Raw genomic sequence first — 144,179 nt, 5'->3', positions numbered from 1 at the left:
TTTATGTAGTTGGCAGATATTATGATTCAGAGACGTATGATGTCTGTTTTTGGTCAACAGACTAGGTACGCTTCTCTAACGTGGGAGACTTGAGAACAGTTTTAATCTCGGATCAAGGCGATACCTGAAATAGCCGTTTGGAAAGACACAAGCTAGGAAACCTGTAGTTAAGCCTCTTTGAAGTGTCAGGGTGCTTCTTCAGCTGCTAAGTCTATCAGGCTATCAACTTGAACCCTGCTGAACTGTACTCGCGATGAACCTGGCGTGGGGAACAAAGCCCCTGAAACAAGCAGGAAGTAAAAGAAAATGGCATGTTATGCAAGCGTATTGATTCGTCAGAAAAATTCCAGTGTACATCAAGTCTCGGTAGTAATAGTGCAGTCAATGTTTCCCACTTAAGGCGTAAGTTAGTCCCTTCTATAACTTCCATATTAGCAGATTTAGAACAAATCGCAGGTTTGTATCTACACTACCGGTCAGAAGTTTGTGGACACTCGACTGAAATGTTTCTCATGACCTTAAAAAGCTTTTGATCTGAAGGTGTTAGATTTAAATGTTTGTAGTCGGTGTCGTAGACTAAAATATAATCGTGCCGACGTATTCGTTTTTTCATTAGAAAACTAATTTTATTTACAAAAAAATTAATTATTTTTTTAAACGGACGACTCGGAGGGAAATATTCCGAAAAGCAGCCGATAAGAGTCCGGCGTCGGTGTGAACTCCTTTAATACTGTTTAAAAAGCATCTCAGGGAAATTCTTGAAGAAATCGCTCGTGAAAATGCCAAGAATATATTTCTGGAAATTCTAGGCAAAAAGTGTGTCTACTTTGAAGATACTAAAATATTAAATAATTTTGATTTATTTAGGATTTTTTTTTATCATAACATAATTCCCATAGTTCCATTTGTGTTACTCCAGAGTTTTGATGACTTTATTATTATTATTATTATTATTATTATTATTATTATTATTATAAAATGTGGAGGAAAAAATACAAATAATGAATGAGTGTGTCTAAACTTTTGACAGGTAGTGTGTATTAATTTTTTCGCATACAATTCAAGCTTCATCGCTCGTGCCTCCAGACTGTAGCTTATGGCTGTGATTGATGAAGGACAAAAATGATCATCAGCAGTAAAATTTGTTTCGAGGTGTCAAATCCGATACCTCATAGCTTCTCTGCTTTCACATCCTCGTTTCTCCTTTAATCAGATTCTATCAGGTTAAAGCCTCATACTGTTCCAGCAACATCTCAAAATAATTTGGACACCGTTTCGCTTTGGTTTCAATCAGAGCAAAGTGATCCTGGCTCCTCCGCTTCTCGGAAGGGGTTTGTTTGTTTTGTTTTTGGTGTACTGTTTCCACACGGGGTGTGCGTACACACACACAACTGGAGGAAAGTTTGAGAGCAGGCCTGCTCATTGAAGATTACAGAGGGGGGGTGAAAAGAATGAAATATTGAGTGTGAACACTAAAAGAGGCTGTTTTAATCGAATTACATAAAAACACAGCGGAGCCGAGTGAGTTGATGGCTGCGGCGGTGATCATTAGATCATCATGAAGCTTATTTGGTAAAATCAGCAAGACGTGAAGGCAATTTGGAACTATGATGTACACCGATCAGAAATAACATTAAAACTACCTGCCTAATATTGTGGAGATCCTTCCTGTCCCGATAAAACAGCTCTGACCTGTCGAGACATGGACTCCACAAGACCTCTGAAGGTGTGCTGTGGTATCTGACACCAAGACGTTTGCAGCAGATCCTTTAAGTCCTGTAAATTGCGAGGTGTGGCCTTTGCGGATCGGACTTGTTTGTCCGGCACGTCCCACAGACGCTCAATCAGATTGAGATCTGGGGAATTTGGAGGCCAAATCAACAGCTTGACCTCTTTGTCATGTTCCTCAAACCATTCTTGAGCAATTTTTGCAGTGTGGCAGGGCGGATTATCCTGCTGAAAGAGGCCATTGCTATTAGGGAATACTGTTGCTATGAAGGGATGTACTTGGTCTGCAACGGTGTTTAAGTAGGTGGTACGTATCAAAGTAACATCCACATGAATGCCGGACCCAAGGTTTTCCAGCAGATCCTTGCCCAGAGCATCACACTTCCTCTGCCAGCTTGCCTTCGTCCCATAGTGCATCCTGATGCCTCCTCTTCCCCAGATAAGTGTCGCACACGCACCCGGCCGTCCACATGATGTAAAAGAAAACCTGATTCATCAGACCAGGCCACATTCTTTAATTGTTTTCGTGTGCATTAATGAGCCTCTGGCGGCCATGGTTACTGGTTGTCCTTCCTTGGAACACTTTTCGTAGGTTCTCACCACTGCATACCAGGAACACCCTGCAAGACCTGCCATTTTGGAGACGCTCTGGACCCAGTCGTCTACAATCACAATTTGGCCCTTGTCAGAGTCACTCGGATCCTTACGCTTGCCCATTTTTCCTGCTTCCAACACATCATCTTCGAGAACTGACTTCACTTGCTGCCTAATACAGTATATCCCACCCACTGAAAGGTGCCACTGTAACAAGATAATCAGTGTTATTCACTTCACCTGTCGGTAGTTTTAATATTATGGCTGATCAGTGTACATCATGTACAAGTCAGAGCCTTTGTTATACACGTGGAATATAGCGCACAAACACATATCCACGCTCGATTCATGTACAAGTCTCGTATGTCTCTCATGTCACTTTGTGGTTGTGGGGAAACGATGCGTGTTGAGATTTAACACTGTGGCAGTGCGCGATTAATCACTCCCTCGACTGGCAGTGCTCGACATACCCATTACACTCTGCATGTACTAAACATCCTGATGAAAAAACTGGGTTAATTTTCCTCTTAACTCATATAAATTAAGAAATAAAAACAACCCGAATACAAGGAAACTGTAGTCCATTTGTAGCTTGCTTAATTGGGGCAACTTCAGAGCATAAGACTGGCCTTAATGTGAGCATAGCTAATTGGTTTTTCTTGTATTTTTCATGCCCTTGGGGATAGCCAAATGCCCTAAGGTGAGCGTAATGTTTCTACAAAGTCGAGCTAGCAGGAGATAATGGTGAACTTGGGCATTCGAGTTAATTAAGCTGACACTTTAGCACCCTTTCAAATTTGCTGCTTAATTAAAGGCAGCACAAGCATCTGCTGCCGAACCTCCACACTGCTGTAATTACACAGTAAGATGAAGTCTTCGATGGTTACCGTTCACAGCATTTGAGATTATTTTTCTGATCAATTTATTTGCTCGTCTGGTGCTGCATTTCAGTACTGTTTTTTCAGCACCTGCTGACTTCCCGTCAGAGGTCTCAGGACAGTATAACGATCGGACCAATGTCGTAGCAGTTTAAGCAAAGCTAAATTAGATGAACCCTTGGAGTCATAAGCAAATTAGTTAGCATAATTGTAGACTTTAGGAACAGGATTTACCCAGAAAGCATCGTGATCAGAATTCAACCGTCCAAAACAGCACGATAAAGTGCTTCATACATTATTTTTTTATACTACAGTGCTCTTGAGTTCTTGATTCTGATTGGTTAGATGATGTTGATAAATATTCTATAACAGCAGCTCAGACTGTAGCTTCAAAGCAGATCACTGGTTCATATTAATTAAAGTTTATTTATTTAGTATTTTTTGGAAGGATTCTCCACTATATGGCCAAAAGTTTGTGGACAACTGTCTGTCACACCCGTTCCACATTTAGTCTCCCTTTGCTGTTATAATAAGCTCCACTCTTCTGGGAAGGCTTTCCACTAGATTTTGGAGTGTGGCTGTGGGCATTTGTGTTCGTTCAGATACTGTACAAAGAGCATTAGTGAGATCAGATACTGATGTCAGGTGAGGAGGGATGGGGTGAAGTTGGTGTTCCAGTTCATCCCAGAGGTGTTCAGTGGGGTTGAGGTCAGGGCTCTGTGCAGGACACTCATTTACATTACATTTACGGCATTTGGCCGACGCCCTTATCCAGAGCGACTTACATTTATTTCATTTATACACCTGAGAGGTAAGGGCCTTGCAGTGGCACCTTGGTGGTGCTGGGGTTTGAACTCATGGCCTTCTGATCAGTAGCCCAATGTCCTTTACCACTGAGCTACCACTTGTCTCACTCAAGTTCTTCCACTCCAACCTTGGCAAAACATGTCTTCATGGATCTCACTTTGTGCACAGGGAGATTGTCAAGCTGGAACAGGTTTGGGCCTCTTAGTTCCAGTGAAGGGAAATTATAATTCTACAGTCTACAAAGACAACTTTGTAACAACAGTTTGGTGAAGAACCACATATGGGTCTGATGGTCAGGTGTCCACGAACCCTTGCCCATATCGTGTAGCTCCTCTGTAAGTTAGCTCTCTAGAAAGTGGATTAATTAGCAAGATGACTAATTTACCAAGTATCTATACAAATGAAAACATCTGTTCCATATTACACCTCCTGCCCTTGAGCTGCAAGTGGCATAATATGTTCAAATCACGTTGATGTTTCTCAAGTTCATGAGAATCTTCCAAATGGATTCACTATTTTGGACGGAAAAATGTTTTTAGTTTGGAGGTGTGACCTAATTTGTGGTCAATGCTTAAGTGAAAATGTAGTGTAATATCTGAGTCTTTGTAAGTTACCGACACGTCCGAGGAAAATGTTGCTATTTCCTTCAATTCTGTCTCCCTTCCACTGTTGTTCTATCTTTTATATGGCACTGTAAATGGCATTAAGAGCTGTCTGATAAATTGTTAGCCTCAAATCGTTAGCTAGTTTATGTTTGGTGCCATGACTTTAATCACTGTATCGTGTGTTTCTTTATAAACATGAATTTGACCTAAATCAGACATGGAGTACGAATGACCTGCATCACGTTTTCCTTCCCGTGTGATTTCATAATGCGATCTGCTGAATAAGCGTCCCTCCTCCTTCTCTTCCTCGCATTGCACACTCCCATTCTCCCGACCTCCCCGACTCAGAGGTAAATATTTAATGATGACGAGGTTATTTTTAACATGGTGTAGACCGAGAGTTGCCCATATTAGGTGCTCTGAAACAGGCAGGACTGATGAAGTAGGTAGGACACCCCCTGCTCTGGGTTTCACATTCACTTTTAGTTTTTTAAATACTGGGAACGGTATCTGATTACATTACTAACTGTCATGACTGCATAGGCTTACTATTAGTTTTACTGTAGGTCCCGAATAGTATGTTACCTTTATCCTAATTGCCAATAGTTGGTTAAAACCCACAGCCGTATCTCCCTGCAGTTCTTGCCTGATTTCCCACTGAAGCTAAACAGGGTTGAGCCTGGCCACTACCTGGATGGGCGACCTTCTGGGGAAAACTAAAGTTGTTGCTGGAAGTGGTATTAGTGAGACCGGGGGTCTGTGTGGGGCCACTATACCCCAATATAGTGATGGGGACACTATAAAAACAGCACCTTCTTTCGGATGAGACATTAAACTGAGGTCCTGACTCTCTGTGGTCATTAAAAATCCCAGGACTCTTATCCTAAAAGAGTAGGGGTATAACCCGTGGTGAAATTCCCCCATTGGCCCTTCTCTTTCATGGCCCCCTAATAATTTGGCTCTCCTCTCTACTAATATCTGGTGTGTGCTGGGCGTTCTGGTGCACTATGGCTGCCGTCGCATCGTCCAGGTGGATGTTACACACTAGTGGTGGTTGAGGAGCCGCCCCCCCCCACACACACTATATAAAGCGCTTTCAGTGTCTACAAAAGCGTTATATAAATGTAACTAACTAAATTAAATAAAAATTAAAAAAACACTTTTGACTTGCAGTGTATATTCAATTTATAACATTCACCTATTAAAATAAAAATCCTATTACTATTCCAGGGTTTCAATCAAATTTATGATCAAACTCCACATGCGTCATTATTGTAGTTATTATGTAAGGAATGAAACAGGACAGGACGTGCTGTAACAGGAAAATAATCAACGATGCATGACACGAAGGAACGATAATGAGCTTATGAATTAATATGAACCTGTGAGTTGTTTGCAGAGCGGCTGTTCTCAAAAACGAATCAACGCCTTCTGACCAATCAGAATTGAACAGCGCTGTTGTATAAAGACCAGTAGACATCAGTGTTCGTTGTAGACATGATGTGTAATTGAATGCTTGTGATCCACTGTGTGATCTTTGGCTTAAGAAACGAATCTTGTTGCCAGTGTGGGTGAAAATGATACCTTCTGCTTTTACAGCACACACACACACACACACACACACACATGGTTTTAACGCTGTGGTTAATTGCTGGTTACATGACGGTCATCTGGATTACATGGAGACAAACACTGGGAAAGGAAATTGTGCTAAACTTGACGCACTGACTCCAGTATCTTTGTGTGTGTGTGTGTGTGTGTGTGTGTGTGTGTGTGTGTGAATAATAAAGAGCGAACTTGAGCAGGGCATCATTTATGCTGATGTGTTTGGTGCTGGAGTTGGTTTCAGTCAGAAAATGAGTCATGATCTAAACAGACCACATCGATGATGGATGAAGAGAATGGAGTAATAATTCCTCCACTGTATGCTTTCCGTCACCTAAATGTGACTTGAATTTTATTATTTATTTATTTATTTATTTTCTTCATTTTCTTATCACAGCGTGGATGTTTTCTGAGAAAATGCAAAATCAGGACGATTCACTCTGTCAGTTAGGGAATTTTCGCTCTTGATGCATTTCATGCGAATGCTGCTTTATGCAGGAAAAGAAGTGCAAATGAGTTCACATCATCCTGCTTGCAGTGTTGGATTTGTCATAGCTTGTGACATTAATTCCTTATGATACGCGGTGTTCATCATAAATTATGCAACGCTGCGCGATGCCAACTTTCGTCCAAGTCACATGGTTCTGGTCTGACATCTGACAAGTCGCTTAAAAAAAAAAACAAAAAAAAAAACAAACAAACAAAAAAAAAACAACAGCCTGGAATGACTAGAGAAGTACTGTAATCAAACATCACATGTAGTTCTTAGTCAACTGTGATCATTATCACTTTTTTTTTGTGAATAATAAATGTGATCACATGTGAAGGTGCATTTCATCATGTTAGAGCCTGAAATCTGACGTGAACTCAAGTAAACACAAGTGACCTGTTTGTGATCACGTGAAAAAAAAAAAAAATTATTCATTACAGTGAAAATCACATGAAGGTCATGTGTAAAATTAACAGGAAAATAAATGAATCATGTATTACAAATGAAGCACGGTGGCTTGGTGGTTAGCACGTTCGCCTCACACCTCCAGGGTCGGGGGTTCGATGCATGTTCTCCCCGTGCTGCGGGGGTTTCCTCCGGGTACTCCGGTTTCCTCCCCCAGTCCAAAGACACGCATGGTAGGTTGATTGGTGTGTCTAAAGTGTCCGTAGTGTATGAATGGGTGTGTGAGTGTGTATGTGATTGTGCCCTGCGATGGATTGGCACCCTGTCCAGGGTGTACCCCGCCTTGTGCCCGATGCTCCCTGGGATAAGCTTACCTGGGATAAGCTTACCTGGGATAAGCTCCAGGTTCCCCGTGACCCTGAAAAGGATAAAGCGGTATAGAAGATGGATGGATGGATGGATGGATGGATAAATGAATCATGACCTGACCAGGAAAAGCGGTTGGTGGTGGGGGGAAAATGCCAGGTTAAAATCAGAAAACATGCACTACATATGAAAAAAATAACGTGAAAATAACTGAATTGTACAGAAAATCATGTAACAATTCAATCACATGCACCATTTGTGAAAAATTAACCTAAACAACAACAAAAAAAAAAATCAGGTAGCTCTGAATGTAAAGTATCCTGAAAATAAACCAAACCGAATGAATGAAAAGAAATGTATTATGAAAAATCATGTGAAAATCACATGTAAACAATTAATCGTGTTGAAATGACACGTGAAAATGAAGGAATCACTCAAATGACATAATTACAATGGAAATAAATGGATCATGTAAAAAATCATATGAAAAATAAATCCGGTAAATATTCATCAGGTGTATTAAAAAAAATAAATAAATAAAAAATTCACACATGAATATAAACGAATCATGACAAATGAATCGGGGTAAAACTTGCATCTAAAAACATTCATCGTGGAAAATAAATGGATCGCATGAAACAATTAGAGGAGAAATCATGTCAATCAAATGGGAAATAAATAACTCATGAAAAATTTACCCTGTGTAAAAATGGCACGTGAAAGTAAACCTATTGTGTGCTGAAATAACGAACATAAACTGATCGTGTGTAAGAATCACATTCTTCCACTGCATCATAAAAATGAATCATATGGAAAACGAATCACACGTGAAAATAATTATATTATGTGCAGTTTGATCATATATATTAGAAATAGAGTACTGTGCAAAAGTTTTAAGCACCCTATTTTTTTTGTTTTTAGTACAAACTTTATTATACATTTTTCTTTTTTTTTTTTTTGTATTTTCCGACGTCTACATTATCGAGTCAGTGTTAGATTCCCAAGCATTAGTTTTCCAGCACAAAATTAAATCTTACAGAAAAATGTTTGTGTGTCAGTAAAGAATGCGTCAGATTACGTAAGAGACACTTTTCAGATTAAAAAAACAAACAAACAAACAAACAAACAACAAAAACACACACAATGAAGGCTGCTGGGTTTTGCTGCAAAAATAAGAAGCGAGTGCGACGGTCAAAATTTCCAGAAGAACCGTGTCTGGTTCTGCAAGACGCTCAATAACACTTACCACTCATTTCCTTATAAAACTGCACTAATTCTACCCGACACTACTACTTTTATTTTTAAAAAGCAAAAAGGTCGTCACAAATCAAAACAAATATTGCCTTTGCGTCATTTATTACCGTTTACTGCTCTTTATAGTCTGCTTTTTAAATGGAAAAACATTTCATTTAGTTATTTCTGAAGGCATCTCTGCTCTACAGTATTTCTTTGCATGTGCCTTTTGGGCATTACTGTATATAATAGGAGGGGGGGTTAGATGGAGGGGGGGTTTGATGGGGGGGGGGTTAGATGGGGGGGGGGCGGGGCGTGAAATGTGAAGTGTATAAAAATGCATTAGTAAACTTTCTGTGACTTTTCTGTAAGGCAATACTCCAAACAGTCCTGATATAATCCCACTGCGAGCAGACGATCAAGAGGGAGGAAAAGTAAGCGTTAAATTCCATATTTAATATGCACCGGTTAACCTTTCCTCGCTCTTGCTGTCTATAAATAGCTTCTTCACTCCTCTATGCAGAAGTAAAGTAAGTTAACGACACGGGTCATCTGTGTTAGAAGCCTGAGTGTTTCTTTCTCGCTCTTCTCTCTGCTCTGAGCTCCCATTAAAGTATTAAACTACAGCGGGCAGTGGTGTATCTCTCAGCCTGGGATCTAATCCTGTCCTCTGCTTCGAAATCTCAAAACTCTATTTGGAGTGACGATATAAAGCACTCCTTATGTGGCACACCAGAGAAAATTCATTCATGTCATTTCACGAATGATGGATTTCTCCATAATGGAGAAATGACCCAAGAAGTCTCTTCCATTTCCTTTATTATTATTATTATTATTATTATTATTATTATCCATCCATCCATCCATCCATCCATCTTCTATATCTTCTATTATCCTTTTCAGGGTCACGGGGAAACCTGGAGCCTATCCCAGGGAGCATCGGGCACAAGGCGGGGTACACCCTGGACAGGGTGCCAATCCATCGTAGGGCACAATCACATACACATTCACACACCCATTCATACACTACGGACACTTTAGCCGCGCCAATCAGCCTACCATGCATATCTTTGGACTGGGGGAGGAAACCGGAGTACCCGGAGGAAACCCCCGCAGCACGGGGAGAACATGCAAACTCCGCACACACAGGGCCACGGTGGGAATCGAACCCCCGAGCCTGGAAGTGTGAGGCGAACGTGCTAACCACTAAGCCTATTATTATTATTATTATTATTATTATTATTATTATTATTATTATTTAGCTTTAACAAGCCACTACCAAGTCCTACTATACTCACTTCCATACAATGGTTCTCGGAGAGTTTTGATTGGTTCTGTCCGCTTCCAGAGATCCGTTTTATAGGATAATATTACCGCCACGTATAATCTTAAACTTAAATTTTGTACCATTAATATCTTTTACCAACTACTCTAAAAACTAATTAAAGGTACACCACATGCACCTTCCCAGGTACAAGCAACACCCTAAAGGTACAAATCAGGCCTCATTGACGGTACCACCTCAGCATGAAGGAGGAGTTCAAAGACTGTCGATAACGTTTTCCAGGTCATGTCAGCTATGCGGAACACCGGTAATTAAAAGTAAAAAGACCATACTACCTTTAAAACAAATAAATCAGCACTTGTTAGGATGTGTCCGAATCCAGAGTCAGCGCTTTGTCAGGGCTAAAGCTGTAAGTTTAACTTTTCAGACACAGGAAAGTCTTTCTGGTTTCCCAGGCTGATGAAGGAACGGCTGTTTACAGCTACGATGACACGAACATGTGCATAAACGTAGCTATAAATGGATAAATGTATCGTGTTTTCGTTCATAGATAAAACATTGTTAAACAGTTAGAACATTGCTGTGGTATAAGAAGAATAAAACACTGGGATGTGCTGTTATATTGAGGAAAAACAAAAACAAAAAAAACGAATCAACCGTGTAGGTAACAGTAACTGCTTCATCACACCCGTCTGTAGCTGATTATCTTCCTATAAGAGAACACTGGGAAGGGATTGAGTACACGGTGGCGTCTGTTTCTGTCGGAAAACGGGTGTAATGAAAAGAGTTCTTGATCTATTTGATGTGGAGAGGTGCGCTCTGAGCTGGAAGACATTTATCCATATCCACTTCCTGAATCGTGTGAAATTAGATCTACGTTCTATCCGAATGTCTTTCGTTCGCATTGACGGTCAGTGGTGCTGAAAGTGAGCCAGCGACTATCCGTACTCGTAATCGACAGAAGAACGGTTGCCGTGTGATCGGTGCATTCTGTAACGTGACGTCATTGTTCATTGTTCCTGAATACTTCACTAAGGCAAGGTGAGAGCTGGGTAAGGTTAAGTGCAGTGCTTTGGCGTGAATAGTGACGGGTGTAACGGCTGTGTTTTAACACAACGGCTGCAGTGTTCATGAAATAAAGGCTTAATTACTAAAAGTAGTAGCAATTATAAAGCATAGAATATGCAGTACTTATGGAGCGTCAGGTGTTGGCTTGGTTGTATCAACCATGAACAATGCGTGTTCGTACGTGTTACCTTGAAATCTTACGAATGTACTCGTGCTCCAGGTTCGAACCAGAGCTTTTCTTACTGTCTGCGTGGGGTTTTGCATGTCCTCCCTGTGTCTGCGTGGGGTTTCCTCCAGGTTATCCGGTTTCCTTCCACCTCCAAGAAAGAGGCCAGTAGGTGGGTTTTCTATGGTAAGTTGCCCCTAGGTGTGAATGAGTGTATTCCTGAGATGGACTCTATATCCACAGTACCAGGATAACGCAGTTAGTGAGCGAATCTGTTCATGTGAAAGTGTATAATTCTGGAAGACCTTAAAGTGCACCTATTGTGGTTTTGAAACGTGCCTAATTTTGTTTTAAAGCACTCATACGATACACGCATCCAAGGTCAAAAAACACTGTAACGTGCTCATAATTTAAATCGGAGCATCAGCTTTTTCCACCCAGTGTCACAAACGACTCGTTCAATGATTCGTTTTAAAGGATTCATTCTAAACTCCTCCTTTCAGAGAGCATACTCTGCTCTGATTGGTCAGATGTCCCAGTCTGTTGGGATTGGTCTACCGTTGTCAGCGTGTTTCAAAAAGGAAACGCCCGCTACCGTAACGAGTTTCAGCTCCGCCTGTCAGCGAGCAGCCGATGAAGACCAGAGGCGGGGCTTTTTATGGAAGGAATTGCTGCTAAACGAGTCGTCTCAGCTGTTCAGAATCGGTTCCTTCTTTTGGGAGTCGATAACTCCGTTTGTCGTGCGCTTTGATTTTTGAAACTTTGCAGACGTTTTTACATTCACGAACAGCTCTATATATAACACACTACATGAAAGGGAATATCTGAAAAACCATAACAGGTGCACTTTAAGTAAATAATTTAGCCAAAAATGAACTTTATACCATTTTCTTTCTGCACCAAGTGAGCTCTTTAGACTGGAGGTATGAGTCTAATGTAGCTAACACAGGACTCTAATCTCCTCCAGTTTATTATCATGCAAACTGTATACCTAAACAGACCGAACTTGAATTGTGGGAGCTTGTATACAACCCCTGTTTCTACAACCAAACCTCAGATTGAGGCAGCTGTACCAATTTGCCGCCTTTCCAAATTTCCAATTTTAATTTGTATCAAAATGTTTATAATGGGGGTGGAGGTGGGGGGGGGGGGGTTATGGTGGCTTAGTGTTTAACACGCTTGCCTCACACCTTCAGAGTTCGACTGGGATTCGAATCCCCTCCCTGCCCTGTGCGCATGGAGCTTGCATATTCTCCGGGTATTCCGGCGTCCTCCCCCAGTCCAAAGACATGCATTGTAGGCTGATTTCCAAATTGTGCTTAATGTGTGTGAGATTGTGCCCTGAAAATATGTTGATGCACCGTCCATGGTGTCCCCCGAACTCCCTGGGATAATCTCCAGGCCCCCTCGTGACCATGTGTAGGATAACCGGCATGGAAAATGGATGGACGGATGGATGTTTGTAATGTTAAACGTGTACAATTCTACATTTTCTGATCATGAATATAACACTTTAAGTGTCTTAAAGGTACTCTGTTGGGAAAGAGTTTTTTTTTACTGTGGAAGTGCAGCGATTAGCTCTCACGCCTCAGTACACCCGAGGCTGCTCTTCACCTCTCCTCCCCTTGACCGAGAGCTCCTACAGGGATGGTGTAAAACTCTGTAGAGGGCTTTATTGATTCTTTCTAAATGTATGTAAGGAAATCTGCCGGATGGGATGCCCTGTGTGTCACTGCGGCACTGTGCACGGGAGGCTGTCGGAGAGGTGTGTATGTGTGTGTGTGTGGGGACTGATCGTTCTTTTAGAGAGAAAGAGACTGACAGTGTGTGACGGGAGGAGAAAAAGAGATGTCTCCTCAGCTGAGAATGAAGGCGTGAAGGAGTTCAGGTTGAAATGCAACGCCGAAGAAACGCTTATAGGGATATAAAAAAAGGACAAAGCGAGAAAGGAGAGGTCAAATAGACTTCCTCTTTGTGCGTTTTATCTTTATGTGTCAGCATAGGCCCTTAAGATCTCACACGGACAGCAGCTGATGGTAAAAGCCTGGTCCATTATGTATGAAAGCCGGAGATATCTGCTGATATTTCAGCACAGAAGTGATGGTGGAAGAGAAGTGAAGAAGAGAAGTGCTACGATGCTTCTTCACAAATTCACTCTGACTTGCAAATGATACTGTTTGGTCATCAAACTCTGAATGGTGGTAATAAACTGATTTTATTGGTGTTGGGAATTCTGCTATGTGAACGGGACGAGGGGTTGTAGAGAGCGAGTGTGTAATGACTGAGTGTGTCTGGTCCTGTTATTCAGTCAGGAAGAAAATACAAGAGAGAGCTAGCATTTCCTAAAGCAGTTCCCTAAATCAGTCTGCAGTGTGATCCTGTGTGTGTGTGTGTGTGTGTGTTTATCTCTCTCTCTCTCTCTCTCTCACTCTCTCTCTCTCTCTCTCTCTCTCTCTCAAAGCAGTTCCCTAAATCAGTCTGCAGTGTGACTGTGTTTGTGTATTTACCTTTCTCTCTCTTTCTCTCTCTTTCTCTCTCTTTTTCTCTTGCTCTGCCTCTCTCTCTCTCCCCCTCTCTCTCGCTCTCTCTTGTTCTCGCTCTGCCTCTCTCTCTCTCTGCCTCTCTCTCTCTCTCCCCCCCCCTCTCTCTCGCTCTCTCTCGCTCTCTCTCTGCCTCTCTCTCGCTCTCTGTCTGCCTCTCTCTCTGCCTCTCTGCCTCTCTTTCTCTGCCTCTCTCTCTCTCTCACTCTCACTGCCTCTCTCTCTCTCACTCTCTCTCACTCTCACTGCCCCTCTCTCTCTCACTCTCACTGCCTCTCTCACTCTCACTGCCCCTCTCTCTCTCACTCTCACTGCCTCTCTCTCTCTCTCTGCCGCTCTCTCTCACTCTCTCTCTCTCACTCTCTCTCTCTCTCTCTCTCTTTCTCTCTCTCTCTGCCTCTCTTTCTTTCTCTCTCTCTCTTTCTCTCTCTCTCTGCCTCTCTCTCTCTCTCTCTCTCTCTCTGCCTCTCTCTCTCTCTCTCTCTCTCTCTCTGCCTCCTGAGTCCTCGTTCCCAATCCACCAGTTTGTCCGTGTGCCTTCCTCTGTTCTTGAAATCTCCTAGTGTGTAGGTCTGACACTTTTCAGCAGCGGTGGGTGTTTGCTAGCAAAACATCTCTTTGCATTTATTCTGAAGCGGTGAATATGCTAATGCTGCCATTCTCCGTCGTCCATCTGGAATCGGTTGCTGAATGCTGTACAGTCACACAAATCTGGGTGCTCGTTCAGATGAATGGCATTATTGTAATCCCCAAAACATAAGCCTGCATGCACTTCGTGCTGTATCAGAGGTGGATGTAATGGAAGAGGAATTGAGGCTAGTGTCTTTATTAAGTGTTATACAACAGCACAATTGAATTCTTGACTTGTCTATAACAGCGGCTCTGACGGTCGTTCTGGCTGCAAGACAAATAACAAGTTCATATTAATGCACTCAGTCTAATACGTTATTGTTTCTATACAGCTGAGACCAAACATAACAAACAACTGGGCTAAAGACGTGCACCAATCCTTTTTTCCAGAAAAACACCCCCACAACATGACGCTCCCAACCCCATGCTTCACAGTTGGAATGGTGTTCTTCGGATTAAAAGCCTCGCCCTCTTCCTTCCATACATACATTACTGATTTTTCTGGCTAAGCAGTAGCAATTTTTGTTTCACCTGACCAGACAATACTGCTCCAGAAAGGTCAGGTCATCATCCTGGTGATCGCCTACAAACTTCTGGTTCATTCATCCATGGGGGTTCATTTTGCCTCCTTCCTGAATGAATCAGTGTGTCTCTGGTTCCAAAATGTTTCCTTTACTTTTTGCATACAGTTGTTTGTACAGATCCTTGTTGTACCTCCAGTTGTTTGGAAATTGCTTCTGAAGAGGAACTGGACTTGTGGAGGTCCACGTTTATTTTTTAAAAAATTTTATTTATTTATTTTTTATTTTTTTTGAGAGTTGTTCACGGTATCAAAAGCAAAAATGCACCGACTCTAAAGACAGGCCCTTAAATACATCCACAGGTGCACTCCCACTCCTAATGATCACAATTGCCCAATCAGAAGCTTCTAAAAATCATTACATCAATTTCTTGAATTTTCCAGACTGTTTAAAGAGACGGCCAACTTGACGTATGTGAACGTTTGACCCACTGGAATTCTGATATCGTGACTTAAACTCGGAAACAAACCCGTCTCTGATTGATTGTTTTAAAACGACCTGTGAACGAAGAAATGTGTTGAGTTCTGAAAATTGAAATGGAATATCTTTAGCCAAGGTGCATTTAAACTTTAGGCCTAAACTGTAGTAACAGCTAGAGTCGTGGGAGAAAACCAGAGAACGACCGTGTGGACATGGGTAGAACATGCACATGTAGAACAGACCGTAACCGAGACAGAGTTTAAGGATTGAACCCGAGACATTATCTATGCAACACCATGAATGAATGAATGTAAATGACAAAGTATTATTGTGTATTGCAGATACCAGTATCAGAAATTCTGCCCATCTGTGAAATCAACCAGCATTTGCCTCCCGCCTTACAGGTGATATTTCTCAGTATGTTCACAGTTTTCTTTAGTTGTTTGTGCAAAATGTAATAAAACCTCCAGCAATTGGATTATATAAGAGGAAATTCAGCACCTGTGGTTTTATAAGAATACAACAGGGAGTGCTGTCTAATAAACACAGAGAGGACAGAATTTATCATCATGAAAGCGAAACCAAGCAAAGGATTTCAGGTGTCTTGAATACACGGATGACTGTTTTACACCATATACACTATTACGATAATGATTGGCTCAGACTGGATTGCAATCCCATGTGTTGTGTGTCTTTGTGTTGTTTTGTCCTTATTGATCTCATGATGTATTTCTCAAGACTTTCATCAACTGAGCCAGGAACATAAAGGGAATAAAATAAATAACATTAAAAAAAAGGCAAATATTCCACGTGATTAATTATAGTGAATTAATGATTTGCTATTACTAATGCTAAATAATATCGGAACCTTAATGTAAAGTACTGGTTAACAAAATGGGAATTTGTAGACCATTAGTTCACCATCCGTCCATCCATCTTCTATACCGCTTAATCCTTTTCAGGGTCACGGGGAACCTGGAGACTATCCCAGGGAGCATCGGGCAAGAGGCGGGGTACACCCTGGACAGGGTGCCAATCCATCGCAGGGCACAATCACACACCCATTCATACACTATGGACACTTTAGACATGTCAATCAGCCTACCATGCATGTCTTTGGACTGGGGGAGGAAACCGGAGTACCCGGAGGAAACCCCCGCAGCACGGGGAGAACATGCAAACTCCGCACACGCAGGGCCACGGTGGGAATCGAACCACCGACCCCCTGGAGGTGAATCGAACCCCTGGAGGTGTGAGGCGAACGTGCTAACCACTAAGCCACCGTGCGCCCTAAGAAATTTTAAGAAATTCTTAAAATAATATTATTCATTTACATGAAAAGGGAATGAACTAGAATGCAGGCTCCTCACTGCGATCAACAAACTTCAAATCACTATATTATATTTACTCCTCAACCTGTTCCGCTTGGCCTTGGGTACCGGATCGACGTGACGATGCTGAACCTCGCAGAATAAATAAACAGTTAACCTGCCGGCGCTGGGAGATTAAATTGCGATGCAACACTGCCACTTCCCTGCAGGCCTACTGGAGTCTTCATCCATTATCCGGTGACTCGATGAGGCTTTAGAGATGCAGAGATGCCAAAACCTGACATGATGATGAAACAGATACAGAGATCAGTGTGACAGACGGGTCAGAGCCCAATTCACACTCAATGGAGTCCATATTGATTTCAAAACCAGATCCTCTAGGCCGATCGGTCACGTCGGGCTAAAGTTGCCTTCCCAGGACACGTGTTGCACATACACTAACTGAATATATACAGTATAAAGTAGCTTTGCTTGCCTAACGTATAAGTAATAGTTAATCAAGTGTAATAATAATAATAAGAAAAAAGAATCTATGGTTTCTATATAGGAAAGCGAGAACTGTCTGTGTGTGTCATGCATTATTTCCGACGGAGACAAATAAAGAGCTCGGGTTATTGGAGACTGGAAATATATGCGCAAGATTTAAGATGCACACGCAGACGTGGCTGACGTGCAGATAATGGACACGTTGGTGACATATTCCAAAACAAATCACAGCTCATTAGGATGTCGCTCTCGAGTTACTAAGCTGCCGGTAGCACTGGATCAACTGACGCGTGCAAAGCTTCACAATGCTCCCGTGCATGAAAAGCAAACGTCCTTTCTATCTGTCTGAGGAGAAATTCATCACGAGGAACAATCCAATAAGCTCTGTTAATTTAATTAGCATTCGCCTTCATACAGGTGACAAATTCGAGGAAAGCTTATGGGTCTGGCATACTGTGGAAGGCATTATTACTGACTGGTTCTTGTCAGGAGTTGATTCATTTGCTGTAAGTGTAGCTGGGACACTAGTTCCAGTAGATCGCAGGTTTATATTAATGCATTTGTTTCTATATTAACAACAATTGACTTATTCACACAAACAAACAAACAAACAAACAAAAGTGTAATGGTTGATATGGTGAAGTTTTCTTTGAGGAGATGTTTATTTAGCGTTTTTTGGAAGGAGTCTCCGGTGTCAGTAGATGCGTTTCCGTTAACCTGCTAAAAAAAAAAAAGGGGGAATGGGAACGCGTGAATTTCAAACAAACGCTCAAATATCGCAAAAAAAAAGAAGTTTATACGCTCGGACGAGGTGGTTTTTCAGACAATTCGACAAAGCAATATTTCGAAAAAAGTGAAATGGAAACACATTTCTCGCATGGCGATGGATATGTGCTTCTCGGGCGGAACCGGCTCCCTCGGGCGGTCCTGTTTTGTTGCATAACTCGTCAAATGTTAAGCGGGTCATTCTGAAGTTTTGGATCCACAGGACCGCTGTAAAATCATTGCGGATTATGATCACCCAGAAATCCCGGATACGTGGCCGCTACCAGGTATAATGGATTTGCCTTTCCGTGATCGCGTGCGTTACACGTCCTCGTCACCTTCTATTAAACACTACCACGGCTCTTGCGCCGGATGCAATTGAAATGGCCGTGCCAACGCTCATCAGATGTTTAACTGTACTGAGGACCTGGATTTAATCGCATAACGTCATTTAATGGAAAAGCAGACCAGACACATTGACGTTTTGTCGACGTTCTTAAAATATCGCTTTTATTTTGCGCAGAACTGCGACGGAAACCTGGCTATTAACCGTACGTTTTCCGGCACGGGAACGTCTTCAGAACATAGGACTGCGCGTTCCAGTTTCTTGGTAACATGACGTTAATATCACTATAAATAGATTAAATAGTAGGGTGAGCTGCTCTGTAATGAATTTATTAAAAGTCATTACCGTGGGAAAATAATGTCGGAAAAGAATTCGAACTTCAGCATGGTAATGTCGTGGACGGTTTCCTTATAAGTGCATGACTCAAAGTTTTCGATTCCTTACTTAGGGCTTAATTTACAAAAGAGCTCGAACTGAATTCTGCATTATAGTCTTTTATGAAAATGGTGTTTTGCATGAATATTTATTGGCACCCCAACCCCTGACTTTACACTTCCATTATAAGTGTTTTGAGCCTTGTGTTATTTTTTCCTGTGGAGAAAAAAGTGGAAATTCTATTCAAAGTCTATTGTAATCCCATACACTATATGTTACAGATGCAGGAAACAGACTTTCGGTTTAAACGCACTTGATTGTTTCTTTAAGATTGTCATTCAGTGCGAATAAATAGTTTTTATTTGAGAATGCAGTGCAGATGTATGAGATTAAGATCTTTCACATGACAAGTACAACAGTTTCTCTACATCCATCCATCCATCTTCTATACCGCTTATCCTTTTCAGGGTCACGGGAAAACCTGGAGTCTATCCCAGGGAGCATCGGGCACAAGGTGGGGTACACCCTGGACAGGGTGCCAATCCATCGCAGGGCACACTCACACACACACTCACACTCACACACCCATTCATACACTACGGACACTTTAGACACGCCAATCAGCCTACCATGCATGTCTTTGGACTGGGGGAGGAAACCGGAGTACCCGGAGGAAACCCCCGCAGCACGGGGAGAATATGCAAACTCCGCACACACAGGGCCACGGTGGGAATCGAACCCCCGACCCTGGAGGTGTGAGGCGAACGTGCTAACCACTAAGAGTTTTTCTACATTACATCCATAAAACATTGCTTTAAGATGCCAGGACGTTCTCCGAGCTCAGTGACGAGATACAGATTATGTACAGTATGTAGCTGTGAAAGACGTGTCAGTTGTGCTGAAACTGCTACGTACATGCAGGCTTTTAACCCCTCCGGCAAAGGAAGAGCGATTCTGTCAAACCCTAATGCACCCGTTTCATTTGGAATTAAAAATGCATGAGACTTTTCTTCAACTATTTATCTTTGTCAATGAAAAGAGGCGTATGAAAGAGCTCCCGTTATCAATCTTACACACCTCTAACCCCCGACAGAGGCCTCTGGAGATGAAGGGACGGACACTAGCGCTCTCTCTCTCTCTCTCTCTCTCTCTCTCTCTCTCTCTCTCACACCCCACCTCGCTGATCTCAGCTCGTCTGCTCTGCCCTCATCCAACATCGATGCTGTGTTCCATTCTGCAGCATAAAAACGACTTGGAAGAAATATAGAGAGAGATAAAGGAGAGTGGCCATTAACAGAAGGCAATCTAGCTGGTAATAGAAATCATTACGGATGCATCATGAATAAATAATGTGTCCTTTTTCCTTTCTTTCGTTCTTTCTTTCTTTCTTTCTTTCTTTCTTTCTTTCTTACTTTCTTCCCCCTCTCTATTGCTCTTCTCTGTCCATTCAATTCTCAGCAGGGTTTCCTCTGTGTGCTCCAAATTGTGCAGAAGAGGAAAGGGTGGAGATTTAATTGAAATCTAATCAAGCCAGCCGATGAGACAAGCGAAGAGAACTTAATCTTCTGGGGGAAAGGGTTAGAGGGGAAAGAAGGAGAGCGAGAAAGCGACAGAAGCAGGAAGTTTGGGAAATGGTGTCATTTTTCTCCTCGGTCAAGGAGGAGTTGTGCGATCTGTGTTTCTTCCTCTGGATTTATAATGTATTGCAGAAGAACTAACCCTGGCTCAGCAGCTGAAACTGAACTGCTGGTCATCCCAGCGGATTCATCACCGTGTCAGGATCTTGTGATCTCCCCGGACATCTCTCTGATGCCACCTTCGGTTACTGCACGCAACCTTGGGGCAACCATGGACAATCTGTCCTTTTCCTCTCACAGTGCTAATCTGACACGCTCATATCGATTTCTCCTTTACAACATCAGAAGGATTCATCCATTTCTGTCCACACAGGTTACTCAGGTGCTGGTTCAGTCTCTTGTCGTTTTGAGACGGGACTACTGCAACTCCTGGCAGGTCTTCCTCTGAGCGCCCTTCGACCTCTGCAACTGATCCAAAATGCAGCTCCACAACCTTCCTACCTTCTCCCACACCACCCCATTTCTACACTCCCTCCACTGGCTTCCTGTAGCTGCCTGCATCAGTTGTAAAACTCTGATGCTTGATTACAAAACTAAAAATGGACCACAACCCACTTACCTCAAATCACTTATCACACCCCAGACTCCACCACGCTCCCTCCGAACCTCTAGCATCGCTAGACTGGTGCCACCATCTCTCAGGGTACAAGGAAGGCATGCATCAAGACTCTTCTCTCTTCTGGCACCGAGGCGGTGGAATAAACTCCCCCTAGATGTCCAAATAGCCGAGTCACTGTCGGTCTTTAAACCACGTCTAAAGACCTACCTCTTCCTAAAGTACTTAAATTAGCACTTTTTCATAAAAAAAATAATAAAAAAAAATAAAATAATTATTGTTGTCTGTGTGTTTTTCTTACTATCTTACCTCCCAACAGAGTTATAAGACTGATGCTATTCTTAGTCCGTGACCTAGTGAACCAGTATCGGGATGTATTTACTGATCGAGACTTCAAAGCACTTCTGTAAGTCGTTCTGGATAAGGGCTTCTGCCAAATGCCATAAGCGTAAATATAAACTAAATTGGAATGGAGAACTGCAGTAAAGATATAATCATTACAGGAATAGATTTATTTGATCCATGCTAGGTTGTAGTCAGAGACTTACAGTTGGGACAAAAAAAGAAACGTTAATATTTATCTGCTTTTTGTTGGCTTCTTTGATTATGTAGATATGTATTAGGATTAACTTTATTTATCTTGACTTTCCGTTTGAACTGTAGATTTTTGTGAGAAAGAAAGATAATGATTCTATGAGCGTATGTTTTTTGCTCATTTAAAAAAACAAAACAAAACAAAAAAAAACCAATAGTTATCATAACTATCCTGGTAAGACCATGGTAATGTTATGGTCAAGGGACATGTATATCTTCTACCAGTCCCTCCATTCCCATCCCTCCCATTTTGCGATCACAGAAATTACCGCGAAAGCAAGCAAAGGGCACAATATTCGGAGGAGCTCATTTTTTCTGAATTGCCGCAGATTTTTCGCAGATTTGGGCCGAGACGTGCGTTCAGCCAAAGCCCTCTTTCTTTCACATGCATTGAATGTGGACATTGGTCGACCATGTTTTTCCAATCCTCATATATCCAGTTTTGTTGCTCATCATCACAGTTGCAGTGGCGGCTCTGGGTTACTGATCAGAAGGTTGGGGGTTCAAGCCCCAGCACTGCCAAGCTGCCACTTTTGGGCCCTTGAGCAAGGCCCTTAACCCTCTCTGAACCAGGGGCGTTGTATCATAGCTGACCCCGCACTCCGACCCCAACTTCCTGACATGCTGGGGTATGCGAAGAAAAGCATTTCGCTGTGCTGTAATATATATGTGATCAATAAAGACTCATTATCATAATCATCACCATCATCATCATCATCCACCATCAACAGCATGTCCCGTAACCCCCCAAGAGAGGTCATTCTGGCACTACAGACGATGTATTGACCAGCTCTCTCCATTTCACTCTGTCCTCTCCAGCTCTCATAGTTTGGCTGAGCTTCAGTTTAGTCCACTCTGGGACGTTATCTTCCCATCACTTCTTCTATCTCCCTCGCTTCCTGTTTCCTCGTACAGTGCCTTGGACGATGGTCTTTGCTAGGCCTGATGATCTGGTGACGTGACCGTGGCATCTCAGCTTTCTCTTTTCGACAGTTGTAAGAAGGTCGCTTTAATTCACTTCATTAATCATTAAGGAGAAGTGAACAGTGCTAAAACTTTTTGTGAGCTGTTTACATTTCCCCACTTTGCTTTAATTACTTCTTTATAGCTTTTGTGCTAGAAATGATCTCACCGAGATGCACTTAAGTGCTTTCCGTTGTGTCGGTGGCATCGAAAGAGGAAATGTTGCTGTCAGAGATCGTTAAGCTGGAGGTCAGACATGCTACACGTCACTGCCTCGCAGGCAAAATGCCATTATTTTCCATAAATCACTCGAGCAGAATTTCCAAGTATACTCGTGACTTATTTGCACTCATTTAAATGCTACGAGGACTATTTAATTATGTAAAGGGAGGTGTTTGTGCAAAGTTTAATACTCAGCTGAGTAACACTGACTCCTATGTGACATTGTGATGAATTGGCAGTGGCCTGTTCCGAGCCAAACTACCTTTCCTAAAGGCCCTAAAGGACATTTTTAAGAGAACATTTCATGCCTTAATGTTAACCTAATGTAAATGAATGAACAGTTAGTGAAAGTCAGTTAGCATTATGCCATGCAAATATGATTACGCCAACTGGACTCCACTGAATAAATTAATCCGTAGACTGCGATTCTTAACTGTAATGTTAATTGGCTGTGTATGTTCATCTGTTCTCCAGACGGCTGTTGTGCCATATGGAAGAAATTAAATCTTCTTTTTTTTCCCCCTTTTATCATAATGAACCAGACAACATTCGGAGCATACCACAGCACCTGTTAGCAAAGATTGAAAACAGAGAACATCTCAAACAGCAACCGGTACACAGCTGAGACCTATAGTTCTCTCTGAGCTGTTCATGCCCTCAGGTTAAGTCTACACACGGGCACAAGTCGAAATAAATGTAATATTTATGCTTTTGTCCAGCCTCTGCTTTTGAGCTGGTGTAAATATTTAAAATCTTCCACACCTCTTCTCCTTCGTTTGGAAGTAGTGAAGTGGAGTGTAGTCTTTCGCTCAACTGCAGACAAGAGCAATCCCTCTTCTGACTATCACTATAATTAAATTGAGCTCTACTTTGGACAATGGAAATAAAGTATTATGGTAGTCTGTCATGAGAAAATCTGTTACATCACAGCTAATGGAGACTACCATCCCCTTTAATGAAGAGCTTCTCCTTCGGGCAAGAATTAGATGAGTTAGCAAAAGTGTTTGTGTGTAATCGCTTTTTCGTTACTTCTTTCCTACCACTTTATGTCTACGTAATACACTTTCTCACTCTGCTCAAATGAGGTGTGCTGTTATAGGATAATAATCGATGTGATGCAGCCTGACGTGGAACCTGGGTTACCGTTATAAACCTAAAGAGGGTTCTTGTCCAATGACAGCATGTCCTTAAGTATTTTATTTCTGTAATACCACAAAATGTTATCAATGTGAGCAATATTCATTCCTTAATTCCTTCCTTCCTTATGGAAAAAAAGGGGTAGGGGTGGTTTAGCGGTTCAGGCTCTGGGTTACTGATTGGAAGGTCGGGGGTTCAAGCCCCAGCACTGCCAAGCTGTGACTGTTCATCCCTTGAGCAAGGCCCTTAACTCTTTCTGCTCCAGGAATATCATGGCTCACCCTCCGCTCTGATCCCAACTTCCTAACATGCTGGGGTATGTGAAGAAAAGAATTTCAGTGTGCTATAGCATATACAGCATCAGCCATACAGCACCCCTGGAGCAGAGAGGGTTAAGGGCCTTGCTCAAGGGCCCAACAGTGGCAGCTTGGCAGTGCTGGTGCTTGAACCCCCGACTTTCCGATCAGTAACCCAGAGCCTTAACTGCCAAGCCCTTACTGCCTCCACGTGCTCTACACATTTCTTGTCTATTTGCATAATTTGCCAACGAGACATCATGTTGTTAATGAGAACAGAACCAACCTCATAAACCTGTAAAAAAAAAAAAGAAAGAAAGAAAAAGAAACAAATAAAAATGAATTGTGAAGATGAGAGGAAGCCCTGGCAATATTTCTTGACAGCAGAACTGTGTCTGCTGCATCTAGCGGGGAATTCAACAGTAGATAGGTCAGGTGCCCTAAACTGCAAATTCGCGGACTATTTTAAGGCCTGTCACTCAATTCTCATATATTTATTCCACAACAGTAGATATGCAAACATGCACACAAGCGTGTTAAAACTAACAGTGTAATTTCAGACCTTTTCCAAGCTGTTCAGCTTGTTTTGTGAGACCACTAACCGAGCTCGTACATACAGTACCTCGTGTTACGTGAAAACTATTTTATCCTGATGACGTCTCTGTTTTCACTAGAATGCGAATTCACTACTGTAAAATCGACCCAAATATCATTCTACATAACCAATCCAAGAGGACAAGCAGGCTTGTTTTTCAGCTTCCTCATATCTTGTGAGCTACAAGACATTACGATCTTAAAACACCAAGTCTTACACACTCAATCACATGACAATCTTAAGCTAAATCCCATCCCAAATGGCTCACAACTGCATCTAGTGCAGTGCATACAGTAAAATAACTGTGTGTACACCCCCTATGTAGTGCACTACAGGCCAGTAGGGAGCCATTTTGGGATTCAGCCATGCTTTGATGCACCTAGGATATGTCTTTTTAGGAGGTGGGTGGGATGACTGAGGCAGATCTTTAGCAGTTGTTGTGTAAATGGAATCTGACTTGTGCTGCTGTCTATGCAGGAGGTGAAAGTATGAGTAGATTTGGGAGCTTGGAAGCTTCTAACTTGTTTGCCAAGTTGAGTTTCATATTTCATTTATCACTCTGGATTTTAAACCTCACTCAGACTCCCACTGCCTCAGTTCAACATATTGTAAGGTTTGGCTTCAATTTGGAAAACGTTCAGAAGGAAATGGACCATAGAGCTCTGGTTATCGTGTCCTTTATAACCCCAGTTGCTCATATGACTAGAATTAAAACCCATTAGTGATATATATATATATATATATATACATACACACACACACATATATATATATATATATATATATATATATATATATATATATATATATATAAGGTGTAAATAACAATGGTTACTCTGTACACTGTGATATCACTTTATCTGTCAAACTGGTTTCCTTCAATGCATCAGTGTTTGGTAATAATATAGGCTTGCTGCCTGAGCCAATTGTAAACACCTGCTCTGGGCATCACGGAGCACCACTAGGAACCCAAATCCAACACAGAACCGAAACTGAAATGAGTTAGAACCATAAATGAGCACCACTGAGAACCAAATAGAAGTAGAACCATGGGCAGGAGTATGCAGTAGAAAATTGGAATTTATCACACATAAATCCCCATCCCCATAAATTATTCTGCTTGTGCATGGCCACACACATTTCCATAAAGAAACACTGCCGAGTAAACAGCTTCCTTTTATAAGGGTGATTTTATGGGTATGTGTACAGTCTATTGCCTCAAATACAACCGGTGACGCTCATTTTTCAGCTGCATATTACGTGTCTTTGTATCGCACGTCACAATACCTTGCATTTCCAATAAGGCAGCAGAAAAGACAACAATGTTGAGGGATGTCCACATCATTGTTGTCTTTTCTTCTGCCTTATTTGGAAACGCAATGTATTGTGACGTACGATAAGGAACGTGTGTAATATGCAGTTGAAAAACGGGCATCGGCGTAAATAGATACAGCGAACTGGACGACTGACGACCTTACAGAGTCAGAATTGAGCTGGCTTACTCAGTACCACAAAGAACAAAATCTGTCTGAACATGGTCACTAAACAAACCAGAGCTTCTATCACAAGTTCTATCAATTGATCAGGATGGCACAGAACTAGAATCTATACGCCACTGTATACAGCGTGACCGTGGAGAATCTCACCTGGATACTGTCGATCTGTACCGAAGAACCGCTTCTGATGTGCTCATCGCAGGACTCTTATTCAAAGTTTGGCCGTTGAAGCCATATTAGAAGTAATGGGTTACGATCCCGCTATCCGGTGTCACCCAAAAGAGGACGAGTTACCTTTTGAATCTGGTTTCTCTCAAGGTCTATCCCTCGTGTCACATGTCACAGGGAGTTTTCCTCGCCATGGTCAGCTCTGGGTTGTTCAATAAAGATAGAAATCTACAACTGGATTTCTGGCGCTTTGCGCTGGGGCAATGTTTACTGTTAAACACACTTTACAAATAAAACTGAACTGAATTGAAATGATTTAAATCACCACACTGAACAAAATCAGGCTTAAATAGATCTATTACTACACCATTAAGCTGTAAGAACTGCTCACTGGACTGCCATGCCCCTCCTGGTTGGCAGGGGGCGCCTCTCTCCAGACTCAATGTGAACTCTGCTACTCATTAGGCCTGATTTGTTACTCTTGGGTTTTCGCCTATTTAAACAGCCTTGGACTTTGCCTCATTGTTCAGTCGTGAGCTAATGTTACCTGTTGCTGGCTGCAGGTGAATTCTGTGTAGTTCATGGTTTTTGGGCCCTTGGGTCTGTTTGCTTTTCCTCAACCTATTGTTGCTCTTTTCATCAGTAAAGACTCTATTGTGGATCATCTCTGCCCCCTTGCCTCTGCTCTTGTGCTCATTACTTGGGGAATAGCTCTGCCGGTAAACTCATTGACTTTGAGATGGGTTTGATTCCCACCTAAGACATCCTCGTTACATAAGCTAACCTAAGCTGAAATCAAGCTAAACTAGATTAACAAATACCACACAGAACCAGAATCAAGCTGAACTAGATTAAGAAACACCACACTAGCTAGAAATAAACTAATCTGGATTGATGAACCCCATACAAACCCAGGTCCAAGCTCCACTAGGTCATTAGGAGCAACACATTTTCCAAGAGAGCCCTAAACGATATGCCAGTATATTCATTACACAAAGCTTGCATTCATACATGTTAGTTACCTTGTTTTTATATCGTTACCGTTAAACCCCAAATCTATTGTTATTATATGCTGTTCTAGTTATGGTCTGTGTTCTACTGTAGGTTTGTACCTTCTAATAACTGCTGCTGTAATTATAATCACTGTGCTGTTCTCATCCCAGGATTCTTATTCACAATATATTCATACTGAACAGCCTTTCTTTCTTTCTTTACTCTTCTACACGTCCGTACTGTAATGATATACAGCCTGGCGTCACCCAGAAGAGGATGGGTTCCCTTTTGAGTCCGGTTCCTCGTCGCAGGGTTTATTCCCGGTGTCATCCCTGGGAGCTTTTCCTCACTACCGTCTCATCTGACTTGCTCATTGGGGAATTGAATTCTATTTAATCTTCTTACTTGTTGAATGTTGTGTATTTCCCCACTCTGCATATATCCATCTACAGGCTACTTCACAGTGTGTTGTTATGTCGCGTAGTGACAGTGATTTATGCTGCACTGGTGTAAATCTCGTCCTGTTGGAGATGTAGAAATGTAGATCTTACACTTGCGTTTTATTATGAAATCCTATTCCTGTTGGATATTACTGTATATAGCAAGAATATATATATTTTTTTGTTATGGGCTTTGTGATGTTTTGGGCTCTGTCCACTAACTCCACGGTAGTGGACTTAATAGAGGCCTGAATAGGATGTGTGAATCTCCTCCTCAAAGCTGTTGGACGGTGCGCGTAGAGCCTGACGAGGCCTTTAAAAAAAAAAATGTTTTTACCTGTAGTAAAAACTTTCATACAGAGGGTTATGTTTAAATGAAACATTAGATCTCATAGGACATGCCCTCAACTAACATTCCATTCTGACTGCATCTTACATTGGATTAAAAGAGTTTTCATGGATTTTATACCAACTATGAATATGATATTAAACAGTATAAGTAAGGTGGAAATACTCTGGAATGGGCAACGTGCACGCACACATTAATCACAGTTAATCGTAGGTGGGAGGAGAACCTGGAGGAGAAACTGGAGGAGATTGTTTTGTACAGGAACATATTATGTCAGCAGAGGAAAGTGTCTAAATACAAATACATTTGGATTATTGCTTTGTAATTGTGAGTTGGGGGAAGTCTGTGGAGGGGGAAAATAAAAAACAAGCTCCTGACATGCCTTATTTTTCCACGGAGCTGGTGTAGGGTGTGTGTTGATTCGATTTGTCTGAGAATCAAATGTATACTCGATTACTTGTAACAGTTGTTCTTTAAAGAAGCGCTTTGTCATTTTTCTTATTTTTCAGTTGGACATACAGTATATTGTGTAATGGATGTTATTTATGCTTTGTGTTAAGGCCCAGTCTAGGTTGGGCCGCACAGAGTAGCTGGCTCGCGGTTAAATGGAATTGACCTTTAAACAAGGGACGCCAGGAATAACAAACACCGACAGGTTTGTTCAAAATGTTATGGTATATTGTAAAACACACAAATATATACATCTAACTGTACAAAGAACCAACACCAGGCGTACCTTCAGGGTGGGGTACCTTCAGAATGGTGAATGGAATATACAAACAGGTACAGGGACAACCAAACTCCCAGTCAAAAACCAGAACAACAGTCAGAATACAGAATACAAGCAAAACAACGAACACACTCTCTGAACGCAAAAGCACGTGTAACCATCTCCATTATCCCACCCCATTCTCACTCCTCTTCCTCTTTAAATACGGTCGTCATTCAGTGATCTCATCCCGGGAAGCGGGAGCAAACGGTTGTGACATTTGTTCATACACCTATTCACACCTATGGGTGATTCAGCCTAGCCCATTCATCTATCAGTTAAGCAAAGATGATCCACCAACGTGAACTCAGCAAAATGTTGGTCTGAACGGCGTAAGAGCCGTTGAACGATTTCTTGAGGTTTTATTATTATATATTAAGCAGCCTTCAAGATAACATCTGTTAAGCCCTCATTGCCAAACCATTCTATTTTACTCGAGCTTTTCTTAACGATATAGTTTGATGAAAATGGAAATGTACTCCAAAAACACCTATCAGCATGTGGGAGGAAACTAGAGAACCTTGAGGAATCGTGATGGACACGGGGAGAACCTGCAAAACTCCTTACAGACCCTCAGGATCGTACCGGGACCCTGGAGCTGTGACGTGAAGTGAAGTGAAGGCCATTGCACCACCATGCCTCCCAGTTCTTCTGCTAATTATGTAATAATTACCATTGCACTTGTTAAACTGTCTCCTTACACTACAAGATCGTTGTAGCCTAAACGAGACTAATTTTACAACAGGATCATCTCTTCGTTTTTTTTGTGGCGGTTTGCCAGAATTCAGCCACAGCGACATCCTGTGGGTTTTCCCCAGACTGCCACACATACTATACACTCTACTGAGTGTCTCATGAGACTGACAGGAACGTGTCGATGTGTGTCATTCCTCTGGAGTCGAACATCCTCAGAGCTCTGCTTTTTTTAAACCAGAGACCATCTTAATCTTCAAGGCGTTTGTGCACGTCTCGGCTCTGATCTCCTTCATCAGGCTGTATAATTGTTTGAAAGGAAACTGACACGGGTTCGTAGCTTTTTGCTAAGTACCGGCCCTGGGGAAACATTTGTGAAATGCATCACAGTGAGTGCTGATCTAGAGTCGGCTACTCGTGTGTGATTATAATCACCGTTTTAAAAAGGCCCGAATCCAGCTAGTCCAGATCCATCAGCAGTCTCGCACCGAGACGCCTGATAACCGCCCGAGTCTGCAGGAGTACTGATTAGAGTCGAAACAGGGCGTTAAATTATAGAGAGCCAGTTATATACCACGGCTTGCATTTTCTATTTCCTTCTGTTTCATACGGCTTCTTCTTGTTTTCTCCTTTGTTGCTCTTCCCTTTTTTCAGCTACTGGATATTTTCAAAGCTGGTGAATTATTGATGGTCACTCTCTTATACACACACACACACACACACACAGAGAGAGAGAGAGAGAGAGAGAGAGAGAGGGCGGAAGTAGCTCTTGTACTTTCTCTTCCAATGATTTATTTGTCTTGTTCTTATTACGTTCTTTATTAGAAAATAAAATCAATCTCTGCATGTGTTGCATATTTCACCACTTAGATTTAGAAAGGTACTGATAAAAAAAAAAATGCAACGGTTCTAATTTTCATTTAAGATGATCAATCCTTTTATACAGAATATTAGGTATCTGCTTCAGTTACGCTGAGTTTTGTGGCTCTTCTCATCTCTTCTCTTCTCTTCTACACAGCCAACGACTCGAGGAATGTAGCAATCGATCCAGCCATCATTTCAGCTTACCTCACTCCTCTCTCTCTCTCTCTCTCTCTCTCTCTCTCTCTCTCTCTCTCTCTCTCTCTCTCTCTCTCCCCTCCACAGTTTATTCTTGCTTCTATCGGATCTTGATGTTTCCCCAATGATCTCAGCGCCAAAGCTGTTTTTAACTCTCACAGCAGGTGCTACTGACTTTAACCCCCCCCCCCCCCACATGAATGGATACAATTCATTTAAAATGGAGCCTTTATTTATTAGTAAAGGATGTGATAAACTACTGATTGTTTATAATTTAAGACTGGCCAGCTAATAGAAGGGGAAAAAGAAATCTTTTCTGCAACAATAGGGCTTATGAGTCCATTATTTCTTGATTCATTCTTGCTATAAATAGAAAGCAAAAGCAGTTAGAGTTTGTTAAAAATGTATGAGATATGTGTTGTATATACATGGGCATACATGTATATCGCTATGGAGACGTGTGTCTGAGTGCATGCATTGCTGTGTATTATATTTAAACTGGATTCACTGTAAGTGCAGTCTAATTGTTAATCCCTTTGAGGAAACAGGACAACTATAAATACTACTGTAACAGAATCCTTCTATTTTCAGTGCAACTCAATAAGCCACTTGGTTGGCCTTTCTATCTCAGCAGCATGCTTTTGAGTGTGTGTGTGTGTGTGTGTGTGCGTGTGTGTGGTCTGGGGTGGTGGTGGTGGTGGTGGTGTGGGTGTTAGTCAGGGGAAGGGGGTGGTTGCTGGGGGGAGGTGTATAAACGGGCAAAGAGCCCTCGTTATAAATGGTAAGTGGGCGCGTGTCAGTTTGCTGTATTCAGCTTTTGCCTTCATCTATTATTCATCTGTGTATAAGGTCTAACATGAAGCTTGTAAACGTACACCATGACAAAACTTTCTCCTGTTTCCATACAACACATCCGAGGACCATCACTTTTCCCCATGAACGGCATTTTTGAAAAGAATGCACTGTAAAAAACGGAAAGATGATGACAGCAGCTAATCCGACATGAGACGGACGTAAAAGTAGGAGTAAAGATCAAGGCTAACGCAGGTTGAGCCCAAAATAAATTCAATATGGCTCCAACTCCAGATGATGACTAATACACAGTGGCATTGTGCACGGTTCGGATTTACAGACGCTACAGCTTTTACTCGAAAGAAATGCAAATAAAAAGTGCTTTAAACTCTCATACTTTTATTAGTTTCACTCAAGTTAGCTGAATTATTCATAGTAGTTACAAAATAATATGATTTTAAGATTGTTTAAAAAAAACCCAACAAACCTGAATTAAAGCACAGGATGTTGAGGGGTTATTAATCATTACTTTAAATTAGTAAAGAAGACAAAACCAGTCGCACAGTTTCTGCACTCATTCCACCAGCTCTACTGCGCTCTTCTACGAGCTCGAGAGAGGTGTTTTTTTAATTAGTTACAGTTACATTTATACAGAGCTTTTGTTGACACTCAATGGAGAGGAGGAGGGGGGAATCTCCTCAACCACCACTAGTGTGTAGCATCCACCGGGATGATGCGACGGCAGCCATAGTGCGCCAGAACTCCCAGCACACACCAGATATTAGTGGAGAGGAAAGAGTGATGTAGCCAATTCAGAGTTGGGGATTATTAAGGGGGCCGTGATAGAGAAGGGCCAATGGGGGAATTTCGCCAGGACCCCGGGGTTATACCCCTACTCTTTTACCATAAGTGTTCTGGGATTTTTAATGACCACAGAGAGTCAGGACGTCGGTTTAACGTCTCATCCGAAATACGGTGCTGTTTTTACAGTATAGTGCCCCCATCACTATACTGGGGCATTAGACCCCACACAGACCACAGGATGAGCGCCCCCTGCTGGTCTCACTAATACCACTTCCAGCAGCATCCTTAGTTTTCCCAAGGAGGTCTCGCATCCAGGTAGTGGCCAGGCTCAACCCTGCTTCGCTTCAATGGGAAACCAGGCGAGAACTGCAGGGAGATATGGCTCTAGTTCACACCCCCCTTCCCCTCACTCCACCACCCATGAAACCAGTGACATTGGGATGATGAGTGAATGTCAGCTTGTCAGCATGTCCTTCTTGTTAACAGACTGTCATGTAAATTTTCTCAACAGAAAATCCCAACTTGGGAAATTAGCCATGCTCTCTGGGTGGGAGGGATAGTATATACTCTCTCCCCTGCCAATCACGACGACACGTGGTCGTCTGTGAGCACACGTATAAGAAACAGGACGGATAGCGCGTCCCTCCGAGTGTGTTACGCTGCTCAGCGAAGCAGCATGAGCAGCAGTTCCCGTTGGCTGGCTTCACATGTCTCGGAGGAAGCATATGCTCTAACTGGATGGTCTGCATTGCGATTTTGGATCAGTTTTTGTTTACCACCTTTGTAAGTGATGTAAAGACGGAGGATTTAGATAGGCGTCTATATCTTTTGGCTCCTGTAGTTCCAGCCAATTAGAGGGTCTTATTTAGAAGCATGGAAACGTGAGGTGGTTTTAATCAGCTCTAGTATCAGAAATGCTGTGAATTGTTTGATGACTGACAGGAGAAACTTAGTCTGTTTGGGTCTGTGATTATGTAGTCTGTCTGCATAAAGTACAAAGCCAGGAATGTAGTGAGTGGGGATCAAATATCTAATATAATAATAGGAGAAGGTTAGTCATAAGACGAGAGCAGTACGAGTTCCAGTTGATGACTGAAACTGTTGCGTCACAGTTCAGAGTTACGAACACTACAAAATGCATGACATTTTTATGACGTTTTTCCAATTGACTCGTACGCAATTCCCACCTTCCAACCGAGCCTTTCACACAAAAGTTACCAATCTGGCAGCGCTTCCTCTGAGACACATAAAGCCAATACTGCATCTTGCTGAAGGCTAGAAAAGCACACTTTTAGAGGAGAACAAACTACCCTATTTTGTATACACAAGCTAACAAGACTCCACAAATTTCCTTGCTTCGATCGACAGAGGAGAGAGGAAGGAATGGCCAGTGCCCAGACAATGCCTTAGCGATGAACGAGATTTGAACTTTGGAGCACTTAGGAGCCTTGTAGCAGTTGAGATGATAAGGAGAACAGACTTGATAATCCAAGACATATCCAGTGTTGTTGGCTAGGAAAAAAAAAAAAAAAGATCCCAGGCAGCACCATTATGAGGACTTTAGGTTGCGTAACTGGGGAAACCCTTAATAATTTTATGTAAAACCTTACAACCGAGGCTTTCTCTTTCAGAAGACAACCGCTTCAGAAAGTTAAGAACCCTTCGTTTTCAAAGTGTACGGACTGGAATTATATGAAAATACTAGATTAATACGTTAAATGATACTTCATCGTATCATCGCCTCACAGCTCCAGGGTCACCGGTTCGATCCTGAACTCATGCTACTGTTTCACGTCAGCGTGGGATTCCTTGGGGTTTCCTCCCACCTCGCAAAAAAAATATTCCGGTCGGTGGATTGGTGACTCGAAGACTCTAAATAACCCTTAGGTGTGAATGGGTGTGTATATGGTGTCCTGTGATGAATTGGCATCCCATCCAGCGTGTACCATCTCACGACCCAGAGTTCCTGGCATAGACTTTGGTTCTATCGGCGTCCTGACCAGGATAAAGCAAGGATCAATGAACGATTGTAAAACGAAAGTAATGTCGGATCTAAATGAAGAAAAAGATATTTGAGCTGAAATGTTTTCAGAATTGAATCTACAGTGTTTGCATGTCGTGTAAAACCCGCTTCCTTACCACCTTCTCTTTGGCCCATTGCAGGATGCAGTGCATTTGCGAGTTAAGATGGATGCATAAGTATATGAGAGAGACAGAAAGCGTGTGTGTGTGTGTGTGTGTGTGTGTGTGTGTGTGTGTGAGAGAGAGAGAGAGAGAGAGAGGGTTGAGCAAACAAATGAGAGAGCAAGAGAGAGAAGCAGTGCAGGAGAGGAACAGCACAAGCGGAGGAGAGGAGTAGAAAGAGAGAGAGAAAGGCAGAGAGATAGATAGATAGATAGAGAGAGAGAGAGAGAGGGAGAGGTGGAGGCTTGGAGGACTAAGCATTACATTCACTTCTCCTCTAGCCTGTATGTGCTTTGCTGAGACGGCTGCAGAGGATCGTTTCTTTCTTTCCTGTCCGTTTCTCACTGTTCTTTTTTTTTTTCTTCTTTTTTTCTTTTTCTTTCTGTCACCTGCTTTCTGTCACACAGGACCCATCATCCTTTCAAGATCCTCACAATGGGAGGTAATTATGATCCTTATTAAGCTCCAAAATAGATTAGAAATGCCGGTGAGACCGTTGAGTTTTAGAGCATGTTGACTGCTCATAACTTCATTACAGATCGAGACTTTCCACCATCTCTTCATCCATCCAGTTCATTCTCAGTTTAATTTACTCAGAGATGTTTGCTTCATATTCCAGAGTCGAGAGGTTTTTTTTTTTTTTTGGTAAAATACATGGATTTGCTGACTGCAGGGGACTATAGAGCTACAAGCAACAAGCTACACCTACAATGGATGTTATAAAAAAATAAAATAAGAATAATACACTAGCGATATGATATATTTATATAATATATAGATAAAAAGCAGTTCATTTCATTTGGAAAGCTGATGCTATAGGTAGCAGTCTATGTTGTTTTTTTTTCCTTCTTCTTCCCCGAACTGCTATATTAACTTCTAAATGAAGTTAATGTGCTTCTTGGTGTGCAGTATTAGAGCAAGTAAACTGCTATTGATTTTTGATTGTGCGAGCATGTGATAGATGTACTGGATTAGAGCTGGGTTGGGTTTTTCATGCCCTTCATGGCGCTTTATGACAGGCAATAATTGAAGTGTTGCATGCATGGCTCTGGTTTTAATCTCACTTCAGATGTCATGCTGGAGGGATTTGTTTACCGGAGACTTTTGTTTACCCAGCAACATGAAGTTTGCAATTAATTGAGAAAGCTTAGAAGATCATTTCGACAGACAGTACGTTAGCCTTCCGAAAGTGAAATATCTCAAAGCTGTTAGTTTGTTAAGTCGATCAAAAAAATTTGATAGTTTACATGTAAAATAATAATAATTGGTAGTCGTGACCTTAGCGTATGCTATATACAGTACGTAGCATTCCTGTATATTTCTATGCATATATTCCTGTATATTTTCAAATAAATATTAAGATTTGGCTACTTAGATACAATCCTAAAATACATCACTTGTTTATTCGGTGAAAGTTTAAGAGGCTTTTCATAAACTTACTTTGAAGCTTGTTTACCCGAAGAAGACAGCGAAAAGCTTAGGTGCAAACAGTGCATCCAGACTTCCACAGTCGGAGCTGTACAGTATCTGAGCTGTTGTTGTGTTTGTTCTGACAGGGACATTAAGGAACTCGCCGTGTATGGAATAGAGGTGACTGCGATCCCGAGATCTCCATTCAAAAGCCTCATCGACCATCGCTGAAATTGAGTAGCCACTTAAGGCTCACTTTTAAGGGAGGGGAGACACTCAGTATCAAAGCTCTGAGAGAGAGAAAGAGGGTGAGAGAGAGAGAGAGAGAGAGAGAGAGAGAGAGTGAGAGAGAGTGAGAGCAGTAAAGCAAGATTTGCCTATCTTGCAATTTCAGAGACCATCACAATTTAATAAGAGTTTGAAATGGTCTCTAGTCAGTGTATGTGAGCGAGAGCCAGCAGGCTTACCGTAAAATGATTTTATGAAGAGGACCCTGCAGGAAAAAAGGCTCTGAGGAGAGAATTTGAATATACACAGGGTCCGTTTAAGGGGCCTTTTTCTTTTCTTGGTTTACAGAAATAAGTTTGCCATGTGATGTCAAATGGCATCAGATGTGTCCTCAGTAGTCCAGTGGGACTGTTGCGAGGTATTTTTTCCTAATGATGATGATGATGATGAAATTTGCCTGAACCCGCTCACCTTGCAGGAACATTCCCCTGTGAGTTGCATGGACAGACAGGCTGAAAAAAAAAAAGCTAAAGTAAAAAATTGAACCATGAGTTCTGGCTGAAAAAACAACAAACAAACAAACAACAAAAAAAAAACCAAAAACGAAGTTCGGAGAGATCACCTCAGGGACCTACACTGTTCTCTCTACTCTCTACATAATCTCTACTCTGGTAAAATAAAAAACTGTAGTAACAAAAAAAACCAAAAATGGCTGCCGGAGTCGCAACATGGTTACCCTTTGCCCGGGCAGCTGCGGTTGGCTGGCTTCCTCTGGCCAAAAAGACCATGCCCAAACCTCCTGTCGATAAGAAGAGCCGCAGTGATGAGATCCTGATAGTTAACGTGAGCGGGCTTCGCTTCCAGACTTGGAAAAACACTTTGGACCGTTATCCTGACACCTTGCTGGGAAGCTCTGAAAAGGAATTCTTCTTTAATGAAGACACTCAGGAATATTTCTTTGACAGGGACCCGGAGATGTTCCGGCACATCCTGAACTTCTATCGCACAGGCAAGCTGCACTATCCACGGCAGGAGTGCATCCAGGCTTTCGACGAGGAGCTCGCTTTCTACGGCATTGTGCCGGACATCATTGGGGACTGCTGTATGGAAGAGTACCGTGACCGCAAGAAGGAAAACCAGGAGAGGCTGGCTGAGGACACCGAGGCAGAGATGGCGACAGACCAACCCTTACCTCCGAACAGCACGCATCGTGAACGCTTATGGCGTGCGTTTGAGAATCCACACACCAGCACGATGGCTCTGGTGTTCTATTACGTGACGGGTTTCTTCATTGCCGTCTCGGTTATCGCTAACGTAGTGGAGACCGTGCCGTGCCGGGCACCCAAAGGCACCCTGAAGGACTTGCCGTGTGGTGAGAAGTACTCAGTGGCCTTCTTCTGCATGGATACGGCATGCGTGCTCATTTTCACATTTGAGTACCTGATGAGGTTGTTCGCCGCCCCTAGCCGCTGCAAGTTCATGCGCTCGGTGATGAGTGTCATCGACGTCGTGGCCATCATGCCCTACTACATTGGCTTGGTCATGCCCGAGAACGAGGACGTGAGCGGTGCTTTTGTCACACTACGTGTCTTCCGGGTCTTCCGCATCTTCAAGTTCTCACGCCACTCACAGGGCCTGCGCATCCTCGGCTACACGTTAAAGAGTTGTGCCTCCGAGCTCGGCTTCCTCCTCTTCTCCCTCACCATGGCCATCATCATCTTCGCCACAGTCATGTTCTATGCTGAGAAAGGCACCAAGGAAACCAACTTCACCAGCATTCCAGCCTCCTTCTGGTACACCATTGTCACTATGACAACGCTGGGGTGAGTCAATCTGTTTTCTGGCTTTACATCAAATGTAACTGTGGATCAAATTTACATAGATCTTAAATACAACACTACACAGTTTTCTCTGCTTAAAATTCAAATCAGAACTAAGTCGAATCCATGTGTATCATAGCCATTAATTAATAAACCGTGCTTTGGCCCTGCAGGCCCGAATTTCATCATCCTTCCTTGATAGTGGCACCATTTTTTTCCTTTTTTTTTCTTCTTTTTTTACGAATACACAACGAGTGATACACATTTCCTAGAGGTGAAGCGTGCTGACTGTGTAGCAGCAATTCAGGTTCTTGCGAAAAGGCAGATGAGATCCATTAAGGACTCTTTAGGAAATTCCCCTGCGACTAAATCCACTTACAGCTTCATTTCTCATGCACGCTGCTGACAGTGTCCTTACATACAAGTTCTGTGGAAAGTTTCACGACGACTTGTGTATCAGGTACTGAAATGGTCTGTGCAGCTGACAAAAAGACTGAAAAACACACACATATATATATATATATTCACACATTTGACACACAAGGTTTAAGATCACACGTACTATCACACGAGTTATTCTGGAAGCTGGCTCTCCCATGTCGCAATATATGAAACGTTTATTTGAATACCTTTTATTACAATAAGCTGTGCAAAAATAGCAGGAACCAGCAGTATTTACTGCATTAATTAACATGAACAAGTGTTAAACTTAGCATTGATAAGCTATAATTAATGTATATTGATAAACTGATAATAAACTGATGTTTGTTTAAATGTTAATGAAATACACCTACGTTGACTAATGTGTTTTCAATCCGTATACGTCCATATAAATGAGTATGAATTTAATTATAGCATTTTTGGCTATTGCTTTCAGTTGAACGGGTTTCTTTAGTGTTTTAAACAATGCGCTTGCATAAAGTAGTTTTCAGCAAAATTTCCTCATACACATCTGTACAGTAGTAACATTTCCTCATACATCTGTACAGTAGTAACATTTCTTCATACACGTCTGTACAGTAGTAACATTTCCTCATACACATCTGTACAATAGTAACATTTCCTCATATGTACTTGTACAGTAGTAACATTTCCTCATACACATCTGTACAGTAGTAACATTTCCTCATATGTACTTGTACAGTAGTAACATTTCCTTATACACATCTGTACAGTAGTAACATTTCCTCATATGTACTTGTACAGTAGTAACATTTCCTTATACACATCTGTACAGTAGTAACATTTCCTCATATGTACTTGTACAGTAGTAACATTTCCTCATGTGTACCTGTACAGTAGTAACATTTCCTCATACACATCTGTACAGTAGTAACATTTCCTCATATGTACCTGTACAGTAGTAACATTTCCTCCTACACATCTGTACAGTAGTAACATTTCCTCATACACGTCTGTAGAGCAGTAAGATTTCCTCATACACATCTGTACAGTAGTAACATTTCCTCATACACGTCTGTACAGCAGTAAGATTTCCTCATTTCCTGATTTTACTCAGAGGTTCCAACATTTACGTTTTCCTCTTAGCATTTAAGATTTTTCATGATGTCCCCTCGCTAATACAACACGGAAGGCACCTGAAAAGATTTTTCTACCTTTTCAGCTAAAACAGCAGTCAGCCCAAACGCAAATATAATTCGCCAAAACAGAAAAGGCGATCCACTAAAAGGGAAAGGACATGGTCTGTGAAAGATGCACATTTTTCTGATAGTGACTACTTTCATTTGACTGGTAAATTTGTGTATATTTGTCTAGTGTAGAAGCCAAGTGGGTACAGATTCTGGCCTCTTGCATATGGTTAAAAAACAACAACAACAATGGAGTAGCTGTTTGTTATTAAGTAGCGTTCATCCCAAACGTTTCCCTCGCTGCTTTGATCACACGTGACATATGCTAGCCTTTTTGTGGTAAAATTCCGTTGTATTTTCGCTCTGCCTAGCAGGATATTCTTGCTAGCAACGCTGGCACCTCTGCTTCCTATTCAGGATGGTTTGGCTACGAATCCGAGTTTCTGAAAAGCGGTTCCTGTAAGACAGATAGCCCGAGCATTTCTCACCCAAATCAAATTCTTTACTGCACGTCAGAGTGGTGCATGTTGCTCAGCTAGATGAGAGTAAACATGACAGCAGTCTGTTTAACATCCATAAGGAGTAAATTACGGCAGCCTGTCACGTTATTGCTGGTGATTAGGTACAGCACGCAGGAGAGAGAAGATGTGTGTGGGCCGTAGGTCTTTTTTCACTGATACAGCATAATCGCTCACAATGATGGATGGATGGATGGAAGGAAGGAGGAAGGCTATCACAGCCACTGGGACAAGGCTTACGTTCAATGTGTATGTGTTTATCACATACAGTTTATATATACAGTGTATGCATGTGTAACAGCTGCTACAAGAAGCATATATCTTTCTTTACATATGATTATCTGATTTATTTGATATATTTTGGGCAAATAGTACCGGCGGTTTACTAGTTACTGGTGGTTTAGCTGTTGCATTTATGGTTTTTGACCCTTTGCTACACCGATACATCTGAAAGCTGTGATTTTTCAGAATTATGAAGTAAGTGCTTCTTTAACAGTAGTATTGGTGTGGCTCTTATTTGTGACTCTGATCTTGAATTTTTTCTTGCACAATATCTACTCGACGAGCTGTAATAAGTCCAGCGCCACTATCTAACTATGTGATGCAGCAACAGTATTTCACCCTGAAAGTCATCGTTGATTGCATTACGCACTAAATACTGAAGGACATGCATTACGTGAAATATAATTGTATGGTTTTTCCACACTTCTGTAGCAACTTCCAAACCCAGAACCATTTTTTAAACCCTGAGCTTTCTGCTTTGTGTACGGTGTTGAAATAATCATCTTTAATAGAAAGCTGTGAAGTGAGCACTCTAAACACTGTGAAAATATCATGTAGGTGGACTCCAGACTGCTAAATTAAGACGAATTTGTAAAGATAGGACATTCTTTTGAGTAATATGACCAGGCCTATTCATGACTCTCAATCTCAAAATTCATCATTTCAAATAATTGAATAAAAAAAAATATTAATAATAAATAATGCTACGATGAAATGGTAAATTGTCAGCACTTATATAGTGCTTTTTAACCTTAGTGGTTCTACAGAGCGCTTTACACTGGTTCTCATACACCCATTCACACACACACACACACACACACACTCACACACCAATGGTAGCAGAGCTGCCATGCAAGGCGCTAACTTGCCATCGGGAGCAACTTGGGGATCAGTGTCTTGCCCAAGGACACTTCGGCACGTGGAGTCACGTGGGCCGGGAATCGAACCGCCAACCCTACGATTAGTTTATGGTTATGTTTTTGGTTTTAAGTCGCAGAGTTAATCCTGAATTCATTGCAGTTTATTAGATGTAGCCATCTAATGACTCATAAAATGGAACTCAATGTATTATTACACAGTTGATAGACTAGATGAGAGGATACATTGGAGTCCATTTAAACAATACTTTATTGTTTATTTATTGATATTTTATTGAAAAAAAAAAAAAAAAAAAGCTTTAGCGACCCGATTCTAATTTCACACTGTATGATAATGGTGGATTATAAATTGCACTGTGACGTCCTGATACATTCGGTTGGTCAAATTGTCAGCTCAAATTCACATTAGTGTTAATGACCACAATCCATTTCTTAACAGGAGCTTTAATCTGACCATACTTTGTACCAGACTGTAAATGAATCATGCCATTTCTCATGTTTCAGCTGATCGTGTAGTTGTCAAGACATGGGTATTAAATATTCTACTTTTTCTTCATATATCATTTTGCTTGACTGCCTTTCATACAGATTTTATTCACACACACACACACACACACACACACACACACACACACACACACTACCAGTCTACCATTGAGCAGTTCTATATTACATTATATTATATTATATTATGTTATATTATATCTCATGCTCTTTCTGTAGTTAAACTCTTTCTGAACACTTTCTGCCCAGATGCCATTATGGTTAATCTCAGAGACAGGAAGATATTGAGCTATGGATAGTAAGGGTGTAACACAATGATATTATATGCGTCTGTATCTGTGTAGTGTTTCAAATATATGGATTTGGATTTAACCCTAAGTGGGCGTGGCCTAAACCAGAAATCGTCTTACCACTTTGCCTCTAGAAACATTTTTTAAAAATGCTGGGGAAAAAAGTTGCCGAAATCGCAGCACTGTCAGCATGGTGTGTCAATTCTGGCTCTGACAGTTCCTCAACCTTGAGCCACACCACTCCAGTTCATAATTAGTTCATGGAGCTGTTTTTGTTTTCTTAAAATCCTGCTCCCACAGTTATCATTTTTGCTTATACCTCCTTGCGATATTTCTAATTTAGATGGTTCTGTCTCCCAGAATATGAAGGAACTATGAAAGGATGCTGTGAATACATCACACATTACGTCACCACATTAACATGAACGTGGCCATTCTTTGTCCTGCGAGCTTTATATCTGAGCGCTCATTTGCACCTGTATGAAAGTAAAAGCCTCTCGATTAAGCAAGGCTGGACTGCAGGATTCCAGTCACGATGCACACCTCTAGGCTTGCCTAGAACTCTGAACGTTTCTGCCAAGATTCCGTAAAAGAAAAACCTAGCGTGCCTTCTCTGTATTTGCATTAGTTTAGTCCAGTATCTGTTCATTCTGACTGTTTTCATATTCGGTTACATCTCAAATGGATAGAAAATTGTTTTACCCAAATACATTTTTTTAGCAAGCTGTCTCCAGACACCAGGGTTTGATCCACGGTGGTACCATAGGCCAGTGCTTTCACTGAGATGGTAGGACACCAGCGGAGAAGGTTCTGCTATCTTCTTTGCATGGAAACAATCTACTATACAACATGAGCGACTGCTCTTCCTCTGCTATTTCTCGAGTGATTTTATTGTCACGAGATATCGATTTCACGTCACACGTCTACGTGCTAGTAACGGTCTGAATGTAATTGAAGTAATCAGTACCCGATTGATTTCATGTGAAACTCCAGTCATTCTGTAATGCTCTAACACACCTGTTTCAGCTCATGAACGCATTGATAATTAGCACACAAGCCTAATCAGATGTGTTATAACTGGGAAACCACTGAACCGTGCAGTGTTACGGCCATGGCGGATTGGACAGCTTGAGAGCTATGATGGCATTTTTCCATGAAACAGCCTTGAAAAGTTTTCCTCAAGGTTACAACAATGTGCTGTGTTTCAGTTACACGCAGCCTTGTAAGGAACACATTATGAGCTTGCCTGTGGCAGTTTGTCCTCTACAGTTGCCAAAAAGAAAAATGAAAAGGCAGTGTGGGATCTTAACTCTTGGCTCTTTAGGTAAAACCTCAGAGACACGGCAAAGACTTTCAACTACTAGCAACGCTCCAAACGCTGGTTTAGAAACACTACTGTCATTTTGAGTGCATCGTTCACGCTATAATCAACGATCTGCAATCTGAAATCACTGTCATAATCGTCGATGCACAATTTAATGCAAAAAAAAAAAAAAAAAAAAAAGCAGCTCCAACAGGTCGCACGCTTCGTTGCGCATGCTAACGAACACCTTGTCGGTGTGAATGAGTACATTTGTATGCATGTGCATGCGTACGTGCGTACACGTGTTCCTGCCGAGATAACACAAAGATCCCCAGATGCATTCATGTCTCAAGCAGAAACTGCTGATGAGGCTTGTGTGTCCCACTGAAAGCCTGTGTAAACGCTCCATTTTAGCCTTGGTGTGCAGAAAAAGACTAGGAGTAACGTGTGCTGATTAAAGCGGAGGTGAAAGACGTCTTCGGAGATTCCTCTGAAGGAGTGCAGGATTCTATCTGCGATTAGATTCACACGTTATTATCACTCGTGGATCATGTCATATGTACGCAGTTTTTTTTTTTACCATGTCATAAAACGTTATTTCTATTTGCCCAGGTTCTGAGATTGTTGCGATAGAAATGTATAATTAAAAGGGAAAACTCCACCATAAGTCATGTTAAATATGTTTGTATTGTAATAGTTGTGATACACCTAGCATTGCTCGCTAAGTTACAGTTGCGTTTAATAAGGGATAAACTTTTGTACAGTTTCAAACATTACGGTAAGGTTTGAACCCTAACTCTAACCCCTAACCCTAACCCCCTAACCCCCTAACCCTAACCCCTAACCCTAACCCCTAGCTTTGCTCGCTAAGTTACAGTTGCATTTAATAAGGGATAAACTTTTGTACAGTTTCAAACATTACGGTAAGGTTTGAACCCTAACTCTAACCCCTAACCCTAACCCCCTAACCCCCTAACCCTAACCCCCTAACCCTAACCGCTAACCCTAACCCCTAGCATTGCTCGCTAAGTTACAGTTGCATTTAATAAGGGATAAACTTTTGTACAGTTTCAAACATTACGGTAAGGTTTGAACCCTAACTCTAACCCCTAACCCTAACCCCCTAACCCCCTAACCCTAACCCCTAACCCTAACCCCTAGCTTTGCTCGCTAAGTTACAGTTGCATTTAATAAGGGATAAACTTTTGTACAGTTTCAAACATTACGGTAAGGTTTGAACCCTAACTCTAACCCCTAACCCTAACCCCCTAACCCCCTAACCCTAACCCCTAACCCTAACCCCTAGCTTTGCTCGCTAAGTTACAGTTGCATTTAATAAGGGATAAACTTTTGTACAGTTTCAAACATTACGGTAAGGTTTGAACCCTAACTCTAACCCCTAACCCTAACCCCCTAACCCCCTAACCCTAACCCCTAACCCTAACCCCTAGCTTTGCTCGCTAAGTTACAGTTGCATTTAATAAGGGATAAACTTTTGTACAGTTTCAAACATTACGGTAAGGTTTGAACCCTAACTCTAACCCCCTAACCCCCTAACCCTAACCCCTAACCCTAACCCCTAGCATTGCTCGCTAAGTTACAGTTGCATTTAATAAGGGATAAACTTTTGTACAGTTTCAAACATTACGGTAAGGTTTGAACCCTAACTCTAACCCCTAACCCTAACCCCCTAACCCCCTAACCCTAACCCCTAACCCTAACCCCTAGCATTGCTCGCTAAGTTACAGTTGCATTTAATAAGGGATAAACTTTTGTACAGTTTCAAACATTACGGTAAGGTTTGAACCCTAACTCTAAACCCTAACCCTAACCCCCTAACCCTAACCGCTAACCCTAACCCCTAGCATTGCTCGCTAAGTTACAGTTGCATTTAATAAGGGATAAACTTTTGTACAGTTTCAAACATTACGGTAAGGTTTGAACCCTAACTCTAACCCCTAACTCTAACCCCCTAACCCCCTAACCCTAACCCCTAACCCTAACCCCTAGCATTGCTCGCTAAGTTACAGTTGCATTTAATAAGGGATAAACTTTTGTACAGTTTCAAACATTACGGTAAGGTTTGAACCCTAACTCTAACCCCTAACCCTAACCCCCTAACCCTAACCCCCTAACCCTAACCCCCTAACCCTAACCGCTAACCCTAACCCCTAGCATTGCTCGCTAAGTTACAGTTGCATTTAATAAGGGATAAACTTTTGTACAGTTTCAAACATTACGGTAAGGTTTGGACCCTAACCCTAACCCCTAACTCTAACCCCCTAACCCCCTAACCCTAACCCCTAACCCTAACCCCTAGCATTGCTCGCTAAGTTACAGTTGCATTTAATAAGGGATAAACTTTTGTACAGTTTCAAACATTACGGTAAGGTTTGAACCCTAACTCTAACCCCTAACCCTAACCCTAACCCCCTAACCCTAACCCCCTAACCCTAACCCTAACCCCCTAACCCTAACCCCTAACCCTAACCCCTAGCATTGCTCGCTAAGTTACAGTTGCATTTAATAAGGGATAAACTTTTGTACAGTTTCAAACATTACGGTAAGGTTTGAACCCTAACTCTAACCCCTAACCCTAACCCCCTAACCCCCTAACCCTAACCCTAACCCCTAGCATTGCTCGCTAAGTTACAGTTGCATTTAATAAGGGATAAACTTTTGTACAGTTTCAAACATTACGGTAAGGTTTGAACCCTAACTCTAACCCCTAACCCTAACCCCCTAACCCCCTAACCCTAACCCCTAACCCTAACCCCTAGCATTGCTCGCTAAGTTACAGTTGCATTTAATAAGGGATAAACTTTTGTACAGTTTCAAACATTACGGTAAGGTTTGAACCCTAACTCTAACCCCTAACCCTAACCCTAACCCCTAACCCTAACCCCTAGCATTGCTCGCTAAGTTACAGTTGCATTTAATAAGGGATAAACTTTTGTACAGTTTCAAACATTACGGTAAGGTTTGAACCCTAACTCTAACCCCTAACCCTAACCCCCTAACCCTAACCCCCTAACCCTAACCCCTAGCATTGCTCGCTAAGTTACAGTTGCATTTAATAAGGGATAAACTTTTGTACAGTTTCAAACATTACGGTAAGGTTTGAACCCTAACCCTAACCCCTAACCCTAACCCCCTAACCCTAACCCATAACCCTAACCCTAACCCCTAACCCTAACCCTAACAGTCAGGTCACCTGTTAGCACCTTAAAACAAAAAGAGCAGTAGCTTCATTTCTCACTCACCATATTACAACGATGTTCAACGTCATGTTAATGAGTAATCCAGTCGGGTAGCGGAGATGTTGGAGCAACTGCTGGACTAAAAGTCCCAGAATGCAGTGCAGCTCAATGATGCACTGGCTAGTTAGTGATCTGCATGATGACCAACTCAGTGGCACTGATGGCAGTATTAGCATGAAATTTGAAGCTATTCTTGTTGAGCAGAGAGTACAGATGGGGAGGTGAGAGAGCTGGCAGACTAAAGGACTAAAGCGCTGCTGCATCACTCTTTTTAAGTAGAGATGAAGCGAGACCTAGATCCCAACGCGCCACTATTAGCACGTAGTTGAACGGCTTTGTGGGAAACTTTTAACCAAGTGAAAATGTCAGTGAAAGAAGTTTAAACCAAAAAAAGTCAACTCAGAATTTCATTAGAAAAGAAATCTTTTGTACAAGATCGCATATTGACATGAAAAGATGGATTTCGCCTTTAATGCAACACAGGGGAAGACTGCTTTAACGGAATATATGTATAGCAGAGGAAAATTCATTTCTTTCATTTGTTTGACAGTGACTCATTTTCCTGTGTATTCCTAACTTTTCTTATGCAGTTCAAAAGATAAGCCAAAAAAAAAAAAAAAAGCAACCCGTTTAATATGATCCTCCTTTCCCTTTGTAATTCAAAGAACCTTCCCCCAGGACTCCTTGACGGTACCTGATGTGATGTTGTCCACTGAAAGAAAAATTATTAGGGAATAATACTCTCCTATACTAAAGGACGTGCACTCTTTAGACCCATCGGCATCTCTTTTTCTCCCCAGAGCCCCAGTCTCCCTTCTTTCACCATCTGCCGTTAGCTTATATAAGTGTCTTCTGGGATATGAGCCGTCCTTGAATAATCCAAGACCCAGAGGACCTTGCAGTGTAGATGATCGCCCCCGAGTCCAGTGAATAAAAGGAGATACCTCTCTAGCTATGAGGAGATGAGAGTTTTAACAGTGCTATGTAAGGAATGATTTAAAACTAATAGGAAGATCTGATCCATAGCAATACAAGGCATGGCCTTGGCCAAATACCGTCTGGTGATGCAGAAACTTATCAAATTCTGCTGAGGCACTTTCTTCCCTAGCCTTGAAACTTATTTAGCTCATTTGTTCATTTGGTACATGCTTTTAATGAAAAAAAAAACCCCTCACACTTGAGACAGGATATAACCGATAAATTGAGGGTTAAGGGTCTTGCTCAAAGGCCCAACACTGCCAGTATGGTGGTGTTGGGGATTGAACCCCTGACCTTCTGATCCGTGACCCAGAGCCTTAACCATATGATCGCTATCTGTTTATCAGCTGTTTCCAATGGATTTATAAATATAAGAAACCAACTTCTATTACGGTTTACTATGCAAAATTATATGCAGAAAGAATAATAAAGGCATGTTTTGTTCATTAAAGCTTTGTCTAGATTTTGTCAGGTAGAAGTCAGAAGTTACTCATTATACACAAATCCAAGACTATGCAAATTTAGATTTTCCAAGAGTAAATACCTGGCAATGAATTACAGTCATTTTACAGCCACAGGCACTTTTGGGCTAATCTTACTTGTACCACTGGGCAAATGTTTATTAATGCTATTCTATATGTTCATATAGAGCACGTCTTAGCTTTATCTTCTATACATTTATTCTTACAATTTAGCAATAATACCTTAATGTTCAAACTGGTTCAAACTTTAAATTGTTTAATTAATAGTCAAATTATTACACAATAATAATCAATAATCAAATAATAAAGGGCGGCTGTGGCTCAGGTGGTAGAGCGGGTTGTCCACTAATCATAGGGTTGGCAGTTCGATTCCCGGCCCACATGACTCCACATGTCCTTGGGCAAGACACTGAACCCCAAGTTGCTCCTGATGGCAATTTAGCGCCTTGCATGGCAGCTCTGCTACCATTGGTATGGGTGAATGAGACACAGTGTAAAGCGCTTTGGATAGAAGTGCGCCATTTACCATTTTACCAAATTAACGTTCTTGTTAAGCTTGCATGTTCATCAGACTTTCCTAACCCAGGCCTGGCTCACTTTGGATCAGGTGTGTTGCACTAGCTATAAGGCTGGTCTTTGAGGACTTTGGTTTGAGAGCCACCAGATTGTATTAAGATGATGGCCAACTTGTTTAATCACTAGACCAGCTGGAACTAGTCATCTCATGCATACTTGTGTTTAAACACTGTATAACCTTATATTAGGTTAAACTGAATTAAATGGGGTGGCATTAGCATTGCTGCTTCACAGCTCCAGGTTTCCTGGTTTGCTCCTGAGCTCGATTTACTGTCTGTGTGCAGCTACGCATGTTCTCCGCCCATATTTCTCCTCTAGATTCCCTGGTTTCCTGCCAGTTGGTGGATTGGTTATGCTAAAATTGCCCCAGGTGTGTGTGTGTGTTGCCCTGCGATGGACTGGCATGCCATCCAGGTATTCCCATCTCACACCTAGTGTGCCTGGGATAGGCTCCAGATCTACCACGACCCTGACAAGGACAAAGCTCTTACCGAAGAAGAATGAATTGAATTATTCCTGAGGTTAATTCTGTCATGTTGAGCCATGGAGGTTGTTTGCAAGTCATTGTGTTTATGTGCTAAAAGTTGTGCTAATGACGGTTTTGATTTATTCATTTGTGCACTGAGTGCGTTCAGTTATGCATTTATTGGGTTCGTTCATTGCATTAACGTTTGCACCCATGCTCTCCTGGCTCTGAGTGGACAGCTGATCGGCAGTGGGCAATGCATAATCTAATTGAAAAGAGAGTCGACAAATGGATTTACTACGCTAATCAAATTTGGTGATCCTTAGAAGTCAAAAGAGGTTGATGTTTTAAGGATGATCATCTTACAGCTGCAGAAGCATTTCATGCGCACGTGCAGAACATGATAGCTCGAGCATTGAAATTTGGGGTCGGACTACAACTTTTACAAGTAATGCACTAATTTGGGTCAAATTCTGTTCCTCGTATTCTAACGGATATGACATAAAGAGGTCAGCTGATCCTTGATGACCTCATGACCTCGGGTATTTTATCTGACATTGGAAGACAATACAGCCAATAAAAGAAGAATACATGAGCGGTCAAAAGGTCTGCGAAAGCAGCCATATTCATTACACTGAGTCAATGGCATGTGGGAGATAAAATGCTGACATGATCCAGCTTAATGTGAAAGGACAAAGCTCATTAGGTGGATTTTTAGCATTGTTTGAATCAAGCTGGCTGATAACGAATGCGAAGCACTGCACTAAGCTAGCGAATCGATTGTAGAAGCAACACCATCTATTTTTTCTAAACATATTCAAGAATAATCAGTTTTTCATTAAAAAAAAAAAATCCAAACCATGAACCAGTAGTTCAGCAAATCTAAGGTTTATAATATATATTATATCGATGCACTCATTCTAATACGTTATCATTCTATAGTAACGACTTACAAATTGCTATGTTATAAGAGGATTAAACTGCAGAACATGCTGTTATAGGAAAATAATCATCTTCTGGCGGTAATAGCACTATTGCTTAACTTCATGCCACATCACACCACCCCGTTGTTGATTGTTTTCCTGTAACAGCATGCACAAGTTGTTTTATTCCTGACATAGCATAATTAAATACTAGGCCAGTTCCTAAGATTACAAACTCAAATTTACCCACTTATTCACCCATTTTCAAATTGGTAATTTTTTTTACAGTTTTTCACTTTTATCAAACAAAACCACGCAAAACAATTTTGTACATTTGCAATTTCGCCAGTTCAAGTAGTTTTCTGCACAAAAAAAAAAACCCCAAACAAACAAAAAACCCACAAAAGCTCGGCAAGTTGCGTCGCAAACTTGGAAAAATGCCGTAGCGAAATCAAGCGTTTTGCCCGTAGGAATTATAAAACAAACTCGGACTGAATTATCGTTTGTTAATATCTTTCACTGGTTAATGGTAGTAATAGTATCTGTTTAAGCTGTTATCTTTTTAAGGACAGTCGGCAGATGTGACGTTTGCTTTGCCTTTTTAAAAGTTCTTGATAATAGAAAGTTTAAGTGGTTCCACATAATGGCAGTAATCCAATACAGCATTGTTACAAGGAAGGCTAATCATTTTGTTTTTTTCAAACTCCATGGACAGAAATGACAGAAACTATACGCCATTTTATCTAGAGTACAAATAATCAATATAATAATAATAATAATAGTAATGTAACTGAAACGTGAATATATTTTAAACGATGACTAAATAGAAACGACACATAAAAACACAATGGCTCTCTGTATTCTGCGTTCGTCTTATACCTGTTCACGCTCCTGCTAAGTAGAAGACAACTTTCGTTAACCATTCGGGACGGCAACTGGATTGCACACAGTGACTTAACAAAAGCAATTTTGTTCAGATGTGCAGCTTTCTGTACTGGAAATGTTCTCTCAGGTGTGATGCGGTTCAAGGCGTTACTCAGGTGATGTTATTTTCTTCCATGCCCTTTCCTGGTGTTCGATCCATCAAGGTTGACAGAGGTGGAATTTAAATCCGAGAGCTTACGGGAGACGGTTGCGCACAGTCGCATTGCTATGAGACAAGCGGTGAAGGATGGTTTATGCATTTCGTTCCTGCGATCACGCGTACAGATATATCGTTGGATCGTGCAGCCGTGGAGAATGGCCTAATCTGAAGGCGCTTGTGGGATTGAACGCTTTAACTTGGGTAGATGAGAAGTGAGACGTTCACGTGAACCGAGGCGAGGCCGTGGAGAGTGTTTCTTTTCAGCGGCTTAGAGAATCAGAGACATTCACAAAAACAGGGAAGCTCCTTCCACTCAAACATGATGGAGGAGAATCGATCATGTCTTCAGCATTGATAATCTCCGCACGCAAGTCCACATTGTCGTAGGAACACATTTGCATTTGCGTGTGTTTCTGTATGCATCCATCCGTGTCTGTGACATCGTCTTTGCATGGAAGTGAATATTGCACCACAGGGCCTCCAAGATCTGAAAACGCAGGGTGATGACAAGCTGGCAATATTGGTGTGTGTGTTGTGGTAGAGAGGGTAAATATGCAATAGGTTACCAGTACACAGCTACTATAGCAAAATAGTTATTCGTTATTAGTTTTTGTTTGCATCAAAAAATATTCTAGCACCATATATAGACACTAGAATGCATGTTCTGGAGTGATATGACAAACTCTGTTAGTTCTCTCTGTTCAGTATAACTGTAGAGTTCCCACTAGCAAGCAACAAAGTGGCAGGTGACGTTTAATTCCTAGGTTCATTTTCCTGTGACATCGCCAACCGACACAGAGACCGAATGGCGTGTGACATTTGAATTGAGATATATTTAACAACAGCTGGCTCTAGCGAGTTCGTCGGATCGGTCTTACAGCGCAAGTCGTCCGTCATCTCGACAAAACTCTACTCTCAGAACTTTAGTAAGATTAGAACAGTATGGATATGATTATTGTAAGACGATTTCTAGTATTGTAGATCATATCTAGTGTACAGTTGGCCTTCGTTTTGGTGACAGTGAGCTTCGTTTAGCAAGCTGGATAAAAATGGATTTATTCCTAAATTGTTCGTAGGAGCATTTACATTGAAAAATTGAATTTTGCTGTTCATAAAAATCCACTAAATTCGGAAAAACGTTCGTATCCTACTCGTGCCCCTATGCGTAAATTTAGGCATATGAAGACTAACTAATGTCTAACTAACTAACTAACTAAAGTCTCAGCTTGATCGACTTCAAATCATATAATTTACATGAATTACTACACTTTTTTATATATTTTATGGAATATACTGTCAAGTTCAAATGGCTTATTTTTTTAAAATTACATTTACAGAATTTAGCAGACGCTTTTATCTATAGAGACTTATAGAAGTGCTTTTTTTTTTTAGTCTTTATTAAAAACACAACCTCATGCTAGTTTACTAGGTCAGGGACTAAGAATGCTGCGAAAATGTGGGGAAACCATGTCTTTATACATTATTGCCGTTCATTAAAGAATATGAAAAATAAAGAAAGCAAGCCTACACAAACCTATAAATAAAGACAAATAAACCTAATAATTAACTGTGAAAAAAGAAACGCCGTTGTATAAACACCGCATAGCTGTAAACAAATGCAAACAAATAAGGGCTATTATTATTGCTATTATTATTACTATCATTATTATTATTATTATTATTATTATTATTACACATTTTTATTGCCATAGAAGCGAGTCAAATAACTTCCACTTCTGTCTTTACCTTTTACCCTTATAGTTTATTTGTTGGCTGTGTTGGGAACATGCTTTGCACTTTCCAGCCGTTCAAGTAGGAAGAAAATCAGCCAGTTCCAAAACTTTTATAAATCTAGCGGGAAAGATTTGTTCAGTTGGGCTTGAAAGGCAAACATTTACACACAACTTTACTAAAAGATTGTAAAGTAAGGCCCCTTAGTTTCTAATAAAGACATTGTTTTTTTTTTCCTTATACCATACTGTTATTGAATTCAGAAGGTGTTAAAAAATCTTCTATAAATACAGTTCTGACAGTATTGTAGTTCCTGCTAAAATTCAAACCACAGGTTTATATTAATGCGCTCATTCTATTACATTGTCCAAAAAAAAAAACAGCTTTAAAAACCATGTTTACTTTGTGAATGTTTCTGTGAGGCAGATTTCTCTGGAAGGAGTCTTCAGTGTCAGCACTTTGTAACAGTCAACGTTAAAGATGTCATTTTTTGTAACATTTTTAAGACTTCAGGACAGGGCAAGTTTGAACTACTCGGTAACATGACAAATTGCAGGTTATAGCTATTATAATGTAAGTGATAACAGAAACGAACATGTTTTGTGGACCTTCTACAACATTAAACGTAAATATAAATGGATTAAAAAAAAGTATGTCATACTACAATAAATAAATAAAAAATATAGTCTTGGCAATTGACTGTAGTATATGAGGAATTTAAGATTTCAGCACATCTTCTTACTGGACAATAATGAACTTCTGGGTGGTAACATTAATCTGCTTTGTTCCAGATTGCATCACACCACCCCATGCCTGGTTAGGACATGATTTATGCACTATAAATCAAAAGTATATATTTAATAGGAATTATTAGTGAGTTTACGGTATTTGTGTAGTATTTGTGTGTTGTGTAAAGATGAAAGATATATATATTTTAACTAACTGGATACTACTACTTTTTACTGCTAAGGCAGAAGGAGAGAAAACACTCACCCGTGCAATGCTCTTCTGGACCAATAGGCATATTTCAAATCACAGAATCCATGTATGATAAAGATAGCGTTTCTGAGCGGTTGTGACGTCTAGTCTATGATTGGACGTGAATATGTCTTTGCAGCTATATATAAAGAAAGTTATTGGCATTTATGAATGTTCATAAGCGTCACTTCACATGAGCTAACTAGACAGGATATATCCACATTCAAAACCTTTCCTGCGAGCACTAGATATACGAGCTATATGAGGTTTCTGAAGATAGTTTGAAATCATACTCATAAATGTCATAATCTTCACTACCAATTCAAGCCATGGGATAAAATGAGGCAACCTGTCAGGATTTCTGGGACTAGCTAGCTGGCTAACGTGAGCTAATCTGACAGGATTTCTGAAAGGATTTTATTTGTTTGTTTTTTAATCTCCTGTGTATAAATGTTCAAAACTCTCACCGCTAACACTCGCTAGCTGCCAAACAGGAGCTTTCCTGACAGGATTTATGATTTTTTTTTAATCTTTACTAACACTATTTATGAAATAACTTGAAGGATTTTCACTGCTAATTCAAGTCAATTCAGGATTTCTGAGTCTACTTTAAAGCCATATTTACAAAAAAAAAGTATTTACAGTATATTATTCACTTCTATCCCTAGCTAGCTGTCAGACATGGCTAATCTGAGAGGATTTTTTTTTTTTCTGTGTACAAGTGTTCAAAATTTTCACTGCAAACACTCACTGGCTTACCTGATATCCTGATGAGAGGATCCATGGTCATATTAATAAATGTTCAGAATCTAATTAAAATAAGCTAACCTGTCAGGATTGCTAACAGTATTTTTTTGATTATGTTCATAAAGATTTTGATGCTAACGCTGGCTAGCTAACATGAGTTAATCTGACAGGATTCTAAGGTTATTTTAAGTCATATTTGTTTATTTAAAGTTGCTGGTTCTAGCTAGCTGGCTAACATAAGCTAATTTGAGTGAAAAACCTTACCTGTTTGAGTGCATTCTTAAAGGTTTGGAAGGCTTATTGCCTGATTTCAAACAACATGAATGTTTAAAGTGGATGTCTTTAAGCTCATATATACAGTACACCACCTCAAAACCCTCGCCCATTGATCTGCAGTCTGCTGACTGAGCCTCCTCTCTAATTTCATAAACGTTCTTTAGGAGGTTGAGAAGCCATTGTCTTTCTTTCCTCCTAAAAGAAGAGAAGTGTAAAAATAGAATGCTGGAATTTGCACAATAATTTCACGATTCATTCTGCAATCAGCTAATGCTTTATTTAATGCATTTTTTTTTTTTTTTTTGCCAGCTCTTCTCCTGGTGTTTCCCTGCACTGCACTTTTTTTTTTTTGATCCACTACTCTAATACAACTCAACTCGTTGCTTGACTCATCGGCTCATTAACAAGCCCTTATTGATTTTAAAATGGGTATACTGGAGCAGGAAGTGCACTAAGAAGTAACCTGATTTGGAACTATAGCTTTAGAAGTAGATGCACTTCAGTATTTGTTCCAACATGCACAAGAACACTCACTCTAGCAGTTTCATTTTATGCTTACCAGCATTCTTTAATTAGCCAGTTTTTTTTTTTTTTTTTTAATTTCTCAAATGCATTCAAATGACACAGATTTCACAGAATTAATTCCCGGGCCAACGCCCCTCTATTTCACACCATTAACACCTTTCTGCGCCATTGGAGAGGGTTTTAATTTATAGCCACTCCTAGTCCTGACAGTAATCAGAAGAGACGGCTGGCGTGCATCCTCTTCATTTTCATTCAAATCACTGAAGCATGCCCTCGGGTGTCTGCACAGCACCAGTGTGGGAAGAGAGCTGGAGAGAAACTGTCTATTTGATACACTAACTCTCTGGCTTGCCACGTTCTAGCCGTGCTCTGATTTATCTGCATGTTTGCAATAGGTCGGAGAGCTCGGCTCACCTACCGTATGGATGCATCGTGGCATGGTCGGCGGTTCCAGTCCCTGAATGTCATCTATTATCTATCATCTATCTATTTGATTTTTGTTTCATTTTCAGAAGACTGGAGATGGAAAAAGACTGAGATGTTAAAAGGTTTCATATTAACTATTAATTGTAAGTAGTAAAAAGTAGGGCGTTTCATTTATTTATAAAGCAAGTATGGTCATGGTAGAGTAGTCAGCACAAGATTCCTCACAATACTGCTTCGCTCCTGGTGGCATCGGTTTAAGCTGTACTCTTAACGCATACATCTGATCGCCCACTATTCTAAAGGCATGAAGTCAGTTTAATGATAGCTGCCAGATGCTGAAGTAGAGACACTAGGGTTAAATGCATCACTAGAATAGACTGCAGCCTTTCCTGCCTCATCAGAGTTATGTAGCTCTGTAGTGTTCCCAAATGGCTGCCTGGGCTTACAGGAAGTAGGTGATGTAATATAAACACTATAGAGGTCGAAAGATACATGAAATTCCAATCCCTGCTCCTGCAAGTTTTATGAACTGTCCATCAGTAAGACCCGGTGAACCTGTATGAGGAAAGATATGCTTGATCTAATGCAGAGACCAGCTGAAAAAGAAACTTTCTCTAATTACATTTTCTTTCTTTCTATCTTTCTTTCTTTCTTTCTTTCTGGAACAATATTATTTCTTTCCAGACAAGGTTAGAGACAGGCTGTATAGTATGCACGTATGCTAATTTTGCACTGAGTTAAACCAATGTCCGTAAACTACTAGAACTGGTTATTATATAGAAGAAAATTGGGTAACATGAACCACTTGATAAGGCCCTGATTATGCACGCTTTCATTCAGTACATCAATTGGGCACGTCTAAAATTTACGTAAAGCATGCTTTTGGTGCGCTACTAGTGTAAATAGTGGGGCCATGTAGAGCAATGACTCACAGGCTTAACAAATTATAAAATTAGCCAGAGAAGCAATCAAGAGGCCAAGAGTAACGCTCAAGATGATGCTACCACCGTGCTTCATTGCAGGGATGGTGCTTTCAGGGTGATGAGCAGTGTTGGGCAAATGTAGTGCTTTGATCCAAGGACACAATTAAAAATTTTGGTCTCACCAGACCAGAGAACAATGTCCCACATGTTTACTGCGACTCTTACATGTCTTTTTCGCAAACTCCAAACGTGATTTCTTATGGCTCACCACTCTTCCTTAAAGCTACGGTGGTCCCATGAACTGGATCTCCTATATGAGCTGTGGATCGAGATACTCTTGGCCTTGCTTGATTCTCTGAATAATCCCCTTCTTATCCGATCACTGACTTTTCGTGGAGGACCTTCTGTGGGCATAATCGCTGCTGTGCCACATTCTTTACACTTTTTAAACAACATAATGGTGCTATATATATATATATATATATATATATATATATATATATATATATATATATATATATATATATAATATTTTTTTTTATAACCAAAGCCTGCTTGGTATTAGTCCACTTAGTCCTGGACTTGTTTTGATAGCTCTTTGGTCTTTATGATGCTGTTTGTTTAGGAATGTTCTAAAACAAATCTAGGGCCTTTCAGGAAAGACTGTATTTATAGTACAATCATGTGACACTTTAATTGTGCACAGATTGACTCCATTCAACTTATTACGTTACTTCGGATGGGAACTGGTTGCATCAGTACTAATTCAGGGGTTTCACAGAAATGGGGTGAAAAAAATTTTATATAATGTTTTTGTTTGATTAAAATTTCTAGAATATTTTTGCAAACTATATTTATTTCCCCCAGGCTATTTTGTGTAGATTCATGACATTGATTTTAGCTCTAGATTGTAACACTACAGAATGTAACTACAGAAACTCACTGTGTGGGTTTCAGAATAGTTGGCAGGAAGGCAGACGTCCTGAATAAAACACACACACAACACACATTTAGAGCTAGGGATAATTTAGAGCGGCCAGTCCACCTACTGGCCTGTATCCTGACGAAAACCAAACAACCACAGATAGGACATGCAAAACTTTGCACGGACAGTAGCCCGAGCTCAGGATCCAATTCTGGAGCTGTGAGACACCAACATCGCCTGCTGCAACATAATTAAAAGATTCCAGGATGTTAAGTTATTGATGTGAAAAAAAAAATCTATGTATTTTTATTCAATCATTCTACAGCTCACCTCACCTTTCTCATCAGCTAATTGTGCAATTAGTCCTAAATACAATTTTTTTTAAAGTATTCATACATACTCAAACCTTTTTTTTTTTTTTTCCCAAATCTCAATACAACATATCAATAGTCAAAGCATCGTGACACTTTTTGGTTTCATTTGTATCTATGTAGAAAAAATCTATTTGGTTTGGCTTAGTCCATTCCCTATGACTTAAATGGCAGCCATTTTCTTCAATAAAAGCGTGATTTTTCATTCAGTTAAATTGATTGAGCTTTCTGTGGCAGCTGGCTAAAGTAGCTTGGATGGCATAATCCTCAGTTTCTGCAAATAAAAGCTGACATATTGGATTTTAAGGCTTTATTTTTTTGCTCCAATTGGCCAGAAACCATTTTCCATGGGGAATTTCTGTTGTTGCTTTTATGAAACACATGACAGCAATATAATTATCATGATTGAAATCAATAACTATAGTAACCATTCACTCAGTCTGTTATAACGCAATTCGTTTATGTTTTCTAATAAAGAAAGTGGTTGAATTTAAGACTAAGTATAGTGAAGAATTCCCAAGTCCTGATATAGAGCATGTCGTTAGCAATCAATAAGGAGTAGCACAGTCTGAATATAGTATAGTAAAAGATAGATGTTAAATATGACTCATCATTGACTACTCCCGCATGCCCTTTTGGCATCGAATACAAACTTTACAGGGAAGGTGAACGCCCTGTAGTAAGTATGATGAGCTTCTCGGTGGAATATAAAGGGTAAGGATGGACAGGGCCTACTTAAAGCACCCTTCGGGAATAATAGGAGATGATAGCTGTTTAAAGGAATGCCGTTTGAGCCAAGACACACAATCATTAGGGTCTTGGCCTTACTTATGGTTTGTGGAGACTTTTATTCCTTCTCCCATCACACCTGAGCTAAATGTCTGGACTCTAAATTGAACTTATATACAGTATAGACTTGTTGGGAGCCCATGGAAAATGAGGAAACCTGTTTTTGTAGGAATTCCTTTTTTTTTTTTTTTTTTGTAGACAAAAGCACCAAAAGCATCTTTGTGACTTCTAAGCACATCTCATATCCTGACTTCAACCATTCCAATCACAACTATTTTTTAATTTTTATTTTTTACACCAAGTCCTAGAAACAAATCACAATTTATGGGTGCATTTGCTCTTTTTCAGAAACGTATGAGGTGCTATTTATGCCATTATTCAAACTTTACCTTTGACATATGCACCAAATGTTCTTAAAACTATTACTTTACCTCTCACACGTATAAAAAAAAATACTTTTATAAATAAAAATGCATAAAATGTATTAAAATTCCAGCATGCAAGGTTGGTGCGATTGAGTTTTGCTAAATTATTTATGAATGAAGGAAGAAAAGATACAAATTATAACCCCATCTCTGGCTCTAATATTAATTAATCATCATGAATAATGCTCATAGGATTTGTAAAGTTGGCTCTCACAAATGCTTGGTTTACTTCTCCCATTTACTTTCTTTAATTGTTCTTCATATGTTCTAGAAGTAAAGATAGTGAGTAAGAAAGCATTTCATTCATTCATTCATTCACTCACTAATCTTCATCAGTAACTGCTTTATACTGGTTAGTGTTATTGTGGATCTGTTGCCTACCCCTGGATCACTGGGGGAAAACACCGTGAATGGGACACAAGTCCATCACAGGGCACCACACACACACACACACAAACAAATACACACACACAAACACACTTAGAGGCAATTTAAAGTAGCCAGTCCACCTACTGTCATGTTTTTGGGACGTGGGAAGAGACTGACGCTCATGTGGATTCGAGGAGAGCTCAGACAGTAAACCGAGCTCAGGATCGAACCTGGGACCGGCTGTGCCAGACCATTTTATATTCATTTGCAAGGTTAGATTGTGAGAGTGATGTGGTAAAAAAAAAAAAAAAACAACAACAGTAAAGTCTGAATGGATTATCTGTTCTTATTTCAATGAATTTGAACCTTTATTAATGACTCATTTCAAATCCGATCTCATCAGAAAAGCTTGCATGAAATTGAATGATGTTGATTGTTCATTGAGTGGGTGGTTCATTTTCAGACAAAGTAAGAACAAGTATGAGCGCTAACCTTGCCCCTACTCTCAGCCTTAAGCCTTGTAACTTTTCATACAAATGAATTCATGCAAAATGTTATGAATTTGCAAGCGTGACACAACCTTATATGTGAATATGAATATGAATATATATATGAAGTGTAATATAAAGACTTTTTTTTTACTCTGATACAGGAACAAGCAGGCACTCAGGTATGAGAGGCAAAAGAAAGGCCACATGAGAGTATACAGGGAGCTAGCATGGATTTAATTTACTTTCAGTAAATGTCGCTTTGAAATCAGGGTCACGGTATAAAACCAACTACATTTGTCCATGGTGGCTTAGTGGTTAACAAGTTACCTTGCACCGCCAGTGTTGGGGGTTCGAATCCCTCTTCTGTCCTGTGTGCTTGGAGTTTGCATGCTCTCCCCATGCTACATGGGTTTCCTCTGGTTTCCTCCCCAGTCCAACGACATGCTTTGTAGTCTGATTGGCATTCCCAAATTATCTGTAGTGTGTGAATGTGCCCTGCAATGGGTAGACATCCTGTCCAGGGTGTCCCCACCTTTTGCCCTGAGTTCACTGGGATAGCCTCCAGGTTCCCCTTCAACCCTGTGTTGGATAAGCGGTATGGAAAATGGATTGAAGTTTGTACAAACAAATCAGTCTCACTCATACACATGTACAGTGCAAAACCAAGCCAGCAACGACTGAGACTGTGAAGTGTGTATATAGGTTATGTAATGACTGAAACCAGGCCTGGGTGACTGTAAGTGAAAATAGATTCGCTATTCCCTGTGGGGTTCATCAGCGAACATGACATTTGTCTAGGAATCACAGGTAGTGTAGTTCATCTGCCTGGAATTGGTATTGTATAGTAGTATGATTTATTTATTGTTTTAATATGTACAGTTTGATTAATACTCTAAACAGGACCACATAGGAAGGTCTCTCTTATACCCACTGTGTGACTTACAAAGCCTGAATTGGATGTGTTTGTGAAATATGCTTCGGAAGTGGAAGCTAATGCGGAAGGCATGCACCGCACTGCGCTCTTCCAGCAAAATTACTTTTATTAATAATGACACTTGTATTTAATTGCACTGACTGACTGTAGGTGGGCCGTTAAATTTAGATGTGAAATGCACTTACTTGGTGCTGATGTGGACGAAAAGCTGTTCATGAGCATTTCTGGACTTGCACATACATCTGGAGTATGCGTTACTTTTTTCGCTAATAGAAGACGGGGGGAAAAAAGACAAAGAACAGCAAAATATATATCCGTGGTGTCAGCTAAAATAGAAATAATATACAATATACATTTTGTTTCGTAATTTATTTGCCAAGAAGAATAAACAAATTCAATTAAGCAAACAGGGTAAGGCTTTAGCTAGTCTTTGGTTATTTGAGGGTTGGACTTACAGCTATTGTCTGGGTTGGATTTACAGCTATTACTCTTCCTTCTATGGGAGTCTGATAACATCTACCCTCAGTTTATTTTCATGGGTCTGATTGATGAATGTGTGGAAAAAAAGTTAAACTATCCGTACATTTTAATTTGCGGTCGGTTGAATGCTTTTACATGCTCAAATAGAAGCAATAGCCAACCAAAAACTGGATGATGAAAGAGTTTTGTAAGTTTTATTCAGTCAGACAATGACAGAAGTCAGTCAGCTATTAAATATATTATGGGTGGGTTGCACCAATATGGAGTAATCTTAAATCTAGACTAAACTAAGGTTTATCTAATAATTCTGTTGCACCCAACTTTAAACCTTGTTTAAAAATAAACAGGCATACATTTAAACCACCATGCTAATCCTGGATTTAATTTCACAACAAACCTGGATCAACTATAATCTTGTTGCTCCATCACTTTAAAAGATTGTAAATTTTTTTATTACATTTTAAAAATTTTTCTCAGCCTGTATTATACAAATGAGCGGTTTATAACGTCGGTTGAATTTTTTTTTTTTTCATCAAAGTTTAAAGTTCACGACCCCTTTGTAGTCACTCAAGTGGAAGTGAAAGAGTTACATTGTTGCTGTTCAGTTACACTGGAGAATTCATATATTTCCACGTTTATGAAATCCACATGCACTGCCACAATGTTATCAATGGCGAATCCATCCTGATGGAGAAAATTTATCGTAAATGGAGGTTTTAATATCAGGTTAGAATTCTAATCCCTGATTTGTTAATCTGTGTTTAAAATTAAATGGTGCAACACACCTCGATTTAAAATAAAGCCCAGATCAACAAATCCTAGATTAGCTCTAAACTGTGCTTAATTTAATCCTTATTGGTGCAACCCACCCTAAGTATATGAAAATATATGGAAATAGTTTGGAATTTATGAAAATAATACTAACTACAAGTTTTAGTTGCATGTTTATAGCTATACATGAAGTTAACTTAAATAACTTAATAAAATCATTTATAAAAAACAGTAAAATGATTCATCTGTATGAGTTTTATATATATACTGCAGTAAAAGCTTTATAAGATGAATTGTTACCCCGAAATCTTTTAAAATTCCTTTCTTTTCTGTCAGCAATTGCTCAATGTCCTATAACACGTTAACCCACTTCAACATTATAACCTTTGAAGCGACCATGATCAGGCTTTAAAAAATTCAGTAAATTGTCCTTGGCGTTCCTCCCCGAGAAGCGATTTTGCTTCAGACGTGGCCCATCATTCATGTGAAAGAGTAGATATGGATCTCCCCTTGCTGCCGTCCTCCGCTGCAGTCATCATAACAGATAGGTTTCATCTGCGCCATCAGTCTATTTAAGAGAAGCAGTCAGAAATCTATTTTTCATTCCTTGACCTTTCCATAAAACCCACATTCATTCCTCATCATCTTTCTATAGTCCTCTTTCACCATTTCCCATCTTACACGTCTCTCTCTTGCTTCACGGTCTCATTTCCTTACTGTTTTTTTTTTATCACCCATATAAACCTCCTTCCTCCAACTTTTAGTGTGAAATGGCTTTTATTGGTTTGCTCTGTTAGAAAAACTGCAGTATCCTGGCCTCCTTAAAGGGAGTGAAAGATGTACCTGTATACAGTTGTGATAAATATCTGGATGTAAGAATGAGGAGAATGTGTCACGTCAGCATTTCCCAAGTGCATTTTAATTGTACAAAAGTACATACTGTTAGCATTGTGTTTTTTCCCCCTGGCTTTTCAATACTTATGGTCAATGTTATGGACAGATGGGGTTAAAATGGGTAATTTTATATAAGTGGCGGCTGGTGCTAAAAATTTTGGGGAGGGCGCAAACAAACTGAAAATCACACCGTTAGTAATGCGGGACTGAATGTAATTGTTAGCCATTTAACAAGTGAGAAAACAATGTATCACTGCTTATCTAAAAATGGAAAATTCAACTCTTAAAGCATGCAATAAGGTAAAACGAATCAGTGAATTTGAGTTTAACCCTCTTACCCCTTAGTTCCCACAGTATTATGTCCCACAACCCTATATTCCCCATAGAAACAGCACGCCAACCCTGAGTTCCCAGGCCAAAATTGGCCCCAAAGTCAACATTTTAATTTTAACATTTTTAGGTCTTGAAACAACTTATAATAATGTATTTGTGTAATATTACTTTGAAAATGAAGCAGTTCAGTGTTTTTACTCCACTTAGAGCACAATTCTTAACTAGAGAAATGACGAAAAATGCTCGCTAAAATCCTTATACTCATTTAGAAGTACCATACGAGCATCAGCGTGGTCAATGCCTTTGAATAAATTCAAGTAAATAATAAATAAATAAATAAATGCATTTTAGCGCCAAAAGTCAAGTTTCTGGTGATAATCAGACCAGCAGGTAGTGTTTTCACGAATGCACAGAGATGGTCCCGTTATGACTCCAGACCCCTGCAGTGTCAGTCACACTGGTTGATGCTGAAGATGAAGACGGATCAAGGTCTGAATCAGGAGAGTTTGCGTCTCTATCAGTTTCGGTTTCAACATCGCCTGAACTTTCACTGCTGTCACTATCTAGAATCCTCGCTCTCGCCTGTGTAACTGTGTATGTTTTCTTTTTTTTCACTGTTTTAGATGTACCTGTGTTCACTGTAGGTGTAACTTTAGCTGGAACACGATTAGCTTTTCACTTTGGCATTTTTAGTTCACTTCTACCATTACACCAATATTCACGCTTGGATCTTCATCGTAATGCCGGCGTAATAACGTAATCACATCGTGACGTCATGATGTCACCAACCTTCCGGGTCAAAAAATAATAATTAAATAAATAAGGAATCATAGCAGAGTAATGCCGGTACACCGGCCTTATGGGGATAACGTTTACACTGTAAAGCCGCTATATCGGCCTTACGGGAATAGATCAAAGACGGGCAAGCCGGTTTTTCGGCCATACGGGGTAAGAGAGTTAATGTGGGTTTATTATCAGTAATAAAATATTCAATGTAATCACTCAAAGAAAACAAAACCCCACTGTAATATTGCCTAAGCAATGGCCAGTAGCACTACTTGAAAATAAATGTTGCCCTTGCCTTCCATTACCAATCCTGTAACTTTCATCTAGCTGTTCAACACTGCTAAGCTTGCCAAAAAGTTGTAGCCTCATAGCATTGTGACGATGGCTGTGGCTACTTTCATGTCGTTTGCATTTTTCAGAAAGATGTTTTAAGTCTCGTACTCCCATCCTTGTCCACAACGTTTCGGTGCCAGGACTTTGAAACAGCAAACTAGGAAAACAGTAAAATACATGACTTACATTGCATCCAGCTAGCCAACTCTGTTTGCAATAACAAGTGTAAGCTCGTCCGCAATCACTTGACTGCTGCTGGATTTGTAGTTGATCTGGTCCATATGGAAACCCTAAGCAGCCATGCATTATTCATTTTTTCTTTATTGTTTTCTCGTGATCTTGACTTAATTTTCTCGTGATCTCGACTTAATTTTCTCGTGATCTCAACATAATTTTCTCGTGATCTCGAGTTAATTTTCTCATGAATTTAACTTAATTTTCTCGTGATCTCAACATAATTTTCTCATGATCTCGACTTAATTTTCTCATGAATTTAACTTAATTTTCTCGTGATCTCAACCTAATTTTCTCGTGATCTCGACTTAATTTTCTCGTGATCTCAACCTAATTTTCTCATGATCTCAACATAATTTTCTCGTGATCTCGACTTAATTTTCTCATGATCTTAACTTAATTTTCTCGTGATCTCAACTTAATTTTCTCATGATCTCAACCTAATTTTCTCATGATTTCGACTTAATTTTCTCACGAGCTCAACTTAATTTGTTTCGTGATTGCGATTTAATTTTCTTGTGATCTCGAGTTAATTTTCTTGTGATCTCGACATTACAAAAAGTTGTTTTCTCATGATCTCGACTTAATTTTTCTGTGCGTTCAACATCCATCGTCCTGAAGTCAATGCAGTTTTTGAATGAAAAGAAAAAATTAAGAGAAACTTAAATTGTGATCACGAGAAAACAACAAAGCAAAAAAAAAGTATTAATAATGCATGGCTGCTTAGGGCTTCCATAGGTCCAAGCTCATTTATCCTTTTTTTCTTCATTAGAATGCCTTGTGAAAGGGTTTTTTTTTTTTTTTTTAATAAAGATAAAACAGAATTTTCTTTCATCTGGAAGAAACGTTGAGTGTTCAAATTATGCTCCTGGGCATGGTCAAAGTAGCAGTCATTGCAGTCTTGCTTGTGGAAACTTGCTAACATGGTTCTGATAAAATCACTACTAATAAAAACAAGACGAAACAAAACACATGGTCTAGGGAGCTCATTTAGACTACACGAGATAAAATGAAGGCTATTCCTGGCTAAATACGAAAACACCTCCTGACTGAATTGTCCTCTAAAAACCTTCAGTCCGTGACTGATGACCTTACAGCTTATATAAGACATTTATATAAAATTTTTATGTTCAAAACAATGTTAAAAATGTATTTAAAAAAATAAATATATAGAATTCAAAATTAGTTTTAAAAAAAAGTTTTCAAATTTATGTTGCTATAAAAAAAGGCCCTATTTTGTTATGAATATTATATTAGGTTTGTATTACTTGGCTGGTATTGGGGGTACTCATGAGAGCCAAAGTAATTCAAACACTAAACAAAGCCATTAATCAGGGTGAAACTAGATTAGACTTGGTGAAAAACAACCAAGACACAAAATCAATGACAACCCAAGGGTAGAGACTACAACCAAGCAATAATAATAATAATAATAATAATAATAAAAAAGATATTAGTTATGAAATACTGTAAGGAAAATGCCATGCTTAAAGCTTCACTTTCGTTCTAGTTAACGTTCTATGAATTCCAATCTCTCTCTCTCTCTCTCTCTCTCTCTCTCTCTCTCTCTACTGGTGACAAAGTTTCTGCATCCACTACCTCCCCATCTCCTCCTTCAACAACTCCTATCCAAGAGTCTTTAGTGGATGTATCGTTCAGATGCCTGATCATCTGTCCATTCTGCACTCTTCTCTCTTCTCTTGTTTCTCCTGACCTCTCCATCCTTCCACTCTTCTTAGTCTTATTATCATCATTCTGTCCTGACTCATCCCAAACATCCCCAGCACAGGATCTATGTAAGCTACGTAAGGGTTTATATAATAAAACACTATGGGATGAAGAAAAAAAAAAAAATCAGCTATAGGGTGGTGTAACCAATAAAATGAAAGCCAATGCATACAGTGGCCCAATGGCTGTCAAGATTTCATGGTAGGTTAAGTTTAAGGCCAACCAATCCAGTTTGAGAGGAATGAACAATAGGTGAAAAATATTAATTATCACTTGGGTATGAAAACGTTACCCTGACAGTACGGAATGTTACATCAGTCACTATACATCTGAAATGGTATATAATCTGGTGTCTGGACATGTGCAATTTAACGCTCCCGGCCAGTACATTTCTGAATATGTCTGAAATTCATTGGCGTATACTGTATACTATACTATACTTTTCATGCAATGAGATGTAAAGTTACTGGAGTTACTGTTTCCAGTAACAGCACGTCCCAAAGTGTTTTATTCCTCTTATATCACTGCACTTTGCCAATGTATTAATTAAGGAACGACATGTCATACTTTTTTTTTAAATCCATTTACAGTTACATGTAATGCTTCGGAACATCCACAAAACCTTATTTTTATAACCTAACATCCACAAAATCTAACTTTATATAACATTGCGACAGCTATAGTCGTTCTTTCTCTTACTTTCTCTTGAAGTTAATAAGACAAGAATAAAAAAAAAGCATAGCTTGCCATTTTCTTGAGAAACAACAAAAAGCACACCATTCCCAGTCATTAGACGTTCCTGTGGTGGGAAACTTTGTTACGAAGTGCTGACACTGTAGACATCTTCCATAAATGTTAAACAAACATCTCCTTAAAGAAAACCTTCACCATATGAACAGTTATATATGTTTTTCATGATTAAATAACAACATTTACATTTGCCGTTAGATTATGTAGAGCATCTGGCATACAGTACAAGTCCCTGTGAGTATTGTTTCTAAAGTTGTTACTATCGGAGCGATAGCATATTAGACGATCGTGCTAACATACAGCTTTGGCACTATTGTCAAAGCTACTGTTAATCAACACCTTATAACCAGATTATAACACGTTATAACCAGATTATAACACGTTATAACCAGATTATAATCAGATTTGAGAATTCAACAATGCTGTGGTATAACTATGTTATCATGTTCTATTATTGGTGTTCAGGATCTATTTCTATATCGTCTTAAAGCATCGCTTTTTAATCTCCATTTTGGTTGGGTTTTTTTTTTTTTTTGTATTCCCTCTATGTCTCTCTTTCCGTCCTGTCATTTAGCTGTAGCTGAAGCAGTGCTTTCTTGCTACAGATAATAACTTCAGTGTTTGCCCGCCTTTCAGGACATTTAGCTCTCTTTTATCGACAGGGCATCAGGCCTCTGATGCAACCCTGGATTAAGTGAGACAAATCGAAAACAAAAAGAGAGGCAATGCAGCAGGACTGAGTAGAGAGATTTCCTAGTTTAGGGTGATGAAGCACAATATTGTGGCCAAGTACCCAATGTGGAACAATTATGCACTATTTAAAATGAGATTTACCATGTACTGGGGCATGCTGCGGATGGGTGCATGGGGTGCATTTAAACTACACTTTGCTGTGCTATTATGTGTCTCTCTTACCGATAAAAATAACGTGTGAAATCGGGCAAGAAATAAGAAAGCTGTAAGGATGGAGTGAAGAAGACAAAGATGGTGTGGTTTACAGAATTGAAAGTGGAAGCAAAATAAACCTCCAGTCATTTTGAAATAAAGCTTCTGTTTATGGCACAGGAGAAAGCCCTTAATGTGCCACCAATAACATTTAGAGTACTTCTTTAGCCAGAATGCCAAAGGTGATGTCTGTTACAGTAGCTGATTGCTGCATTTTCATCACTGAACATCATAGGCTCTGATGCACTTACAGATTTGATGGACGGTCTTGCTTGGCTTCCACTTGGCTGTAATTGTGCTCTACTTTGCTTTGCCCTCTGCAAAGAAATGCATTATGCCCATTTCCTAAACAGGCACTGCTATTGAATTCCCTTTGGCGCCTGTCAGGCTGTTATGGAGGAGCAGTTTGTCTAAACTCTGCAGACGGCTAAACTGCTAGTTAGTATGTTGGCGTACTTGGAACGTTCAACAGATCAACCTGTTGTTGGACTTGCACCGTGCTCATTAACATATATAAATCAATCTCCATTGGTGTGGTCTAACAGTGAAGTTATTATGGATTCTGGGAAGACAGCCAAGGAAGCTTGGAATCCTTGGGATGCATGGGTACTTTGAAGTGAAAAGGCTAAAAGGTGCACATACATTATATATGATAAGCTGTTTATAAAGAAAAAAAAAACACAGACAGTTCATGTTGTGCTTTGCTATCAGTGCTTTCAAAGAAGATGTCTTGTCATAGCTCACATCGCCAAACTCTCTGAACCCTCACATCTCTTCCCAAGCTCTCTGTCTCAAAGTCATATTCGTAAGTCTCAGTCCTGGACAATATTGTATTCAGGTAGTGGTTGCTCAATGGTTAAGCTTTGGGTTATTGATCAGGTGGTTGCCAAATCACCAAACTATGGATGTTCATCACACAAAAGAAGCAGAGCTAAAGTATCAGTATCGATATCGGTATCAATTAGTAAAAATAAATAAAAATTCTCTTAATCATACTCAGTCTAGATAAAAAGGGTATTGATGCAGCCTGGTTTCAAACACATGATCCAATCAGGGCATCCATATCAACCATCCCATCCCCTCCCATCCATCCCATCCATCCATATCACATCATCCATTCAATCATCCATCCATCCCTCCCATCCCATCCATCCCTCCCATCCCTCCCATCCCATCCATCCCATCCATCCCTCCCATCCCATCCATCCATCCATCCATCCCATCCATCCATCCATCCATCCATCCATCCATCCATCCATCCATCCATCCATCCATCCATCCATCCATCCATCCATCCATCCATCCATCCATCCATCCATCCATCCATCCATCCATCCATCCATCCATCCATGGGCAGTGGTAGCTCAGTGGTTAAGACATTGGACATTGGACAATTTCTTGGAAGGTCATGAGTTCAAGTCGCAGCACTGACTGAGATAAATGTAAGTCACTCTTGATAAATCTGCCCAATGCCATGAATGTAAATAGCAAGCCCAATAAATTGGATCACATGTATTTGGAGTAGGGAAACTTGAATTCTTCCAGGAGTGTATCTGAGAAACCCTGGTCTAAAATAGTGCTTTTTATTCAGCTAGTCCACTGAATATAATGGCATATTCAGGACTGAGAACAGTTGCATAAACCTTGGAAGTCTGGTGTAATTGAATCTAAAAAAAATGTAATTTGCTGTCAAACACCTGAGTCAAGCTGAACTTCTTTACTAAGAATTTTACTGCCTGGGTTAATCTGTTTTTCCTCTCCAAACCTGCCACTCAAACATATCAAAGAAGGTTAGATCAGAGAACTATGAATTAATTAAGAGCAGGAAACACTTTAGCTCAGCTTGTAAGGTAAGCGATCATGTTTTAGAGCTAGAAAACAAAAAGACAGGTGTAATATTGTGGCAAAGAAACTGTTGAGTCGTGCCCTCAATTTGATGAAGCACTCGAGCGTTGAATGAGTTTAACAAAGGGCCATTCCCAAGACTCACTGTAAAGCGTGTGCACTCGAGCTTACACAACCATTCCAAGAAAATCGACTTCCTGGAGTTGTTTCAGGTGTGATGTTTGTGTTTATCGGGCTGAGGCATTCAGGATAGACAAACACGTACAGTAAACCAGGGCAATACATTGTTTTGTTGTTTTTTAAAAATTTATAAGAAAAACCATAGATACAAGTGCTTTGATCACCCCCTAACCTCTAAACTTTATACCTTTTCATACAAATTGCCATGAATTATAAATGAGAACTTGTTGACCAATAATGAGGAAGGTGACCATGGTAAGGAACTCTTACACTTTTAACGTGACATGAGACAGAAATTGTTTGAGAAACCAGACTCCAATCCAAAAGACTGAAAGATAAACCAATCCTTCTCTGGGCAGCAGTGATACTAGCTGACACAGGGATCCTGATATTAAGCTTGTGATATATTATAGTAGAGCAGCACTTGGGTCACACAGAAGAAAGGTAAGTATTACTGATTGATTTGAGAGTGTACAGGATCTGAAGTTTCAACATGGAAACAGAGAAGATACCCATGTGAGATTGCAGTAGGAAGGTGAATTCATTAATTCATTCACCTTCAATAATAGCTTTATCATGGTCAAGATCATGGTAGACCTGTAGCTGGGATCTTGGTGGGAATACATGCAGGATGGTATATGTTAAAGGAAAGACCAACTGTATTAATAAACTGTTAGGCCACCACAAACCTCAAGCCTCCAGAACAGCTTTAATTCCTCAAGTCTCTGGAACTGTAATGGACTGAAGAATACCATTCTTCCTCAAGATATTCCCACCATTAATACTTTGATGATAGTAAAGGAGAGCACTGTCTAACATGCTGCTCCAAAATCATAAAGGTATTTAATTGGTTTGGGATTAAATGGTTTGGGATAGCATATGATTTCCATAATTTTTATCCACACCACTGAGTCGACATGCCCTGTGGATGGAGGCAGTCATCCTGGAGACCACACTCATTAAGAAAGAAAAAATAAGATAAAATTGAACATCTCCGAAGAACTTTGCATTGATTTTGCAATGTTACTTCTCTCTCGAATGGAGACCATGCCAGTTTTACAAAAATCAGCCCCACAGCATTACAGAGCATCCAGTTTTCCATTAATTGGTCACGAATCTGTAGGTGGTAGTCATAGTTGTAGAAACCACTGAGCACCATGAATAGCTTTCGGTTCAGTGTATCATCACACCATGTCATTATGTCCATCTCTGCTGAAGACATTAAATTGTAAAGCCTAAATCATGTAAAAGATATTTCTTCTGTAAATAAAGAAAAACCCAGGGGACAAAAGAGATGTCATCTCCAATGTCAGCCTGATGTCCTTAGCCTGGTCCGTGGCAAGCTTTACTTTGACATTGTCTTGATCTGCCTACTCCATTTGTTGGTATCAGTGGTTCAGGCTTTCTTTTTTTTTGGTCTTTGTTTAGCTTTAGCAGGATGTTTCAGGAAGGGAGAAGCAGAAAAATGAGAAGTCCCATGTGGAGCTATTCCAGGCATCACCTGATCTTTCTTCCTTTCTTTCTGTGAGGCCAAAAAAAAAAAAAAAAAAAAAAAACTGCCTGGAAGTGTGACTAGTGCCTTTAGTGGCTCTTGAAAGTCAGTAATCCCTGTGAATCATCTCTGAAGCCTAATACCCCTAACAACAGAGCCAATAAAGCTTCTACGGATTTCTTGCATTTATTATTAAGGATGTAACCGAATATGAATGTCTTATTAGGAATAAACAGATAACGTGTTTTTAAACAAAGTGACCCAAAATTCACAAAAGAAATACACTTCGTATAGTCCCAGCTGACCACATGTTAATTGAAATCATTTGACAAATAGTAACTTGTACATTCATGGTAGACGTTTTCCGTCATTCATCACCGTTATTTTATGCGGCGGCTGTGACTCAGGTGGTATATATGGGGCGGCTGTGGCTCAGGTGGTATATGTGGGGCGGCTGTGGCTCAGGTGGTATATGTGGGGCGGTGTGGCTAAGGTGGTAGCACGGGTTGTCCACTAATTGTAGGGTTGGCGGTTCGATTCCCAGCGCGCGTGACTCCACATACCGAAGTGTCCTTGGGCAAGATGCTGAACCCCAAGTTGCTCCCAATGGCAAGCTAGCGCCTTGCATGGCAGCTCTGCTACCGTGAGTGTGTGTGTGAATGGGTGAATGAGACACAGTGTAAAGCGCTTTGGATAAAAGCACTATATAAGTGTGCCATTTACCAAATGAAGATGTTCACAAAAAACCATATATGCATTATAATGAAATGCCACTGAGCCACAAGACTCCAATTTTGACAAGCAGCAGCGCTGAGTCTCAGCTTCATAGTCGATTTTGAAAACACATCTGCGAACTTTAAGTAAATAGTTGGCTAATATTACAGATTTACTTTTGTTTTGGGGGTTTGTTACCATCTAGAACAATCGGAAAAGTTTGCTGACACACTTTCAAAATCTACTACAAACTATTCCAGAAAGTTCCTCAGGGGGTCTGGTTGAGACTCATTATGAACTCGAGTGATGTAGCTGTGGTTGAGGAACTCTCAGGAGTTGAATAAAGTTATACAGATATTTAAAGCAGATTCTGATACAGACACAGATAGTGGCATTGTGTTACATCACAATTTCTTACACACAAGGTGTGTCCATTTGGTAATGTGTAGATCGAAGTCGACTTTCCATACATTGCTGCACAAATCAACTATGCAGGACAATTCCAGTCGAGAGCTGTTAGCTTACTGTTACCTCAGCATTTTCAGTTCTTCTCTGCAGTTCTCCTGCCATACTTTACGTTTTAGTTTTGGACTATTTTCTCCACGTCAAGATGGGATACAGACAATCCTACTCTGCCAAATTAATATAAAAACAAAAACAAAAAGCATTGCTGCCTGTCTTATCATTTATTCCCTTGTGGGTCCAGGCTAAAGCCCACACGATCCCTGTAGTAATATCCATTACTAATACATATCACTTTCATCTTATTAGATGAGGGAGCTTTCTCAACCCTTTTGGCTCACTGTCAATGCAGAGATGCATTCCAATCCAGAGATTCCTCCTCTCACATCGTCTGTCCCAGGAGTCAAACTAGGTATTAGCATATTAGCATATTATCTGTAGTGTGCAGCTTTGGGTCTATGCAAATACTGAGCTTTGTTAGGGCATCCATTTGATCCTAATAGGAAACGTTGTCACGCAGATTGTCACATTTAATATAAATGTAATGTCATAGGAAATGCAGAATGCTAATATAAACAAACTTTAATGAAAATGTCTCTTTGATGAACTAACAGTTTTAGGTTAGCAGAACATCTTCTGTGAACATATGAATCACAGTATTTTCTCCAAGCACATTTACAAGTTGTACCGCATGCACTGGAACAGGTAATCCATGATAGATAGACCAGGAATATGTGCTTCAGTGCTTCTCGAGGCTGACAAAGCAATAAATATTGCTTTTAGTACAGTAGCTATGACCTCTGACCCCAGTTTCGGACACATGTTGCGACACGTCACTGAGCATAGCTGCCTAATTGAATGTTAACACAGGTTTTATGCCCAAACAAGCATGCATGGCTGAAGAAAGTGCGTGCCGATGTGCACATATACAGAAGGGAATGCAAAATAGCTTCAATGTATTCTCCTGGGTGTTTTTTTTTTTTTGGCTCCACTCTGCTAATATAATCCAGTGTTTGGATTCCTTTCAGTGTCATTTTTAACACTGATGAGCATTAGCGGCTAAACAGAGTACTTATGCGTTTTGCATGGATGCCACACAGCAGTAGACGTGGGGATGGTATTCAGAATTTGTCATTTAATTAATTAAGGCACAATCTACCACCAATCTTGCTATATTCATAGCAGAATGGTGTAGCAAACAAAGTACATTTGTAACAGTTCCGCTAAAAATGGTCAAAATAGCATTCTAGAAAATTACTTAAACCAGATCTGCCTCTTTTTCTCCTCCAGCACTAAACCTCCGGTACTTCACTGCCTGTCACCTCCACGTCCCTTAGCTCAGAGTGTTATTATATGCCTAGAAGCTTTCAAACAAATGCATGATCCTGGTTGGTTAATCCTGTTTATCACCATAACATCCGGTTCAGTTGTTGTTTGTGTCAAATGCTTTTAAATATGGATTGGTGAACATTATTATACCACACTTCTTGCACAAAACAATGCTATTAGACATGTATACTGTATAAGCAGGTGCACTGTATGTGTGTTATAGTAACCCCCCATGAATTAATTAATAGTTCAGGGGAATTCATGCTGAAAATAACCCGCAACCCAATAAACTGATATCAAGAAACTTATACTATGTATTTTCGCAGATATTTTACTACAATGCTTTTGACTGGCAAGCTCACAAGCTGTATTTGCCAATATTTTAAATATTTAAATATTTACTGCATGGACCACTGCTTGCAATTATTTTCTCTCTTTGTATTGTAATCTGCTTAAACTTATTTACTCTTTGCATTATGATTTGTTCTAATTCGATTGTTATTCGATTGTTATTCGATACAGTGGTGTATCAAGTTAACAATTTGATAACTTGTTTTTAAAGGCGCAGTTTGCAATATTCATACCTAATTAGATGGAAAAGCTTGAAAACATTTATAGCTGGAAGCAGAACCCATTTCCTGGCTGGAAAATTTTAAACAGAATTTAAAAATTTTAAACAGGCAATTTTTGTGATTGGGGTAACAAAGTTCAAAACAAACAGCACCTTTAAATGTGATGTAAATAAATAAATAAATAAATAAATAAATAATAATAATAATAATTATGAGCAGTAGTAGTTGTATTATTATTATTATTATTATTATTATTATTATTATTATTATTATTATTAGCAGTAGTAGTAGTAGTAGTAGTAATAGTAGTAGTAGTAGTAGGAGTAGTAGTAGTAGTAGTAGTAATAGTATTAGTAGTAGTAGTATGAAAACCCTGTACTTTGATATGCCATATACCATTTACAGTGTGCTTACATTCATTTTCGGGTGATCTTCCCAGAAGGATTTACTGTTTGATTCCAACAAGAATGGTGCTTGGTAGCATTTAAAATCGATTTACTCTCGGGCAAGTTAAAGTGAATTCCCACAGACTTAATTTATTTTTTTGACAGTTTCCACCAAAAACAACCTAAACTCCAATGTCTACATTCACTCTGTATTATATAGCGATTCCAAGTAAGCCTAGGGCTAAATTAAAAAATAATAATAATACACACTCCCCACCAGAAAGGAGAGTTTAAGTTTGGAATACTGGCCCAAAATGATGAAAATAGTCTGTGTCAGTTTCCTTGCATGAGTTTCCCAGTGATAGGGAACTGAAGCCATTCTGATCTGTTTTTAATGGATTGGCATTGAGTGTGTGTGGCCTCGGTAGACTGACAGTCTGACCTTCTGTACAAGGACGCTAAATCATTCTAGTTAATCAAGTCATGTCTGATAAGGAAGGGCAACAACATTCTTTTTTTTTTTCTTGTTGTTTTATTTACGGTTCTCTGAAAATAGCTGTCATGCAGTTTTTGAACTCTCTTGTCTGTTTTTGTGCCATTTCAGGACAATGGATTATACACGTATAACAATACAAACAATGTTATTTGTCATTTCTTCACCACTCATGAATAAATGAATATTTCAGGGAAATTCAAACCCAAAATAATCCCCAACCCCACAAACTGATATCAAGAAGCTTATACATTTACTTGTACAAAGTCGTCACAGTCAGCGAACGTCATTTCCCAACATACAGCGCTGCCTACAAAGATGGCCGCCCCAGACTACACTCCTCGGTTCTCTTTAAAAGAGACTTTCGCTCACCACAACCTTTCGGAGTATACACTCAAGTTTGTTACCAAGCCTCCTTTCTGATCTTCACTGACCTGGTTTGACATTGCTAAGTTTCTTGGTTCCTGTGATTAATCTTTGTCTAGTTTTTCCTGTTGGTTGATCGCCTGACTTTAGCCTGTTTCCTGACCTTGAACCTGCCTGACGATTTGGATTTGTTTGCACTTCTCTCAGTAATGCAAAACTGAACTACAATTGCATCGGTCTGAGCCTTTCCTTCATTACAAAAGTATTTTTCAACTTATTTTACTACAACGGTTTGAGCTGGTGAGCCCTAAAAGCATTCTTTGCTAATATTTTAAATGGCACACTTATATAGCACTTTTATCCAAAGTGCTTTACACTGTGTCTCATTCACCCACACACCAATGGTAGCAGAGCTGCCATGCAAGGTGCTAACTTGCCATTGGGACCAACTTGGGGTTCAGCATCTTGCCCAAGGACACTTTGGTATGTGGAGTCATGTGGGCCGTGAATCAAACCGCCAACCCTACAATTAGTGGACAACCTGCTCTACCACCTGAGCCACAGCCGCCCATGAATGCCCCATAAATGCTCTAAAACTTTACTGCATACAATTTGTTAGTTTTGATTTTAACAATATATTGTATAAATTTAATGGGGACATTATGCAGTGACACACTCCGTATCTGCACCTGTTTAGTACTCCAAATATCCATATCTGTATCGTGCCCCTGGAAACCCTGGAAAACACTGGGAAGAAGTTCCTCAACCTCAGCTACATCACTTGAGTTCATAATTAGTCTCAAATAGTGTTGTGTGCTGGTCTATTATTATTATTATTATTATTATTATTATTATTATTATTATTATTATTATTATTATTATTATTTAAATCCTACTAGCACAGTTTGTATTTTTGTTTGTACCTGCCCACAACATTTTCGAACAAATGTAGTTAATTTAAACGAATTTGAACCACTGCGATCAGGACCAGCCAGTTACTAAGGATGAATGAATGAACCCTTTAAACGCATTGCATTATTTATCCTGCGAGCTTCACGTCTGACTGCTTGCTTGAAAGTGAAAAGCTCCTGCTCAAAGCTTGTGGCATACCACAGGCTCCTGAAGCACACCTCAAGCCTCAACCAGATGCCCTGTGAACCTTTCTGGCAAGCGTATAGCGCGCTTCCTACTTGTATCTGTTTAGAACACATTATTGGTTGCAGCCCTAATATGCAAGTTACCTAATTTTCTAGACTTCATCCTAATTTGAACCATAACCCTACCTTTAATCTCAGTAACAACAAACAACTGGTTTCTCCAATTTCATTCAATTTTACATCCATCCTATGAGGATGAACTAGCCGGTTGTGACAAAGTTGTTTCACACAACACACACACACACACACACACACACACACACACACACACACAGCCTTGTCTTTTTTATGAGACAACAAACTGCACATTCTGCATTCTGAGAAACAAGAGTGTGACAGCGCTAGCTGTGTGCTTTAATTCACAGCGAGGACAGTTTTCTCTCCTGAAAGGTATGCAGAGACACAGTCATCTCCACGACACTGAACAGTAAATTGCCGGGTTATCAGCGGAAACCACGCGCCTTTTCTTTAACGGCTCTCAGCACTATGTCTCCGACGCCCCCAGGCCTGCGCTAACGATCACCTCAAGTGCATCGATTTCGAGCGACTCGACCTCATGTCAGAACACAATCCCGTTTTTTTGCACCTCCGTTTTTACGGCCCTCTTTGAAAGCGGAGCACTATTGAATTTTTAAATGACTTTTACATGAGCATGGGCCAGAGCAGGAGTATGTTCATCACTGTTCGCTGTTTAATGGTCTCCGGGGCTACTTCGAGGACAAACTCATAATTCTGTTGGTGTAATGTGAGATGTGTGGATGTTATCACCCTGAATCCTTGGTTTTTGCTTTAGAAAGAGATAAATCACCCATAGCAACATGCTGCACCATCAGCCAGGAAAAGCACTGGGAAGACCATCAAATTCCTGTCACTGAGCTACCAGTACTATACAAATATTACAAAAATTCTGCTCATACTGAACATCCTTTCAACACACTTAACACCTTGACTCCGCTACACCTGTGTATATATATATATATAGATATATAAAATGATTTATAATTTACCCAGAAGAGTTCCCATTGGAGTCTAGTTCTTCTCAAGGTTACTTCCTCGTGTCGTCTCAGGGAGATTTTCCTCACCGCTGTCATCTCTGGCTTGCTCATTCGGGATCTAAATCTAGGCTACATCTAGATTTCTGTAAAGTGATCATGTCTATTGTTAAAGTTGGGATACAAATAAAACATGTAACTGTGAGAGAGTCTTCACCATCACGATTTGATTTATGTACATTTTCTAACACTATGGAGGAGTGCATCTGTTTTTACTTTAATCAGGGAGCACATTACCAGAAGATAGCTGGTACAGTGCTAGAGTTATGGCCGAAACAGCACCAAGGTCGAGGGTTTGATCCTAGGGGTTCTGAGTTTAACAATATCCACATTTCCCTGTCTGGGTCAGTAAGGTACACCTATCTAGTATGTAATTTGTGAGTGCTAGACCATGTCAAAAAATGGTGTCGATCTCTTGAGACGTTGACCTAGAAATATACCATTGTTGTACATTATATACAACGTATTGTCATGAACACTGCAGTGAGTTTCTTTTCTCAGACAACATGTGAAACTGGCTGACATTGAAAGTGTCCACTCGTTCAGGATCACTATAGTTCTACTTTGTAAATGGTCTAGCACTGATAAACATAAGGCTAGCTAGCTTTTCCCCCCTCTTTCAGCTTTCCCCATTCGGGGTCGCTACAGCGGTTCACCTGTCCACATATTTTGATTCTGGCACAGGTTTTATGTCGGATACCCTTCCTGACACAGCCCTCCCCGTTTTCCAGGCTTGGGACAAACACTGCGAGTGCTCTGTTTTGTGCAGCACTTCGGTGGCTGGGGTCGGTTCCCTGTCGGGAATCGAACCTGGACCACGGTGAGAACGCCACATGATGACTACTAATCCACAAGGGAACTAGAAAGATAAATAGGTTGATAGATAGACAGACTTTATTCATACTGAAGGGGAAATTTGGGAAAGATATTGTCAAAATCTACCCCCAAGCTCAGGATCAATCTCTCAACCTCAGTGCTGTACGGCCATAACTCTACTACTGCATTAGCCATCTTCTAAACTGATGTACTCATACGTGATGTATATGTATGCCTAATAATGTATTTCGAAATAAGAGAAAAATACGTTGTGATCTCGAGAGAACAACTTTTGTTAAAAAAATAAATTCATATTCATATTATTTAAATATATTCATATTCATTCTGAAACAGTTTCACACATTTAATCGAAAAAATAAAGATAAATGTGAGTTGGTGAGTTGGCGATAGTATGAAGAAGCATTACAACCATTCCTACACAGATTTGTCGACTGATCTGTTGCTGACAGCAGCGCTTAACTTCTTTGACTGATGACAAGTGTTGACACGGTGCTGTGTTACCGTCTGACACACTTCTGTTCAGCCCCAAAATAGCGAAAGTCCGAATGGTGGCCTGTGTCTGACTCGGATAAGAGAATGAGAACCAACACTCTTGGTCTTTAAAGCCCTAGTTTCTGTTATCACATGTTATAGCAGCTATAAAAAGTCATGCCATCACCAGCCTATATTTTTAATTTTTTTTTTTTTTTACTTTCTCCTGAAATTCATAACAATAATGTAGCTCGTCATGTCTTCAAGAATTTCGCATGAACCGAAACAGCATTACCTTTGACTGTTACAAAGTGCTGACACTGGAGACTCCTTCCAAAAATGTCAAATAAACATCTCCTCACAGAAATATCAATGATTACACATTACTGTTCAGTGTCCTTCATAAAATTCTAAGTGCTACCTGTTACAACATATTAACATATACAAGTACATTAATATAAACCATGTAGCTACTGTTATAGAATTTTAATCAACCCCTTCTGATGATTCAGATTTTTTTAAAAATCAACAATTGTCGTATAATTAATAATAATGTATATAAATAAGTCGGGCTCAAACGTGATCACCGACTGGTGTGTTCTTGTAGCTAATACTGCTGGTGTCTCTCATGTTAAGCACTCGTTGATGGTGCTCAGGTGTGCTAAACATTAGGCATCTAATTCCCTACTCATTATCACAGCAGTAATTACCCAAATAAGATTACGTCCAGTCACAGATGATTGGAAAAATCAGATTTGAATGAGACGTGAGGTGTTAAGCAACAATTTTGGGATTGCTTTAATCAGATCTGTCACATACAATCAAGATTAAAAAACCTGTGTTGGTTTACTGACATTACTGAGTGACTAATATATCAGATATCTACAGTATAACCCTTCATTAGCATGCTAATGATACTAGCTGTCGATTATAGATATGATGATTTGATAATGTCCGAACGGGGTTTTTAGTGGCTTTACTTGTGCAACTGCTTGAAAATTAGCAGCAGGTTGTCAATGTAGAGCTCTTTATCAAGAAAATTGTAGCCTAAGGAAAGGAAATAAATGTATAAATATTAACATGGTGTCCAAAATGCCTGGTGTCGCTGTGTGTGGAATTGGCAGTCGGGACGTTTGCTTACTGCCAAGACATCGATTGCATTGAAAAGGCACAGGAAATTCAGTGGGTTGTTGTTGTTGTTTTTTTTGGATTAGTGGCCCACACACACTTTGTCTCTCTCTATCCATCCCTAAATAAGGCAGTGTTTTCATGTACCCTCTCTGGCACCATGTAAAGAGAAAAATCCTTCAGCATACACTCTCCTCACGTGCTGAAGCATAAGATCAAGATGTTGAAAGCTCTGGACAGTTTAATTGCATCTGTACTGCAGTTGCTGGATATAACTGTAAGTTTAAGTGCTGAGTGGGAAAAGTGATATTGCAATGCCGTCTCTGTGCTGAGGGAAATACAAGCTGGTCAACTTCACAGAGCCCAGAAATAGCTCCGTTTGAGGATGAAGGCATTCTATATTTTACTTATCAGAAAAAAAGGAAGCCGTGCTTAGCATTACAGCGTGACGGTATCATGTTTTGTTTTATGTTTAACACTTATCAAAGCCTGCTCATGTAAAAAATATATATATATATATATATTTTTTTAAACAATCTTACCAGGCACCCTCCTGCACATTCGGCCATTTGGGATATGGACCTAGAACATGCAATTTGCCATAATTTAAACTAATATTCCTGTGTTTTTCAACCAGTGCACTTTATCCACTACATCTGCAACTATGTGCGATTACACTATAAAACCGGATAAATTTATTTAACTCCAAAAATTTGAGGAAACTAATTACCTCAAAAATGTTTAAGTTGATGAATCAATTTCTTTAAACCAAATACACTTAAATATAACAACAATTTAACTCCATTAACTCTATTGAAGTGTATTTGGCTTAAAGAAATTGATTCATCAACTTAAAAATGTTTGAGGTAATTAGTTTCCTCAAATTTTTTGAGTTAAATGAACTTATCCGGTTTTACAATGTGTAGCTCAGACCAGAATTTCAACACGTTTCGATTTTTTGTACAGCATTCGAAGATATTTGTAAATTAAGCATAAAATTTTGTATAGTTCATGCTTTTATCTGTAATCATACCACAGCATTGTTGAATTCTTGAATCTGATTGGTCAAGCGGTGTTGATTCATTTTCTATAACAGCAGCTCTTACAAAGTTCTAGTTATAAGGTAAATTGCAGTTTTTTTTTTTTTTTTAATGTGCTCATTTTAAGATAAGATAAGATAAGATAAGATAAATGACCTTTATTGATCCTCGGTATAGGGAATTTTCAAGTTGACACAGCAGCACATCAAAGACAAGAAAAGAATTTCCATAATATAATAATTCCACAACACAAGATAAATAGGAATAATTAAAATAAATAGGGACAATAAAATAGATCAGTGTGTACTGAATGTACATATGCTAGAGTTATACCATGAGTTCTAATATGTTATCATTTCTATAGTAACAGTTACACAGGGACATTTATGGTGGACACGCCACATAAACAAAGTATTATAATAAATATAGTATAATAATCAACTGATTAAAAACATGCTGTTATTTAACAAAGAATATGTATTGCTTTGACATGATTTTATGACATTTTCTATAAAGAGTTGTTTATTTAACATTTATGGACGGAGTCTCCAGTGTCAGCACTTCGTAACAGTCAGGACCTTTTCCAACATGGGAAAGTCTACAGGAAAGGGGTCTTTGTGCGTTCTCAGAAAAACAAAACAAAACAGGTAACCGTTGTTTCCACATCATTAAATGAAACTATGAACTGATAAATAGTATGTTCTCCTTTAAGTAACACAAATTTAACATACTTACCCTATGTACTGTAGACTCGTCCCATATTTACATTACTCTTTATAGAGATAATCAGGTGTTTTAGACAAAGCAACACAACATAACGGGTTGTTTTGTGGAACACACAGATCTTTCAGTGTGTTACGGTTGCTGCGATGGCCTTAGGACTCCAATTTCCATATACAATTTTGCTCTCAAGTCTCCTTTAGTGAACAGTGGACTAGTTCAACAAAACAGACTTCATATTAAACCATAATGAACTTTTCTTTACTTTCACACTATGCGTTGTGACCCAGATGAGGACGGGTTCCCTTCTGAGTCTGGTTCCTCTCAAGGTTTCTTCCTCATATCATGTTAGGGAGTTTTTCCTCACCACCGTCACCTCCGGCTCGCTCATTAGAGACAAATTCACACACTTAAAATCTCTATCCTGTGTTTATATGTTTCTGTAAAGCTGCTTTGAGACAATGTCCATTGTTAAAAGCGCTATACAAATGAAATGGAATTGAATTGTTATGATCTCACCCTGCTGCCTTTATTTTTATTCTTAGTTGCTATTTTTCTCTGCCCATGCATTCTTATTGGTATATACAGCACATATCTATCTGTGACTTGCTATCATTACAGTACAGCATATTCTCTCTTATACTGCTACTTCCAGTGTAGTTATTAGCCTTTTTAGTCTTTTTTGGTGTTTGCCTTTTACATCTCTGTAGTAGTGTGTAGTACTGTTAATTTTCAATATCTACAGTTGCAGATATTAAGCTGTTGGTTTTTGTAATAAAATGCTTGTGCCTATCTACGCCTCTGCATTTGTAACACCGGGTCTAGTGCTAAATGGAAAAACAATAATGCATTATCTGTTGTTGTCCCTTCTGCTCTCTATCCCCCCCCCCCCCCCCCCGTTTCTGTCTCTCTCGCTTTCTCTCAGTACTTACTTCATCCCTCTCTGGCTTCATTTCTACCTTTGCCTCTCTTTTTCTTGCTCATCGTCTTCCCTTTTCTCCATTTTCACTGGTTATTTCTCTCTCCCTCTTTTCCCCTCCTGTCCCCCTTTCTATCACGTTTTCTTTAAAAAAAAAAAAAAAAAAAAAAATCCTCCAACATAAATCTGTGGCTAAATGAAATGTTTTAATGAGTTCTCTGTTGTTATCCCCTTTCTTCTCACACTGCTTCTTTTCACTCTGTTCCTAATTATCTATACAATTCCTCTTCCATCTCATTTCTCTGTTTTCATCACCCCCCACCCCTCACCTCCCCCGTTCCAATTCATCTTTTTTGTGAACCTCTCATAAACCTCCTTGACCCCTTTTTGGGCTGCCATCTAGGCCAGGCAGCATGTTCGTCTCTGCAGTTTCTGTCCAACACTTTCTATTATAGGAAACTTAAAGTAGTGGCACATTCTCCTCGACACAGAAGGGATTTACAGCACTGTGTTAATTTATGCTGTGTAATGACACTTCACGTTACATCTCTCAAAGAGTTTCAAGTGTCTTAGTAGCTATGTGTTCCGAACAGGACTCAATGATTAGGATCCATTTGCATGAGGTTTATCACAAAGAGTATCCAGGGTCAAACACAATAGTCCAAAGGGTACTTCCGAAATTGTTGTCAACAGGACAGGCATATATCAGGCCAATATCAGTAATAATAATAATAAGTTTTATTTATATAGCGCCTTTCTCAGACCCAAGGTCACTTTACACAGTATATACACACATTGTGTATACACAAACACACACATATATATACCCACAGAAGATATGGAGGTGCACGGAATAGAGAGAAGGCCATTATTAGAGGAACAGAGAGTACACAGTATACAGTAGAGATCCATCTATCCATCCATCCATCCATTTTCTATATCCTTCAGGGTCACGGGGAACCTGAAGCCTATCCCAGGGAACATCGGGCGCAAGGCGGGGTACACCCTGGACAAGGTGCCAATCCATCGCAGGGCACAATCACATACACACACCCATTACCCAATACACACTACTATACTACCCCTGCAGCACGGGGAGAACATGCAAACTCCACAAACACAGGGCAGCGGCGGGAATTGAACCCCCAAACCTGGTGGTGTGAGGCGAACGTGTTAACCACTAAGCCACCGTGCGTCCCACAGTAGAGATCTTATCTCTTATCAAAACCAAATGGAGGTAAAGACAGGAGAAGATGGAAAGGGAGTCCAGTTCGGCCATTTATTGAGAGTGTGATGAACTCTGGCCAGTGGAGAACTCTGGCCAGTGGAAATTGGCACTGACATGACAAAATAAAAGAATAATCAAGCATGAAAACATTCATTTAGGGTCTAGTTAGCATTTAGCATTAAAGTGACTGCAACAAACTAACAAATTTAATGTTACACATTAAATCCTACAACGTTGGATCGGATTATTTCAATCATTGTGATAATACTTCAAAGCAAACAAAATATCTGTTCAACAGTACATTTGGCCAGCCTTGCTAGCTTCTCATTGTTATGGTAACATTAAATGCCACATCTTGTCCGTAGCATACTTTTTTGGTGGTAATAAGATCAAGACTTTCAACAGACTGTAGTGTTTAGGATACGTTCAAGTCTATTCCGAATCTGCAAACAGAATCAGTTTATTTTAATTGACAAATATCACTGCAACTGTCAAACTGTCCATTTTTAAAAGTATTCCAAAATATTTATCCACTTTAAATGGAAATAGTGACGGTTTCAGTCTAGGAAAGAAGAGTTTTGGAAGGCTTTTATATAACAACCTCCTCCATCCAGCACAGTGGCGATGCTTTGTAATGTTAATGAACATCTGCATGCACAGAACACGACAGAGAGAAAAGCAAAGCAAGATAAGAATAACAGGCATCCTGGTTCTACAAATCTGTGTCTGTTTTTTTTTTTTTTTTTTTTTTTTGTGCCTTATCTGTGTGCCTGAAGCCATCTCCTGATCTTCTTGTCTTCCCTGGACTGGAGGTTTTCCAGCACAGAATGAGATTAGGAGGTGGACTGATGCAGCTCCAGGGCTGCTGAGGGGGAGTGGGGAAGTGAAGGAGGAACAGAATGAATGTGACATTATATAAAGAGAAGGCAAGCGTATGGCGTGGAGTAAATCTTGTCCATTTTCCATTTTGCTTTCTTTTTTGAGATCAGTAGTTCAGAAGGAGGGGAATCTTAATCTTGAAGCTTCTTCATCATCAACTTGTCCCTGTGATGCAGAATTGTTTCTGGAGACTGTGGAGAACACAGGGAGGGAAATGCAAGGATTATGTTACCCAGATGCCTTTATAAAGAATTTTTTTTTTTTTTTTTACATTATCATTTAACTGTAATGGAAGAATATAATGCATTAGACAATGCAACAGAGTATAAAATAGGACTGAGCTAAGTCGTATGGCTAAGCTAACAGAGTATAAAATATGACCGTCTGAATGGGTTAGTGTTATATTCTGCATGCTAGATCAAGTTTCCCAATTAGATAAACCATCATTTCATCATACATGCTACAACTGAATACCTTTTCGAAAAGTATTGACTTCATCAATACTTTCATACTGTATATACCTTAAAAGACCAAGCTGGGAGGAAAGCTATCTAAATAATGAATATTACGCATTCCAAACCTGTCTAGCGTTACATTATTTTCTATTTGAGCCTACAGTTGACATCTTTAATTATTCTGTTATTAGATTATCTCTACCACTTGCCATAGTTCTGCTTCCTATTTTCCTCTTCTTCTTGGTCTCTCTTTCTTTTCTGGCTTCCGGACTAGTAACATTCTCTGCAATTTTAAAAGCCCCACATGTTAGTGAGATGGACACCTCCTTTAGGGAGGTTCCTGGTATAGCGTTGTACATTACCCATGCACATCACTTTAGTAATTGCTTGCATTGCCTGTCCTGTAGCTAGATCTCTGTTTAAAGGAACTCAAATATTCTGTGTAAAGCCCTATAACAGAGAAGAGTCTACACACACTTAACTATCAGCAATCAACTGGCTAGTATTGATTGCGAAAGCTATTGTTTATTTATTTATTTATTTATTTATTTTTTAAAGACCCTGTTCACCTCTTCTGTCTTGCCTTAATAATGCAGGCTTCATACTTTGTTGAAAACATTAAAGGAGAAGCTTGTATTTTTTTTAGAGCCCTCTGCTGCCTGTAAGGTGAATTGCGATTGCAAGGAAAACATTGGCAAACCAAAATATTATGAATGACAGTTTTTCTTGAGATATTTCTTTTAAAATTCTCTCACTATTACAGGTCTAGAAATACATCTAAAAATGACAGATTGCACTTTGAAATATTGCTAATAGTATTGATTTGAGCATGGATGTGTTCTTTTACTTATGCCATCTCAGTCCATTCTCAGTGAGGGTTCCAGTGATAAAGATATTCTGGTCATGTAGCATGATTTAGCTACATGCTAAGCTGTCACATGATATCATTGATCACTACTGAATTGAGTGATTTTAGTTGCTACACACACTGGGAAAGACTGGGAAACAGGGATCTCCCAGAACTGACTGAGAATGACTGTTATTTAAAAAAAAGAAAAAAAGAAAGAAAGAAAGAAGAAGAAAAAAAGAATGAAACAGCTTGCTTGAATTTTCTTGAGGTAGTAGTTGGCATAACCACAGCAACAGAGAGAGAGTGTAGGTTATGTTTTTGTCTGTCATCACTGTAATAAAGACAAATATTGTTTTAATTTGAGCCATCTGCAGATTCCTCCCGGTGAAACAACAGTACATGAGGTGAATATGTAAGTGTGCTCTGATAGGGTTCTTTCATTCTCTCTCTCACACACACTTCAAGCTCTTAGCCGCTGCTTAGTTCTTTGGCGCCTGGTTTGTCTTTGGCTGCTGTAAAGTGCTGAGCCAGTTTCAACTGTCAGAGCAACATGTTGAAGGATGGGAGTGTCTTGCAAATGTTAGATTAGTGTCGTAAAAGCTGCTGCTAATAATCCAAAATTTCTAGGGTTAGGGTTCTTTCTAACACAATGACCTGGTGTTACTTTCACTGTGTATTGTTAATTATATTTGCACAAACTTTAACTAGACAATCAGGAGACATGCGAATTTCAAAGACATTATTATTCCAGATATGGGAATGATTATGACCACAGTCATTGTTAGCAATAGTTTACACTCTTACATAATTTCCTAAATTCATCTGCAATTATTGGTGGCACAGTGGTGTAGTGGGTAATGTTGCTGTTTCACAGCTCTAGGATCGCTGGGCTTGGGTTTCTGTTTGTATGGAGTTTCATATCTTATCCCCATGTCCATGTGGGTTTCCTCCAGATCCTCTGGTTTCCTCCAACCTCCCAAAAACATGCTGTTCAGTGAGTAGGCTGTGCTAATTTTCCCCTAGATGTATGCATGGATTGGTTTCCCATCTAGGGTGTATTCTTACCTCACTGAGGTGTTATTGTGATAGTCTCTGGATCCCACCTTCCAATAATTAATTTTCAGTAACTGCTTTATCCTGGTGAGTGTCACACTGGATCCAGAGCCATTCCCTTTGCTGTCAGATTTGTCGGCCCATTATGAGCAAACTGATTGGAGTATTCAAATTCTTTTAATGATTTTTACTCTGAAGATGATGTATGCCAAATTTGGTGATGATTGGACAAAATCTGTAGGAGAGTAGCGAAAAAGCAGTTTTTGACATAATCCAAGATGCCGGAAAATCGAATTAGGTGAAAATTGACATCAAAGGGTGCATTGAACTCGTCTTGACACAGGTACTCCAGGGATGCCTGGATTTAAAATTTTGGACACATGGTTCAAAGGTTATGGCCATAAATGCACTTCAAATTAGGCCCAAATTTGACCCAGTGGTGGCACTAGAACATTTGTAGCACTTGGCCCAAATTTGGTCAGAATGTTCCTTAGACCCTCCCCAATCAGTGTTCCAAATTTCACAAGGTTTTACCAGACAGTTCTATGGGCTGCAATGGACAAACTAGAAAGAACAAGAAGAAGAATAATAATCAGGTAGGCAATAAAAATATGGTGTCTATGCACATTCACTACTTAGCCCATAATAATAATAATAATAATAATAATAATAATAATAATAATAATATAAAATTTCATTTACAATAAAAAAAATCTTAAATTGCATTACATAAAAGATTAAGAATCAGATAAGGACTTAAACAAAAAACAATACATATAAGGGTGGAAGAAATATATAAAAAAACATTAATAAAAAAGTTTTAAAAGAGTTTTTTTTTATTTATTAAACATTAAATAAAAAAACAACATCAATAAAACATTTTAAAACATATCACAGTCATAAATGATCAGTCACTGCGCAGTTAGAAATTCTCATTCCTGTTGTCTGCAATTTTTGCTTCTGCCTTTCATTTAGCACTGTGGATTTTTTTCATCGATGATGACATCACGACCTCGAGCCATTATGACTCATTGTGATTGGCTGCTAATCATCTGATTGATGTAGGAGGATTGGAGCACGGCTTCTCCTGTCTGAGTTCAACTTGTGTCATCGTTCGGCCTGCCAGCCTGATTTATGGGTCAAAACAAAAATATGAAGAGCCCTGTGAGGAAGTTAATGATCCACCAGTGTGTAGGAGGACAGGGAATTATTACAGCAAGAACACAGCTGCAGTGTGTGTGTGTGTGTGTGTGTGTATGTGTGTGTGTGTGTGTGTGTGTGTGTGTGTGTGTGTGTGTGTGTGTCTCTGACTGTACACACCTGCGTACACCTTAAGCATGTTAGGATGTGTGTGTGTGTGTGTGTGTGTGAGTGTGAGTGTGTGTGTGTGTGTGTGTGTGTGTGTGTGTGTGTGTGAAAATACAGATTCCAGATATAGATATAATATAGATTAGAGCATGTACTGTAGGTGTTTCCTGTCTGTCGCTACAGGCGCCGCTGTTAAAAAGGATTCTCTCTGCTAAATGAGTTGTGCTAAATGAGCGGGCTATTAGAGATGAGCTTTGGATCCCCGAGGATGGAAGAACCAATATGCATTTTCCCAAAGAGTTTCATCCAATTAGTACAAAAGCTTCAGTAAAATAGACTTTTAGAATCATTTTTGGAAAGAAATCAGTAAAAATCTAGGACCTTGTTCACACACACAATGAGTCTCACACACACTCACCATCCTAACACAATGAATTAACACGAACAGTTCAGCTCATAGCATTAAAAATGTCAGACTTCACAGAATTTCATATATTCAAGATATATCAGTGTACACTGCCTACCAAACTCCACCTCAGTCAGGTTCAGAAGGTTCAAATCCAAACCATGCAACATTAACATCAACTGCAAATCTTTCATCTCAAACACTCTTTGGCTGCAATTTTGTCTGTTTTCGGTGTTCTCGCCCTCATCGACATGCACTCCGGGTCGGTGCGGGACACATTCTTCTCCAAACAAATCAATAAAGCTGCCATATGATATGATGGCATATATAATGGCACTTGTTTATGCTGATGTTCTCGCAGGTCCTGTAGCTCACTGACTGACCCTCAACGTGCACCTATATTCAAAACAATTTAACTCTCACCCTAACATTTCTAAAAGACATTGCTAGTAATGTGTATATATTAGCCCAATGACACGTCTGTAGCTAGCCGGGGGGTGGCAGATCATTATATGTCTTCAACTTCACTATCACTTCAAAACCTGGCTGATACATATTTAGTTTTTCATCTTTGTCTACGTTCTTGTTTTTTTTTTTGTTTGGTTTTTTAGAAATACTTTAGCCAGCTCGTGGTATTTCGTCTTTAAATGTCAACTTTAAAGATACTTTTCGCTTTTGGGATCTGAAGGAGCGTTTGGACCTGGAAATGGCTTTATGTCATTCTTTATGTCAGGAATATTCACTGGTTGCCATTTTTTTTTTCCCCCATTCTGTCTTCCAGAGTAAAATTTCCACCAAAAATCTCAGGAACAAAGTGTTCATTAGTGTATAAGCAGCACAAACTAGCTGCTTATACAGTTATTGCTTCAATGTCCCCTGTGTAGGCTTCACTTATTTCATCCTGGTATATGTTGTATAAAATGTTGTATGTTGCATTACCTCATTATGTATAACACTGTTGTCCTGACCTCGTGTGTCTAAGTGTATGTGTCTGTTGGGTGTTGTAGATATGGAGACATGGTTCCTAACACCATTGCCGGGAAAATCTTCGGCTCCATCTGCTCTCTGAGTGGCGTCCTGGTGATCGCACTTCCTGTTCCTGTCATAGTGTCCAACTTCAGTCGCATCTACCATCAGAACCAGAGAGCTGACAAGATGCGTGCCCAGCAGGTATAGAGAGAGATTGTGCAAGCAGCAAGAGCTTTTTTTTGTGTGACAGTTTTACAGATTTTATATAATTGGACAGGTAGTAGTAACAAGAAGACAACAATAGACCCAATAGACTTTTTAATAGGGAGAACTTATGCCCTATAGTTCCAGGTGTATTTCTATGTAGTTCCTATTTTTTAATGATGAAGTCAATTTCAGAACCAGAGAAACTTTATGTCCCATTCAGAATTACAGTGACAAAAATTACAATTACAAATTAATTGCAAAGCAGAAACAAAAATCATTAAAGATATGCCTGGTTCAGAACGCAAAGTTTAGAAAGCTTACTGGAATTTTTTTTTTTTTTTAAGGTGAAATGAAATAGCAACTGTTGGGCAAAACAGCAGATATTGATTGGTTCCGACGATGACATTTATTTGTTTATATTTTTATTTATTTGTGTATGTATGCATGTATGTATGTATATATTTATTGACCTACTTACTTACTTACTTACTCATTTATTTGTTTGTTTGTTTACTTATAAATAAGTATAACCTATAAATGCATGTATTAATAATTAACTAAATATAAATAAGCTAACAAAAACATGTAAAAATAAATATATATTTATTATTATTGTTATTCTTCTTCTTCTTCTTCTTCTTATTATTATTAGTAGTAGTATTCATATTATTATTATTGTTGTTATTATTAATAATAATAATAAAAACAGAAGATTGATGGTGAATATGACATATGAAATGAGCAAGCATAATACGTCATAAAAATATTATAAAAATAAATTGTAAAAGCAGTGTCATTTTCACCACTATTTTTTTTAATCTTAACATACACTATAGGATTTTTCAATTGCGTGTTGTTTCCTTAATTATATCTGTGAAACCTCACACTTAGTGTTTTTGCTGTAAATTCTACTAAAATCTTTGTCTTCATTATGTTATTCTAATGGTATACATAAGTCTTTGCACTCAACAGTCTTTATATATATATATATATATATATATATATATATATATATATATATATATATATATATATATATAAATAAAATTTTTTATGATTGTTGTGTTACCTAAACACAGCAGATGCTTTCCGAAGTAAATGGAGTTAGAGTTTCCACAAACACGGCTTTATATATTTTTGCACTAGCAGTCCACTTCACCACTTTGGGATAAGTGCTGATGCAGCAGTTTGAAACGAGGTTTCCTCTGTTTTACAGAAAGTGCGTCTGGCCAGGATTCGCTTGGCTAAGAAAGGAACCACTAATGCGTTCCTGCAGTTCAAAGATGAAGGGGGACTACTGGTGAGTAACTGTGTGCCGGTATGCAGTCTGAAGGAATGGGATCTCTCTGTGGGTTTTGAGAAACAAACACCGAGACACTGTTTGTTTGCTGTATACTCACATGACGTGCTGTGTGTTAATGGGATTGTCTTGTCGCAGTAGTTTGTGCCGGTGGTGTTTTTTCGTCTGACATCATTGAGATAAAGATGAATATTGTTTTAATTTGAACCATCTGCAGATCCTCTCTAGTATAAGGTATACGGCAATGCCACTATTTAAACCAAAAGTGGGCATGGCCGCTTTTATTATTATTATTATTATTATTATTATTATTGTTAGTATTATTGTTTAAGAATAAAATTAGATTTTTATTTATTTATTTATTTATTTATTTATTTATTTATTTTTACAAATTATAAATATTTTACGTCAACCCCACCACTATACCCCTGGAAACACTGGATTAAATAAGTCATTTTTATTCACAAAATACAACAACAAATAGCTATTTGCAGAACTTAACATTATTCAACTCCTAAAGTTACTCATCTTTCAAAACAACAACTTTCCCAAATCAGGGATCTCTTCTTTATAACTGACAGCAATATCTATCAAATAATATTTTTTGTTACATTCCAAAAAGACCAGAAAAGTTCGCTGGACATGTTTTCATAATCTACTACACAGTTGGGACACAGTGCTACTGCCAGTCAAAATGGGGTCCATTTTCCAGTAAGATTTTCATTTAATATCGATGAAGAACGACGAAGCACAGTATGTGGTGTATGTGCGGTATATGGAGTGGTAACTGTTTTAATATCATTTATTTTATATACTAAGGCACCTAATACACCTAATACACACACACACACACACACACACACACACACACACACACACACACATCTTTATGACTCTTAGCTGATGCTCAGTTCTTTGCTGTAAAGTGCTGAGTGTTTGAATAATACGTTGTATAAGAGGACCTTCTTGCTAAAGCTACATACTGTAAGCATCATTAACCCAGCTGCCTTCGATACACTTTCTAACAGAATGATGTAGCTTTATTTCACTTCATGTTGTTAACTTTATGGACACAAGATCTCATTTGTTATAAAACTGAAAGGTTCGGAAGAATGAGGTTCCTTCACATTTATTGCTCTAAATGCAAGAACCGGAAACTAGTGAACTGGAGAAATGATTTGGAATAAACTTGAATGACTTTGTTTACAGTACATTCCCCTTGGTTGTAAAGTCCTCCCATTATTTTCTTGACGGTGCAACCTTCAAAGAACAAAAAACAAAACAAACAAACAACCAAAACAACAACAACAACAACAACGAACTTGAGTATATGGTAAAGTTCATTGTTGTTTCTAACTGTTAAGTACTGTTAACTTAATTTAAACTCAATTAACTCAATTTAAACTTTCAGGATGTACAATTTGGGAACTGGTAGAACGTTTCATAATCCAGATGCTGGATTATGCTACATGCTGCATGTAGCACGCCAATGCTTGGTGTCCCAAATCTAAATAGTAATAGCACAGATGATGTACTGATACACTATTTAGTATGGCGGTTTTGATTTTCAGAATATAATTACAAAGCCTTCCATAAGTATTCACCCACCTTGAACTTTTTTGTCCTGTTACAACCTGGAAATGAAATGGACGTAATTGGAATTATATGTCAATTATTTACACAAAATAGCCCATCATATAAATATGAAATGTCCGAGAAGTCACAATTACATGATATTCATTCCTTTTTTTCTTAATAATGTACTTAATAATAACAATAATAATAACAACACTTAATAATGTATTTAATTGTGCTCCGCCATGTGGGTGTTCAAATATATATATTTTTAAAACCAAACCCTGTTTGAAATTTTTCCAGAAATTTAGTATTATCCATGAAGACTTGTAGCTGTAATTGCTGTCAAACAGGCTTCTACAAAACATTGAATAAAGGGTCTGAATTCTTTTGTGAGAATGTCTAAAAACATGTTTTCACTCCGTCGTAATAACGTCAAATGAATGTAGATAAATGGGTAAAAATGGCTATTATATCCATTCAAAATCCAATCCACAACCCAATAAAGTGTGCAACAAGAGAAGGGGTCTGAATACTTTTTGAATCCAAGTGGTTACCTTTTGTTTTGTAGAAAAATTGTGTCAGTTTTTTCATACGCTCATTGGCTCTGCTGGGGTAATTTTTTTTTTTTAAGGTATTTGGTATTTTAAATGTATTTTTTAAAGATATTTACTTTGAAGTGTCTGCATCTGGACTGTAGTCCACCAGTTTGCAACCCCTTCTGTATGATGTCCTGTACAAAAACAACCTGTTTCTATTATCTGACAGATCTGACTGTCAGGTAATTACTAAGCTCAGAAACTTCATGTTTTAGAGTACATTATGCTCCCCTAACTCAGCATCGTATACACTGGAGTCAGGAAAGGGAATTCAGAGTGTGAGGCATTTATTAGTATGTATTTGATTTTTTCCTACAGTATAATATGACACAATTCTAGACAGCAATATGATCCTGATGGAGATCTGACATTTGGAGGCTTTTTTAGTATTTCATGCTAATGAGTAGAAATGTTAGCATGAAGCCCCAAGGGCTCTGAAAATAACATTTTCATGTAAGCAGCGTTTTATGTGATAGAAACCAGGCCTGCAGTGTATTATCATTTTGTAGGGATTCATGAATGCAGCTTTGATGAAACACCCTCATTATTTGTGCTCGCAACCGTATCTCATACATGTAAAGTAAAAGCTGCGGCTACGGCACCTCATAAACAAATAGATGCCTGTGCCCTGAAGCTCTGCAATTCCAATTAACCAAAAATGTTTACTGTGTGTTTCCCTATATTGTCACTATTCTAATTCAGTTTAATGCCAGCACATCATTCCTGTGGAAGCTTTTGCCTGATCAACAGAATTTTAACAAACCAAAATACTTTATTGATGTCTGAGGCGGTTGGAGGGAACTTCAGAGCCGTTTGATTTAGACCTTTTCAAATACTGTACAAAAAAAAAAAAAGGTTAAATCTAACAATATAAATAACGGGTTCGGTTGGTTCCTGTTACAGTTTGGCTATGAGTATGTGTCCACCATGACCCTGAGGAATATAAAGTGCTCATGGAAGATGAATAAACAAATTAATGAATAATATACATTTCTTGAAACACAGATATGCTAAACTAAACCCAGGTTAAACCGATGATATGAAGGCCGTCTAACGGAGAACCTTTTTTCTTTTTTTTCTTTTTTTTGCAAAGGTTAATTGTGAATGGGAAACCCTCGGTTGGAAGGTTCCCCCAAAGGAACATATCAAAGAACATTCAGGGTTATGTAATTAACCTTTTTTCTAATAGTCCACAAGGGACTAAACAATTTTGCTAAATATCATTAATATATGAATTTACAGAAAGGACCTTGCATTTTAGCTGTGTTAACACTGCTGACACCGTTGCAACATGTTGACCAGCAGGCCACTTGTCATACATTCAGTTACCTTTACATTTATGGCATTTGGCAGACGCCCTTATCCAGAGCGACTTACATTTATCTCATTTATACAACTGAGGGTTAAGGGCCTTGCTCAAGGGCCCAACAGTGGTAGCTTGGCAGTGCAGGGGCTTGAACCCTTAACCTTCTGATCAGTAACCGAGAGCCTTTAACCACTGAGCCACTACTGCCCCAGAATTTGTGAGTTAGTGCGGCATGGTGACTTAATGGTTAGCATGTTTGCCTCTCACATCCAGGGTTGAGGGTTAAATTCCCGCCTGCGCCCTGTGTGCTCAGAGTTTGCATGTTCTCCCCGTGCTTTGGGGCTTTCCTCCAGGTACTCCGGTATCCTCCTCCAATCCTACAGCCTGTGCTGTAGGCTGATTGGCATTTCCAAATTGTCCATAGTGTGTGAATGGGTGTGTGCGATTGTGCCCTGTGATGGGTTGGCACCCAGTCCAGGGAGTCCACTGCCTTGTGCCCTGAGTCCCCTGGAATGGGCTCCAGGCTCCCTGTGACCCTTTGTAGGATAAACGGTATAAAAAATGGATGGATGGAAGTCACGGGCTAGTTAACATCTGTCCACTCTTCACACTCTTCGCTGGCCCTGTGGCCAGATTTTGCTCATCCCTGTTTTAAAAGCTCTACTGTATGTACATCCCTACAACAGAGTTTTCCATACACAAAAGGTTCCATGTAGAACAACACTGGGCAGAGATTGTAATACTGTAGCAAAGTGAAAGGGCTTGTCTCAGAATAAATCAAACTGGGGATGTGGTTATCCATCTGGTGGGGTGACTAACACTCTGGCCTGGCTCTTTAGCCTTGTCCCCAGCTGTGTGTCCATGCACCGAGTGGGTGTAATTAGCAAAGCTGATTAGTAGGTCCTGTAGAATATGCGTGGGGTAAGGATGAGTGAGCAGCAGGATGAGAGGTTTGTCTGGAGATCCATTGATAATTATAAAGACAGAGTTAATAATGTCAGACATGGAGGACTGAGCCAGAGATCCGGGGACATGGAGAAACTGCAAATCCGCTCTGATCCATTTCAGCTGCTGGATGAAGTGTCTTACTGTAATCTAAAAAAAGGATGCCTTCCAATGTGGCTGTGTTGTGGTTCTGGATGTACTGGACAAATGAAATGAAATACTAAGCTTGTCTTTTCAAAGCCAAGTAATGTCAAGGTTCTTCAAGGTCCTTCACGTCTAAAAGCCCACAATATAAAGAAACCACAGAATGAAAAACAAGATACTGAGCTTTTCAAAGCAAAGATGTAATATTATAGCTTGAGGTTCCTTGGAATGCATTGCAACATGCACTGTCTGGCCATTTTAACAGGAACACCTGCTTGTTCATGCAACTATCCAATCCACCAATCATGCAGACAGAGATCAACCACTTCAGTTAATGTTCAAATCAAACATCAGTATGGGGAAAAATGTCATCTCAGAGACTTTGACTTCTTTGAAACATGGCATCATTATCATACATAGTTGTAATGTATAGTTGTGTATAGTCCACTTATGTCCAATGTCCAATGTTCAAGTATGCCTGCTGTTTTCTATAAGCACTGTGGGTACCACTGTATACTGGCAACAAACCTTCTGAACAAAAAAACATCCTGTGAGTAGCAGTTCTGCGGGCCTTGTTGATTAGAGAGGTCAGAGGTGAATGGCCAGATTCCAGGTGACACTCTTTACAACTGTGGTGAGAAGAAAAGCATGTCAGGATGCACTACATGTTAAACCTTGAGGCAGATGGGCTACAACAGCAGAAGACCACATCAGGTTCCACTCCTGTCAGCCAAGAACAGGCCAGAAACGAAAGAGTTGAAGACTTAAAAAAGACCAACCGAAGTTTTTTCCAATCTTCAACTGTCCAGTTTGTGGTGCCCAGTCTAGCCTCATATTCTTCTTCTTGGCTGACAAAAGTGGAACCTGATGTGATCGTCTACTCTTGTATCCCATCCGCCTCAAGGTTTGAGGTGTTGTGCATTCTCAGATTCTTTCAGTATAATACTGAAATCATTTGCGGTCTAAAACAACTGGAGATCAATATTATTAGCATGTATTTTCCTCTCCTAAGAAACTGAAGGTTTATGTTTTTCCACTAAAGCATGCCCCTCTATTTCCTTTCTCTGTTATGCCCCAAAGCACCTTTAAGACAACATTCATTCTACCTTAATTAGCATTACAGGAGCAAACACTTACTCCAGGGTTAACAATTTTCCCAATCTCCTGAATTCCTTGTAATAGTTGCAGTAATGCTGCACTTTCTTTCTCTCTGGGCCTGTGTAGATGTGTAGTCGATGCACCATCAGTGGTATTGGCCTAGCAATACATTACTGAATAAACTATCTAGCCCATGGATATGTCTCAAAATGAAGACATATTGGCAGAATAACACTGGCTTAATGAAAAATTCACTACTCTTTATACCCTGATGTATGTGAACTACAAGGAATAGTGAAATAAAGAAAGGAAGAAAGTAAAGAAAGTGAAAGTAATAAAAAGTAAGAACAAATTAAGATCAAGGAAAAAATTAGAAAATCGGAGAATTATCTTCTTGGAGGTTCTCATGACCTGAGAAGAGAGCTTGTCAGGATTTCTGCCGGAAGCTGTCTGTTTGAGCAAGCACAGCTATTCATAAGGACGGTTTATCACCAGCTATTGCAGCTGTTTAGTAGATATATGCGTTAGCAATTTATGCATTGTTCGTGGAAAACTCCTTATGAGTACATTAGGTCATTAGATTTGAATTGTAAATGCGGAAGCTCCTTTGGTTTTGCAACAACAGCAGGTCACCTGCTCAGCTGCTGTAATGTTATTCATATTTGCATCTACAGACTTTAGAAGGCTAAAGTGATTAAACTTACATGAACTTTGCTGTTTAAAAAAACATAATTCATTAAAACGGGCAAGGTCTGAAATGGGAATTTGACCGCTGAAATTCTCAACCTCCAGTCGGGCCTTAAATTTTTAATTTTTTTTTCCATATACCACAGTGCTATTGAATTCTCTGTTCTGATTAGTCAGAAGGAATTGATTAATTAAAGTATGACCTGTTGTTCTTCAATAAATAAAAAACTGTAATCATTGGAAAATTGCCCTAAAATACTTCGGGGTGAGCTGTTATTAAAAAATAATAGACTTCAGGGTGGTACCAGTAACTCTGCTTCAAGTTGGGCCGCATCCCAGCATGCATCCATGGATTATTTTCCTATAAGAGCACACCACAAGTGTTTTATTCCTTATCTAAGGATAAGGTTTAGCCATTTAATGCATGCATACACTTTCAATGTCAGTTCAACCTGCATAGATGTTAATCACGACTGGATTAGTGCTCTAAACCTCTTATATCTGTATAAAATGTGACTTATGTCATTTATGCGATATTGTGATAAACAAGAAAGTCCCTGATGGGTTAATACTCAGTGGAGATCGACTGCATGGAGATGATTCACTCCTACTTACTGAGAGCTGCAGAGGCATTAAAGGCTTCAGACACACAATCTGTAGTGAATAACACTGAAACTGGATTATTACCAAAATAATTACAAACATGAAGTGGCACAGTCGGCCACATGTCCTCCAATTAGGCCCTAAAAAAAGGATGCTGATGATGTTTTGAAATCACTTTTTGAAATTTTCTCATCATTTTTGCTTGCAATAACGATTTTAATCAGCATACACAGGACGACTCGAAACTGCCTTTCTAATTCACGCACAGGATGTTTTCTAGGCAGTTCACATCTTGAGGATTGTTCCGATGTTTTACAGGCTGCTGGTCTGAGATACGCATTCTACTAGTGCTTGTCTGAATCGCCATCCATCACAGAAACATCCCTCCGTGTTTACCTGGACTTTGCAGAGGATCACTGTGACTCTTTTTCTCATTTGGGAAGTGAAATTGCTCGTTGTTTCCGTTCCATCTCACATCCTACGTGATCAAACTCTGTCTACATGTTTCTCGTGACCGCCCTGTAGTTCTGAAACATTCTGTATCGGTCGTACTCCGTCACTGTCTAAGTCCAACTTTCAAACTAGCAAAAAACAAAAAGTGTTTTGAGGTCTGTTTATTGATGATCTGGTTGGGCAAAAATTCAAAGCCTCCAGTGGTTACCGGTCCTTTCCGCTGATGGAGCACTTCCTGTAAGTTTCTGATGCCCTGCTTTCTTTTATCTAACGTACCATCATCCACTTACCCTGGCCATTTCCACTTCAGTGGAATCACTGTTTACATATTAAGAACTGTTTCAATACTTTATCCGCATGAAAAGAGTACATTAGATGACCCCTTGCAAGCCCATGGGATAAAATCAGTATAATTGTAAACGTCAGGAGCAGGTCTTGTGATCTGAGGCTATTACTGTCTTAAGCAGCAAAAATAATTCCAGACAAATAAAAGGCAATAAAACAAACAAACAAAAAACCCCATATACTTAATTGCTACATTAGTATTGTGTTATGTGAGGGGAAAAAAAACAACATTTCAATATCAAAATATAATCCAGGATGGGTTGGTGTGATGCAGTCTGACACGAAGCAGAGTTACCGTTACTACACGGAAGTTGATTATTTTCCCATCCCGAAATGTTTTATTATTGTACCACTGCATACATTCCTCCATCCATTTTCCATACTGCTTATCCCACACAGGGTCACGGGGAGCCTGGAGCCTATCCCAAAGAACTCAGGGCACAAGGTGGGGGACACTGTGTACGGGGTGCACACATGTGCGCACACACATTCACACACCCATTCACACACTACAGACAATTTGAAACTGGCAATCAGCATACAATTCATGTCTTTGGACTGGAGGAGGAAACCCCTGAAGCATGGGGAGAACATGCAAACTCCGCGCACGCAGGACAGAGGCAGGAATCGAACCCCCAATCTGTGTTTGAATCTTTTTATCTGTGAATGTTCTCTTATCAATTATATTTGTTTATAACAGCACTCAGCTCTTGCCTCACATGACTCTTTGTTCTTCTCTTTTGTAAAGTAAATAAGTCATGTTTCCATGACACCAGAAGGTCCTCTGTCCTTGAAGCCTTTCTCTTGTTGGAAACTTTAAATGACAACTTTACCTCTGATTGTTACAAAGTGCTGACACTGAAGATTCCATCCATTAATAAATTAGAAATGGTAATCATTGTAAATATCTGTGGGCTGCATTACACCCCCCTGTTGTTGATTATTGTCCAATAACAACACTCCCCCAACTGTTTTATTCCTTACTTAATAATTGGTCATTTTGATCCCATTTTTATTACAAGTTATTTAAGGTTGTTGGTTTTTAAAAAAAAACAAAAAACTTATAATCAGTTGTAAAGATATGAGATATCTTTACATTATTGAAATAACAACATAGCATTTTACAGGACCTCCATACTACAAGTATCTTACCACCAAAAAGCAGCGTGTGGCAATGATTGTATTTTTAAATGCGTGCATTGTGGAGTTGATACAGAAAAGGTCAGCTAAATGTACCACCAGAAATCATGGAAATGATCCTCTGGAGCCTAGAAATAGATGGAGCGATCTTTAAATAGCTCAGAGCTGGATGACCTACAGCACCTTTGTGCTGCTGATCTAGGATCGAGTTTCCTCGTCTTTGAATACCTTGAGCAGAAATGGATCTTTCCTCTTTTCCTTTGGGATAATCTGCCTGTGTTTGTAGTAATTTTGACGTCTTTACCCATGTGAGTCTAATTCTCAAACGTATCTTTCTCCTGTGCTTCCGTTTTCAGGATCATGATGGTGACAGTGGCGCTCTATGTCTGAAGAACAGGTCGTCCTTCGAGCATCAGCACCACCATCTGCTACACTGCCTGGAGAAGACTACGGTGAGAGTTCTCGCCAGGTTCAAAAGGCCATGAAATAGCCTTGGGCACGGACTGTTGCATTTTTAATGGCAGGGAAAATGCAGACCTGGCAACCCTGAAGGAAAATGATCTACATCAATTATACAGAAATTAATAAGAAAGTGTTCATGCCAATGTTTCTAGTGTATACATTTTAACTTAAGAGAGCATTTGATCTCATTCGTTTTACTCCCAAGCACCTTGTGGTTATCACAAAATGATGTCCTGTATATACGCACACTTCGGTTTCTACTATGATGGAGTTGATCATGCTTCTCAGTTTATAATTAATATTGCCAGTTAAATGATTCTTGAAGTGTTTGATTTGACGCTTTGTAAGCCTTTTCTGTTAAATCTTTTTAGCCAATTATTTTCAATGGTATTCCTAATAAATATAAATTGCTATATACTTGTCCATCTACTGTAAGTCAAACATGCAGTACACCTGTGGTTCAGAACACCTGTGGATCTGTCAGTCATTCTAGATTCATGTGTTGATTTGCTCATCTGTCATTTTCATTGGGGGGGGGGGGGGGGGGGGGGTAAGCTTGTTCGGCATATTTGTGAGCAGGTCTGATGGTAAAATGTATCCAATATAATGTAATATGTATGTAGATAAGACTTCGGTATAGAGAAAATAGGATTTTAAACATGGCCGTGATCAGCATGGGGTTTCCTTGGCATGTATAACCCCTATCCTAGCATGTCCTTTCATTCTTCCACAGAACCATGAGTTTACCGATGAATTGACCTACAGTGAGATGTGTATGACGGAGTCGGTGGGCTTCCGCACCAGCCGTAGCACCTCGATTTCCAGCCAACAGGGCGTCTCAACCTCTTGCTGTCCTCGTCGCGCCAAGAGGAGAGCTATCCGCCTGGCCAACTCCACTGTATCAGTGAGCCGGGGCAGCATCCAGGAGCTGGATACACTGCATGTACGCAAGAGTCCGTCCGGGCCTCAGAGGTATTCACATCATCGTATCATAACACTCGTTACAGATTACACCTTGATCTGATCAGAATTGTAATGCGTATGTAAGTCACACCCACCTGGTGTAAACTAATGATGACATCATACGTGCACCATGATGTTGGTATGACACATTCGGAAATGAAAGAATTAAAGTCCACCCTGAAACAGGGTGGTTTTTAGCGGTTCTGTTTGTAATTTGTGGGTTGGTAATGTATTTTCGCTCTTCTAGCGAAGAATTAGCGGTTATGTGCCACACTGATGGCATGGGTGGATATTGCTACTCAAATAGGAGAAAAAATCTCAAACATAAGTATCTAATATTTAGGATTCTAAGTAATATCAGTCACTGTTAGCTCCTAAAAACAGAAGCGCTTCTTTTCTCCCTTATAATTTTCCAGCAAGTTCAGCATCATATTAATGAGAAATCCAATGCAGAAGCAGTGGTGAGATTGACGCAAATGCTGGACTCAAAGATCTGAAATGTAATGCGGCTATACGTTGCAGTTTTGATAGAAACTTGGCTCGGTCAGTTAGTGATCCACGAGACAACGACCGCAAAAGTTGAACGTTGAAGCTTCGGTAGCTGATCTTTTTGAGCAGAGTGTACAGCTGGACGTCTAAAGCGCTGCTGCATCACTGTCTGTAGGTCGAAATGAAGCGAGGGAGGACTAAATCCTACTGGTTGCATTATCAGCATTGTGGGTAATGTCAGAAACTGTTAACCAAAGTAAAAATAGACCAGATGTCCAAAAAATACGCCAGACAGTGAAATAATATGTCATGAATTTACAGCTGTTTATATAAGTTTATTAGATATTATACAGACCATGAACTTCTCTTTGTTGCTTTCACTTTATTTAGATGGTCCAGTATCTGGTTGCTGGAGTCTAGAAGATCATCTATAGTTTATCGGGTTGTTTCTCATCCTATTGCAATGTTAAATTCAGTCCATGTGGACTCTATTGCTACATTTAATGGCATGCTGATGAAAGAAAAACATAGTCTGCTTCATGACAGTTTATAGACAGAGTGTCTACATTGGACAATCTGAAGTTCTTCTTGTTATTATGATTGACAACCTCATTTACAGTATGGCCTTTGTGCCTTGTATGATATAATCTACGGGTTTATTTTCAGATTCCCGCTTCAAAAAAACCCTGCATTTGTACTGTGTATATACCAGTGCCGTGTTCTTGTATTTTCTCTGCCTATAATCAGTTGACGGTCGATATGATCTTTTGTAATAATATACTCTGACATAGCTGCTACCTCTACAAAAAGTATAGGGTTTAAATAGGGTTTATAATCCCTGAAATGTCCTCCACATTAAACTAACAATGAACAGTCTTCACAAAATGAATGCACAATATCAGAACACAATGTAATGTCTCCCCCTACTGGTCGTAATTGAAGACTGCTAGGGTTTTTGCCAGTTTGCTAATGTGTGCTGCTGCAGTCATGTACAAATACGCTTGGAATGTCATTCGAACGTTAGATTTAAATAAAACTGAAATATCAGTGCTATATTATTCAAGTAAGCATGATTAAAATATGCAGTCAGATGTACCAGTCAAGCCTAGTTTGTACTAAAATTGGCACTATGTTCAAGTTTACAAATGACTAATGATTTAAGGGTCGCATCGAATAACGTAATTTCATGAACAGCGCCACTTGAAGTAAAGAATGTTCTTATTTCGGACTAATTAATACCAAATTTAAGGCTATACAAAATACATTAAAAGAGAGTACAAATTTGGCAAAAAAAAAAACATCCCATCACAGTACTTTCCAGATTTTCAAAAGAGAAAACAAAGAAAGCTATATTGTTAGAAACTGTGAAAAACCACTTCAATGCTAAACTGATTTAAAAACAAAAAAACAAAAAACCTTATAATGGTTGATGTGGCAAAGTTTCTTTATACTTTATTTAACATTCATGGAAGGAGTCTCCAAGGTCAGCTCAGGCAGTACGTTTTCAGACACAGTAAAGTGTTTTTTTTTCCTTTCTTTCTTTGTTTATTTTTGGGCTTATTAATTTAAAGAAAGAAAAACGCGTGCACGGAATTTACATGTCATTCTTTTCATACAAAAATGTCATTCTTGAATACTTTTTTTTTTTTAATTGTTGACAAATTGCCATGGTATAAGAGCCATAAAGCACTCCAGGATGTGCTGCTGACATACCTGATCGAATTTGGAGTCTCATCATTGATTATTTTCTTGTAACAGCACACCCCATTGGGATTCCTTCCTTCTGTAATATCAGCTCTACATAGTCCAAATGGATATCAAGCTTTGTAGTGTCTTCTAAAAATGAAGACACGAAAACACTGAACAATTTTACTCCTTTTCTAACTGTTAGGAATTGCGATCTTCAGGATACTTAAGAAAAGAGAAAGTGAAAGTACACAAAAAAAGAAGACGCCCTCGCCCCGCCACACGATTCCCGCACCAAGGGTTTAGGAGAGTTTGCCAAATGACACACAGACACACAAAATTCAAATGGCAAGATCTCCGATTTATGCAAAAAGACAGAGTATATGTATTGTGTTAGACACACAACAGAAACAATGGGTATTGGCTAGGCGGAAAAGCATATTTGCATAAAACAGGACGCATACCAATGTAAGAGAGGAACAACGCCATATATGGTGTTCAGGAAGTCATAGGAATGCGAGCAAATGGTATTCAGGAAGACATGATCACAGGCTTTATCTGTCTGTACCTGGTTGAAACTGGTTTAGTGCAGTGGTGAAAGAGTTAACAAAGGAACAAAGAGTAAGCAGTGTTAACAAGGGAACAGAGAGTCAAGAGTTGTTCAAAGTACACTTATCACTAAGTAAAATGAAGATTCTGAAGATGTTTTCTATGATTTCTTTCTCAAACAGTCGCTCCAGCCTCAATGCCAGGACAGAAGACCTGAAGTTAAACTGTGAGCAGCGAGACTTCACGGCAGCCATCATTAGCATCCCCACTCCTCCAGCCAACACACCTGATGAAAGCCTGCCATCGTCACCTGCCATCCCAGGCATCCTGCGCAACTCCCGCTGCTCCGACAGTCAGGACCCTGTCAAGATCTCCTTCTTATAACAAAACCGCCTCCAAGCACAGAGCTCTCCTCCAATGCACAAATGGGAAGGAGGGAGCTTTTCCTGTCAGACTTACCACCAAAATATCATCCCAAGATACAATGCATTTGACAAAGGCACCCAGCTACAGCTTCATCCCAGACTGTAAGCTCCCTCAAGATTCTGTGAGAATAAATCAGCAGGAACTGAGACGTGACCCGACGCAGGTTTCATTACAGCCTTTTTTGGAGGACTGATAGTTGGGCGTTTATGATATTATGATTCTTTCACAGATCTGCATCTGGTCAATCTGCCTTTCTTGGGAAACAAAGACAAGGAACATGGAAAAAAACAAAAAACAAAACTGTTCCACGTTTTATTTTATTTATTTATTTTGATGGAAACAAATACTGGATCTCATGGATGATATAGTGTGTGCAATCACAGGGCCAGTATTAAGAGTATGAAGACAGAACTATATTCCTATATAGATATATCTTTAAAGAGAAAGATATACAAATACTGTATCCTGCAATAGATGCATTCACAAAAAAAAAAAAAAAAAAAACGACTAACAAAAAAAGAAACCAAACAGATATTACAGATATTATGATTGCGACTCAGTGGGTCAGTATACATATATGTATCATAATTTGTATCATACTTCACATGCATCTTCCAACCTTACCAAAAAAAAAAAGGTCATCAGTGCCACCCTACTCAGACATGCATGTTATTGTGCAGTAGATTGCAAAGAATGGAGCAGCTAAAATGCTATTCCTGCCTATTTTTTTGCATGATAATTCCCTCACCTTTGTTTTGTTTTGTCCTATTTTATTACCTGATGTCATTGAAAAAGAAAAAAAAAAACATTTATAGAATATTATACATCCAAAAGTGCACAGTAACTTTAAAAATAAGATAGAGAAAAGTAGAGAAAAAAAAAAAAGCATTCAGGCATGACAAAAATCTCTGTCTGGACGTACATGGGTGTATGCGGGGGTAACGGGAGTAATGGTGGGAGAAAGGATTTGTGTACATTAATCACAAATATGCATGGATACCGTTATAGGTATGGTTTTCCTTTTCCTTTATTTTTTACATTCATTGCTCCTTTGGTAAGTTTATGGCATTTTACTGTATGTAATTATGAATGGAGGTAGATGAAGGGATTTGCTACTGTCATTTGCGTTAACTGAATCCATAATATAATGCATTTATGGGATTAATTTTAATCCATCTCAGTTGCCCTTGTGATTATGTGCATTGTTATTATTATTATTATTATTATTATTATTATTATTATTATTACTACTGTGATGCATCAGTGCTGCCAGTCTTTAAAATGTGCACTTTAAAATGTTTTCATTTAACTGCTTATACTATGATTTTCTGATGATTCACATGCAGCAATGAAACTGGCAATAAAAATTTTAATTATTTTAGTAAAAAAGTGTTTAATATTCCATAAAAAATACTTGCACTTGACTGTGATGACAAATGTAAATGCGAGTCTGTTTACAGGCATTGTTCCAGGATTATTTTTTACTTTTGTTTGTTCGTTCGTTCGTTCGTTCGTTTGATTGTTTGCCGCCGTTTGTATTTGGAGCCATAAGGTCGTGGTAGCTTGGACACGCTGGGACAGCTGCCTCCGCTTCAGCATACACAGACTATATGGACATGATTGCTTTGGGAGGACGATGGAGAGTGTTCGATCTGAAAAGCACAGAGGTGTACAGTCTATTTCACCAATAAAGTGAACAGAACTCAGCAAACTCAATCTGTGGATTCTTTCACAGCGGTGAACTGTGGGAGCAGGCGGAGTTGGTCGGGTTTTTTTGCGCTTTTTTTGGGAGGCTGGGTTTGGTAAAATTTGATGTGGGAGAGAGTGGGATTGATCACACTTTCTGTGGGGGATGGGGGGGCTGAGTCAAACTTTTCTGTTTGAGAGCGTGGGCTTGGTCAAACATTTTGTGGGAGAGGACACAAATGATCAAACTTTCTGTGGGAGTGGGCAGGAGTAGATCCATCATTGTATGGTAGTAGGTGGGATTGGTCCAACTTTCTGTAGGAGCTGGGCGGAATGACCAAACGTTTTGTTGGAGTGGGCAGGATAGGTCCAACACTGTGTGGGAGTGAGTGCGACTCGTCAGACATTTTACAGTAGCGGCACATTTGCATCTTTGTGGTCTGAACACTTTGATAATGTCCCTCAGATAAATGTTTAAATGTGCCCAAAATTATAGCTCAAGTTCAGTCACCTCAGATTATTACTTCTGGCTGACCTATAATATTGCAAAGACAAGTCTACATTTGAGTCATAGTCATATATTTGATTAAATAAAAATGATATTTAACTATATATAATGTTTGATTCAAATATTTCAATGCAGCTGTAAATAACCTGTCTTTTGGGCTTCCGGGCTTTTCTGGGGTTAGCCATCAGCAGTAATATCAGGGAGGCATCTGCAGAGTTTTTTTTTTTTTTTTTTTTTTAAGCAATGGGCAACAATTATAGCCTTTTGTCATCACTATACTCCAATGGGGACAATCTAAGAAAATCAAGATGTTCTCTTTTTTTTCTTGAAAGAACCTGATCAAGACAAAGTTCTCAATGAGATTCTTTTTAAATGATTATTTTCGTCACAGATTTTGAAAGTTTGGGTTAATTTTAATAGTGTCCTGGACACAGATTATACATCTTATTGGACATTTATAAATTAATTTGTTTGTTTAGCCATCTGGGTTGTCGCTAAAGTAACTTAGAGGAAGCAGACATTTGACATCCTGTTTTTCTCTGGTTGTTGCAAGGGCACATAGTGTACCTACCGTAGCTTTGCTTTTCCTGCGAAATGTACAAGGTTGTTTGGTAGAGTACTCTGATGATGCTATAGTGATGCGTGTGGTGAACCTAAATCTGTCAACCACAAGTGTTCTGAACATGCAGTGCATGTGCCAGGTTATGGACCACCTTAAGGAAATGACAGGTCACCCAAGCTTATGCATCAGTATGGCTCTGAAGATCCATGACGTAATCAGAGCAGTGGTGATGAGACTCACATTAAACCCACAGAGCCAAAACACATTAGCCAACACCAGTAAAAATTGTGGGTCAGTATACACTGATGCCTATTGTTGTGGAAGAAATCAGGAGACCGAAAATAATTCCACAAATCTTGATTAGTAAATTTAGTAAAATGAGGTAATAATGGCAATCAAATTAGAGATGGCACGTGGGGACAGCAGAGGGTTTAGGAGAAAGTCCTTTCAGAAAAGGTTCCAAGTAGAACCTCTTAAGAAAGCATCACAATTTGACTGTTGCAATAAAGGCAACAAGAGCTACTGGACAACGATATAAAAGGCGGAACTATTAAAGCCCCCATGAAGTGCCATGACGCACTGCATTATTATTATTATATGTTCATGTAATGTCCACTGAAACAGGAAGTCAAGGGAGACATATCGAGTATCTCTTCCACATTTTTAAATAGCCAATAGGGCTAAGCTGTACGTGACAGTTAGTACCATGGATTTTTGTAACGATGAGGGCGGAAGCATTTGATTGGAAGTGAAGAATGATGTCAACAAAATTGCTGATCCTTAAATTCGTCTGTAACTTTGAATGCATATATCTTCTAAAAAGTTTTGGAGCACACTAGCTTATAGGTAACCTTAAGGCTAACATGCTCATACTAAAAACCACAAAACATCAATTTTGATTTCGTGTGGACTTTAAAAAGGTACTCAACAAGTGAATTCCAGGTGTAAAACCTAGTACTGGGCTGCACAGTGTACCCATGTAGCAGGTAACCCTGCTGCCTCATAGTTCCAGGGTCCCTGGTTCGATCTTGAGTTCGCATTACTGTCTGAGCAGAGTTTCCACAAGTATATCTGGGTTTCCTCTGGGTTCTCCAGTGTCCTCCGATCTCCCCAAAAAAAATGCAAGTTGGAGGATTGGCTATGGTAAGTTTCCCCTAAGTCTGAGCATGCGTGAACGTGTGTGTGCATGTTGCTTATCAATGTCCCGTCCAGGGTGTATTCCCACCTCACACACAGTGTTCCTGGAATAGGTTCTGGATCTACCATGACCCTGACCAGGATAAAGAGGTTAATGGAAGTGAGTGAGATAAAGTAGTGGTATTATAGCTAGTAAAAAAAACTACCTTGTAGATTTGTTTTTTAATTAGCTGATAAGAACCCTGTGGAGTAGCAATCAACCCTTCCACTCTTTCACAAGGTTCTTTAAGTAGAAACAGTTCGACCGAGAACCATTAACCACCCGCTGGTATCACTTTCCAACTTACTTTTTGCTTATACTGTATGACTATATATTACATTTAGAGTCCACCACAGCTCTCTCTCTCTCTCTCTCTCTCACTCTCTCTCTCTCTCTCTCACAGACAGACACAAACACCCCCCACCACCACTCTCTATCTTCTCTCAGCGCGCTGCATAGCCGCAAAGCCACAGCAAACACCTAACACGTTTCCTTTGAACTGGCACTTCTCATCACACACACCCCGTGATGTGATCTTCAACTCAACTGCTTCATTTTCTATAAAAACAGCAGGGAGTCTTTTATATTCAACTGAAGTACATTAATAAGCACCTGGTTCCTTTTTTTATTATTATTATTTTTTTTAAAGAAGATAATTTAAACCTTTCACTTCTAATTGTAGAACTGTGGAGAGATACTCTTCATTTCCTCAGGGTGGAGAAGCTGTTTAAGCGTCCAAGCTCTTGACGCACCTTACAATAGCTTTATAAAGCATTTTTTTTTTCATTAGTCAGGAAGTTCTACCACTTTAGTTTAATCCTGGCAGTTACAGTACATGCTGTATTCAACTAATTTTCTTTTTTATCAAGCGTGAGTGTGAGTTGTGTTATAGAAGGAAAATGGTGCAGGGTAAGGCATCTCTAGAGCAGAGCTAGTTGTAAGAAACAGGATTATATGTAAAATTCGCAGACATTTAATTTGTTTCTCCATTTCCTGATTTGGCTTCCTTATGTTGATCACTTAGGCGTTGATACTGATTTGAATGATCTGATTCTGTTGTAGAAACATCTCAAGGATGATCAGTGGAAACAGGATGCACCTGAGCTCAATTTTGAGTGTCATGGCAAAGGCTGTGAATACTTATTTACATGTGCTTTTTAAAAAATTTTTTTTTATTTTTAATAAATTTGCAAAGATTTCAAACAAACTTCTTTCACGTTGTCATTATGGGGTATTGTTTGTAGAATTTTGAGGAAAATAATGAATTGAATCCATTTTGGAATAAGGCTGTAACAGAACAAAATGTGGAAAAAGTGAAGCGCTGTGAATACTTTCCGGATGCACTGTAAATCTGGAAAAGAAAAAAAATCCACAAGAAATTGAAGACGATAATACACTTTTAGGGAAGTTAAAGGTTCTTAGCTTACAAAAAAATGGTTTTACTTGGAACCCTTTCTAATGGTGAAATAATCTGTTATAGGGTTCTGCATAGAACCTCCAAGGTTTTTCTCCAAGGGTTCTAGATTTAACCTTTTTGTTTATTAATATCAATCCATGTGGTTTGACTAAGTAGCATTAATGACGAAAATATCTGAACAATTCAAGCAATTCTAATCAATCAAAATCACTATTCTGAAAATAGTGCACTCCAAACCAGTGGAATATTTTAGAGAAAAGCTTTTGTGATCATGTTAGATCCATGTGTGTTGCGTTGTGAGGTCGTTAATACATTTCTTTAATAAACAAATAATCACGTCTTAATTACATACATTCAGCTTATAGTGAGCATCAGCATTACATATCCGACATCTGACATTAAAGCAAAGTTCTATAATCTGCAGGTTTTAATCGTCGTATGACATCACGCAGAGTTTAAAAGCAGGAGCTTTCTCCCTCTCTCTCTCTCTTTCATTCTCTCTTTCTCTCTCTCACTTCTCACCAGTGATCATGTGGTTCCTGCTCATATATGTCCAACTTACAGCAATACAAGGCAAGTAAACTTTTCTGTTTTATTACGATGAACATTATGATTTTTGTCCAAATATTTAGAACTACCATTATTTATTATAATTTCAACAGTTTGAATTCTAAAGGTTCTTTTCTCTCTTATTCTGAGTCACTCACTGGTAAACATCATTGATAAATAATGATTCATGAAATATTCATGATAATGGAGTAAATACATTATTGTCATTAAGTTAATTGCCATTAGATTCCAGTGGTAAGACAGCGGGGAGATGTATTTAAGATGTATTTTTCCTATTTTTTTCTATATTATTCTTAGTAAGATGTTATCTTTTGCAGTAGGTTTTTTTTTTTTTTTTTTTTTTTTAAGAGGTGTGTCATTTGTCGCCAAATAAAAAAATAATTTTCGTTCTTTCAAAATCGTCACCAAAACTAAAAATGTATGTTGAGTTAACCTTAAGTGTAGCTAAATAGCTAGTTAAATTTTTATAATTTAACTATTTAAATTAGGTAGCTATTTACATTTACATGTAAAGACATTTTATTTTTTATTAATTTAGCAGACGCTATTATCCAAAGCGACTTTCATATTTAAGTTTCATATATTAATTTGTCAAATTAGCTAGCTAGTTAAGTTTTGTAACTTGGCTTGTTTAATAAGTTAGCTAGTGAATTATTATTATTATTATTATTATTATTATTATTATTATTATTATTATTATTATTATTATTATTTATTTATTTGTTTGTTTGTTTGTTTGTTTGTTTATTTATTTATTTATTTAAATTACCAACCAGCAGACCAAAATCTAGGTTTGTCTAAGTGTAGTTGAATAGTAGAAGAGCAGAATAGAATATAGTAGAAGTCTAGTACAGTATTATCCTCAGGTCTGCTTAGTAAACTAGCTAGTCATGCAGGATTGGCATGATGAACTTCTGGTCTGCTTTTAAAAAAAAGGTTTACATTTCACTCTTTAATACTTGATAAAGTTTAAATGTAGATACTTTCTGACCTTCAGTCAAATAGACTTTTGGCTCCATACTTCAAGTTTTTAGACAAATTCTGAGATTTTGACACGGTACGCATACTTTTACTTAACTATAGCTTCTCTGTACTTTTCCCACCCTTCACCAGAAACTGAACTTATAGATATCTTTACGCATGAAATCATAAAATATTTTCACTAAGGAAGTACATGTTTAAAGATGCAGGACACTGAGTGGTTGAGTCATATTATTTGCTCTAAAGCTAAGAGCAAAATAAAAGATAAGGAGGAAATAAAATACATAAAATATACGTACATAAATATATGTTACAATAAAATAAAATAAAAATGTTCAAAGTGTAATGTTTCATAGGCAATGGAAAAGAGAAGTGTTTTTAATTAAATCATCATTATCATCATAATTAAATGAATAAATTACAAATGCATTTAGTGATTAAATTTAGTTTTCTAATGAATGGATGAATTACTAGATTAATTAATTAATTAATTAATTAATTAATTAATTAATTAATAGATGATGTGTCAAAAGTATGGTGTCATTCACAACAAGAAAAAAAATCCATTGTCGATTTTCCCTGCTATAAGAGGAATAATAAATATACCTTGTGCTGTAATAGGAAAAGAATTAATTGTAGGGTTTCACAACAACTCATCCTATAATTGTCCTATAATTGTCCTATAATTGTTCTATAACTGTCCTATAATTGTAAGTAATAGCACACCCTCTTGTGTTTTTATTCCGTAGTTATACATAGTACTTATTACTGCTACAGCTTATTAGTAACATGTTAACATTAGAAGCAACAGTAAAGGACAGTAACTCACTGTTACATAATAATAATAATAATAATAATAATAATGAACTACCATTATTTATTATAATTTCAACAGTTTGAATTCTAAAGGTTCTTTTCTCCCTTATTCTGAGTCACTCACTGATAAACATCATTTATAAATAATGATTCATGAAATATTCATGATAATAGAGTAAATACATTATTGTCATTAAGTTAATTGCCATTAGATTCCAGTAGTAAGACAGCGGGGAGATTGTGTTTTGATGACATGCTGTGATTGTCCTCAGGCTGTATTTAAGATGTATTTAAGATGTATTGTCATTTGCTAAACTGTGAATTTTGTTTAAAAATGTAAAGACTGACGGCTTTGCGATTTGAAAGTTATAAAAAAAAATAGAATGCAGATTGAAGCCCAAAATGCCTTCCACAATGTAATTAGTTATGCACTTTGGTATGGTATTGCTCTGCACAGTAGTACTGTAGATTTGATTGGTTATTACACATATATGTGATTATAGTTATTCTCGAATTCATGGCTCAGTAAGTGTGGCATCTGACATTTTAATCCATGAAAATAATAAAATCAAGTTGCAGAAATGCACTCATATCCGATTGCAATATACAATAGAATTATGCATGCACATAGGTATGGTGTAATGGTTACAATATATAGAAGTATCGCATCGCATGTTTAACACGTAAAGACCTACGTTCTTTGTGAATGCGAAACAAATTTTGTCTGTGTCATTCATTTTTGTAGCACATGTGTTCTTTAAGAAGTTAAGCCGTTTTATAGCTTCATATGTTATAGTTAAAGATTCTTAGTTTCCTAAATGAGTTCTTCTTGGAACCCTTAGTGCTACTGATATCTGTTGTAGGGTTCTACATTGAACCTTTAAGCGTTCCTACAGAGGGACAACCAAAGAACCCCTCTATGCAATATAAATTAAAAGTTATTATTATTATTATTATTATTATTATTATTATTATTACTACTACTACTACTACTACTACTAAATAGCCAGAGTACTAATCCATGGAAACATTTAATATACTTTAATTGTCTTTAAAGTAGCCAGTTATTTCTGAGAGAGTAGATTATTTATATCCTGTAACTTCAAGCAATTGAATATGTATTTCATTAAATTAATTAATTTATTTCATTTAATGTATTAATTTAAACAGCGTTTTGTGTTACCTATCAAAGACACTCGATTTCTACTTAATATTTTCTTCAAAATTGTTAAACAGAGGTTGAAGATTTTTTAAAAAAACCCATTTTAAATATTTGTAATTGAATATATGTCGTGTTCTTTTTTCATTATAGCCGACGGTGTACTTACGTAACACTACATAAACCGGCTCAAAATAACACAAAATCTATATAATCTGTATACTTACAGTACTATACATTAAGTATGTTACATCTATTATCATTGTCATAAAGGAAGTATATTTAGTATACTTTACTTTAAGGCATTTTATCACTAAAGCATACACAGTATAGCAGATGCAATGTGTTGAAATATATATTTTATACGTATGTACTGTGTATGGTGCTGTTCCAGCATCACGACACTGCCTGCTTGTTTCATTTACACTCCTTCTATAGGTTTATAAAGGCCCATGATGGCTTTCGCATCTCATCCATCTCTAACAGACGGCCGTCCAAATCGAGTTTTAATATCATCAAGTGCTACTTTAGAGAGCGGTCCAAAGATAAAACACAAGAAATGGAGTCAGTTAGTTTGCTTGAAATATCTGGACCGGCATAATAGCATAAGGTTCATAAAGACAGCTTAAGAAAAGGCCAGAACTTTAAAACGATAGTTTTCACTTTGTTTAATTAAATGTGTTGCTGTTGCTATTATTATTATTATTATTATTATTATTATTATTATTATTATTATTATGTGTCACTGACATTTACCAAGTTACAATATGGTTAAAACTAATTTAGTTTTTTTTTCTCTATGCCTTTTCTGAATATCTATCTATCTATCTATCTATCTATCTATCTATCTCTCTATTTATCTGTCTGTCTGCCTGCCTGTCTGTCTGTCTGTCTGTTTTTTTTTATTACCAATATGCAAAATGTAATTTATGCCCCTTTGGTTCCAGGTCCTCTGTTTTTTCCCCTTTGTTGCCATAGCAACAACTAGTCATGCTAACACATATTAATGAAATGTCTATTGCTGTCAAAGTTGAAATAATCAGCCAGTCTTATCTTTTTATTTGAATCATGTATATATTGTTTTAATTATGTATGATTTTAGTTTTCTATAATAATTCTATAAAATCTTATTTTACTTGTAATTATTTTATTAATGTTATATAAATGAAAACCTCAGCTAAATATCAACTATATTTCATTCATTATGCAATTTCCACGCAATGTCCTCACCATGATAACCTCCGTGACAGGTGTGTGTGTGTGTGTGTGTGTGTGTGTGTGTGTGTGTGTTAATTGCATGCAGTGTGATTTTGGGTAGCTCTGTGGTTTAACTGAACCTGCTACAGACTTGTACTTATCAGAAAATCTGCAACTCCTACAGAAACCGAGCACTGACACTCTCTCTCAGATAAGCGCAGAGTTTCAGCAGAGCGTGTGGTTAACCATTCCTCTGCATCTCACACTTACACCAATATTTTCCACTGACCACATGAGGTTCATTTGATACACTAACTTGAAAACTAAAAAAAAAAAAAAAAAAAAAAAAAAAAAAAATCTGTTTTTAATCTGCATGTTTTTATTCCAAATATGGATCCTATCATAAAAGTAGTAATCATCTGGTGCACTGTACAGTAGTATGTGCTGTGAAACAGGCTTTAGTGTTCGTACCACTTCAAATGACTTCAGTTGTATGAGATCCAGCTCCAGGTACTGCTGGCATTTATTCGAAATGAGATTACAATAAATATAAAGGATATAAAATAGTTAGTTTTCATATAGCAATACAAATTAGGACCACACACACTACACATAAACAAACAAACATTATTATTATTATTATTATTATTATTATTATTATTATTATTATTATTATGTTATAAGCACAGTAACACGTGTAATTTGTTACATACTTCACATTCAAGTATATTGTATAGTAACTACTGTAAAGAATACTAAACATGTAACAGTACTTAACACCACTAACCATATTTGAACATTATCATTGTTATAGTAATTTAGCTTCGCATAAATGTTGAATAACTGTATAATATTATAAGCATTATGACACATTTGGTACCTGTATACCTGTGTATGTACAGTTGAGGCCATACGTTTACGAACACCTTGCAGAATCTGCCAAACGTTAATAATTTAAACAAAAATAAGAGGGATAATAGAATTGCATTTTATTTGTTTATTTAGTCCTGCCCTGAATACGCGATTTCACATAACAGATGTTTACATATAGTCCACAAGACACAATAATAACTGATTTTACAGCAGTGAGCGAGTTTAAAAGTTTACAAAGGGTGCAAATATTCACTGATGCCCAAGGCAACACACTGCATTAAGAGCCACGGGGATGTAAACTTTTGAACAGGATGATTGATGTAAAGTGTTATTGATTTGTTTACAGATCTTTTTTTTTTTTTTTTCAGAAGCTACATAAGATATTTACATGTTTCCCACAAGACCGAATAATAACAATATACACAGATCAACCTGTTCAAAAGTTTACACCCCCTGGCTCTTAATGTATCGTGTTGCCTTCTTGAGCATCAGTGAACGCTTGCACCTTCTGTAATAGTCTTGTACGAGTCCCTCGGTTGTCCTCAGTGTGAAAAGATGGATCTCAAAATCATATAGCTGTTGGAAAGGGCTGAAATATCCAGAAGATGCTGGAAAAGTAAAGTATGTGCAGGACTTGGAGGATTTTTCTGAAGAACAGTGGGCAGTTTAACTGCTCAGGACAAACAACGATCTCATGAACAACTATGAGCTGGTTCATTTGTGTAAAATCAGTTATTATTGTGTCTTGTGGACTATATGTAAACATCTGTTATGTGAAATAATTTATTCAGGGCAGGACTAAATGAAAAACAGCATTTTTACGATCCCTCTTATTATTATTATTTTTAATTGTTAACATTTTGCAGGTTCTGTGAGGCATATGTAAACTTATGAGTTCAACTGTATTTCCATATAAAACCAGCAAATTAATTATAGCATAGTGGCATCAAGTACTGCTGTACAGTCCTGATAGTTTTATACACATTATTATGCACTTTAACATCCACTATATGAAGAACGTTCCAGTAATCACTAAATTATCACCTACATTAAATTATAGGCATCTACTGTACTGTACAGTATGTGTTACACATTTGTGAATAACAAAATGTAATTCTACAAAATTCTCTAAAGATTATTTTGTTTACTATTGAATTCTGACATACTGTTATATTAACGATTATTATTCAGAAAAAAAAAACAAAGCAAAACGTTTTATGTTGTGTGTGCCAAGTCAGTCCAATATTTTTAGACTTTTATCTTCTACAGCGGAAGATCGAATAGTTTTACGGGGGGAAAAAAACCCATGTGAGGGCCGTCTGGAGGTGTACCACAATGACCAGTGGGGCTTGGTGGGCCATCATCAGTGGAGACCCGTAAATGGTGAAGTAGTGTGTAAGTCGTTAGGCTGCGGTGATCATGTGACATCTGGGATTTTATCTCAAACCGACACACACCTTTCTCCACTTGCAATCTTTTGGATGGATGAGATCAAGTGTGAGGGGACAGAGAACAGGCTCTGGGAGTGCCCCTTCAACGGCTGGAAGATCAGTCAATGCCACAATCACAACTATGTTTCGGTTAATTGCGCAGGTGAGTAAACATTTTCAGTGTTGTATTAGCATGTTAGCATGTTCAGTGTTTCAATGATTGCATGATTTACTGTTCTTAATTTAGTTAAAACATGTCTGCAGGGAAAAATACAGGTGATCAAATTGAGCACTGTGAGCACTTCAGGGCATGCCGTTATAGAAAAATAATCAACACCTGATTCAGAGAAGACTTGCTGTTACCTCCGTGAAATTAATTATTTTCCAATAATAACATATCCAAAGTTGCTTTATCTCCCTTATTGCGCAGCAAATTGGAAACACCAATGCTCTTTTGTTTATCTATACACCCATCCATCCATTTTCCATACCACTTATCCTACACAGGGTCGCAGGGGGGGTCTGAAGCCTATCCCAGTGGACTCGGGGCACAAGGTGGGATGGGGTGGATGGGGTGCCAACCCATTACAGGGCACAATTGCACACATTCACACACTACGGACAATTTGGAAATGCAAATCAGCATGAAGCGCATGTCTTTGGACTGGGAGAGGAAACTGGAGTACCCAGAGGAAACCCCCGAAGAACATGCAAACTGTGGGCACGCAGGGTGGAGACAAGATTCGAAACCACAACTCCTAACCCTGGAAGTGTGAGGCAAACATGCCAAACACTAAGCCACATGCCCCTCTATTTATTTATACATTTGTAGTTGCATTTACCTGCACGTTGTGGGAGAGCCACAACGCAAGTTACAGCATATGTTACAGCAATAAACATTAAATACAGAAAGGCTAACAATGAATAAGCTAGTTTCAGTCATTAATGTTAACAGTATGCTAAGCTGTCAGTAATGTTAAATTTAAGCCATTCGATCAATCAATCATGCTAATGGAATTCAGGTCAGTAAAGAATGCTATTAGTGTTGAAAGTGAAAGTTATTTGTTCAATAATGCTAATAGCGAGCTAGTCAGTTCATAATGCATACAGAAAGCTAGTCATTTAGTAATGCTGTGAAACGCTCGTAAGAATTTTTATTGCTCAACCTTTCTAAATGTGTTACATTACTATAAGCATATTCTCGGCATAATGCGGCAGATTAAATACAATGCAATAAATTGAGTTATTGTTTCTCAACACAGGGAACATTTCTCTGAGTCTGAATCTATTTGGAATGACGGATGAGTGTGCCGGGGTGGTCCAGTTCACAACACCGAATGGCATAATTAGTTTGTGCAAGCAGAACTGGGGTGAGTTTTGACATATCACTACTGCTCATGTGTACAGTATGTGTAATAAACTAGTATCTTATTGTGACTATCGTTATATGACCACAGTGCAGCAGTAACATGAGCAAACATTTACATTCCCGACACTGGTTATGGACCACGTTTTACTCCTGATCTTGCTTTTACACTTTTCTCTAACGTGCTAGCTATGTGCTGCTGTGACTACGCAAATGCACAGCTATTGTGTAGTATGTTAAGCTCCTTTTCAACTTGGCCATATAATCTATTTAATGCCATTCTTTTCACCTGCCTTGTTTGCATGCACTGTCCTACATAGTTGCTGTATATTTTGCACTTTATGAAGTCCTGTGTACTGTATTTTGTGGTGTACCATGGTCCGTACCACAGTTCATTCCAATGAAACAAACATAATGATGACTGTGTCAATGACAACATGGTTTTGTTTTTTTGTATAATATATATATTTTTTTTACTGGCAGTGCAACATAAAATATATGGCCAAAATTTAATGGACACCTAACCATCACACTCATATGTGTATGCTGAACATCCCATTCCAGTTTTAGTCTCACTTGCTGTTCCACTCTTCTGGGAAGGCTTTCCACTAGAATTTCGAACGTGGCCATTTTTTTGCCCATTCATCCACAAGAGCCTGCGGTGCAGTTGCCGTTCCAGTTCATCCCAAAGGTGTTCAGTGGGGTTGAGTTCAGGGATCCGTGCAGAACACTCAAGTTCTTCCACTCCAACCTTGGCAACCCATGTCTTAATAGACCTTACATTGTGCACAAGGGCATGGTAATGCTGGAGCAAGTTTGGGTCTCTTAGTTCCAGTAAAGGGAAATTGTAATTCTACAGCATACAAAGACACTCTATACAATTGTATGCTACCAAATTTGTGGCAACAGTTTGGGTAAGACTAACATCCACAATCTTTTGGCCATATAGTGTATGTTGTACATAGAAGTAACTTGTATTCATAGCAAACATATGTTATATGACCAGTATCGTCTATATTCTTATCTTTGTTATTTTACACTTTGAGCACACTAGCAGGAGACCAATCCATGTTCTACGTATGTGTGCAACACAGGGTAACAAATGATATTTATATTGCAATTTAGATATTACACTATAAAACAATACATCCAAATGATTGTTTCGTAAGATCCCTCTGACTCGGAATGTCTAATCTGTACATCCTTTTGTCGATGCTCTTTTTAGCTACTTCCATTGCCGTTTTAGCAAGGCATGCCAACTCAGAAATTCCAGATTAAAGACTTCTAACATGTGAAATATTGATTTCATTCAGATGATGGCGAAGCAAATACGAAAGCAAATATGGTGTGCCAAGAACTTAATTGTGGGAAATATCAGAAGACACTCAAGGCCATCACATTTGATGCAAATGGAAGTTCATACAAAGTGCCCCTAACCTGTATTGGCAATGAAACGGTCTCATGGCAGTGTGTGGACTGGGTATCTGCCAAGTCAAACACATGCCAAGAAGAAATCAGCATCATCTGCTCAAGTAAGATTGTGGCTTGATACTATTCAAGCTATACTCCAAATTCTACCTAGTACCTCTTTGGTAAAGCCATTATTAACCATCATAAAAAATCTAGAGGAACCATTATTTCTAAGCATGTACATACATACTGTATTTCTACATTAATTGCAATTATAACTGTTCTTACACCGGCTACCATACACTTCTACCATGTATACTTCACAACAGTCAGTATGCATGCACCTTATGGCTCATATTCAGTAAGTGTGGTGGCCTGGGAAACCTTCTCATGTTTAAACGTTGACATTTTCAACTATATAGTTTTGAAAACTATATTACAAGTTACCCTGTTGTATGTATTTCCTAGTCCAACATAGTTACAGCATGTCATCAACTTCATCAGTGCTGACATAATTCCAGAACATTTTTTATTTTTTATATAATCTGACAAACATGAAACTCATCACTGACTAATTTTCACTTAACTGTTGTTTGGTCTTACATCTGTGCTGAAATAATCACTATTCAATTCAGACTGTTTTTAAATTCAGCATTCAAAGAAATTTTAACTTTTAAATTGAACTTTAACTCAAGTGTAGCTTTTCTACAATGTCAGCAAATAATTCGACAGATTATTAGTATTTAGACCATTTGCAAACTGAATTGTAAGTCGTATGTCCCTCTTTTTTTTATTATTTTTTTTTTAATAGCAAATACCCAACAACTTGTTCAAATTCACAACATTCACAGCATAAAAAAAAAAAAAACTACAATTAACTAGCAAGCTAGCAACTAAAGCATATTCTATTTTATAGCTGTTTGTTAAACTGACTCCTTATACTAACGATAGTCTATGTAAGGTCACAAGGTAAATAAAACTTTCCTAGTCAGTGTCAGTGTCAGTGAAAATTATTTTTCTTTTCTTAAAGTAAAAGTGTTATAGAGAGAAAAACTCAATTTTGGTTAAAAAGCAAAAGTACTGTAGCAACATCTACTGGGTTTTCCCTGACTGCCACACATATACGACTGACGTACTAGGACCACTGTCAAAAACTAAACCATGTTTGTGTGTATTCTATAGGAATTGATTAGACTATTCACTGGATAAATTCATCTTTTGACACAGACTCTCAGGAATATTATAATCTCACACAATCTGAATCGAGGTACATCACGGAGAGTGTATACCTCTTGAGGTAATTCTAATCAGAGTATTATTGAACAGATCATGAACGTGTCCGTCTGCGCGGTGGTGCTGATGTCTGTGAAGGAACTTTGGAGAAGGAGAACAGCACTGAAGGAAAGTGGTCTAATGTGTCATGTCAAGAGGGTAATAACATGCTTCATAAGATGTGTGCTAAGCTGAAGTGTGGCGAAGCTGTCAGTGTGGATTGCAATGAAAGCCAGAACACCTGGCTTAAATGCTCAGGTAAAGCAGATTTATATGTGGCAATTTAAATACATTGTGATAGTCAAGCTAACAATGAATGAAAGCTGGTTTAAGGTCAGTAATGCTAACTGAATGCTAGCCGGTTAGTAATAGAGTGTCCATCACAAATAATTTGACAGTGCATCAGGAATAATGTAAGCTACGGCATATATTCAACAACTTTGTCAAAATCATGACATTCACTGCATTGGTTAAGCTCAGCAAGCTAGCAAGCTATCATCTAAAACATAGTCTTTAGGTAGACTGATCATTGTACTGCTGTGTTTGTTAAACTGGCTAGCTAACCAGTTCGTAATGGTAACTGAAGGCTTTTCAGTCAGGAATGTTAACATGAAAATGGTCAATTATGATAAACATTCATTCTCTGTTGACCACATTATCATTGTTTTGCTATGCTCAGTTTGTGTTATCTTTGCTTATTGTTTTGTTCTAGAAATCTAAGTTTTACTTTTAACTAGACTAATGTAAGTGATTACATACCTTTCAGATCGTGTCAAAATAGAGCTAGGAGAAAGTGGGGAAAAGCCATCAGCATGTTCTGGGGACATCTCCGTAAGCGTGAATGGCTCATACCATGCAATGTGCTTTGATGCCACCACTTCTAAAGAGACGATTGGCAAGGTGGTGTGCCGGGAGTTGCAATGTGGAACCCCCCTCTACGTGTCGCAGGGCTCCCTAACCCAGCAGACCAAAATTAGTCATGTTGAATGTCACGGAGAGGAGAAATCTCTGTGGGAGTGCATACACAAACGTGGCACTGTTGGCAGTTGTCAACCCATCAATATTATATGTTCAGGTAACTGCAGTGCAAGTATAAAGACATGCAATATTCACAAAAGTCAACTGATCAAACAGCTGTATATTTATATACTGTATATTTCTTGACAAAAGTTGGAATAGTATGGAAACAGTGATGGTAAATAGGATAAATTCCAAGTATAGTAACTCATAGTGTCTTCATAGACTTTCCAACGTTCTTTTAACCTCTGTAGTCAAACTCCAGGCCCTGAGAGCCAACCTCAGTCTCAGTTTGATCTGCCAGCCTCTCCACCATCTCTCCGCCAGTCTCCTCCACCCCAGTCTGTCCTTTGGTCTTTCCTTCAATCCCCATTCCATCTTGCACTGCCTTACAGTGCCTCTTCCAGTCTCTCCCTCTGCCACTTTCCTGTCTCTTCTTCAGTCTCTCCCCGGTCCCTATTTCAGCCTTTTTTCCAGTACCACCTTCAGTCCCAGTCTCTCTTTCCATCTCCCCCCAGTCTCTTGTTTAGCCTTTCCTGCAGTCTCTCCTTCAGTCTTTTCTTCTCAGTCTCTTTTTCAGTCTTTCCTCCAATTTCTCTGCCTTGTCTTTCTTTCAATCGCATCCAGTTTCTCCTTAATTTACTGCCAATCTCTTCCCATTCTCTCCTCCAGTATCTTTCTGTTTTTTTTTTTTACTTCAGTAATCTCTCCCCAGTCGCTCCCAGTTTCTCCATAATTTACCCCAAACTTTCTATTCAGTCTCGTCTTCAATTGTTCTTTCATTCTCTCTCCAGTGTCTCCTTCAGTCTCCCCCCCAGTCTCTCATGTAGTTTCTTACAGTTTTCCCCTAATTTTCACCAGTCCCTCTCAGAGATTCCAGTGTCCTATAGTACCTTTAACAGCTTCTCTCCATTTTTCTCCTGTCCCTCTCTAGTCTTTCCTACAGTCCCTCCCTAAGTCCCCCCCTCAGGAATTTTTGTTTTCTGACCTGCCTATTTTAGCAAGTCGATTTCTTATAGTTTATGTTATTCTTGTCTACATTATACAGGAGTACCATTACTGCTCCAGTGTCATTATAATATCTATTTTTTTTAAAAGTTCTGATTAAATATCATAAATCAAATATGCACATTAAAAAAATGTTTTAGAGAAATTAAATATTTTCGAAAGATTTCTCATATTAAATTGAAATTGATAACAGAATAAAACTCTTGAATGACAGGCTCTCTGGACATGCGTCTGAGCAACGGTCTGGACAGGTGCGCAGGCCAACTGGAGGTGAAATCACAGGGTTCCTGGTGGAGCGTGAGCAGTGTAAGCTGGTCGAAGGAAAATACAAAAATGGTGTGTCAACACCTTGAATGCAGAGAATCAGAGGATAACAATCATCATCGTTTTGTCAAGAGCAAATTGCCTCTACTGAAATGGAAACTGGAATGCAATGGCTCTGACATCTCGCAGTGTAGCATGACATCTGCGAAACATGGTCAACAGGATTCAGTTGTCAGCATCATCTGCAAGAGTATGGGTTTATATGTATAGTTTATATTTGGAATGTAGCATATGTGAGCACAGTGGGCAGTGTTGATGCCTCGCATCTCCAGGGGCTCTGGCTTGATCCTGAGTTTGGGTTATTGTATGTGTGGAGTTTTGTCTGTTCTCCCATGCCCATGTGGGTTTTATTTATATGCTTCCTCCAACCTCCCAAGGGTGGATTAGCTACAGTAAAATTGCCCCTAGGTGTGATTGAGTGTGTCAGTGTTTGTGTATGTATGGGGTGCCTTGTGATGAAATGGCTTTCAATCCTGGGTGTATCCCTTCCCCAAGACCATTGTTCTTAGGATAGGGCTCCGGCTGTACTGTGACCCAAACCAGAATAAAGCAGTTACTGAAGATAAAAGAATGAAATTAATATAGAAGCTTAACGTCTCGAAATATTCCATTAACTTTTTTTAATTATTGCAATTTAAATTAAAATTCAAGTCATATGAAATTATATGAATAATATACTATTTAGAATTTGTATTATTCATCAGATCAGGTTGATATAGCAGCATTTCCCAAGCTTTGAAAATGTCATTTGTAATTAGAAATCTTTTACATTACAGATTCAATAGTGCTTTGATTTGATTCCCCTTGTTTTCCTGACAGATCCTGAGCTCTGGTTTCTGCAGGGCAACTCAACGTGTGAAGGGAGAGTAAAGAGTGAATCTGATGGATACTTGCAAAACATCACCCATGAAAGGGCTGCAGAAGTGTGTACACGGAATCTTTGTGGAGGTGTGCTCGTCACAAAACGTGACAACAGCAACATGGACTCCTCTGTTTGCCCTGAAAACGCAACCTCACCCTTCAACTGCTTCAAGAAGAATACAACCACACCAACAGAACCCCAATTTTCCTACGTGAAATGCTCAGGTAATTGCAGTTAGCCATGGTAAAACTAAACAGAAACAAAACACAGTAACATTTTAAGGTTATGGAGAGTAAATAACACTACGTTATATAGGAGTCGATCCAGCAGGAATAACTTATTTTTGTGCTTAAGGAAGCCATGTGCATTCATATAGTTCATTATCAGCACGTGTTCATGTTAGCACTTAGAAATCACTACAAGCCAGTTTACTAACATAATATTAATAAAGCTATATTATTATATGTTTGTTTTTTTTTTTTTCCAATCATGGCCGTGCCCTCTGTCAGACTTAACTGAGTGTATGCAGGCTGGTATCACAGACAAGCTGCTATCAAGTTAGCCTGAATAGCCATAGTGAATATTCCCTTTATAGAACAGAGTAGAATCGAAATTTTGGTGTAAAAACCACAATTACAAAACTACTATAAATAAAATAATATAAATAAATAAATAATACACAATAAAATAAGTATAAAAGGAAGTCAGCAGGGAGAAAAACAGTAATATGGCTTTTTTCTGTTTTCTTAATGTTGACAGTGTTATAAGAAAAAAAAATTAAATTAAAAAAAAAAAAAAATTAAAGACAGCTATTTTTTGTTCGCAATTTTTGCCTGTTTGTCCAAATTCAGCTGCTGCAAAGCCTGACAGATTTCCCACACTATTTCCCAGACATTTTTAATATTACTTCATGGAACAAATTCTGATTATTTGATCAAACGCTACCATTTAGGGTAAAGCTACATCCAGTGGTTCTAAAAGCAACTTAGCATTTTCTAAACGTTAGGCTTCTAGGAATTTTTGATCATGTCTTCTGAGAATATTTATCCGAAATGTTCCTACAATGTTGCTGAAACAAGATTCTGTTATTGGTTGTCTTATTTTGACACACTTTAAACTGCTTTAACTTCGACTTTTTCAAGTGGACTGAGGAAACTTCCACTACCCTAGATTTATTCCTACACTGGTACTAGTCCATAAAGTGTCTGAATGCACAATTTGCTGGTACAGGACAGAAGCATTGCTTTTACTCTGGAAATTGTGCGCTCTGAAAAGTTGCCGTGCTTTTAGATAAAATAAAATACCTTCTTTTTAATTTAATATACAAATGGACACATTTCCTTTTACCCGCTCAGGCTCCAGGGAGGTGCGGTTGGAGAACAGGTGCTATGGGAAAGTGCTGGTGTGTTCGGATGAAAACTGTGGGGTGTGTCAGGACACCTGGACGGAAGAGCAGTCAATAATGCTCTGTAACATCCTGGGCTGTGGAAAAGTGATTAGAGAAAAGTATAATGGGGAGAAAAAGCCTGGAGTGACCGTGGCCAGTGTACACTGCTCTAAAGCAGCTAAGAACTTCAGCCAGTGCAACTTTGTACAACTTAAAGACACTTCCTTATGCCAAAATCCAGCCTATGTTTCCTGCACAGGTAGTGATTCTATTCTCTCTATGGCAAAAAGAGCAAAAAAAAAAAAAAAAAAGACAACAACAACAACAACACCAATAATAATAATAATAATAATAATAATAATATTACTATTGTACCATTACAATTTAAATGCAGCTGAAAGTGCTTTATATAACAAACATGACAATTTACAATAAAAAGATTGATTGAAATTATATATATATATATATATATATATATATATATATATATATATATATATATATATATATATATATATATATATATATATATATATATAATTGGTATTTGTTCTACAAATTAAATAAATAATCATATAATTTTGTGAGATCTTTTCTTACCGGTTTCTTTAAATAGTTCATATGATAATAGTTGATGCATATACAGTAGTATGTTTACAGTAGTAGTAGTATAGTAGTATATATTTTTCAGCAGTATGTCTTTAAGTACATCTGGTTCCTACATGTTACGAAGTACCTTAACTATTAAAAATAAATCGCAAAATTAAGCTGTAATTTGCTGGATATTAACAGTACTGTAAAATAATGTTACCCTACAATTTCATAAATCAGCTATAAGGTAATTTCCTGGCTGAAGACTCAAAAGAAAATTTCTTAAGTTTTCTTTCTCTTCATGAAATCTTCCACAGAGAGTGTGAATGCTGTGCTGCAGGACCCGAGAGATAAGTGTGCTGGAAACCTTAAGTTATTTTACTCTGGAGCATGGTACCCACTGTGTACAAACATTGATAAAAATACACAGAATGCCATCTGTGAAAACTTGAGCTGTGGAGAAGCCCTCAGTTTCAGCGAGTCTATCAGCAGCACATCTAACACCCATGGACTGAAAAAACTCACTTGTCATGATGGCGGCATTTCCAACTGTAACGTTTCTCAAACTGAAATAGGACAATGCAAAGTTGGCCATCTCAAATGCAAAGGTATTCATTTTACTCGTCCAACATTTTTTATTTTATTACAGGAGAACACACGTCACTGAAGTAAATCTTCTTGTTGAGAATTGTTTTTTTTTATTCATTATTTTCATTACATAAAACAAATATTACAGCATATTTCACATTTGGGGAAAAGATCTAGATTTATGTAGAACCCTGTAGCACACTCTGTGAAAGTCATGTAAGCTTTTATTGTCATTCCTCTCATCACATATACATGCAAGGTTTGGAACAAAATATTTTCCCCTAGAACTGTGGCACTACAATTAACAAGTGTCTCTTTTAGAGAAGATATAAACCCTTTATGAAGTGATAACTATCCTAAGCACCATTTTCCCCCTATATCATTACGCAGTACATAGGACTGTGAACTGGATACATGGCACAGCATTGTATGGTGTTGTCATGAAATCAGACAGGAGACCACAGGTGCAGGTTTGGATTTTATTCAAAGAAATTGAAGCTAATAAACCAGAAGGAGCACTAGTAATCCATCCATCCATCTTCTATACCACTTATCCTTCCTTCAGGGTCACGGGGAAACCTGGAGACTATCCCAGGGAGCATGGGGCACAAGGCGGGGTACACCCTGGACAGGGTGCCAATCCATCACAGGGCACAATCACATACCACATACATTCACGCACCCATTCATGCACTACGGATACTTTAGACATGTCAATCAGCCTACCATGCATGTCTTTGGACTGGGGGAGGAAACCGGAGTACCCAAGGAAACCCCCGCAGCACGGGGAGAACATGCAAACTCCGCACACACAGGGCCATGATGGGAATCGAACCCTCGACCCTGGAGGTGTAAGGTGAACGTGCTAACCACTAAGCCACCGTGCGCCCACCCTAGTAATCATGAAGCATAAATTGTAAAGACAGAAGGTCTAGCAAACACAAGGTGGGACTTGATGGGTGTTAAGTAAACAGACTAAAGTCAAAACCAGAGTAACAGCATATTACAGTCTGGCAACTGGGATTGGGAATAGGTGTGCAGACGATCTTATGACTGGTTGTTAGATGACATGATTTGGCAGAAGATTTTGTTTAGTTTTCGTCTGGTATTTTAAGATTTGATACTTAATTTAATTAAAAACTGTCTTAAAACAGAGAATTTTTGCAATAGGCATTTTATCAAGGTATATACATACGCAAAATTATGGCATGCCAAAAAGGAAATCTATACAGTGAATGTTGATATTTATGAAACAAACATTTTTTCCTGTATTTTCTTTACTTTAGTTCTTTAATACAGTCAAAAAGTATGCATGTATAAACCATTTGCACCCAAACACCCCCCCCACCCCACCCAAGCACCCGCCCCCCACCCCACCCAAGCATGTGTTTCCTATATTTCCAATTGATTGTTTAGTAATTTTGTAATGGATAGCATACCCTTTCCCATATTTTAAGATTTCAAGATCTACACCAAATTCTACACAGATGCAATCATCCCTGAGAGACGTGTCATAAGAGTTTACTTTGTTTCTCAGGTTGGAGAAGGCTGCTCCTCATTGACGCTGAAAACGCCTGCAGTGGTGAACTCAAACTCCAGAATGATACAGGCATCTATGCAGTGAGCAGTGATGGTTGGAGCAAACAGGAAAGTAATGAACTGTGTAAATATCTGGAGTGTGGGAACGTGTCTGGAATTATGAATAAAGAACAGGTGAAGATGCCTTTCTGGGGCAGGAGCTACAGTTGCACAGGGAACCACACCAGCATCTGGGAGTGTGAGAAGGAAGAGGCACTGTTGAAGAATCGTCATCTCAAGCAGCTGTACATCAGCTGTATGGGTAAGGGTAATCTTTACCTTAACAGTTTCAAGCTTAATATAGATAGTGTTACTGCATACAAGTTGAATTCTTAAATAAAAATGTGTATATTATTTTATATAATATTGGAGATTGTGGAGATCTGATGAACTACTCAGCATTATTAATAAATAGCTTTTATATAAATCGATTTTATATAAATAAAGGCGGTGGTAGCTTAGTGGTTAAGGTGTCGGTATACGGCTCAGATGGTATGAGTTCAAACCCCAGCCCCCAGCACTGCCAAGTTGCCACAGTTGGACCCTTGAGCAAGGCCATTAACCCTCAGTTGCTCAGATATTTAAATTAGTTAAATGTAAGTCGCTCTGGATAAGAGCAGCTGCCAAGTGCTGTAAATGTAAATAATAAATTCTTACACCACTACTGCAGTCATATAATGTTGTTCTTTTTGAATATGCATTTAGTTATATCGCTAATATGATTTTTACTTTTACCACAGCAGTGTTGCATTCTCATTTCTGATTGGTCAGAAGATGTTGATTCATTTCCTATAACAGCAACTCTGACTGGAGTTCTGCCTGCAACATACATCCTAAACTTATTTAATTTTATATTATATTATATTATTCTAATATGTTATTGTTTCTATGGTAGGAACCTAAATCGATTCTCCACCTTCTGTGAGCAGCTGTTTATTTAGCATTTTTGGAAGGAGTCTCCAGTGTGAGGGCTTAGTAGCAGTCAGAAGTACAGCTGTAATTTGAAATTTTCCACCACCGAAACGTCTTCAGGATAAAGGAGTTTTTTCTCATATTAACTAAACGAGAGAGATAGAAGAAAGGCTTGTGAGGGAATGACTGGTTATAGATGCTATACAGTATGTTCCGTAACTTTAGCTATAATTGAATAAAGAAGTATGATATTTCATTGTTTAATAAATTAAAAACATTGTTAACATTTGCAGTTTGCTGTGGTATAAGAGACATAAAACACACTGAGTGGCATCTATCCATTGTTGATTATAATCTTGCATACATATTGGAGTAATATGATTACAAAAATCATGTCCTCAGTGTGTGTGTGTGTGTGTGTGTGTGTGTGTGTGTTCCCACAGACAAGCCTCAAGTGACACTCAGTGGCAACTGTACAGGTGAGGTGCGGCTTAAGAATGAGCGTATGTGCTACAAGTCGCAGACGATGGAGCAGTTGTTCCATGAGTTATGTCAGCAGTTGGGCTGCAGCATGTTTTTCCAAACCTGGTCCACCAAGTACAAGGGTAATGCACGTTACTTGAGTTGCACAGGAAAGGAAAGCAACCTGTGGCAGTGCAGCTCATGGACAGATAATTGCGAGGAGGTCCTCTCGCTGACGTGTACAAGTAAGACCCAAACATCACTGTGATGCGCTTTACAATCACCAAACTGCTTAAAGAAATAATATCCACCCTGAACAACTTACATATCAATCTTTGTAATCAACATGTAATTCTTAATGGTGCAAAAGATTTATTATGTAATGAAATGCGAAGTTGAATTTTTTCCGTTTAAACTTCTTTCAGCGATATTTTGCACTTTCATGTTTCTAAGACTTAGAACTTAAGTCCAAATGTAATGATCAGGACTGCTCACAGTTCCTCTTTAGGGTTAGTTTATAATAGGAAAGGTTTGAGTCTCATTCTTCATTTTTTTAGGGGGTACCTATGTAAGTAGAGTGTGCATGCAGAACATTTATAGTTTGAGACTTTTTTATTCCCCTCAGTTTCAGGTTGGATTCCCCTCAATTTCAGGTTGAATATCTCTGGTGGGGGATCAGATACAGACCTGAAATTTTCACCAAAATAAGTCCTCTATAGTAGCATTCTGCTCTAAAAATTTTGAGTTTGAGATGCCACTGGTTACAGAGCTAGGGTTAGTAGAATTCTGGGGAAAAGCCTACTTTAATCATGCATTTTGAGAAATGGACAGATATTTCCCCAGCATAGATTTCCAACCTGAAAGTGAGGGGAATTGTAAAAAAAATTGCACCTTCTCAGCACCATTAAAAAACAAAAATTTAAGAGAAATCTCAAACCTGAAATGTTCTGCATGCACAATATACTTACTTAGGCACCTCTTAAAAAAACTGAGACTGATACTCAAACCTTTCTCATTAAAAACTGACCCTAAAAGTGGAACTGTGAGAAATCTTGAGCATTACATTTGAACTTAAGTTCTAAGTCTAAGTAACATGAATGTGCAAAATGTTTATATATGTACATGTACCTTGCAATATGCTCAGTTTTTGATCTAAGGAGCTACGACCATCCTGAGCCAAGAAATTGAAGTTTGTGTAAACAGTGTTATAACCAAAATTAGTTTTAAAATAATAAAAAGTAAAATAATAATTTAAAAAATTGGTGGTTTCGCAATGCTAATACATAGAGACCAATTAAAATTGGTCAAGCAAACTGTACTGGACCACTTGAGATTGAATGACCCTAGACAGTTTGATTTAGCCCTCGATTAATCTCTAATGCAGCAGTGCTTTAATCCTTTAGCCAATCTGCTCAAACCGATCAGCCAAAAGCTTCAACTTTCAACGCCACCACACTCATCATCTTGTATCGCTAACTAGCTGCACCAAGTCTCTACTGTAACCGCGTAAATGTGTCATGTAGTTTGGAGTACACCATTTGCACCAATGTCTCTACTAGTTCTAGGCAGGAATTCACATTACCGTGATGTTCAACATCACTGGGAAATGGTCAGTGAGAAAAGCAGATCGTTCTCTTTGGTTGTTTGTAGCTAACAGCAAACCCTGGCCATTATCCCTTAGGTATGAAATTGCTGATATTAAACACCATTGTAACTGTGCTAGTAAGATCAATACCAACCTTGTGATGTCAGTGCAGCAAAACAACACCCCACAAACTTCTCAATGAGCTAACAAAAATACAGCACCAACCAATATTTCAATTTAAGCTTATTTAATTTGATTCAGGATGGACTTTTCTTTTAAAGCTGAAGCAAATTTGGGTTTGTTTTTTTCTGTTGATTTTGTTGTTTTTGACTTTTTTGGACTCTATACAGTCTAATATGCTTTATTCCTTATGTTGTTGCTATGCATCGTTTAACTCTTAACATTTATTTACAGAGGCGCTTAAATTAGATTTCAGCGAGACTTGTGGAGGCGACCTTCTAGTGGACTACCGCGGACAATGGGAACCCGTCTGTCCTCTGGAGAACATGACCGATGCAAATAGGATATGTAGGGAGCTGGACTGTGGAAACGCCGACAAAAAATCAGAAGGATTGATAGGAAATAGATCAAATACAGATATTACAATTAAGTGTGGAAATGATCATAAGTATCTAAAGCACTGCATCAAATCAGGAAGAGAAACCTGCACGAAGACGGCTGTAATTCATTGTGACAGTGAGTACAAAGTTTAGGACTGCAAAGCTATTGTTCATGAGCCCTGGGGAGGCAGGTGTTCATTTGTTTTGGGTCTTTATTTCTACATTTTGTGGTGATCTTTGGGGTATGCTATGGTATTTGTGTTTTTGTGTTTTTGTGTGTGCGTGTGTGTGTGTGTGTGTTTATGCTATGTTATAGTCTTTATTACTTTATTTTCATTTTCATACATATTTTCAATATGTATTCCATTACATATTTTCATTTCCGTTTTTGGGTATGGCATAGTTTTTTGTTTGTTTGTATTGGGCCATATTTTCTATGCCATAGTATTTATTTCTATATTTTGGGTGGCATTTGGATATGCTAGGGTGCTGGATTATGCTAAATTTATCACTGTCTTTTACACCACAGCACTGTTGAATTTTCCCATCTGATTGGTCAGGAGTTGTTGCTTAATATTCTATAAAAGAAGCTCTGAAAGTAGCGCTGGCTGTAATGCAAATCACAGTAACAAATTACACAGGAGCGTGTGTGACAGATGATCCACATAATCCAAAAATAATAAATAGATTTTTTAAAAAGGTGCTACTGCTGCATATATACAAGAAAATATATAATCATTGATATGGAGAAGCTTTCTGTAAAGAGATGCTTATTTAAGAGTTATGGGAAAAGTCTCCAGAGTCAGTGCTTTGTAACAATCAGTTTAAATAAAAAGGAAAATTAAAATTGGTCAAGCAAACTGTATTGGCCCACCACTTGAGATTGAATGACCCTAGACAGTTAGATTTAGCCCTCGATTAATCTCTACCTAAAGAGAGTGATGCAGCAGCTCTTTAATCCTTTAGCCTGTCCAGCTCACTCACCTACTCATTTGTACAATCTGCTCAAACAGATCAGCTTCCATGCTAATACTGCCTTCAACGCCATCACACTTATCATCTTGTAGATTGATAACTAACTGCACCGGGTCTCTGCTGTAACAGTGTAAATGTGTCATGTAGTTTGGAGTACAGCATTTGCACCAATGTCTCTACTAGTTCTAGGCAGGAATTCACATTACCGTGATGTTCAACATCACTGGGAAATGGTCAGTGAGAAAAGCAGATCGTTCTCTTTGGTTGTTTGTAGCTAACAGCAAACCCTGGCCATTATCCCTTAGGTATGAAATTGCTGATATTTTTCTCCTATTAAACACCATTGTAACTGTGCTAGTAAGATCAATACCAACCTTGTGATGTCAGTGCAGCAAAACAACACCCCACAAACTTCTCAATGAGCTAACAAAAATACAGCACCAACCAATATTTCAATTTAAGCTTATTTGATTTGATTCAGGATGGACTTTTCTTTTAAAGCTGAAGCAAATTTGGGTTTGTTTTTTTCTGTTGATTTTGTTGTTTTTGACTTTTTTGGACTCTATACAGTCTAATATGCTTTATTCCTTATGTTGTTGCTATGCATCGTTTAACTCTTAACATTTATTTACAGAGGTGCTTAATTTAAAGTTCAGCGAGACTTGTGGAGGCGACCTTCTAGTGGACTACCGCGGACAATGGGAACCCGTCTGTCCTCTGGAGAGCATGACCGATGCAAATAGGATATGTAGGGAGCAGCATTGTGGAAACGCCTTCGGAAAATCAGAAGGATTGATAGAAAGTAGATCAAATATTACAATTAAGTGTGGAAATGAGCATAAGAATCTAATACACTGCATCAAATCAGGAAGAGAAACCTGCACGAAGACGGCTGTAATTCATTGTGACAGTGAGTACAAAGTTTAGGACTGCAAAGCTATTGTTCATGAGCCCTGGGGAGGCAGGCGTTCATTTGTTTTGGGTCTTTATTTCTACATTTTGTGGTGATCTTTGGGGTATGCTATGGTATTTGTGTTTTTGTGTTTTTGTGTGTGCATGTGTGTGTGTGTTTATGCTATGTTATAGTCTTTATTACTTTATTTTCATTTTCATACATATTTTCAATATGTATTTCATTACATATTTTCATTTTTGGATATGGTATAGTTGTTTGTGTTTCTAATTACATTACACATCTTGTGCTGGATTATGCTAAATTTATCACTGTCTTTTACACCACAGCACTGTTGAATTTTCCCATCTGATTGGTCAGGAGTTGTTGATTAATATACTATAAAAGAAGTTCTGAAAGTAGCGCTGGCTGTAATGCAAATCACAGTAACAAATTACGCAGGAGCGTGTGTGACAGATGATCCACATAATCCAAAAATAATAAATAGGTGTTTATTTAAATTTAACACCTTTAAATTTTAATTTAAAGATGTTACTACTGTATATTTATAAGAAAATGCATAATCATTGATATGGAGAAGCTTTCTTTAAAGAGATGTGTATTTAAGAGTTATTGAAGGAGTCTCCAGTGTCAGTGCTTTGTAACAATCAGTTTTCTGTTAAAGGAAAGTCTTCAGAACAGCTGTTTATATGTACTATAACATATTAGCTGATATTAGGTGATAATAAAAACGTGTTTTGCTGATGCTCCACAAAAATAACAAAAATTCTTTAATTAAAAAAAACAAACAAAAAGTTACTATTGGCAAATTGCTGTGGTATAATAGATCTACACTAATATTAAAATGAATGTGTTTTATTATCCTTACTTATGAAGTAGTTATTATTTCAATATATTGCGTTGTGTGTTTTATGCTATAGTCTTTCTTTCTATATTTTTGCAGGTTATTTTAGACAGACTCCTCCAAACACTGGACTTATTTTAGGGCTTGTGGCTGGACTCGTGATGCTGCTGGTGGCTGCACTGATTGTGTTCTGGAAGAGAAAATCTTTCCTCGCCATATGTAAGTAGCTCATGTAACAGTCCAGACACCATGAAATAATGAAATAATATGTTATAAAAAGAAGAAAAAAGATAACATAAGACAAAGGAATGCATTTTTGCTAGTACATTAAGACCAGAGAGCGCAAAACATGAGATGAATAAGATGACTGTTTTGATCAAAATGACCCACCCTGAAAACTTTTTTTTTAAAATTATTATTCATTTGTTTTTATTAAACTCAAATTAATAGGAAATTAATAGGAATGGTGTGTAGTTATGAGAATGATGAATGGATCAGTGTACCTTAAACTCCAGGGTGTGTATTCTTCAGTACTACAAAGAATTTTGAGTTTGAGATTCCACATTTGTTTATAAATATAAATATAAATAAATAAATAAATGAAATCACATATTTATATTTCAGAGATCATATTCAGGTTATATATATATATATATATATATATATATATATATATATATATATATATAAACAAAATATACATTAGCTAGCCTCAGGTATAAAGATATATGCATAAACACAGTAACCCAGTACACTGAACGTAATACATTTTAGGCCAGTATGTAGGTCTAGTCAGGTGTTACTGGAATCTGCCATTTACAGCGTTCAGGTATGTAACATCCATATCTATTTTCTGTCCCAGAGATATTCTATAAAAGATATTCTTTTATTTACACTTAAATGTACATAAAAATAATTCCTAATGGTCATATCTTTATTGCAAGACTATGTTCAGGCAATATGTGAACCATATCTGAAATCATCAGTTCGGTTATACTCAACCACTAGGTGGAAATCTCAGTTCGTCCTCTTGTGGTCTTTTCCTGTGCAGAAAAAAGAAAGCAAAAGCTTTGTGACTAAAAGCGATCTGAAAGTCATTGATTTTTTAATCATTATGACCACAGTTACAACACTTTTTTTAATATAATGTATAAAAGTAAAAATCATGGTAGACTTCGACAAATATTATCTTAGATTATTATTATTATTATTATTATTATTATTATTATTATTATTATTATTATTAGATGTGAGAATTGACTTGTTTATGCCATTAATGACATTTTTAACATGATGATGAACGCTCTTGGTTTAAGTATACTAACAGCGGCTTTTAATTATTCTTTCATTTCTTTTCATCACAATCAAGTCCAAAGAAAATACAGAACTAGTACATTAATAGTATACTAAAATACAGTATAGTATACAGTTAACTCATACACAGTTACAATTAATTATATAGCAGTATGATTTATTAATGCATTTATGTTTCAGTTAAAATGTACTAAATAATGCAATATTTTTGAAAGAGAAGCCACAAGAGCAGGAGCATAACTCCTGAGCTACTCATGTACTACAAGTTACATAACAGATATTTACATTTACGTTTACATTTATTCATTTAGCAGATGCTTTTATCCAAAGCATTACAAATGAGGAAATATAAGCAAAAAATAAATAAATAATTAATACTATAATAATAATAATATTGGTTGAATAATTACCATGGGTTGAAACAGAATTATTTGGACCGCAAATTTTGGGGATTTTTGTTTTACCAAGCTAAAATAATTGGAGAAAGAACCAATGCATCTACAAGGCTTGCAATAATAATCAGAAAATCAATTGGGAAAAAACTGTGAAATACTTTTGTCTTGAAACATTTAACAATTACATGATCCAACCCTCAAACGGCATACCTGTCACTTCTTTTACAGCAAAATATACAGTGTGTATCATCAGAAATCCCTTGTCGAAATGTATTGTCTTCTATTTCACCCAAAAAACTACTACTTTTTTTTTTTTTTACAGTAAGATTCAAGTCTTCTCCTGAAGCCACTGATGTGGAGGTCAGCGAGAATGAAATGCAGACTTTGAATGAAAAAGGTGATGGACATGTCTTTAAAACTTTTCAGATTGATTATAATTATTATTATTATTATCATTAATTGTGGATAGGATTCAATAGATCGACTTCCAGAATATGCATTGGTTTCATTTCAGTGAAATTATTTCACACTGTAGTATGGTTAAGTGATGCTTGTTCTTGTCACTGGACGATCTTTATAATCCCTGATCCATTTGAACACTTTACTCTGAATTGTTCTCTATATTGTATGTAATTTATATATATATATATATATATATATATATATATATATATATATATATATATATATATATATATATATATATATATATATATATATCATTAACCAATAAGCTTATCCCAAAAACACTAGATGTGCTTAAAAGAGGTAACAGTGATGACATTGTTACCACTGTGAATCCCATGGAGGATAGCCTTAGTCAAGGTAAGTTAACCTTTACAATTTTTCATTTTACACAAAGTGATTTAAATAACATTCAGTGGACCAGAGTGTATACTGTACTGAATTCAGGGACACCTGAACTACTATGTCTTATTCAAGTGGAAGTGGAAGTAGTTTGTCAAATATTTAGGTTAAAAAGTGTCTACACATTTAAAAAAAAACAAAAAAAAAGTAATAAGTAAATGTTAAAAGTGAATTTAGCTAACATAAAAGATACATTTGGAAAGTTGTAACCATTCACATGATTCAAGTTGTATGAAAAGTTCTGGAAGTTTATGTCAGGGTTAGGGGTTGGGTTAGCATTTATACTGTTTCCTTTCTTCATTTACTTCACTTTTGTAAATTATGCAAATATGAATCCAACCACATCAACAACCTTCAAATTTATTCAGTTTTTATTAGGTCAGTTTAGTGTTTCATGAACGTTCCACAACACTAAATGTAACTATAAATAAAAATTCAAATGAATCATTCTTAACTTAAAAAAATTGTAATTACTGGCACATCGCTGTGGTATAAGAGGAGTTAAACATGTTGCTACATGCTGTTATTGGAAAATATCAACTTCTGAGTGGTAACGTGTTACACCAGGCCATGGTTGATTATCTTTCTATTACAGCATGCCCCATTGCGGGGTTTTTGGTTTTTTAACAAACTTTATTTTGTACATAAAGTTAAAGTCAAGATGCACAGAAACATGATTGAATTGGTAGCCACTGAAAAAGAAAAAAACGTTTGAGTAACTTTGAGATTTGTAATAAAAAGCCAAAATGAAACTTAAAGGAGTTAAAAGGGTTATTTTATTTTATTTTATTTTATTTTATTTTACTTTGCAAGACAGAAATAATAGAATATGAGTACAAGTAGTAATTTTGACTTATACTCAGGGAAAGTACAAATCCCGTAAAATGACACTTAAGTATAGTAGTGAAGTACAAATGCTTGAAGTAGTAAATTGTTACACTTCTATATTTTGTACTTTTATATTCACCCAGCCTTGTGTCATAGTTGTACATCCTTCTGTGTTCTTATTAATCTTTGGTTCGACAGAAAGTGATTCTGAACATGACGAGGAGAATACGAGCACAAGCAGAAGCTCCTCTGGGACTGAATATGATGATGTTGATGAAGGAAATGTCAAACTACCAGAAGACAGGAGCCCCACTGAGCCACTCCTTCCACCCAGACCTGACAATTTACCTGGTACTATAAGGTTCCTTATTTCTGAACTCTTACTATAAAAGCATTCACAACTAGAATGAGATACTGTATATCATTCCTATAACCTTTGCAGATGAAGTGACATTCGAAGCTGAAGTGGAGCCGCAGGAGGACTATGACGATGTTATAATACACACTGAGAAAAGAGAAAGCTTCAATATCCCTGGCCCATCATCAGATCTACCATTACCGGGCTCTAATGATGAGGCCAAACCTCAGTAAGATGAGTAATCAAGGTCATTTTTAGTTTGTATAGAACATTTTTAAAAAGGTGTGAAAAAATATTTTTCCTAATCAATTTTATATTATACATTATGTTCAATAGCATTGGCACTAGCGTGAATAGCAACATGCTAAAATATGAATGTGCCTTAATTGTAAATATTATCTACTGTAATGAGGAGCAGCAAAATTTAGGTTAAAACGTGTTTACGCAAATCAAATGTTCTAAAAATGAATGGAATGAGGACGTTTAAAATATATTTTTCTTTTGTAATTCATTTTTCTATAATGAATAAATAAATAAAAATGAACAAAATTATATATCTAATAATTTACATATTGTATTATTATTACCTTTAATGGGGATGTGCTCCATCATTTTATTTTACTTTTTTATTTTTTGTTTGATATATTTTGATTTATATATTTCAGAATTGTAGTGGTGATATTATTATTATTATTATTATTATTATTATTATTATTATTATTATATTTGTACTCCAAATATTAGACAATATATGCTCATTTTAATATTAACTTTCATGAAACAATTGTTTTTAAAATGTATTTTACACAAAGGAACTATATATCCCTGCATTATATGTGTGTTTTATGGCTGAAATACTCCATGTTGCACCTGTGACACCCCTTAGCCTGCCTGCTGATGTCCCTAGTCCACCTACATTATCCAACCTGCATTTTCTTTATAGTCATAAAGCTCTTTGTTTATCAAACAATCTCAAAAGTCTGGTTTTTCCTACTGCAATACTATGCTATCCTATCTGTCTTTTGGATGAGACGTTAAACCGAGGTCTTGACTCTCTGTGGTCATTAAAAATCCCCCATCGGTCTTTATCTTTCATGGCTCCCTAATAATCTCCAACCCTGAATTGGCAACATCATGTCTCCTCTCCTCTCCACTAATATCTGGTGTGTGGTGGGTGTTCTGGTGCACTATGACTGCCGTTGCATCATCCAGGTCGATGCTACACACTGACGGGGGTTGAGGAGCCCCCCCCCATTACAATGTAAAGCGCTTTGAGTTCCTAGAAAAGCGCTATAAAAATCTAAGGAATTATTCATTATTATGCTGACACTCCTAGAGTGTAAGGCATTGGTTTGCTTCGTTCGCTTGTTCCTGTTCCTAGCGCATAATCTTGGGTAACATTTGGTTTTGAGATTCTCCTGTGTTTGTTATAGATTTTAGTCATTATCTGCCTGTGTTTGCCCCATTCCTAAACCCCACAACGGACATGGATGTTTCTGAAATAGTCTGAATAAAACTCTCCCGCCCAATAAAATATTTTTTAAAAGTATGAATATCTATTTTTTGTCCACATTACTTAGTATTTACTTACACGTTATTAGTTTTATAATAATTAAGTTCATTTGTATCTGTTTGAATGGACAGACTGAAGAATGGCTCTGATGCTGTTTATTAAACTGTATTGCTCTAAAACTGTTATAGTTTGATATACAGCACAAGAAGCCGTTTTCTCTATTTCATCCTGTATGCCTAATAGCAAATTCTTTGATTCCATGTGTGTCTGTATCAGATCTGAGATTACTTACTCTTTACACCCCATTCACAAAAAATGTCTGCATAATTTTTGCCATCCTGCATTATTGGTTAGCTCGTTCTTTAGTGCACTTGGAGCCTCTGATTTAAACAGACATTATACTGTACAATATATTGACTATTCTTCTGCTAGCATCAGTCCCTCCAGTCTGAATATGTTGACTCCTCTGTAAGGCAGTTAATTGACACATCACTCCTGGCAGTGGGACACTTGGGGCAACTCTCCGCTACAGTAGCTTGGTTTATACTCACCAGGTGTGCTTGGAGCAACCAGCCTTGTGGGCCTGTTGCCAAGAACCACTAAATAGGAATGTGCAGGTTTTAGAATCACAAAACCAGTACACCCAGATGGACAGTTTATGCAGCCTTTAAACCACCATATCCCAGTTCCACCTTCCAATGGCTACAAATGGACTGCCTACCCTTAGTCTTCTGGTAAGTATTTGAGTGCTCCTCACCTATCCTGCAGGAGGGTCCTAAACATTGGTTCCTCACCACTAAAGAATGTCAGAGGGACACAAATTACAGTTCTGCTGTTGGCTCCCAAGTTTTTCAGGGCTCAGGGACAAGGTCACTCTAACCAAAGAAGCTTTTTTCTCTTGGAAATAGATGCAATAGAGAAGGTAGACCTGCCCATTCAAAACCAGTGGCTCTATTCAACTTATTTTCTTGTTTTAAAAAATGGTAGTTTCTGGCTAATTTGGGATCAGAGAGGGTTGAGCTGTTACCTAAAGACTCTCCCTTTTCATTATTTCATTAACTGTGGGTAGCATGTGGTTCATGTCATGGTATCACTTCTTTTTTCTTTCTAAAATTCCTAAATGTGCTGTCTACAATCAACTGTCTTTCTATCTCACCCAAACTAACCACTAAGATCCTAACCACTTCAAAACAGCATATTCCACTGAAACTGCCCTTGTGGCCATTACTTTGAAGCTTTGTGCTTTTAGATCTGCCAAAGTGTCATCAGTCCTCATCGTCCTCGACCTGTAAGCAGCCTTGTTAATCACAAGACTCTCCTGTCCATCCTCATGAGTCTTGGAATTCATGACAGAGCATGGCAATGGTTTTCTTCTTACGTAGAGAGATGGTCATATCAGGTGACATGGAGAGGATCTGCTCCATGCAGACTCTCCATTGGTTTCCCAAAAGACTCAGTGCTGTGTCGTCTTCTCTTCTCCCTCTATACACACTCTCTTGGTGAGGTCATATCCTTACAAGGGTTTTCAAATCACTGATATGCTGATGACAACTCATTCTCTCCTTTCCTTCCTCAGATACTCATGTTTCCACTCAGATCTCAGTATGTCTTGCAGACATCTCACTGCGGATGGTTGCTCATCAGCTGAAACGAAAACCCAGCAAACACAGCTGAGGTACATCCCTTGTCAAGATTTTGTGATCTCCCTAGACAACTCTCAGATCTCATCCTCTGTCACTGCATACAACCTTGGGCTATCCATGGACAACCCACTGTACTTCTCGCCACACATTGCTAAACTGGTTCACTCATGTACGTTTCTCTCCTACAATCCGGACATCTTTATCCACAGAGGCCACTCTGGTGCTTGTTCGGTCATTTTTCATTTTGAAACTGGACTAATGCAACTTGTTCCGGGCAAGTCTTCCCCTATGCACCAGTTGACCTCTGCAACTATTACGGAATGCAGCTGTATGAGTTTCAAACTCCCCAAGTTCTCCCACTCCACCCTATCGCTACACTCCCTCCACTGGCTTCCTGTAGCTGCCTGCCTCAGATTTAAAATGCTGATGCTTGCCTACAAAGTTACAAAGGCTCTGTACCATGCTCCCTTTGAGCCTATAGCATGGCTCGATTGGACCCCCCATCTTTCAGGGTACAAGGGAGACATGCATTAAGGCTCTTACCTCTCCTGGAGCTTCCCCAGACTATCCAAAATGGTGACTCACTGGCTCTCTTTAAGCAAAGACTAAAGACCACCAAGCAGTTAAATTAGTACTGGATATTTATTTATTTATTTTTAAAAAATTGTCCTAAATCCTGACCTAATGAACTAGCATGAGACTACAAAGCACTTCTGAAATTCAGGTCATTAGGAATATTTAGTAATGCCATGTGGCCTGGTCAAAACACACCTTAGCATGTCAGTCTTTCATTAATTCCATTTTAAAGGACATGCTCCACCATTTCCAATAGCCTATATTGATAATATTTTGATTTATTCCTCATTATTCTCGGAACATGTCACTCATGTCAGAGCAGTACACAGTGATCTCATTTGTTTCCTGGCAAAGATTGTAAGTCCAGATGGAATTACCATGGGCAATACAAGGAAGAGTCTGTAGAGAATTGGCCAACCACTACAAATATAAGGAAACTTCAGCACTTCCTTGGCTATGCAAATTCTTCAAAGATGATTCATTAGAGTGTTTTGTAGTATAGATCCCCTCTTAGTACCCTCCTCAGTGGAGGAACAAGTGAAACAAGCCTTCCACTCACTAAAGAAAGCCTCGCAACTACCATTCTCCCTGTATAGGATCCATACAAGTAAAACAGGTCAAAAAACCAATGTCCTATCTATCCAAGTAGACTTCAGGAAGTAGCACGTTTGGGTCTTTGGACTTGACTTGAACATTGGGGTGAGTTGACTCAGCGTGGACTTGCAAACTACTGACTGTTACACAACTTTCACTTGAATGTAAGTATTTGACTACTGACTGGAGCAGTATACAGTATACAATATGCCATTTTCAACGCAGAGATCTCTGATACTTTATCATGTAGATAGTGTGTGCACTACTTTCCTCTAGTCAGCACTTAATTAATGCGGATTTGTACGTAGGTGTAACAGAAAATAATAGCGGTTGATTGAATGATACCTGAGATGTCATTTTTGATTTCGGCATTCAAATGGTAGTAGGAGATCTTATTCAGAGACACATACATTTGCACTGAAGTGGTTTGGATGGTCACTGCTATTCCAAGCTCGTTAAGATCACTGAGCCACAGAGTTATCCAAAGGGGTTCATTTGCAAATGGTGTTTACCGTGCTGTGTATAAACACAATGCTCAGCATCAGAGGCCAAAGTGACATTCTGTCA

The 144,179-nt window shown here is 38.6% G+C and overlaps 2 protein-coding genes across 2 annotated transcripts; both read left to right on the top strand.

Moving 5' to 3' along the window:
- Window positions 1–36,797: 36,797 nt before the first annotated feature.
- Window positions 36,798–105,452, top strand: kcnd1 (potassium voltage-gated channel, Shal-related subfamily, member 1). The gene is made up of 6 exons (XM_053625644.1): window positions 36,798–37,912; window positions 90,556–90,718; window positions 91,941–92,024; window positions 101,276–101,371; window positions 102,115–102,353; window positions 105,251–105,452. Exons 1-6 carry the CDS (start codon window positions 36,798–36,800, stop codon window positions 105,450–105,452), a joined length of 1,899 nt encoding a protein of 632 aa, XP_053481619.1.
- A 4,180-nt stretch (window positions 105,453–109,632) lies between these two features.
- On the top strand, window positions 109,633–139,915 carry LOC128608148 (scavenger receptor cysteine-rich type 1 protein M160). The gene is made up of 18 exons (XM_053625643.1): window positions 109,633–111,417; window positions 117,710–118,033; window positions 119,133–119,240; window positions 120,550–120,768; window positions 121,973–122,176; window positions 122,685–122,993; window positions 124,158–124,457; window positions 125,087–125,353; window positions 126,485–126,775; window positions 127,425–127,715; window positions 129,233–129,535; window positions 130,629–130,892; window positions 132,647–132,928; window positions 134,402–135,743; window positions 137,556–137,630; window positions 137,987–138,058; window positions 139,127–139,279; window positions 139,371–139,915. The coding sequence occupies exons 1-14, from the start codon at window positions 111,375–111,377 to the stop codon at window positions 134,692–134,694; spliced, it is 3,498 nt and encodes a 1,165-aa protein (XP_053481618.1). The 5' UTR covers window positions 109,633–111,374; the 3' UTR covers window positions 134,695–135,743; window positions 137,556–137,630; window positions 137,987–138,058; window positions 139,127–139,279; window positions 139,371–139,915.
- Window positions 139,916–144,179: the final 4,264 nt, after the last annotated feature.

This window comes from Ictalurus furcatus, chromosome 5, assembly GCF_023375685.1.
Source record: "Ictalurus furcatus strain D&B chromosome 5, Billie_1.0, whole genome shotgun sequence".
NCBI classification, from domain to species: domain Eukaryota; kingdom Metazoa; phylum Chordata; class Actinopteri; order Siluriformes; family Ictaluridae; genus Ictalurus; species Ictalurus furcatus.
Note: the sequence above shows the minus strand (reverse complement) of the source record. Positions and strands in the feature narration are given on the sequence as shown.

Coding starts and splice junctions, on each gene's coding strand:
- kcnd1 (XM_053625644.1), top strand. CDS start 36,798: ATGGCTGCCGGAGTCGCAACATGGTTACCCTTTGCCCGGGCAGCTGCG. Junction 37,913..90,555: donor GTCACTATGACAACGCTGGG/GTGAGTCAATCT, acceptor TGGGTGTTGTAG/ATATGGAGACATGGTTCCTA. Junction 90,719..91,940: donor ACAAGATGCGTGCCCAGCAG/GTATAGAGAGAG, acceptor TCTGTTTTACAG/AAAGTGCGTCTGGCCAGGAT.
- LOC128608148 (XM_053625643.1), top strand. CDS start 111,375: ATGTGGTTCCTGCTCATATATGTCCAACTTACAGCAATACAAG. Junction 129,536..130,628: donor GCTGTACATCAGCTGTATGG/GTAAGGGTAATC, acceptor GTGTTCCCACAG/ACAAGCCTCAAGTGACACTC. Junction 132,929..134,401: donor GGCTGTAATTCATTGTGACA/GTGAGTACAAAG, acceptor ATTTATTTACAG/AGGTGCTTAATTTAAAGTTC.